Source organism: Crotalus tigris, unplaced genomic scaffold (genome assembly GCF_016545835.1).
Source record: "Crotalus tigris isolate CLP2741 ecotype Arizona unplaced genomic scaffold, ASM1654583v1 scf7180000017899.1852299, whole genome shotgun sequence".
NCBI classification, from domain to species: domain Eukaryota; kingdom Metazoa; phylum Chordata; class Lepidosauria; order Squamata; family Viperidae; genus Crotalus; species Crotalus tigris.
Window position 1 is genome coordinate 1 of NW_024096711.1, and position 133,685 is coordinate 133,685.

Sequence of the window (133,685 nt, forward strand, 5' to 3'; positions counted from 1 at the left end):
GAAGAATGATCCTTCCAAGACGCCTTAAGGGAAGTCACCGCAGAAGAAGCAGCAGACGGCGCCATCAAAAACATGCGGCCGATCAGAAACAGTGCAGAGGGTGCGTCCGTGCACCAGGAAGACGTCCGACGAAACTCCGAGGAGGATCCGGACGAGGAAGTCGACCGTCTACACCCCGCGAAGGAAGAGAACCAGAAGGGAAGCTCTTCGGCTCCGCTCAAGTGCATCGGCTGTGGAGGTCGCCACAGGATAACCGACTGCAAGGTCCGCTCCGCTACCTGCCGGGCATGCGGCAAACAAGGGCACATTGCAGCTGTGTGTCTGAGCCGACGAAAGGCACAACCCCAAGAAGAACGCCTGAAAGGTACCAGATTCCCAGCCAGAATAGGGTAGGTTTTTGCGCTTCGCGAAGAAGCATCTGTAGAACAGGCACACACAAGCCCATGAAGAAAAAGCTGTCACTCAACGTGAAGCTACAAGGGGTTCCATTATCTATGGAACTAGACACCGGGTCTGCCCTGTCCATCATTTCATTGCATACATTTAGGAAGATTTGTTCCAGTAGTGGGTCTAAGGCCAAGTTAAGGCCTTCTGATATTGTAGTAACAGATTTTCAGAACTCAAGAGTGTGTGTTAAGGGGGAGGCCACCCTTAACGTGCAATACAAGAGCTTTGAAGGTCCACTAGACTTATTAGTAGTAGGGGGTGAACGAACGATTCTCATAGGACTCGATTGGTTTGAGGCCCTGGGGATACACGTCACAGGACTCAACAGCTTACAAACACTCGACCTACAGGAAGTCTGCAAAGACTTTGCAGATGTTTTCAGCCCCCAGCTGGGCACATTCAAAGGACCACCTGTGTCCTTAAAGCTAGACCCCACTGTCACTCCCCTTAGGATTAAAGCAAGAAGGTCCCTTTTGCTTTAAAAGTAAGATTGACACTGAACTAACAAACTAATCACAGGGAATCCTAGAACCTGTTGATTCCATCCCGGGGAGACCCCGCATTTCAACGCTCCAAAGGCAAATGGGGACATTCGCATTTGTGCTGATTACAAATGCACACTCATAGAGGCATTGCAGCAACATGCCTATCCTGATTCCTGTGGTCAGTCACATCCTGGCCTCTCTCAGGGGGGGCGTGTTTTTTGCAAAGCTTGACCTGCTCAAGCATATCAACAGCTGGCCTGGTTGATGATGATGCTGCCATAGCTCGACCATTTGGCCCACGGTGAGCCTTTAAAGTAAAAAGGCTAAAGTTTGGAGTAATGTTCGCTCCTGGATTTGCCAAGCGTAATGGAAAACACACTACGAGGTATACCAGGGGTCTGCCCCTACTTTGACGATGTCTTGATTTCAGGAGACTCCACACACATTCTAGCTGAAAGACTTAGGGCTGTCCTGTTAAGATTCAGGGAATCAGGCCTCAAGCTCAGAAAAGACAAATGCAAGATCGGGGGGCCTTCTACTGAATTTCTGGGATTCAAAATTGATGCTGCTGGGATTCATCCTGCTGAATCCAAACTAACTGCTATTTTACAAGCACCCAGGCCAAAGTCTAAGGCCGAACTTCAGGCCTTCCTAGGCCTCCTTAATTTCTACAATTCTTTTCTTCCACATAAAGCTAGTGTAGCTGAGCCTCTTCACAGGCTACTAGACAAACAAGCTGTGTGGCTGTGGTCACAAGCACATGAGGCTTGCTTTAAAGAAGTCAAGGCCTTGCTCACTTCTAACAGTGTTCTTGCACATTTCAACGAGTCTCTTCCTGTGTGCATCGCTTGTGATGCATCCCCCTACTGGGTTGGAGCTGTCCTGAGTCACCTCAGGTCTGATGGAACTCAGGTTCCTATTGCATACTACTCCAGAACACTGTCTTCTGCCGAGCGCAACTACGCTCAGATAGACAGGGATGCTCTGGCTGTTGTTGCTGGAATTAAAAAATTCCACGATTTTCTATATGGCAGGCATTTCACGGTCTTCACTGACCATAAGCCTCTGCTGGGACTGTTTACCACACGTAAGCAGACTCCCCACATCATTTTTTCCCTAAATGCTTAGGTGGTCTGATTTTCCTTGTCTGCATTATGATTTTTTCATTACTCCACAAGCCTGGGAAAAGAAATGGGCCATGCTGATGGCCCTCATTAATTTGCTCTGCCAGTATATAAGCTGACCCACAGCGCCAGCTGTCACCATTCTATCAATCCAAGCCTTGCCCGAGCTCCCCTCTTAGTGCCAGGATGTTACCGCTGAAACAGGTGACCAGATCACACACTTTCACGTGTCCGCCTCCTGGTCCTGTCCGCGGGTGGCCTGAAGCATGCCCTAGTCCTGAAGTTTCAGAGTTTCTGGTCCAAAGGAACGAACGTCCTTTCTCAGTGGTTGTCTGCTTGGGGGGAAACAGAGTTGTCATTCCCACCTCAATGAGGACTAGGGTCTTAGAATCCCTCCACGAGGGTCATCCTGGCAGTTGTTCGTATGAAGGCTCTTGCACGAAGCCACGTGTGGTGGCCTGGTTTAGATAAAGATATTGAAGCTAAGGTACACGCATGCCACCTGTGCCAACGATCTCGCCCAGAGATGCCCCAAGCTCCTGTGCATAGATGGGAGGAAACACAGTCCCCATGGTCTAGGGTGCACATTGACTACGCTGGGCCCTTTCAGGGCCAGTTCTTCTTGGTCCTTGTTGACAGCCATTCAAAATGGCTTGAGGTTGTGCCTGTCTCATCCACCACCACTGCAAAGACTATTCCGGTACTGAGGGGGATTTTTGCTGCACACGGGCTGCCAGATGTCATTGTGTCCGACAACGGCCCTCAATTCACCTCCTCCGAATTCCAAGCTTTCTTACAGGCAAACCTGATTCGTCATGCCACGTCTGCGCCTTTTCACCCGTCCACCAACGGTATGGCTGAACGCATGGTGCGCATCGCAAATGACGCCTTGAAGAGACTCACCTACGGGGACTGGCATCACAGGTTGGCTGACTTTCTCCTTTCTTATCGCACCACACCGTCCACTTCTACAGGGAGAAGTCCAGCTGAACTTCGTTGGGGGCGCCAACTTACTACGAGACTTGACCGGTTGCATCCGGACAGACTGCCTTCATCTACCTCACATCCTAGGGCACCTAGACAACTACTTGTGGGTGCCCCGGTTTGGGCTCGCAATTACGGGCCTGGTCATACATGGGTCCCCGCTTCTGTGTCCAGGATCACAGGTCCTCTCTCCTACGAGGTTGCCCTGGACAACGGTCGTGTCCTGCGTCGGCACATCGACCAACTTCGCTCTAGGCGAGACTTTTCTGCTGAGACTCCTGGGTCTTTTCCAGGGGGGGAGGGGGACCCTTTGGAGCAAAGGGAAGGGCACGAGCTGCTGCCCATCTCCACTGAGTGAGCCACAAACGGCCCATCCCAGGGTTCCGCGAGAGCTCCGAACAGGAATTCCATGAGCTTACCTAACTACCAGGCATCCACGCCTACTCCAGCCAGGGAGTCACCCCGGGGGGCATACTCACTTTCCACACACATCACACAGCACTCCAGCAACGGAGGATACCCGGGGGCATCCCAACAAATCATTCCCCGCAAGAGAGCTGGCACACAATTCCCAAGGTTGGCCTGACCTTACCCCAAATCCTACAGGGGGTCAAACATACACAGAGCTAGTCGAGGAACCAAGTCCCGACTACAACAACCCTAGCACAAATCAGGGAACACCTGAGTTTTGGGAAAGTACAGAAACCCACACGAGCCCGAACACAGAATGGGGTTCAGGGAATGGACAGCCTCCTGACAGGTCTTGGACTGACCTAGGAGGTTCTACAGAGACGCCCAGCAGCGGCTATCACTTCAAGGGGCCTGAGGGTCTACAGCTAGGTAGGTCAACCAGGTCACAAAGTAACAGAAGCCCTGGCCTGACGAGCCCGGTGGGCAAGCAAGCAGGCCAGGCATCGGGGCACAGTCCTTGGAAGACACCAGGACACAATAGAGAGAACAGGCTCACGCCTCCCTCCAGTCAGGGGACTTATGCCAGTAATCCACAGCTAAGAAGGTCACAGAGAGCAAAGAAATCTCCCAAATACCTAGAAGACTACATAACATTGCTGGCAAGGCAAAGGCCAGTAAACAGTGGGAGCACTGGGGAGCAAAATGTCATATAAAATAAATGTTGTATGTTGGTAGTAGTTTTAGCCGGGGGAAAGGGGTGTTATGTCCCGAGCCTTTGCAAACGGCTCGGGCGTTTGCAGGCAGTCCCGGGCAGGTGCAAAGCTGCCCGGGACCAGACAGGCTGTCGCCAGCGCCGTGCGCATGCGCGGGTGCTGGCGCGGGAAAAGTAACCCATTTACCCGGGAGTTGCCTATATAAGAGGCTGCGAGGCGTTTGGGCGAGGCTGAAGCCATCTTCCTGTAAGCTGAACGCTGAATAAAAGAAACTGAGAACTCCCGCTGCTTCTCGTGTCTGTTTTCCCGCCAAGGACGCAACAGTAGTGTTGAAATATAAGTTCACAAAAATTAAGTTTACTTTGTATAAAATAAAATGTGCCATGTTTTCTCTTGGTCCAGACGTTAAACTGTCTTAGGCTAGGCTGGCAAATCTGATATATGTCAGAAATAGCATGGGAGAAAAAAACAAGACAGGATAATATCACCTGCAGGAATGTCTGACCACATTGTGTAATTCAGAAGCTGAGATACATATTCCAAACTTTAGATTCTCATCAGCTTCATTTCCTTCTTTAAGAATTAAGAGGTATTTTTTTTTCTCATCCAGACCTGTTTTGCTGAAATTTGGAACTTAAAATATTTTTGCCCCTGTTTTTGGAGAGAGTTTTCCATCCTCCGTGGCTTTCATTGGGGTATGTCCATTTCTGAAAGATGAGACCCTGTTTCAGATTTTCCATTTGGACCAGATGGAGGCCTAACTAGTGTCTCTCCTTGCTGCCTCGACTTCCCATTTCCAGCATGGTATAGTTAGCTTTCGTATTGAGCGGTGTTTTATATGGATATGGCAGCTGTGGGTCCTCATCCAGAGATCCATTTTCTTTATACAGACTTGGGTGCTTCCTGAACAGGTTTAGAATGGGCAATAGGCAGTAGGCCTACTTCATTCAAAGTGATGCGGGGAGGAATATTATTAATTCTTTTCATCTTTGGGATATTTTCCGTCAAATCTGACTTTTTTCTCTTAGCTAGCAGGTGGGTGGGGGTTATGTAGAATTGTCCTTTTTGTTGCTGCATAGGCCTACCTGCTGTATGATCCCATATAGAGATATACAGAGATATACATATAGAGATATACAGATGGAATAATTATTCTCTCTCTCTCTCTCTCTCTCTCTCTCTCTCTCTCTCTCTCTCTCTCTCTCCCTCCCTCCCTCCCTCCCTCTCTGAATGCTTTCCTTGGGGCATCTGTTAAAGATCAGATGTGACCTCTTCTTACACCTCTAGCTTGCTTTCCCTGGCACAGAAATTAATCCAGTGAGGGAAACCACCTTTTGTTTTCTCCTCCTGAACTTGAAGGGGTGAACTCTGTGGTTTCCTTTATTTGAAGGATCCAAAGTCCATGAAACATTTTGAGGGAATGGACCATGGTTATGATGATCTTGCACAAATGAACTACTTGTTTCTCTACCCAGGCTTCAGAAAGAGCCTGGCGAAGGGAGGAAAGGAGTGACAGATTTAGTAAGGATTATAAAACCATCAATCAGGAGAAGAGAAGATAAAATGCTGGGGGGGGGGGGAGAGAGAAGGGATTAATTTTATTTTTATTCCTCTGTGAATTCAAGTTCCAAACAGGCAGTGATTTTAGGGAGGACTATAACTAGGGAGGGAGTTTTTGGACAATAGTTTATGACATTTCCCCCCCCCCCCTTCTTGATGGAAAAGGTTCCAGGTGGAGGGAACATTCAGAAAGAGAAACATTTCAGCATGGAGTTTTTTCTTGCTTTCTTGGCACAACTGCATATAAAATTCCTTGAGTGTTATATCCATGACAGAAACAGAAGCCTGTGTCCTGCAGTGCTTTTGATTGTGGTCTCATCTGAGTGAGAACATTGGCTCTGGATGGTATTTGTCCAAATATCAGAGGGGGGGGAAAGTCACATTACTGGATGCTGTTTCTGTGTCTGGGGACCTGGGTGGTTTGGATAAACATTTAGTCTCACTATCTGGGCCACTTAATTTTCTCTCTGTGTAATGATTTGGGCCACTTAATTTTCTCTCTATATAATGCCATCTTCACAAGCATGTAAATCTTTGATTATGTCAACTGAAATATAAAATAATGTGCCCATAAACATGTTTTTACTTCTCTTTAAAGAGAAAGTAACACTGTTTTGGGGCATATATTACTGTTCTAGATATATTACTGTACCCCTCTTCCTTGTCCTATTTTCTTCCTGAAGTGAATGTATACAGCTTGAACACTACAATTGGAATGTCCATTATAAGAGGAAATCTTAAATTGGCCCATCTCTTTACAATTTAGTAATACAACAAGGTGAGATGTGAAAAGCCCCTTTCTTTCTTACACAAGAGTTGTAGACTTAATTGGAGGCTAATTAATTAATCTGACCCAATGCCCAATTCAGAATATACAATTGAAACTAGCTAACCAGGTTGTTTTGTTTAAATTATTTCAAGTTACCTGCTATTTACCATCATCTTTTTATTGAAGAAAGTTCTAGATTGACCACAGCCCAAGGTTCATCCACCTAATACATCATTATCAACAATAATATCTTCATATGTTTAAAGTATTATGACTTGTGGGCATTGAAAAGACACTATTACTATGTTTTAGTTTTTTTCCCTTAGGTTTTGCTTGTAATCCAAAGTGCTATACTTCTGCTAGGGTTCAAAATTTATATTTTAAGAATAAAATACTGTGCAACTATAACAATTATGTTTACCACATAAGGAATGTTATCTTCCTGATATGGCTCTTAATATCAGATCTGGAACTTATGTGAATTCCTTTTTCCCTTCAGTCCTCCTGTTCCCGCCCCCTCCCCCTTTGCATGAGTGAAACCTTTTCTTTTAGGAACTATATAAATCCTAAAATCATGAGAATATCTGATTTTCTGTGTAAAAAAGCAAAGCTCTTAAAGCTTAAAACCTCATTCCTCGGAAAAGATAATCAGACAGAATGTATTTTTTTAGATATACCTGTATTTTTTTCTTTAACAGATGAAGTTTGTTCTGTCAAGAGTAGCTTGGTTTTACTGCTTTGGCTCATCAATGATATCACATGGATTAAAAAAATTTCTATGAATCAAGCAAAAAATACAGAACTTGTTAAATCTCCAGGTAGAGTTTGGAATAATTTGGTTGATTATTCAAAGAAAACAATTCGGAATAAGATTTAGAAATAAAGAGAGAAGGCATTTTGTCTGACTTTGATTCTTCACCTTCTGGTAAATTCCGTCTCTGAATCTAAATGGCAAGACCCTTATCCTTTTTGCTACATTGGAATGTGTATGTCTTGCAAAATTCCCACAAAATGAGCAAGTTACATTTTTATTAGACTAAAGTACAAGTTACATAAAAACGGAGCTGAAACTACAAAGGAAAGAGTGAGTCAGATGGACAGGGGTGTCACTTCTCAAGACAGAATTTTTTTTCAACATATTTAGAAATCTTTTGCTCCTCTCTTTAAAATACCTAACCATTAAAAGCAAAATAAACAAAGTTTCTTGATGGATCTACCTATAATTAAAAGGCAAATGTTTCAAACATGCATTAGGGGGAAAATAATATCAGACTCCTGATGTTTTAAAGAGATCTAAAAAATGAAAAAGGTCATTAATTGGCACTGATGAAATTCCTAATAGCTACCAATCAAGTCTCCTGTGGAAGCCATTTCAAAGCTGACAGTATTTGAAGTACCCTTTCATTTCCAAGGTCACCTTTTCTTTGGCTAAAAATTAAAATGAAACAAAATAAATTCTCATAGGTTTTACTGCAGTTGTGTTGTCCTTTTCTAAAAAGTGCATGCATCATTTGTGAATATTGTCCTATGAATTTAAACCATAGGTTTAGAAAAATATAGCATCTGTAGAAACCATTCACAATAGATGAAGGTGCTTAATTGATCCTGACTGACCTCAACTAAGTTGGACCAAGTTAATATTATATTTGGATAGGGGACTATCAGGAAATCCCAGGATTGCAGTCTTGACTTGGAAATAAAAAAAAAAATAATCCCAAAAGTGGCAGTGGCAAGTGGTTTCCATCAACTACCATGAAAACTCCAGGAAATGAGCTTGATTTGAGGGCATCTGTTTTTATTTTTTTCTCACCAGCTGTCTTCAGAGGCATAGCTCACTCCAGCCAGCTGAGCTTCGGGCATATACACTATGGAAGCTTTGATCTTGGAAGGCAAGATCCTACTCATATAGGGAAGAGTGCTTTCTACATACCAAGAAGTACTTATATGCATTTATTTATATCCTGCCTTTATTATTTTTGTACATACCTCAAGGCATGAACACACCTACTACCTTCTCTTCCTATTTCCTTCACAACAATGACCCTGTGAAGTGAGTTGGGCTGAAAGAAGGTGATGTCCAAAGTCACCCAGCTGGCTTTCGTGCTTAAGGCAGAATTAGAATTCACATTCTCCTGGTTTCTACTCTGGTGCCTTTACCACTAGATAGTATTTTAAATTATTTTTTGAAGGGATAATGACAGCAAATGGTTAAAGCAGATTTTGCAAGAATTAGTCTTTTTATTTACTGGTACCACTGCAATTCAGTACATGTAAAGGCTCCTATATGACAAATCTAATCACAAGCTCTTGCTGAAACAGTTCTGTAGCATTAAGAATCTTTGTGCTAAACTGTAGAAGTCAGCTTGCAAACAGATTAAAGGAACAGTTTGGGTGCATGGTGTGGAAGTGAGAGAAACAGACTTTTTAATTTGCTTGCATAACAACCCTATGAGACAGCAAGTTGCTCTAAAACACATGGTTTGTTCATTCATCTAAGCAGGAACTTGACATTTGGGCCTCCACCCTAACGTCTTCTATTATGAACGTTTGTTAGAATTGGTATTGCCAGTAACAGAGCCCACCCTTCTGGGTAAGATAGATAAATAGACAGATACACACATATCCTTTTACCTCTCAGCATATTCATTTATGGAGAAAACAGGCACAGTTAAATAGCATATAGGTCCCTATCAGATAACAGAATGCATACTCTTCATTGTGGTTTCCTGAGTTAAAAATATAGATGTACTTCCTTAAAAAGATAAAGTTGGGTTATATATTACAGGGTGTATGGACCGCAATTGCTGTGTGAACTGAAAAATGTGGAAGTGGCAACCACCAGGGATAATCGGCATGATCTGGGAAATGAGCTGTGCTGCTTCTTTCCATCTCCCTCTGAAGGGGGAATTGGCTAGATAGCTGCTTCAGTAGGTAATGTTTGGCAGAGTGTAGTGAGAGCAAAGGACTTCTGGATGTATGTCACAGTTGAAGGCTGCAAGGAACATATGCCTAAAGTCTTTGGACCCTGACAGTTTGAAGGGTACAAGAGGTTCCATAGGATTGTAGGATTTACAATCTTATAAGGACAGATGACAAATTATTTTATTTTATTTAAAAAACTTAATCATCTAATAGCCCAAGGTCCCTGGACACTTTACAATAAGTGTATAATTAGTACAGTTTGAATAAAACCATCTACAATAATATCAAATAAAATGGAAAATGAAATATCATATAAACCAGATAGAAGCAAGACAGGATCATCTAAAACCATACAAATTAAAAACAAGAACCAAGGCAGTATCATCTAACAATAGGAATTTAAAACAATTAAAGCACAGTTAAAAGGCAATTACAAAGGGGGGGGGGGGCAGAACAAGTCTTCAACTGCTTTTTGTCAGCCCCATTAAATAAACCAGACAAAGAAATCAACTCCCTAGTATGTCTACAACTCTTTTTATTGAGACTGATTCGAATAGCAGATTTTGTTGCACCTCCTTCTAGTTTAGTGAATTAGAGAGGTGTTCATCTCGGCTATTTCTGAATGTTACCTGGATGTTCTGGATTTTAAAAATGCCGCTTAGCCCCTCTTACCTTGGCCTGCTGATTTCCCTCAAGATCATTTTCCTTATTCTCTAAAGGACCAGAATGAGACTAATGTGGACACTAGGCAAAGTACTCCTGCTTCCTTATTATTGTCATGCCAGTTGAATCTCTGTTTCTTTTTGGAGCAATTTTGTTTCCTGTTATTATCTTCTTTACTGAAAGTAAGCTTTCTTCGAACAGTGTAAATTTAAATGTTGCTAAAGAAAATGCTTTATGATGATTGGCATCAAATAATTACCTTATAAGTCTTATCTTTCTTTCCAGAGTCATATGGATGTTTTGTACAAGTCGATAGACGATAGCTAGACTGACATATTATGTAAGGAATAGTATGGAATCATGATTTATTATAGTGGTGGGCAACGTGTAGCCTGTGGGGCACATCTGCCTGCCTAGCATTGCCAGAATTTAGTGGTAAAATGATCCAATATTGGCATTGCAATATTTTGTGCTTTTGTTTTTAAATTAAAGGGAGGACCAGGAGCAGGGGAATTTGAGGGGAGCAAAGTACTCCCATTTACTTAATACCCAACACCCCTCAAAAAACAGCTATTATTTTAATAAAATGCATAATTAAATTTGGTTTTGAGGAAACCACAGATAGTAAACTATAACTATCATACCAGGAATTCATATTAATGACAAGTTCATTCCACCCAGTGTGGTATGAATGGCTTTGAGAGGTGGCAAATGCCAAAATTAATGTTAACACTCAGAAAAGTTCATGAGTAAAAGTGCAGATTAAAATTAATTGTCCTTTTCAGGAAGTTCTTGTTTTAACCAGCTGTGGCACATGTGTCATAATACTTGAAACTAATGGAAATTTCCATATAAATGTGGTTAGCACTGTAACTGTAAGCAAGGAGATGCAGCCAGTGTTTGTTGGTGCACATCAACAGCAAATTTGTGCATAAGCAAAAGAACAAAGGAACCTCTTGGTGAAGGATGCTTTTTGATCCAAAACTTTTCAGAAGCCTTCTTCGAGTAAAACTTTTGAATGGTAGTTGTCAGCTTGATGTGTAAACGTTTAGGTTTGTTTTTCCTCTCTTAACTTGTGTGCAGTGACTAGAAATTTTAGAACTTTATTCTGTCAACCCAATAGAACGTTGGAAATAAATTGTGGATCCTGATTCTGCCTGCCTGTCTCCTAGCTAAATAGAACAGGATCAAATTGTTGCATGGGAAGAAGCCAGCTTTAGAAAAAATGAGTTTGAAAATGGATCTGTGCAGAGAGAAAAAAAATCCCCAATTTTCCTTAATGCAGCCTTATGGAAGAGGCAGTTGGGCAATAACTTAGCATGTTGCTGAGGATTCCAGTCTAAGACATCCCCTTTCTCATCAAATGATGTAGAGCTGCACATTTGCAGTATGCCTGGGCTTCCCAGTATACATCAGTAAATGAAATCACAACATTTTACTTCATTATTCAGAGGAAAATAGAACACTCCCACTGCTGGTAAAGTGGCTGGAAGAATTCCAGCAAATATTCCAGCATATTTCCCTTCTGTGTTTAAAATGCAATTTTACAAAATAGCTAAAAATTGGGAACTGGGAAGTGTGGGTTGAGATATAGGAGCAAATAACTTTTCTTTTTATTTTGATCATTATATTCCTGAAAGTAAAGGTGCTTTTTCCCCTCTAGCATGTTTACATGTGAGATATCTGAGGAATATGAGTGGGTCAGATTGCATTTTCACTTAACATGTTTTGAAACTCAAGTACTTTGGCCACCTAATGAGAAGGAAGACTCACTGGAGAAGAGCCTAATGCTGGGAAAGATTGAGGGCAATAGAAGAATGGGATGACAGAGAATGAGGTGTCTAAATGGAATCACTGAAGCAGTAGGCGTGAGCTTAAATGGACTCCAGAAGATGGTAGAGGACAGGAAGACCTGGAGGAACATTGTCCATGGGGTCGCGATGGGTCGGACATGACTTCGCAACTAACAACAACAACAACAACAAATCATGGAAAGCAGGAAGGCTAGGATTAGGGCTACACATGTTTTTAAATAACTTCATTGTTCCTGAATGAAATGATTTTCCCAAAGGTAGAAATGTTACTCTGCCTACAGAACAGAATTTAAATAAAATGTCTACATTTTGAATCTCTGTGACATTAAAAGTTATAGCTTAATAAAGATGGAAAACATCAGATATGTTAAAGGCAAAGCATTCACATCCCTTGAACAACTTTGTTTTTAATTAGCCTATTTTTAGAAACACAAAATAACTCAAGTGCTTAGTGCAATAATGGAAATACCCAGTACTTCTAGTTCATATTTCCCATTATCATTGTTTCTCAACTTCAGCAATTTTAAGATGTGTGCACTTCAACTCCCAGAATCCCCCCAGCCTGCTCAATGTTGTTTCCTTGTCTGGTCATTATCCCATTCAACATTCTGGCTGGGAGAATTCTGGGAGCTGAAGTCCTCACATCTTAAAATTGCTGAGGTTGAGAAACATTTACATTGTTCTGTTCAGCCTTCCATCCTACATCCCAGTATGTTGTGCTTTTTCTTCCGACTCTATATCCACCATATGTCGTAATGTGTAGACTGGTTAAATATGTATTTGCATTGCTTGCTAACAGGGAGAGTTCTGTAGTTTGTACCAAAGAAACTCAACTTCAAGAGTTGGCATAGAAGGCTTTGCTTTCAACAGCTGCATCTCAGAAGTGGAATGTTAGGCATTATCAGTACTTTTGTCCTTCAACAAAATTGATGAGGGAGACTGGAAAAAAAAAATGGAAGGATGAACTAAAATGTGCATTTGTAAAGCTGAATAGAAATATTGGCTGCATTGGCTTGCAGATTCAAATGCCCCTGTGTCTCAGAAGAACTGCTGTGTCTTTGGTTGGAAAAAGTCAGTAAATATAGTCTGTAATAATCATTAGCTGAGACATGGCTTTAAATAGTAGCTCCAGAGGAGGAACCGAAGGTTTGAAGAATATTTTAAGCTAAGAGATAGAAGTGTTCCAAATCCTTTTCCCTGCATTTTTTGTAATTCTGGGAATTCAGATGTTCATTTTAGCTGTTCTGCTGATTTTTCCTCACACCAACTTATAATCCATCTTTTCTCAATAATCTTTTCTGATATTATAAATAAACTTGGGATCAGTGCTCCATCTGCTTAAAGATACTGTCTCTGAGTTGCTTCCAAGCACTGGAATGCACTCCGGTAGAAGTTGTACTGGGTCTCATGCCTTCTGCTTTTAGGAAAAGAAATAAAACATTTCATTTTAAGCAGATTAGTTTGAATTAATAGTCATTTAAAACATTTTAACAAGATTTTAATCATGTAAGTTATATTTTGTTAGTTATCTTGAATGCTATCTAGGTTGAAATGCATATTAATTGTGAATGACAACAGCTCTGACTCCACCATTTCTGTAAGCCTGACTGAGCACAACAAACCAAGAAATCAACTCTAGAGAAAAGTTAAAACTACTTTTATTGAGATCAGCTGTAATAACAGAACGTTGGAAATCTGATTATGTTTTCCCTCCTCCTTTTACTTATAGTTAGATGAATTGGGGAGATATCTGCCAGAGATACTCCCAAATGTTATCTGACTGTTGGGGACTTAAAGTATGTTATATTTCTTGTCAACTTGGCAACAAAGCTTGCATATCTCCTTCAAGGTCATCTTCCCTATGCTCTGTAATACAGTTTTAGTTGATTTACTCAGGATAAATGTATTTATTGTGTGCACATTAATCTATCACCAAGTTTGGTACCAAAGAATTTAAGGAGAGTGATGGTGTTGAAATATATACAGATAGTCCTCAGCTTATGACTAAGTTGCTTAGCAAACAGGTATGACAGATCTCCCCAGAGTTATTTACAACCTGGTTTTGAAGTTCCAATGGCTTTCCTCCACCCCTCCACCCCAGCAGTCATGTGATCGCAGTTTGGATGCTTGGCAGTCACCTGATTTTACAGTTATTTGCAGCATCTCTTGTGACTGTGATTTAACGTGTTTTTTGCCTGAAACCAGCATTTACTTCTGGTTTCCAGCAAAATGCCCATTGTGTACAATGGGTTCACTTAACCATGGTATTTGCTTAATGACCGCCACAAGAAAGGTGGTAAAATAGGGTGTGGTCTTATGGTAACCCTGCTTAATGACTGACATGACTTATGATATAATTCCACGTTTAATAATTACAGTTGTAATTTAAGGACTATATGTGATTTCTGTACTTGGCAATGGATTAAAAATATTTTAATAACATAGTCATAGAAAGACATTCTGGTGGTCTTTCAATCCTACTGTTTAGCTCCTCAAAGAAAACAATTCAGTGGCGTGTAAGGAGCAGCCTGCTCCCTTGAGTTTCAGGTGCGATGGACGGAGCCCAGGTATCTGTTTTCAGTACTAGGGATGAATCACAGTTGACAACTGCAACTTCTCCACACCCCATGCCCTGAGAGCAAAGGGAAATAGCAGTTTGTGTCTCTGCTGTTGTTGACACCATTGCATATACACCTTCTATTTTTATGACTGGGAATGCCCTTAGAGAAGGATGTCCTTAGAAATGGGAAATCTAGGCAATCCAATCTGGTAACTACAGTACTGGAAGAACTAGAAATTTAGAAACTGAAATTAATGTACACAAAATGAGTTCCTTATTTATGTGTGTGCATGTATACATTGTGTGAACATTTTACATGTTTAGTATTTAATATTTGCTTCAAATGTGATTACATATATGGACCAAAATGGTTCTGTAGGCAATCTATCTCATTTTAATGCAGTGGTTCTCAAACTTTCTAATGCCGTGACCCCATAATACAGTTCCCCATGTTGTGGTGACCCCCAAGTGGGTGTGGCCACCAATAAGAGGGAGTCGGACAGCTAGGGAAAAGGGAAAAAAATGGTGGACAGCGTGGTTTGGCGACCCCCGTGAAATGGTCGTTTGACCCCAAATGGGGTCCCGACCCACAGGTTGAGAACCACTGTTTTAATGGATTCTAAGGTGCCTACATGTTGCCAGAGTTGCCATCCTCCTCTACTCAACTTGGGGTCTTCTCTCTGTGTACAACCTAGTGAGGAATCCCCCCCCCCGTCATTAGCTTAAAGGCTTTCTTTGTCAAGCATGTTGGTGTAATGCAATTAAATAAGGACAGCAGCCATCTGGTCTGCATTTTCTCAGGTTGGGGAATGCAGCACGCACATGCTCCTGCAAAGCCCTAGTTGAGGCATTTTCTCCTTATCCACCCTGCTGAGAGCCAGGGGCACTGGTGATGCTGGGAAAAGGATGAGACTCTCCTAGCCTTTGCTTTCTGTATTATAAAAAACATATGTTAGAGGGATAAGAATGTTGAGAATCTCTGCAGTGCCACCGTGTAAAACAAATGTAGGTTAAGATGAAGGAGGAAATGGAAAGTTTTTAGCCCCTCTCACATCAGCTTTGCAAGAAAAGCTTGGAGAGGGACAAATTCTCCAAAGGGGAAGGTGATTATATGCAGGTAATTGGTATATTAATAATAATAATAAAATTGCAAGGGACCTTGGAGGTCATCGGGTCCAACCCCCTGCTCAAGCAGGAACCCTACACCATTTCAGACAAATGGCTGTCCACTCTCTTCTTAAAAACTTCCAGTGTTGGAGCATTCACCGCTTCTGGAGGCAGGTTGTTCCACTGGTTAATTGTTCTAACTGTCAGGAAGTTTCTCCTTAGTTCTAGGTTGCTTCTCTCCTTGCTTAGTTTCCACCCGTTGCTTCTTGTCCTGCCTTCAGGCGCCTTGGAAAATAGCTTGACTCCCTCTTCTTTGTGGCAGCCCCTGAGATATTGGAACACTGCTATCATGTCACCCCTCGTCCTTCTCTTCATTAAACTAGACATACCCAATTCCAGCAGCCGTTCCTTATATGCTTTAGCCTCCAGTCCTCTAATCATCTTTGTTGCTCTTCTCTGTACTCTTTCTAGAGTCTCAACATCTTTTTTACCTCGTGGTGACCAAAACTAAAAGTGGTGAGAGCAAACAAGTCTCCTCCTTTAATTGCAGTCTGCTAATACTGCTTGTTCAGTGTAAGGCACATTCAGGACTAGATGGGAGATTAGCTGTGCTCCTTTTGAGCCAGATGACTCAGTGACTGTTTGACTAAAGTAACCTCTGACCTCCATTTTGTGAGACTCTGAAAACATTTCATTGCAGAAACCAGACTTCTGCTGTTTGGAAAGAAGACTTTTTATGCCTCTTTGGGTTACTGCATTTCTTCTCTCCCTTTTTTCCATAAAAGAAGGTAGAAAAAAAGGAACTATTGAGTTTGCTTGTTCTTAGATTCTTTAGGCATTGGATAGTCATTGGTGAGAGGACATCTTGTCTTTCCCTTCTATTTCCTGGTCAATAGCACAAAACTGCTGTGGTTGTGGTGCTGGCAAATTACGAACTCCATGAGAGCTGCTCAATATCTTTCTCCCCTTTACCTTACATTCCTGCTGTACTAATGTTTTCTTTCAGCAAAACTCTCCCAAATAGCATGGAATATTGTTTTACCATGAAATGAGATTTGCTGGCAAGTCTAGTGGCAATATTACTTTAAAACTTATTTCAAAAGGGCTAAAATAGCACGTGGTGAATTAAGTGAGATGTTGGATGTGAAATATTTAATTTTTGGTCACTTATACCAGCCTAACTGAAGAGATCCTGTGTTCAATAAACTTCTTGCATTAAAAAACCTACAAGTAGGAAATGTTTTTTCCTTGTTCTTCTCTTTGGGGCTTCAGTCTTCTGTAAACACATTGTTTCTGACTTGTAGGCAAGAAAAATATGTGTACTTCCCATATTTATTTTGTCATACAAATAGAAGCATTTTGAAGTGGAACTATTCATCTGAAAAGAAGTTTGCCCTCTGGAGGAGGATTTTACAAACCCTCTGTTTCCAGTAATAACATGGAAACTTAGCCTAACTAAGCAGCAATTCGTAACTATATTTGATTGATCTTTGGACTTTTGAATAGAGCTGGAAGGGACCTTGGAGGTCTTCTAGTCCATCCCCCTGCTCGAGCAGGAGAACCTATACCATTTCAGACAAGTGACTGTCTAGTCTCTTCTTAAAAAACTCCAGTGAGGGAGCGTCCATGATTTTTGAAGGCAAACTCTTCCACTGTTAATTGTCCTCACTGTTAGGAAGTTTCTCCTTAATTCTAGGTTGCTTCTCCCTTGGTTCAGTTTCCAACCATTGTTTCTTGTCTTGTCCTCTGGTGCTTTGGAGAATAATTTGACACCCTCTTCTTTGTGGCAGCCCCTCAATACTGCTATCATGTCTCTCCTATTCTTTTCTTTAGACTAGCCAAACCCAAGTCCTGCAGCCGTTCTTCATATGTTTTAGTCTTCAGGCCTTTGATCATTTTAGTTGCTCTTTTCTGAACTTTTTCCAAGGTCTCAACATCTTTCACCAGGAATTATCAGGAATATTTATATTTATATTCCCAATGATTGAATGGTCATTGAGATGTGCCTGCTCATCACCGTAGTACTGTATCTCTCTGGTTCTTCATATACACTTGATGGCATGCAGACACCCAGACAGGTTCTGTATTATCATCACTTAGTGCTTTGCTAATAAATTGCTGGGCATAGAAGGTGCTTTAGATTCTCATTGCTCATAGAGAAGGGAGAGCAACAGATACAGAATTGGCAAAAAGGAGAAGTGTTTTTCCTTGTGACTTGAGAAGTAGCTGAAGTGTTACACTAGGTTGAATATTGTTCTCAAGATTTTGATTTCTGTAAAAAGGACACGTAGTCTCCTCCTCCAGCACCTCCCTGAAGTAGAATAACCATTCCAATAATATAAGCAGAGAAAGAAAGCCCATTTATCAGACAAAGACATTTTGATAAGTAGCAATATCTCTGATGGCTTGTGCTTGGCCCCCAATTGTCAATCTTTTCATTTCTCCTTCTAGCCATTTTAGATGTTGTTTTTTGCACTTAGTTTCTTGTTTTGTTTTGTTTCTCCAGCTAGTTTATGTGTTTCTGCTTGGAATAAAGGACCAATATATTTTTAAAAAATCTATAATTCTACATTGGAAGCTGCACTTTGTCTGGCCTTTAAAAGTTCTTGGCTTGTGCAATTTGAATTTCCGGTCAACTGATTTTGTGACTTAAGATCTTTTGTCCTAAGAGCCTGGCAACCTTTTACAACCTTCCTACCTAAGATAGAATAAATTGCTATAAAAATGGAGATTGTTTAGCTAATGTTCCTCAATGTACAACATGAATAATGAGTAACAACATGAATAACAATCACAAGATTGCATCCCAGGCACCGAAGTCGGCATATACTTTCTTGTAGTGCAACAAAATCGGACATAGCAGATGTATTGCCATTGAGTGAAGAACAAAGGAGAAATTGGGGCAGTGGTGGGGGACATTTTGAGAAAAGACTAAAATCTTTTACCTGCCACCTTTCCACCAGTAGATTAGGATTAATATTTTGCTATCTTTTTTATTAAGGTGACCAACTGTCCTCCTTTTGGGAGGACAGTCCTCCTTTTTTGAGTTCTGTCCTCCCTCAAAAAGTGTCCTCCTAAATGTCCTCCTTTTCCATATACCGTCCTCCTTTTGGGAGGACAGTCCTCCTTTTGTGAGTTCTGTCTTCCTTCGAAAATGTCCTCCTAAATGTCCTCTTTTTCTATATTTGAAGACTTATCTGCAGGGCTTTTTTTTTCCTCATAGAACGCCCAGAAGGCATTCCGGGACCTTTTTTTGATGGTTTTTTTCAACTTTTGCCTGAGCTGTGCTACTCCCCCTATTGGCTTTCGAAAGCCAATAGGAATTGCTGCTGAGTGCGCCAAAACACCCAGGTGGCAAACTTTGCACGTGCAAGTTGCAGGAACTTTGCACCCCTCACTGCTACCCAATTACACCATCTCTTACTTAGTTCCACAGATAGCTGGAGGAGACTGGAGCGGTAAGTTTCTCTTGATCTTCCCTGTTCGGTTCTACACGGGGATGCACAGGGTAGGCGGTAGTGCTGGGGGGTGGCTGCAGGGCCAGAGCCAGCGTGGCGGGTGCTTTGTGAGCCGCGGGGCCAGCTCTACGGGGATGCGCAGGGTGGGCAGTGGTGCTGGGGGGTGGCTGGGGGGACAGCTGCAGGGCCGGAGCCGGAGCAGCTGGTGCTTTGCCTTTGCGAGCCGTGGGGCAGGCTCTACGGGGATGCGCAGGGTGGGCGGTGGTGCTGGGGGGCCGGCTCAGGGCCGGAGCTGGCTCGGCTGGTGCTTTGCGAGCCGCGGGGCCAGCTCTCCACGGCAGGGCAGCGGTGCTGGCGGGGCGGCTGTGGGCGGGGGTGCAATGGGCGGTTGACCTTCCATGGGCCGTGCCAGCTGGTGGTCTACACAATGCTGACCTGCGCTGCCACCACCTCGCCCTGCGCATCTACGTGACCATCCTGGAGCGCCTGGCTCACAACACCTGCCTCCGCCGCCCACCCCCGCGCAGTCCAGTCGTGTAGATTTTTGGACAACTGAGAAATCGAGATTGAATGTTGATACTCTAGCTGAAGCACTTGCCCTAAAATTCAATATGAAGGATATTTCTTGTTCGGATATTTCCAATATATTGTTAGAAGATGATACATTGACAAAAAATATTCATTCAATGGAAAAGTACTCATTTTAATAATTAATAGGCATGTAAGCATAATTACAGTATAAAATGTTATTGTTACAAATGTTTTTTATTATGCATTGATCATATTATAGTGTATTCTGTATTATTGTTGCAATATATACAATGTTTCTTTTATTTACGATATTTTTTTCTTCAATTTATTCGTGTCCTCCTTTTTGTTGTAAAAAAGTTGGTCACCTTATTTTTATTCACTTATTTTTTTTCTCTCTGAATAGTTAAATGTGAATGTTCAAGGGTGTTTTGAATGTATGTAAGCCATAGTGTATTGTAGTGAGATGATACTATGTTAATGTCGAAAATAAATAATGCCATATGTGATCTATCTTCTCTAATTTTAGCTAATGAAAAACCTGGTCTCAAAGTACTTGTGGATGAACTGTAAGAAATTGTGTTTTTAGCATTTGGTTTTTTCCCCTCTTAGAATGCAAAATGCAAAGTTGGAGGATTGGAAAAAAAAAACATATGGAGACTAATTCTGTAAAAGGAGAAAATGTGTTCAGATGGAAATGCCCAATTTTGTCTTTATCAAAACTTGATATCTGAATATCAAAAAGTGTGGACTTGAGATACTGCTCTGTGCAAAAATCTCTCAAAACAAAACAAAAGACTTTCCTGTAAATGGCCCTTTCACGGTTGTTTAAATTTCTTAATTGAGCAGATTAAAAACACATGAACCCTTTTCCCCAATTGATCATTGGTTTTTGTGTGCATGTTTCCAAAAAGTAAATGAAAGCCACAATAAAGGATAACTACAATAACAATAATCCAGGTAGGCGTTATATCCCTTAAATCATGGTTGGCTAATGCTATGAAGTTACTGTAATTCAGTTAGAACAATTAACCAGTGGAACAACCTGCCTCCAGAAGCTGTGAATGCCCCAACACTGGAAGTTTTTAAGAGACTGGACAGCCATTTGTCTGAAATGGTATAGGTTTTCTGCCTGAGCAGGGGGTTGGACTAGCTGACCTCCAAGGTCCCTTCCAACATCATCATCATCATTATTAGCGTAGAACTGAACTCTGTTTCTGTCAACTGTCTCTGGTTTTGATATGAGTGGCAAAGTGATGGCAGATTTAATGCAAGGTCTGTGCCATTTCTCTCTAGGTTTATTGTCTTTTCGTTTTTTGTTAATTTATTGACACATTTAATAAGCACACTAAAAACTAATACAAACTAAACTAGAAGAAAAGAGAAAAGGAAAAGTACAGAAAAAAAGAAAAACGTAGAAAAGAAAAAAGCAACAAAGAAAATAATAAATAAATGGCTTCTAACCTTCATCACACTGAGCATAAGCTAATATACTAATTTTTTAATCCTCTTTTGAAGCAACAAATAAAAAAATATTTTCTCCCCATAGATTTTTATCTATATATAATTTAGAAATCATCATCTTTTTAATTCTAGTTCAGCAAAAAAACAATTAGGAGTCACCAGAAATATCAAATGGTTTATCTCTGATCAAATAATCAAACTTCATATTCCTTCTTTTTGCTTTGCACAATCTTGACCTTTAAATTATTTCTGTGACATCCAGGATTTGATCTTTCATCATTCTTTAGCATTTAAAAGGAGTTTTCAAAGCTTCTATCAGATTACTTTGTAAATCCCATAAAGAGGCTTCATCCAGAATTTTTTGTTACAGCTGTTCATGTCAAGGTCCTTTTCTTGATTTGGCTTTTGTATTCCCATTTTAGTAATTTCAGTTTTGCTGTCTTCCATACCTTCAAACTCTACAATGTCTATGTCAGGTAAAAAATTTAAAAGTTTTCTCACCATGTGCTAAAAGTTTATCCATTGAAATCTCTATTCTTTCTGAGATCTTAGTTATTAATATTTCAGTCCAATTTAAAAAAACTTTTTAAAAATAAAACAAAGTTATACTGTAGCCAGCTTAGTCATTTTAATTCTTTTTTGCCTGGTTCTTTAGTTCCCTCTAGTGTCCATTTGCAATATTCATAAAACTTCAGTTTCTAACAGGCTTTAATGCCATTTCAGTCCAAGAGTTTATTATTTAGTAGTTATATATTTGCTTTGCAAGTCTTACAGCAAAAATAACCAATATTCCAAATCTCTCTGAACTCCCAATCTGTTTAAAACTTTCTTAAATCAAAACTTCTTTTTTGCCTTTGGCTAATTGCATATTATTTTAAATTCTTAAGTCTCTGCTTAAAATTTCTTAATTCTGAAGAAAGTAAAACTCACTGTGTGTCAAATTAAGCTTGCTGTTTTGAAGGTCTCTAATATCCATAACGTGGTTAAATTGAACATTTCTAAATGTATTTAGAAAGTGAGTTGGCTGGCTTTATATCCTTATGAAAGGCCCCACCACTGTGGAGATGTTGTCTCCCCTAACTTCTAGTGCTGATACCTGCAGGAGACTGTTTCATGATCTCCTCATGAGGCGTTGCCATTCAGAGCACCTGTGAGAATCTCCCAAATCTCTCTTTCTCCAGAGATTTAATGGACTGGTCTACTTGCTGATCTTTTCTTCTTCATGGTAGTCGTCACCTCCACTTGTGGTCAGTCAGGCATAACTCACACTGGGAGCTGCTTCATTGTCTTTTTATTATATTTTCACTAAGTGGACCAACTTGCACATCTTTGTGTGACTTAAGAAAATTAATATATTTGATTATTGTCATTCTGTCAATGTGAATATTTTCAATATAGATTCTGCATTTTTCCTTCACCAGGCCAGATTTAGGAAATCAAGAACCATATGATTCTAATTGGTGTTACTGTATTTCTCTCTTTGCAGAAGCAGGATGAAGCTGAAGATGAATTGGAAATTGCTATTGACAATACTGCTTTCATGGATGAATTCTTTTCAGAGGTAAACATTGCCGAGAAAAGAAAAAGTAGCTCTGAAATTAAAGCTGGGGCTTCAGAATAATAAAAGTGTGGAACATTGTGAGATCTATTTAATTTGCTGTGAAAGCTCTTACTGGAAGAGATGTAAAAACTTAAGAGATTCAAATAGAGTAATGTCGGAGGAACCATGGGCTGCAACTTACCCACTTAATCTTCCAGGGCCCACAAAAAGTCATTGCCAATCTGGCCCTCAAATTGCCTTTTTCCCCCCAGCTTGGAAAGCAGTTTATGAATTTTTAAGGGTGGGGATGTAAACATTTTGACTCTCAGAGAGTTCTTCCTCCAATTTCTACTGCTAATTTTGGGGGGAAAATATTTAACATTATTTGGATAGCCTAGTAGCCATTTTGCCACTGAATGTTGGTGGTACAATCTCACTGAGCAAATGATTGCTCAGTTCCAGCAGTCCTGATTGAAACAGAGGTGGCCAGTTCCAGCTTCTTTAGCACACTGGGCAAAGGCCAGATTCATTTTTTCCCTTTATAACATGTTTATCCTGGTTTTTTTTTGCCAAAAGTCTCCAGAGTGGAGTCCATACATTTAATGTAGCGAGAGTCAGAGAGAGTGTAATGCCCTTTCCATCAACCTATCCATAGCCTGGGAGAAAAATTAAAGAGAGAATTGAACTTGGACACCAATTCTTAAATTTCAATTGCAGGTCTTATATAATGTCCTGCTGGTTATTCAGGAAGACGAGCCTTGGGAGAGCTATTTTATTTTAATCAGAATTGGTAGAATGCTCCTGATTCCCATCTCATTTTTTATTTTGCTAAATGGGAGGCTTTGGACAATGTATGCTCAATAGCCCTCTTACGTTTCCTTGCTGTGGGCTTCTTGAAAGATCAGCAAGGGGCAGACAGACAGAGAAAGGGGGCAGGGAGCAATAAAGGAAGCAGTGCAACTTCCATCACTTGCTATTTTCTTTAGTCCTGTATTTAAAAAGGAGATACTGGGCAAAACAAACTATAGACACTGCTGCTGTTACCTTCCTTATTTCCAGTGCCTATGAAATAAAAAGATGAACCTGGAATCTTTACAAAAAAATGACTATGTCTGGTTTGGTCTAAAAAAGATTTAAGCTTAAAAAAGAGTTACTGGTGGGGGCTCATGGTCCATGAACACCATTTTCCCCATCATATCAACTGCTAATACTAGGTCTGCAGTTACCTATGACAAAAAGTTAGGGTTAGGGTAGTTGAATAGTTGTTGAGGATAATAATAATTATAACGATAGAGTGAGGCAAACTGTTGTGAGGCTAGGAGCAACAAAGAGCATAGATCTGAATTCTGCATTAGTGTTCATGAAGCCATAAAGAGTGAATGTAAACATAATCTTAAAAATATTGCTTTTAAACATATATGCCATTTGTATATATGAGTGTGGAGTAAAAGATCAGTCCCTAGAGCATATATATGTATAGATTGGCCATCTGGGAAACTGATTCTACTGATAGATCAAAATACCTTATAAGAGAGCATCTTTCATTTGTACGAACCAGAAGCAAAGCTCACACTTTTACTGACATTGCTGAAAATAATAGAATACTTTGACTGAATATTGATTTCCCCCCCCAAGCTTGTAGCTGGGATGGTGGGAGTAAATAGAAGAATTGCACTTTTGCTTGATGCAGAAGAAGGGGAAAGGTCTGCCTTGTTTTGTAAAATTTACCCTTCAAATCACTGCCTGCAGAATGAGGCAAGAACATCGTACAATTGCCTCCAATGATAAGAAAGCACTTCCCGCCACTTGCATGATGGTCATTGCTGCTGCTATTGCTGTTTCTGTATGAATCCCTGTAATGAAAATGAGCTTTGAGCCTTCAACTGACAACGGAATTTGGTCTTCCCTTCTTGGCCTGTGGCAGTGATTCTTTCTCAGCATCTTTTCATAATTTGCAGATTGAAGAGACTCGGCAGAATATTGACAAAATTTCAAAGAACGTAGATGAGGCAAAGAAACTGTACAGCATTATCCTGTCTGCTCCTATCCCTGAACCAAGTGAGTAGGATGCAATGTTTTCAGACATGCAGTGTTTTGAAAATTCTGAGCCTAAATCCTTCTCCCCAATGTTCTCTAAACATTATCTCTTGTGTCAGGTAAAAGTAGAAAGATGGTTGCAGCTTCTGGAAAAAGCTAAATTCTTTGCCGCCTTAAATGGATTCATCTAGACTGGTGTGTGTGTGTGTGTGTGTGTGTGTGTGTGCATGTGTTGTGTGTGGTGCAATGGAGAAAGGATCTTTACTGCTATTCTCCTACTAGTATTAGAAGAAATCTATTTGTGTTCTGTAGAGACAAAGGATGACCTGGAGCAGCTGACAGCAGAAATCAAGAAAACGGCCAATGCTGTTCGAAACAAACTTAAAAGTAAGAGACCTCTTCCTGGAAGAGGCTGGGTTTGTTTTATTTGTATTGCTTAAACAATCACCAAATTTTATTTGTGTTGCTTAAATGTTTGTTGCTTGCTTAGCTGCCTTTACATGCCAGATGTGAATCCTGTGAGCATATAATGAATTCCATAGACATCTTCCCCAGTCTCTCTGCCCTCCACATGTGTGGAGCTGAAAGCCAATAACAGTGAAGGATGTCCACCTTCAGGAAAAGTTTTGTAGCCATTACATGAAGGGAGGGCACTGTTCCCTTTAAGTACCAAAATCAAATCCATGCTCAAAGCTAAGAAATCACAATTAGATTTGTTCTTCCTACCTGAACAACCTACCACTCCAAATGCTAACAAGTGACTTAAGATTCACAAGAATATAGTACTAGAAGTCATATTGAAGAGCTTTTATTCTTCCCAGTTTAGCTCAGCATTTTGTTTCCTTTGTTTTGAAATACCATAAATTCTGTCAGTTTACACTATAGTACAATACCGTACTAGTGTCTATTCTAAAATTAATAATTTTTTTCTTAAGCTTTTCTTTGCCTTTTCTTCTGCAATTAGATCTGTTGAAAAACTGAATGTGTATTTATATGGCACAAAGAGAGCGATTTTTAATCCATGCTTATATCCCTATCTAGATATCTTTAAACTATGGTTAAAGTTTCTAATCACTTCTCATTGATAAAACAACTCCAACCTGGGGATGCAACCATGAAAACAATTTAGATAAAATTATAAACTTTCTAAAAGAATTCCCTTTTTTAGATTAGTTTTAAATCCCTGTGAAGCAGGTCATAACAAGCAAAGTGTGAACAGATACAACCCAAAGAAGGGGTTAACTCTGCAGAATATAGCCAGTGTTCTTTTCAGACTGTGATACCTCCTCATTTTTCTTGGCTGCATAGGTATGGAGCAGAATATTGAGCAGGATGCGGCTCGATCATCAGCTGATTTGCGGATACGGAAGTCCCAGGTAAGTGGAGCTCCATGGTGGTTGGATTAAAATGACTTCACCAGCTGTTAGCAAGGGATAAATGAATGATACAGAATGATATAGGTGAAACAGAGCCATATTTTTTGATGCAGCAGTGGTGAATTGCTAGTGCTGAAGCCTTTATCTGCTCATGTATATAACCCTGATTCCAATTATGAGAAGGTTTAGGGCAGGGGTAGGCAACCTTGGCTCTTTTATGACTCGTGGACTCATGGCAGGCTCAGCAGTCCACGAGTCATAAAAGAGCCAAGGTTGCCTACCCCTGCTCTAAGGCTTAACTGTTCCAATGACCAAATTAAGCACTGAAACCCAGCTTTAATTAAAAGGGAAGTAATATGATAATTTAAACGTAGCAGGTGAATTACTAGATACAAAATATTTTTTAATGTTGAAGGACTGCGGAATTAGAGCTGTTTTTAATGCTTTGACAAAAATATGATGATTTTAAATACCTGGAAAATAATTTTGGGGAACAAACAGAAGTAATGGGTTTTTCATGTTTTTCAAAATAAAAGGAAAAGGAAAAAATAAATTAGCTAGAAGATACAGTATTTAGTAACTATTTTAGACACAAATTAAGGCATATTTAAATTGTCATTTACCAAAAAAAAAACAAAAAACAAAGCAAAGGCTGTAGATTTTATTTGAAATGGAATGAAAGCCAGGGTCTCTGAAGCATGACTTATTTTTCTTATCAGCATTCAGTTCTTTCCCGAAAATTTGTGGAGGTGATGACTAAATACAATGAGGCACAGGTTGACTTCCGGGAACGGAGTAAAGGGAGGATCCAACGGCAGCTTGAGATCAGTAAGGCTTTTTCTGTTTCCCTTAGATATCACCTGAGTAATGTAGGATCTTGAAAGATTGGAAGAGAAATGATTCTGCCTTGTTTTTAAAAATGGAACTCTTCTGATAGAGGCATAACATGGACTTGGGATCTTCTAGAATCTTGTTGTTGAACTCTCCTTATGATGTTTCCAGTCACGGGAGTCAAAATACATCCCATTTGCTCTCCAAGTTGAGAAAATGGCTCTGCGCCATTAATTTGATATTGGTCCTTCATCTGTCATGACATTTGAATGGCACTGAATTTTGATACTCATTTCAATATGGCTGGACAGGTATCAGCAAGAGAATGCCATGCAAACTTCATCTCAGTACTTAAATTAGTTACCTCCATGCTAAGCGGCTGATTTTTGAAAATCAGTTGGCCATTACTCCCATTTTAAACCTACTCTACCCTTTTGGGCCTTAAGAAGTAGGAATAGCTTTAAAATGAAAATTGAAATCCTCAAGATGTTGACTTGATAGTATCAGTATATTATGTAAACCAGGAAAGTGGAGAGATTCAGTTATAGTAGCAACAGGTGCACAACTGGAAGACTGAAGGTCTGGATTAAGGACAGATCATTATGGAGAGAAGCTATGGGGCTTTGTCTTTAGTGCATTTATTTTTAGATTCCTGCTCCTTTTTGTATCATACAATCTAACATTTCCTGAAAGTCATTTGGGTTTGTAACCCAAACGATGGCAGCATGTACAGGGAGTCCTCAATTTATAACCATTCTTTTGGTGACCATTTGAAGCTACAACGGCATTGAAAAAATGACTTATGATTGGTCCTTTCATTTATAACCGTTGCATCATTTTATTTATTTATTAAATTTCTATGCCACTGATCTCCCCTGGAGGGGACTCTGGGTGGCTATCATCATTCCACTGTCACGTAATTAAAATTCGGGTGTGTGGCATGTATTTATGATGGTTGCAACATCCCAAGATCGCATGATTGCCATCCGCAACCTTCCTAGCTGGCTTTTGACAAGCAAAGATAACGGGGGAAACCAGATTCACATAATGAAAACATACAAAACATACTTAACTGCAGTAATTCACTTATCAGCCATGACAAAAAAGGTCATAAAATAAAGTGCAATTCACTTAACAATCACCTTGCTTAGCAATGGAAATTCTGAGTCCCGATGGTGATTGTACTTTGAGGCCTACCTGTACATAGTAACATACATCTCCATTCATGCTCTCAAGCAAGACACCTCTTGACAGCATCAAAAATATTTGCCCATAAAGACATTCAATTAACTAGGCGACAGCACACATTCTTGGCTGTCTTCTTGCTCAGTGCTGAACCATTTGCCAAGCCTTCTGTGTATTTTCATATGTGCTTTATTTTCATCACATATATCCTTTTGCATTCATTTACCAATCTTCCATTCTGTTTACACAAAATGCGTTTTCATTGAAACTTGTGTGCTTTCTCTAAACTACCAGATGTATGATAATCACATTATTCCTCACATTAAAGTTAATATTTTACCCAATTTTCTTTTTTTTATTATTTTCATTTTATACACTTGGGATATGCTTTTATGGAACAACAAATTACAACAGAATAATGACTGTTTATATGTCATTAGTGCAGTTAAGCATTATATTTCCTCCTGCCTACTGCGTATTAATTCTTACAATGGGCATGAACATGTTCATTCATAGTATAACAGTTGACATTCTGGTTTTCTCTCTTTCCCTTGGGATACAGCTGGAAAAAATACAACAGATGAAGAACTAGAGGAAATGTTAGAGAGTGGAAATCCATCAATATTCACCTCTGGGGTAAGTGTGTATGTGAAGCAGGCTGGAGGCAGAGGGGGTGTTCATAAGAAAGAATGTTATGATCCTAAATGCCAGGAAATGCTGGTGGTTTGCAAGAAGGATGGTTTGGAGTTTTTTCCCCCTAATGGTGTTGAGTGGTATTGATTGTAGCAATAGAAGAATGAATGAGTTGGATGGGAAGTGAAAGTGAAAAATATATATACAGGTAGTCCTCGACTTACAACAGTTCATCTAGTGTAGGCATGTCAAACTGCCGGCCTGCGGGCCGGATGTATCACTCCGAAACCGTGTCCACCCCATTGCCGGCACTGGGGGAAAAGTCGCGATAGGTCGCACATCACGTGACGTTGCGAGTTTGACATGCTTGCTCTAGTGGCTGAAAATAGTGACATAGGGCTGTTTTCCACACTTACGACCATTGCAGCATCCCCATGATCACGTGATCAAAATTCAGATGCTTGGCAACTGACTCGTGTTTATGATGGTTGCAGTGTCCTGAGATCATGAGAGCATCTTTTGTGACGATCGGATAAACAAAGTCAGTGGGTAAACCAGACTCACTTAACAACCGTGTTACTAACTTAACAATTGCAATGATTCACTTACCAACTGTGACAAGAAAGGTCCTAAAATGGGGCAAAACTCACTTAACAAATGTCTCACTTAGCAACATAAATTTTGGGAACAATTGTGGTTTAAGTTGAGGACCACCTGTATATCTCAGAAGGAAGAAGCTAAACGGGGCAAAAGAAAGTATATCCTAAATATTGTTTAGGATCATTGCAGAAAAGGCATTTCTTCCATGCAATGGTCTCTGGATCTTCCCTAGATCATGGATTCCCAGATCTCGAAGCAAGCGCTGAGTGAAATTGAGGGACGACATAAAGACATTCTGCGACTTGAGAATAGCATCAAGGAGCTTCATGACATGTTTGTGGACATTGCCATGCTGGTAGAAAATCAGGTAACTGAACCTTGGTGGAAGGATGCTGGAAAAATAGCCAAGAAAATTAAAAGAGCTCTTGTTTCAGAAAAAATAACATCTTAGGGCAGTAGTGACGAACCTATGGCACGGGTGCCAGAGGTGGCACTTGGAGCCCTCTCTGTGAGCACGCACACCATCGCCCAGTCCTAGGCCTTCAGCTGGGTTTTATAAAACCTTTTCACTTTAGGCCTCCACTGCTGTGTGCAAAAAAAAAAAAAAAAGGTTCAATCAATCAGTCAATTTCAACTTCTCGCGGGAAAAAATAAGATCTTGCAAAGTTGGAATTGATTGATTGAACCTTTTAGTCCCACCCAGTCTGCGGTTACCACGGCAGCCACGCCCACCCAATGGGCCATGCCCACCCAATGGGCCACGCCCACCCAATGGGCCACACCCACCCAATGGGCCACACCCACCCGGCATTCGATGATGCAGAAGTGGGTTTTGGGTTGCAGTTTGGGTACTCGGTCTCTAAAAGGTTTGCCATCACTGTCTTAGGGACTGAAATGATAGATCCTTGCAAAGAAACAGGAAAGGGAGAGGACAACGAGTACATTTCCTATCAGTCCACCTCAAGGTCTTGTCATATTGCCAGTGCTCCAGATCTGTCATTTTCTTTGCTGCTTGGAAAAACAAACAAAAAAAATTCAGCTGGCATTATCGTTTCCAGATGAAGCAAAATATGAATATAAAAAGCAATGTGTGTTCCCCAAATAAGGCTAAGGCTTTTTATAATACTCTAGGACAGTGGTTCTCAACCTTTCTAATGCCGCGACCCCATAATACAGTTCCCCATGTTGTGGTGACCCCCAACCACTTATACATCACTGGGTGCCAGGGGCGTGGCCAAAGAAAAGGGGAAAAAAATGGCAGACAGCCTTGTTTGGCGACCCCCCTGAAATGGTCGTTCGACCCCAAATGGGGTCCTGACCCACAGGTTGAGAACCACTGCTCTAGGGGCTTGGGAATAAAGAGGCATTCAATGGCACTGTTAACATAAAATAAGGGAGGGCTTAAGCATGGGATACTGAAATCCAAAGCAGACTGTTCAGAATATAAGGAATTAAGAAGGTATCCAGTGGGGGTAATGTTGGTCTAAGCCAGGGAGACCTGCTTCAGTTACTCAGTCAGCCACCGAAGCCCATTAGTAATTTGGGGCTAGTCATTATCTCTCAGTCTCACCCAATTTCTCAATCTTGGCCACTTTAAGCAACATGCTGGGTAGGGAACTCTGGAAATTAAAGTCTACATACTGTAAAGTTCCCAAGGCTGAGAAACACTGGCCTAATCCATTATACATGGGGTTACAGAGATAAAAGAGAAGAAGTTACTCCTTCCTGAAGTTCTAGACAAAAACTGGGACACAAATTGACTGAAAAAAGAAATAGCTTGAAATTGAGTGAATAGATGGCAAAATAGTAGATAAGATCCAATTAAGGTAAGTTTAAGTATGCTTTTGGAATCATATAATTCTAATTAACACTCCAACACTGGAAGTTTTTAAGAAAAGATTGGACAGCCATTTGTATAGGGTTTCCTGCCTGAGCAGGGGGTTGGACTAGAAGACCTCCAAGGTCCCTTCCAACTCTTGTTATTCTGTTAATTACAGCCGTAAAGACACTAGAGAAGGCAAATTTAAAACTTGAATACTTTCCATTTTTAATGTGACGGAACAGATCCGCTTGAATTTATTTAAGCATGGCTTTGAATGTTAAAGCTGATACTATAAAAGTTTGTGGCTTATTGATGTGCATGATGGATTGGCTGGCTGTGCATATACAATATAATGGGAGACTAGAAACATAGCTGAGATAACTTATGTATCAGAGGTAAGATTTATCTACACTTTTGCTTGCTGCATTGCACTATTCCATCTATAGTTTGATTTTTTTTTTCAAAAGCCTCTTTCCTATTTCACATGATGGTGATGATGACTAATATAATCCTTGTTAGAATCAGTTATGGGTGAGAAGAAGTCTGCTTAATAGTATTTAGACTTTGATGCCAGTCTTTAAGGGTCTTTTCTTGTTTTTTGCTCACAATGCATTGCTGAGGAGATGGCAATCAAGTCAGTTTATGGTGAGTATATTTTTAGACCACAAACCTAGTTTGGGAGGGAGGCAGAGAATGTAAGGGAATTTATGCTTGATTATTGTAGCTGAAAGTCCTTGGATCTGAAACAAATTCTTACTCAGAGAGGCACCTCGCTAAGATGAAGAATTGGCATTTGGGGAGAGAGAGCATAGCTCTGCTATGGAAGGATGGCTGGATGAGAAAGAAATTCAAGAGAGGCAGGATGTTTGGGAAGCTGTGGGTAATATTCGCAGTCCTTCTCCACAAAACTTTCTAGCATGTTCACATTCCTTCTCTTTCCCTTTTTAAAACTTCACAGGGTGAAATTGTAGATAATATAGAACTCAACATGATGCACACCATGGACCACATAGAGAAAGCACGTGAGGAAACCAAGAAGGCTTTAAAATATAAGAGTAAGGCACGCAAGGTGAGCCTCTCCTATAGACCTCCAGCTTGGCGCTCTCAGCCACTTTGCCAGTTTACACTTTTTGTTTCTGCCTCTTTCTTTGGCTTCTGCCATCTTCTTCCTCTTCAAGGGAGCCATGATTGACCGCATAGAGAGTAATATGGACCAGTCAGTAGGCTTTGTGGAGAGGGCTGTTGCTGACACCAAAAAGGCTGTAAAATTTCAGAGTGAAGCACGAAGGGTGAGAAGAATTACAGGAACCCAGCCCCATTTCTCCTGCTTTAGACCCTAGTCCCAGTGTTTATTAAACAGCAGATGTCTTTCTGTCAGCTATGTGTTTTTAGATTCAGACCCAGTTTTTTGTTCCTGCTCTTTCTGTTCCTCAGCCTACCCTGCAGCCACTTCAAAACCCATCCATGTTGTCAATAAATGTTATTATTTTGCTAAGCACTGCTTTGTTTCATGAGTGGTCATCTTATGTTCCTTCCCTTCAACATGAAGAAGATCTCTTCTTTCACAGCTCTTTTTAAAATATTTTAAATGACTTTGAAGTATGTGAGGCTTGAACTTCTCTCAAGCACTACCACGAATATCTTCTACTTCTGCTTTAAGTTGTCTTTCCATTCTGTTATTGTGGTTTATGTGAAGGCTTATCCCTGCTAGTTTTGGTAAACTATATAGAGGGTATAGCACATGACTGTCAAAAATCCAACTTTTAGTAAAATTCTCCCTCAACTTTAATAATATATGGTAGGCAGAGGTTCAGTCACCTAAGAGTGCTTTTGACTTGGGAGTCGATAAATAGAATATATTGAAAGTTCTGCAATTGGTAAAGGATGAGGTCTGCTTAGTTGTAAATGGCAAGGAGAACTAGCTTGGTTCTACTGTAGTTTTCGCTTCCTGCTGTAAGAAAGCCAGAAACTGAAAATAGTTGAAACTCATTGTTCAGTGTAGTGTCACAGAACAGTGTGTCATTTTATTTCAATTTTTATGGCTGCTTCTCTCAAATACATGGTTCTGAAAGGCTTGTGATAAATAAAAAACTATGTTAAAGAACAAAATGTTTTCATGATGAAAAAATTAGCTGGTTTGGGGGATGTGGCACAAGAAAGCCTGAGAATTACAGCTTTTTGCATTTACAATGCAGTGTATAACATAAATTAAGACTGAAATTATGCCCTGCTAGTACTTTTATACAGAAAGAACATTAAAGCAGATTTGTCCAGATTTGTAAAACTGAACTTGGAAAAATGAAACTCTAAATTGACAATTACAGGCGCACTGCTGGCTGAGGAAAGGATCCTCATTATGGCTTTGGTAGTTGGCTAAAGAAATAATCCACATTGGGTTATTGGTTACCAGGCTGTGAAGAGAATTGAGTTCTAAGGAAAATGGGAGTTTAGGAGCACACATAAGCATGCAAGTAGCACCTGTGGGTGACTCTTTAAATGATCCCAGGAAACAAAACTACTTTAAGGAATTGATGAATGGTGCACAGTCATATGCACACCAGACCATCTTTTTTCTTTTGATTCCAAAGTCCTACTTTAATTAACAGCACATTTCTGATTCAGATGTTCAGGTTTGGACTGCAAATCCCATTTTAAATGCAGACTGGATCTGTGTTATATTGTATCCTTGGCTATGTGTTTGCATGGCTGCATGTAATATCTACGGCAAACTTCGTATTGAAACGAGGACCATATATCTTACAAGTAGCCCTGTCTTACAAACAAGATAAGGAGGGCACAGAGATCATGGTTCCTGGAATCCTTTTCCACAGCTTAATAATAGTGTTGCTCTGGGCCACAGGATCAGGAGGAAGGGGACATTCAAAGGGGAGACTCAGAACTGAGCTGTCAGCAATGTTCCTAGACACTGCCCAGCTGCTTCTCTCATTAGACAATATTAGGGAAATTTTTCTGGAATATTTTTCTCAGCAGGTCCTGGCCAGATCCAGCCTATTTTTAGAAACTTTATCTGCTTTCTCTCACCATATCAAATTCAATCCCAATCTGTTCAGCTTTCAAAATTATCCTGCTGACAGAGTCCAGCATCTATTTACACTAATTCTTCCCAAAATTCTACTGGATTGGAAAAATGATCCAATTTAGAACTTTTAGTCTGCTTTACTAATATAAACAGAAGCCACCAAGTCCAAATGAAGCTTCCATCCTGTTCCCTATCACCCTGATCTTTCTGAAACCAGCCTAAGAATTTAAAATAAAATCAGTCTCATACACCAGGGATTGTCTTCTGGTTGGCTCTGATGATCCATTCTATTCTAAAAACTGAATAGTTGGATGGAGGTTTCTAAAGCCAATGTCACTATTTGTTCATTTGCACATTCTCATTTATCACAATGTAACTTATCCTTTGAACTTTTACTTACATGATTACTTACTTCTGTTGAATAGAACTGAGTGTGTATATATTTGGCAACATAGTCAGTGGTGATTGGATCATTTGTTGATTATGCATATAGATGATCAATTCCACTAAATCATAGAATTTGCAAGTATCAGTCCTGCAATGGTATATGGAAATGACTTGAGAGACAGGAGGAAAATCCACAGCAAGGGGAACTGTTGGATAACAGGCAGCCTAGCCTTGTAGAAGAAATGGAGACGTGATAAACATCTCAGAAGGGGCACTTTCTATTTTTTGGGCTGTAATGCTATTCATCCAATTTGCTCAAAACTTTCTTCCCATTTGTTGGCACACTGTGGTTAAATGTTCCTTTTTTTTCACCCTTCTAGAAAACAATAATTATCATTGTGATAATAGTAGTCTTGCTGGGAATTTTAGCTCTCATTATTGGACTTTCAGTCGGACTGAAATAAAAGTAACCAGCTGGGTTTCTGGCACTGAATCGTAAGTAGCCTGGGAAGTTGAATTATTCTTTCAGTTCTTGACTGGTTTTTCAGGATTACTTTAATCTGTCATTGTCAGCAAAGAGTTTTAATGTTTTCCTCTCAGTCTGAAGATCATAATACTTGGGGTCAGGGTTGATTGGTTTGTTTACTCACAGTACCCAAATGTACCTTTGGTTTATAAAAAGAACTGCATATAATCCAATATGAGTCTTTCCACAATGTGTGGGACAAGGGTGTCCAATTTGCAATTTTACATATGCTTCTGAATTTTGGCTTCCCATAACTGGAAAGTAGTAGAAAAGAATGACTTGCTTCATGTATCAAACTAAGCCACAATATTATTTGTGTGGTTTCGGCTTTGTACCACATGCCCTCTCTGCCATTGTTCTTTTAACAAATAATGTTATAACATCATTATACATAAACCAGGTCACCATGGCTTGGTCAACTACTCTTAAAATAAACCTTGCAAATGTTTGATAATCTGGAGGAGTTTGAGTTTTCCTCAAATATGATGTATACTTTCTGAATAGGCATCTATTGTATATTCTTTCACAGGAATAAATTGTATTTGAGAATGGCATTAACAGTACTGCTTGGTCCTCTGGTAAAATTACAAGGGTAGAAATTGGTTGATTGTTTATGTTTGGTTAATCTGTGAAATTTTCCCATGATAATATAGGTCCCTGATAATATATCAGCTGTGTTTTCCCATATTAGTCCCATCACTTCCCCTCACCATTGTTCTTTGAGCACCTCATTCAGAGTGTAACTTTTTGTTATACCTCAAAGATGATGGTTTTCTCTAGTATCTCCCGTTGCCTTTTTGTAGATTAAAGCTTAAGGGCAAATAAGGAAGGCCATTGTGGAAAAAAAATAGAATTTTAACTCATTAAGCATACTGAAAGTTAGATAAGGGGATGATTTCCATCATGATCTAGCATACTATAGGAGTTTCATATATTGATATATGACTACAATAAAGTGGGCTGCTCTTTCCTTTTTGAGGCCTAACTTTTCCCATTTTGTTCCTTTCCATCTTCCAGACATTCCCAAGCTCCTTCTAAGTCAGTAGCAAGATTTCCCTTCTTGAACTTCAATGCCATGGTTTGTGCTTTCCTTCCCTACCTTGCTTGGATGAAGTATGAATGATGCTGAGTGCATTTGCACTCGGGCTTCCTGTGAGAGCCAGACTGTTCCAGTTCCATTGCCTGAAGACCCTAATGTACCTTCCTGCAACCAGAAAATCCAGAAATCTCATGGCATTCCAGAGAGAAGTTCTTGTCTGATCTGCTCCTTATCCATTCCTCCTTTCCTTCCTGATTTACCTGCTGGCTTCAACTGAAGGATTTCTTGTGGAATGATCAACAACACAGTGGAAATGGAACTTAAAGGAATTTGGGGAGCCTTATTGCCTACCTCACTGCTGTAATTTAACCCTTTCAAAAATATTGTACAGATTATTGGAGATGTCAGATTATTACTTTCAAAAAAATCCATGTTAGAACTAAGACTTAAACCACTAAGTAACTCCTAATCTTTATCCCATTTTATACTCCACAGGCTGGAGCAGATTTTGTATTTTTTACAGAAAACATGAGATGATGGCCCAGATTCCTCATCAAGTGAGGAAAGGAACACTTAAGGGTAGCTATGAACATGAGTCTGCAGTCAGTCAAACCATTCTTGGAAGATGCAACAGATTTAAGCAAACAAATAAAATTCAGGGACTCCAGAATCGCCAAGGTGTTCAGTCCATGTTTTAAATCAGGCCAATATCTGTGTTTTGCATTAGAGGTGAACTATTAGCACTCACACCCTTGAAATCTGAGTTGCTTGTGTTTTATTAACTACTCAGCTCAAATGTTTTGGTATAGCCACAGATATTCCATATTTTGGGAACTTAGAACTGATCTGAGTAAGAAGGAAGACCTGTCTTCAAATACTCATTAACAAAGACACTCCTTGGGATATATATTACTTCATACTGGATAGCTCCTTTCACTTGTGGAATGCAATTATATTTCGGAGGTGCTGTATGTAGTGGTGTATGCAAAATATTTTGAGTTTGAAATAATCCAGTTTTGAGTGGTTGCTCTGAGTGCACTAAAGTTGTTTGACTTTGGAAGCAAAAATGAATATGTCACCATTTCCAGTACACTTGAAACAATCCATTTTAACCCAACATGTTTTTGTACAGCTCTATTAGCAAAGTTTAATTTCCTTCAAATCAAATACTGAAGGCACAATTATACCTCTTTTTCTGATATATATAATTGTGTTGATGTCTATCTGTCTGAGGACATGAAGATTAGGGAAATTGTGTGTGTGTGGAAGGGTTTTTTCTGTTTTAATATTTTAAATTTTGTACTGACGGTTTCTGGTTGATAAATGTTGCACCCATCACTGAACTTGCTGTTTGTAACCTGACCAAGGTTGGTAGGGCAGAAAAACTGGTCTGGATAAAAACATTGGGTTTAGTTGATGTGGCATGGCAGCTGAGACCGATATCTACCATCTAATCTCGTTATAAAAATATTTTATATTTATATGCTTGGTAAAATCCTTCTGTTTTGTTAAAGATGAAAGAGAAAGCTTTCTTTTATGAATACTGTTATAGCATTAATATTTTTTCTGATAGAAATTCTCATTATTTTTTAAAATCTTTGTTTTTGTACACGAGAACATTTTGCTGTGATTAAAACTTGTGTGCCCTTTGGTCTGCTCAAAAACACCTGTTCCACTCTTATGGTGGTATCACTCATGGAAATGGAAAGGTTTGTGTATTGCTTAAAAATGTGTGAATTTTTTTAGTTGAGAGGGTACATTTTTGTTTATTTAGAGAAGCTAGTTATATCATCAGAAGAGTGCCAGGTTTTTCCCTGGGGGAAAAGTTAACAATTGTTGTTGTCTTCAAAATCAGTATATTTGCTGCATGGAAATCTACCTCAGAGTTTGAATCAACCAGATTCTCTGCTTACACCTGATTTTTTATGTGAGGCTGTAGATGACTCATTTTTATGGCAGATTTGGGGACTCTGGCAGTAGTGTTTTATGCAGGTTTAGAGATCAGCAGCACATTCAAATTCTATAGAGATCATTTTCTTTCTAATTAATTACATGAGACATAATAGTCCTTTGATTGGAACCGAAGAGAAAGTGATTCCCATTTTGTCTGGGAAGATTAGTAGACTACCTACTAATTCCTAGCAAAATCTATCAATTTCTCCACCAGTTCCACCATTTAAGTCTTAGTTTGTCCAGCCATGGTGGGTAGATAAACAATGTACATTATTTTCAGGGTACACCGACGGAGCTAAGAAAGCGTAGTGTTCTCTCTTGGCTTTGATGCCTGTGACTTGCAAATGAGGGTGGCAGTGAAAGGACCATTTATGAAAGCTATCTGTAAAGATAGAAAACTGCACTTCAACATACTAAGCTGCCTATGGACAGCAGAGATTCTAGGAAATTGTTTTTTGATGAAACTTTTTAAAGAAATGAATAAATGAATTATTGGAACATCGGTCTGTAATTTTCGTGTCTGTCCACTGAACTCCTGAAGCAGTGGGTATCACCATACAATTAATTTTGAGGAACATGTGCTTCTTTTGGCCTGTATCCTGTTTGCCATATGGTTGCAGGAAGGTGTGGTAAGAATGACTGTATGAACACAGAGGTACTCCCCTTATGTATTTTTAGGATACCAACCTGAGCTGAATATTTTCCTCTCGCTGCCAGTAATTATAGAGAGATGTCCTGGTAAATGAATGCACGACTAGAAGTAACATTTTGGATAGTGCCCTTTCCATCTAAAGCAGAGGTCCCCAACCTTTTGAGCACTAGGGACCGGTTCCGTGGAGAGAGGTTTTTCTGCGGACTGGGGTGGTGTGTGGTTTCATGTACTGCCTGCATCCCGTGGATGAGGCTTTGTTTGCACAGACCGGTTTCTGGCATGCCACAGCCCAGTGCCAGTCCACGGACCGGGGGTTGGAGACCCCTAATCTAAAGCAACTTTGGATTGTACAAGTCCCAACGTGAACTGGGCCCAATAGTGTTATATAAAAAGAGCTTGGGGAGACCAAAACTCAATGAAGAAAATGTGCAATATAATCTGGGTCTGTGAAAGAATAGCTTGTATCTTCTTCAACTCCTCCGTGTTGTCTCTCAATCTTCCTATTGTACAGTCTAAAATCACACTATTACAGGTAATCCTTTACTTACAACCATTTGTTTAGTGACTGGTCAAAGTTACTGAAGAAAGTGACTTACAACCAGTCCTCACACTTATGATCATCGCAGCATGCCCACAATCACACGATGAAAATTCGGATGCCTGTCAACTGGCATGTTGTTTATGATGGTTGTAGTGTCCCAGGATCACACGACCACCATCTGTGACCTTCCCAGAGAGGCGCTGGCAAGCGAAGCCAGTGGGGAAAACTGGATTCACTTAACAAATACATGATTCACTTAACAACTGCAATGATTTGCTTGACACCTGTGGGGAAAAAAGGTTGTAAATGTGACCCACTTCCATTGTTTAGCAATGGAAATCCTGGTCCCAATTGTGGCTGTAAGTTGAAGACTACCTGTACTATGTGACTCATATAAAATAAGCCCTGTTCTCCCTTCAATTCTATCACCACCCTGTTTGTTAATATATCTGGGTATTTTTTCCTCTTGCTGAGCAGAAGAAGATAATGATTATGTTATGCTGCATCATCCTCATCATTATCCTGGCTTCTACTGTTGGGAGCTTCTTTATGTGAACACTCCTTCCTTGTTCTTTGCCATTTGTCTCAGGTAAGTTGTATGCAAATACAGAAGCTTAGTGCTATCATCTTAACCAGGGCAATTGGGATCCTCCAAATTGGGCTTGTATTAGGCTGTATTTCTATTTTCCACCTAGACTAGTACGTGCCTAGTTGTGAAAATGCTTCACCTGATACTTCTCTGCAATAAATGTTTACAGAAAAACAGACATCTACATCTAAGTTTGTGCAATCTAGGCAAGTGGGGTTAAATATCATATTCCTAAACCGAATTAAGTGGAAAGATAAAAGATACTCTAATTAACAGGAGGGAAACTCTTTGCATATTAGGATAGTTAATTTCTAGGATCTTTATTGGGTAATACATTCAAACACGACTTATGATCTCTGTATCTTTTCATTTTTCTTTCTCTTTCTTTTCAGGATGGACCTGTAAGATGATTTTGGCCTTTCAGGCTTCCCCAATCCTTTATCTCCTATTCTTCCACTTTTTGGAGATGTCATAGCCAATGATTAACCTATCAAAATGTCTTAGTTGGTACAAAAAGGGGAAAGATACAAAAAGAGGAAGGAGGAGCCAGAATAAAGCAATGATTAGAAACTTCAGCTTGGAACGGGGGAGTGAACATTAGAACATAGGGGTCTTTTTTGTAACAGTCAACCAACCTCAACTAACCTAAATCTTGATTGATTGGTCAACATTAATACTTAGGTTTTATGGGAATTCATTACCAGTTATGCTGGCTCCTTCTACCCCAGTATAAACTTTTTAGAATTGAAATCAAATTCTTGGCAGATATTTGAAATGATTCTTATGGAAGATGACAATAATCTACATATTCCCCTGCCTTATCTTTGCTGTCAAAATTTATATGCACCTCCTTGCTTTGAAATGTGAGGGGCTTTCCCTGGCTATACTTTCTGCTTCTAAGACTCTCATATAATGATATGAAATTAGATATCTAGACCAAGATCTGGCCTATATTTTCTCACTTTTTGAATAATATCCAGAACAATCTTTGTAAACCTTGTGATTCCAGTCACAGATATGTATATATTTCTAGCTCATTTAATTGTAGGATGGTAAATTCTGACCCAAGCTGCAGCCATTGGTAACGGAGATCAGGCTCTAATGTTCATAAAAATTTGTTTGGACATAAACTGTATCAACATATTTTTACATACTGAATTAATACATTTATTACATACGGAGAGAAAGTTTGTCTTTTATTTAAAGAATTAAAACTTATTTATTCAAGCATGTATATTTATTGCTTTGGATCATGGCCCTGGTTAGGATGAGTGAGCGTGGTTAGCGTATTATTCATTTTATCCTGGTCCAATGATACCCGTTTAGCTTCCATTTGGGTAAACGTCTATTTTCCCCTTTGAAATGAATTCATCATTGGATAGGGAAAGGGAGATATTTGTAACTATATAATGAACTATTCTAGTAATTCTAGATTTAAGTTATCCTGCTACTGTTCCAAAAGCATAGATGTTTTATTCCTCCTGAATAAAAAGTTAATTTCATCTAGAATCATGTGTGATGGACTAAGTCAACGAGGAATTGCTCAGATACGGTAGTATGTGAAAAAAACAAATTTGGGTCTTAGAACCTCCTAGGATCTTCCCAGTTCAGCTCCAATAACTTCTTTTCCATCTAAATTTATAGCAGGGATAGGCCTAAATACACACTTTTAAAAATTTATATACTACTAACACTTTTTGTGTTTGTTTGTTTGTAACATTTTTGAATCAACATATCTCAAATGGGCTAACTTACTGAATGGGTACAAAATCCTGGACCCATGACTCCTACGAGATTGAAATGTGGCAAATTTGTGGCTACTTAGTGCTGCCAGTCAGCTGCAGTTACATTATTGTCATTTGCAATGCTCCCTGTAAACTTCCTACAAGTCAACGGGGAAGCCAGCCAGAAGTATAAACTCAATCTGATTGCCCGTACTCCCTGCCAACTTCCCGCAAGCTATGTCTTTGCTTGTAAGATGCTGGCTGAGAGTATCAACAACAGGGCAGCACGCAGGAGAGGTTGTATGATGCTCAGGCACAGTTCCCCCACCTGTGCAACCTCCCCATCCCTCCTTTGCTCATACCATACCAACCTCTCACACCCCTTTCCTGATCCATGTTGCATCCTGTGCACGCTCCCCAACCTCTGTACACATTTGCACACCCTGCTCAATCCACACCACACTCACCCATGTCCTCCCTGATTCATCCACCTCTTGTGCACCCTCTCCAACCCACGCTGTATCATGGCATGCCCTAAACCAACTGGCACCTGTCATACACCCCTAAACAATTTCCCAACCCATGCAGCACCTTCATGCATCCTTGTCCTGTGTAGCATGTAGCTGTGTGCCCTCATGCAGCCCTGTGCCCTTCCCAACTTGCACCACTCCTCCCCAACCTGCTGAGCATCCCTTGTGTACACTCATGTCCTCTTCCTGATCCATGCTGCACACTTGTACCCCTTCCCCACCCCACATAGTACCTGTTTCTTTATTAAGTCAATGGGGATGCTGGCAGGAAGGAGGAGGAAAGAAAGAGGAGGGAGATTAGGCAGGAAGGACAGGGAGGGGAAGAAGGAAGGAACAAAGAGGAAAGAGGGAGATTTCCCAAGCTTCCTGCTAATGTCCCATAAGAAACTAGGGAAGTTGACAGGAAGTTGGAAATCGCTCCTTCCGCCACTTATTTTCTTTGCTGCCTTTGGTCATTCTATTTGTCTAGGTAAGGAAATATCTCTGAAACGATGACCCAACAGATTATGGATTGCCTAGTTTTTATTAAAGGCTGCCTATACCATGTAGTAGTATTTGTTAGTCTTTTAATTAACACATAAGAGTAGCAGCAGCAAATGGCAGCTTCATTTTTACTACATTGATCCAAGAGACGTTTTTTACTGTAGTAAATCACAAGGCTGTGATGCTCTGTGGGAATGTCCTTATGAAACAGGAGGAAGACTCTTGCCTAGGCTGCAGGCCTTCTGCCTGTCTCCCAAGTCATTTCTAAACACCATTACAAATGAAGAGCAGCCATAATCAGTGCTTTGCTTGGAAATGCACACTCACCCAAAGAAAAGAGTATGCTGGAAGGGTAGCAAATATTTCACTGGTTTACTGTCTGGTAAATTTATTTTGAGAAAGATTGCAGCCATTTTGTGAATAGGAAATAATTCCCATAAAAATGTTCTACAATTCCCAGCATGTTGAGCTGTGTGGTTCATAGGAAAAATGCCTCCAGCTTATGAGAGGATAGTATCTTTACCAAACTCATTAGGCATCCAAATATTTAAATTGGATTTTGAGAATTTTGTCCCAACTCATTTCGCAAATCAAAGATATACAGAATTTGTCAGATGAAGGTCTAAATATCAAACACTGTAACAAGCTTCCATGATGAGTTTATTTATCCCAAGTTCTACATCATCATCACCACTTCATCATCCTCCATACTTACTGGACTTCCAGATTTATAGCCACTTGTTTCTTCACCCGGAAATATCTTTGCTGAGAAAGACAAAGTTTTCAAAGAATTGCTGCAGCAGATCAGGTTCCTAAAGTCTCCATTCACACCCTGTCAGGCAGGTAGAACTTTCCCAAGTAGCGACCCTTGTACATTAAGTCATAGGGGCTCAGATATTTCCGTATTCCCAGCATATTGGAAGTAATAATGCGCTCAAATGTCCATGGATTCTGATTATTACGCTGCCTCTCCTCTTCTCTGTCCCGCATCTCTTGAAGGGTTTCCTTGCTGACTGCATGGGCTTTGAAAGGCAATTTCTTGGACACTTGAGTTAGGAAGTGTTTCACCTCAACATACTCACAGTGCCCACCAATTTCCACTATGAGGCGACCCGATTTCACTGCTGTCACATAGTGATCAATTGCACCTTTGCCACCGCCCATACGATGTCCTAGTCCTTTGCGAGTAATGGGTTTGTAAGGAGCAGGGACTCTCCACACAGCAAACATTGTTTTGGGATTCATGTGGCGATTAATACTCAGACGCATCATTTCAAAGTGAATCCAGCGGAGATAGCCACCATCCATTGCCTGCAGGCCAAGGAAAGTTGAGGGGGATTTTTTTTTTTTATAATTCAAGTAAGAAAAACCATGATTAAATAACTTTTTTGAAATTGCAAGAGGGGATCTCCTTTTTCACTTCCAAATGCCGTTGTCTTATACTTTTGTTTTATACAACAATGAAACTGCACCAAGAAGATTCTTACTTACCACAATACCAAATTTTCCTTCAGTAAATTCAGTGGCTTCTGTAGAAGGACCTCTGATGTCACGTAAATTCCTGGGTTCTCGCCTAACCCTGATCAAGTTTGGTCCTCTCTCAACCACTTTCAATTTGGGTTTCTCAGGAATGATTATTCCTAAAAGAATGGAATTGTAGACTCAGGTTTTCTCAGAACTGCTTTTTAGTTGGACTACTCAACAAATTTGCTCATATTTCTGAATTTCAGCTCATGAATTATCCTTGTGCCTCCTAACGGCCTACCTACCACAACCATATAAGAGCACTATCACTATCTTTAAAAACAAACAAACATTATTTAGAAATTACTAAGTCAAGAGACCAAGGCATCTTATTTAAGAGCATCTGGTTAAAGTTCGGATAAAAATAACTGATAGGTTGATAGAAATTTTGTCCTTTTAAGTTTTATGTAAGAACCACTTTGAAGAAACATAAAGAAGGAAGTACATGCCAGCAACTTAATCCAAAGTGATAAACAGAATCCACATACAGCAGGCAAATACATGGTTATTGATCAAAAGAGAGTACTAAAAGTGATTGCAAAAAATGTGTGCCTATTTCAGCTTTGGAACTACAGTAGTCTAAGTTGGCCTTAAATTAGAAGTAGATTTCCCATACATTTCAGTGACACTCCTCAGAGATATTTAAAGATATCATATGTATTTTTATTCCCTTCAGTTAAATCTAAGTTGTGGCCAAGGAAAGAACCTATCATGTTGTTAAAGCTAAATTCAAAAGCAGCAAAAAATAAGGTGGGTTGTCTACTGTCCACGGCTTTTATTGAGGTAAACTGAGCAAGCTATCTCTGAGATTTAAAAAAACAGGCTGAAATCTACATTTGAAATAATATAAGAAGCTCTGTGGAATAAAGTTATGATCTAGGAGCAGGTTCTAATCCAGCCATAGCTAAATAACTATCAATGGCATAGCCAACACATTATAATTAGTTTGATTTCAGGTCTGATACAAAGAACCTTTTAACAGATGTCACAGAATTGATTTGTGAAGTATTATAAAATGTATATAAAGATGACCATATACATTAATTGCATGACACCTCAAGGGCATACACTGGAAATATTTTAGAAACATATGCCCCAGTTCCATTAGAAGAAAATAACAAAGTAAAGGTATTCAAATATGTGTGTGTTTATCAGTCTGGAAAATTCATGAGGCTCTATATCAGACATGTAAAACTTGTGACGTCGTGCAACGTATCGGGATGGTTTTGCCATTGCCGGCAATGGGGTAGGCGCAGCTTCCGGATGACGCATCCGGCCCACAGGCCAGCAGTTTGACAGCCCTGCTCCTTATTATACTTTTAGAGGCCTGCTGGACCTATTTTTTCACTCATGCCTTTCGTTCATATTTATGTATGTGTTCGTGAGTATCTGTATATTGGCTTCACTTCTTCCTTCTTTCCCTCAGTTTTCAACTATACAATTTTTTATTATCTATATTTTATATTTTAATTGACTGTACTGTTTCAAGATTTGTTCTTAAAATGAGAAATTATCTACAAACACATTAAACAAATAGCATTCATAGGAAATTATTTTTATCTTTATGGTATTCTGTGATTTGCTTGACAAATGTCAGCAACAAGAGTTTGGAAAGTTAAAGGCAAAAAATGTATGAGGGGAATGTGTTAGTACCAAACCAAAAGAATAGTATATTTCTCACTTTCAGTGTATTACTATAAACATACATTTAAAAACAATAAAAGTAACACCATTTCAGTAACATTTTCCTCTATCCCTTAGCACACCTGTATAATCTGGAAGCGGATCATATTTCCTGTAACCAGCAGTGAGAATTCTGATTCCACCAAAACCTGAAAAAAAAAAGTATAAAAAGTTATTGCCAAAAAGTAATTGGCCCATACACAACTCTTCCATCTAACAAACCTGTAGCATATCCTGGAAACGTTTATCTCATAATAGGAATTGGTTTCAATTAGTTTTCCTCTGAAGATATTAGGTTGTGTAGCCTATCATGCATGCTGACTGGGTATGATGGGAATTATAGTCCTAACACTTCTGCAAGCCACAACAGCTTATTTGAGACTATAAAGAATTAGACTCAGCAGCACTTACCATACAAATAACGGGCAAAAACTAGTTACGATATCACTTTAAAAGAAAACCATAAGGAATCAAACACAAAAGATTCAACAATTAATAGAATAAACTGCTGTTTCTCAAGACCATTGCCAACCCATCTCCCCAAGCTGGCAACTAAGGACAGAATTAAAGACAACACGCCAGACCGTAAGACCTCAGCCTTCTATACTTCATTATGAACTACTCTTTATTATAAATAAAACTTGCAGTGGATAAGGACAATTTATACTGGTTAACGTTTTTCTCCTTTCACAACTATTACAGATACGAAATGACTGCCTTTGCTATGCAGTTGTCGCATAGTTCTTTCAAGCCATATACGGTACATACCAGAGAGGCAGGCATGGAACAAGAGCTCAACCATTTAACTCCATATCCCTAAAAAGGTGTGTATGGGGGTGTGTGTGGTGTGTCTAACCTGAAGGCGCGGGCGTCCCCGCGAGGGCGCTTAAAGGGCGCCTAACCAGCCTCCACATTTCTTTCACTCCGAAGACGAGCCACCTTTGTAGAAACACCAAGAGGGATGGGGAGATGTATCGCTCCGACAAAGTAACGGAGAGAGTTATCGCCTCTCCTCCGCTGTATTGCGAAGGGAGCGGGTCTAATCCACCCGGGCAGTAACGCTTCCGGTGGAAAGATCTCAAGGAACGTACCCAGGAAACAAGCGCTGCGACATTTTGGTTCCGGGAAAAAAGCAAGCCCACCCGTGCTGTGGCGCTATAACGGGGAAGAGTAGGCTGTAATCGAAGAGGAACTTCGATTACATTGTTTCCTGCATATTTTAGATACACTGTACCGAGTCAATTTATTTTCTGTGACATCACGGCGAATAAGGGGGGGGGGGCAGTAAAGTAACAACGCTGTGCTGAAACAGCCTAAATTTGTGGCAGTAAACCATCCATCTTTAATATCAATAGATCACACGGCGCAGAGTACAGTTACTACAGTCTGTTAGTCTATGGGTATTTTATATATATATAAAGTAAAACCTACAGGATCCTGTCTTCCTCCTCCCCCTCTTTCCCGGCTGTTTAGTTTGGGACTAGGATAAATTAATCTAGGAGAGAGAAATTCTACTGGCAGATGGTGAATTCTTTAGTTAGTTAATAAAAAATGGGCAGTCAGAATACAGAGGGGAAAAAAAGTTATTAAAAAAATGATCAGCATGAAGACCTTTCAAAGCAAGACCTTCTCTGAAAGCCATCCAGAATTGCTTTATTGGTGAGATGGACGATGTATATATTAAATAATAAAGTAAGCATGTCTGCAATATTCAGATCCAGCGATTTCTATCCACCATTGCTATGGCCACCTTTCTAAAAATGTTCTGGTCCTGTCATTTAATAGGAAGTGCACATCAGGATAGCTTGCAACTAGGAAAGAATTTAATTCCAGCTTCTGAGGGTAATAAACAGGGCATTTTAGAAAAAATGTGCAACTGGCCACAATTTTGCTGTCTGAACATAGTGTGGAAAGAATCCAGAGAAATAAATATTTTGGGGAATATTAAAAAGGCAGAATATTATATTTCCCCAAAGTAAGGTGACCAACCATCCTCCTTTAGGGAGGACAGTCCTCCTTTTGTGAGTTCTGTCCTCCCTCGAAATGTGTCCTCCTACATGTCCTCCTTTTCGATATTTGAAGACTAATCTGCAGGTCTTTTTTTTTTTCTCATAGAACGCTCAGAACGGCATTCTGGCACCTTCAACTTTTGCATGAGTTGTTCTACTTCCCCTATGGGCTTTCGAAAGCCAATAGGAACTGCTGATGAGCGTGCCAAAACACCCGGCCAGCAAACTTTGCACATGTAAGTTGTCTGCAGTGAAGGCGAATTGGCAGGAACTTTGCACCCCTCCCTGCTATCCAACTACACCATCTCCTACTTAGTTCCGAAGATTCCTGGAGGAGACTGGAGTGGCGACGCCATGGTAACTTTCTCTTGATCTTTGGCCCTGCTAGGGCAATAATGACTGTGGGCGCAAGAGGCTGGGGCGGCGGGCTGCTGCGGGTGGGGGTGTGAGGGGCAGCGGTGGCCAGCTGCCCCCCCGTGCTGTGGGAACCACTGGGCGTGCTCTACAGGGAGCTGTGCAGGGTGGGTGGTGGTGCTGGCGGGGCAGCTGCAGGTGGGGTGTGTTGAGGGCAGGCTGCCCCCGGGGGCTGGAACCAGCGCAGCTGGTGCTTTGGGAGCCATGGGGCCCGCTGTACACGGTGGGGCAGCAGTGCTGGCGGGGTGGCTGCGGGGGGAGCACGGCATGTAAGCATAATTACAATATAAAATGTTATTGTTACAAATGGTTTTTATTATGCATTTATCATATTATAGTGTATTCTGTATTATTGTTGCAATGAATAAAACGTTTCTTTGATTTACGATATTTTTTTTCTTAAATTTATTTGTGTCCTCCTTTTCATTGTAAAAAAGCTGGTCACCTTACCCAAAGGATCTTAAAGGCAGAAACCACACACAACCCCCATCTCCCAAGTCTCTCTGCCCCAAACAGAAACCAGGTCTGCAGAGCATAGGTGGCACCATGCTCAATAGTAGTAACTGTGAGAGGGACCTCGGAGTCCTAGTAGACACTCACCTAAATATGAGCCAGGAGTGTGCTGCAGCTGCCAAAAAGGCCAACACAGTGCTAGGCTGCATTAACAGAGGGATAGAATCAAGATCACGTGAAGTATTAATACCACTCTTCAATGCCTTGGTAAGGCCACACTTGGAATACTGCATCCAGTTTTGGTCACCACGATGTAAAAAAAGATGTTGAGACTCTAGAAAGAGTACAGAGAAGAGCAACAAAGATGATTAGGGGACTGGAGGCTAAAACATATAAGGAACGGTTGCTAGAATTGGGTATGTCTAGTTTAACGAAGAGAAGGACAAGGGGGGACATGATAGCAGTATTCCAATATCTCAGGGGCTGCCATAAAGAAGAGGGAATTAAGCTATTTTCCAAAGCACCTGAAGGCAGGACAAGAAGCAACGGGTGGAAACTAATCAAGGAGAGAAGCAACCTAGAACTAAGGAGAAACTTCCTGACAGTGAGAACAATTAATCAGTGGAACAGCCTGCCTCCAGAAGCAGTAAATGCTCCAACACTGGAAGTTTTTAAGAAGAGACTGGACAGCCATTTGTCCGAAATGGTGTAGGGTTTCCTGCCTGAGCAGGGGGTTGGACTAGATGACCTCCAAGGTCCCTTCCAACTTTACTACTATTACTAAATGCAGATGTGATAATCTTGTCAGAAAAATTGGAGCCAGGAAGCTTGGATTAGAAAGACAAAGATCCCTAGAATCAACAATCCCTCACACCAAAAATCCAACAATCATCAACCACAGCCTCAAGGAAACAGGATATGACTTTTGGGACATAATAGGATTAACCCACCGCCATCAGAATACCAGAAAGGCACGCTCAGACTCAGGTCAAAGTTCATGCCACAGGAACTTCTCCAAACAAAAGCTCAAGAAGGTATAAAATCCCACTACTCGCTATTACATGGGGTCAGCTTTTCCAGCCATCTTTCTGTCTGGCTCTCCTCTTCAATAAACTCCAACCTTCTTTCTAAAGCAGTCTCCATTTTGTTTATTCCCAGCTTGAACTGGACTCTGATGAAGATTTTTCTTTCAACAATAGACATACACACTTTTGATGGAGGACATTATTGAATCTCCTCATCAGTGTTTTTTTTCTTTAAAAAGAAAGGTGCCGGAACTCACATATGTCATACAACCTGCCTTGCCTACCCTACAAGGTTCCATCCAAAAAAGGTGCTGGAACTCCGTTCTGGGCGTTCTATGACAAAAAAAAACCCTGCTCCTCATGAACACCATGAGTGTGTTGTATCAGTGGAAATACCCTTATGTAGATCACATATGTGATAAAATTGTTTGGAAATGAGGAAAGGTGAGTGTGATGTAGTAGAGATATGGAGTATTAAGTCTCTATTTTCATGCTGTGCAACATGATTGAGATTCTTCATTTGACCTTGCTCCAGTCTTCATCTAAGGTAGGGATTTTTCTAGCTAGAAAACTGCATTTGCAACAATGCAAGGGATGGTGGATTTTTAATGCATCAATTATTCAATCTCATTGTGTTCTGAGATACTTCCAGATGAGTCTTTTACAGTTATCCTCTCATCCATTACCTTTCACGCCATAATGCCATCAAGTGTGAATAGTGGGAGCCAATATCTGGAAGCACCTTAAAATAAGAATTAAGTTGGACAAATGATAGGCAAACAGGAGACTAACAATATATTTCTTTGTGTCGTTATATTGCTTAGAGAATTGCATTCTATCGTCTATCTATACAACATAATCCTATTCAGTGTTTTATCACTTGCATTGATAAAAAAGGCTTCTACTGGTATATGTTTTATGTGCCCATCTCAGTTTTTCTGTTTGCCTCACTTCAGATGAAAGGTGTTTAGGTGGAAAAATCATTAAAAACATGCAGACAGTGTTTTAGAAGTATCAATATATTATTGATAGTCCTATGTTTTTTTACAGTGAATGAAATTCATATCTGCAATGATATATTGTTAGCAGAAAACATGGGGTTAAAAATTGCAATGTGAAGAAAAATATTTGAACGTCTGCTACAATGCTATGAATTTTTATGTTTTGTTTCCTCCGCTGAAATGTAGTTTTGTCCGGGGTAATTTGTAAAATATGTTCATTTACAAAGAAGTTGCCATCCTGAATTTAATAGAAAAATATTTCTGCTCTCTGAAAACAAAAAGCAAAAGATAATCAGTCAAGATGGGGGCTGATTTCTACATAGCATTTTCATATTTTAGAAGAATACCTAATAAATGTACATGAGACATGCAAAATACTTGTGATGGTATTTGTGGTTACTTGAATGTTCAGGGGAGGCCTCAAGGAGTATTCCTGCTGATGTTAAAGCCACTATTGACAAAAATCTGAGAATGAATTGTAGTGTCTTTAAAGCAGAAATATGCTAAAATATACACCTTCAAAGTCATCTAGATCAATGGTTCTCAACCTTTTTAATGCCGTGACCCCCAACCGGTCGTAAGTCGAGGACTACTCAACTGGTGCAGCACCGTTTGCAGAATGGGACTTTTGGCGGGCTCAGCAGGGCAGAGACAGCCTGGACAATTCCTATTGGCTTTTGAAAGCCAATAGAATTAGACTCTATTCAAGAGAGTCTATTCTATTGGCTTTCAAAAGCCAATAGAATAAAAGGGAGTAGCACAGCTAAGGAAAAGGGGGAAAAAATGGCGGACTGCGTTGTTTGGTGACCCCCGTGAAATGGTCGTTCGACCCCAAATGGGGTCCTGACCCACAGGTTGAGAACCACTGGCCTATATGAATTGTAAAACTGCTGTACATTAAAAGATCCAATGTCATCTGGAGAGGAATAAAGTAGGGAAATCATGCCTCCCACCACCACCAAGCCTCATTTACAAGTTAATTGCAAGTTTCAACCTATTCCTTCGAAGGAATGTAAGAGAGTGTTATTAATGCTTATCTTCTATCTAGCTGAATATAGGTGGTCTTGGATTATGGTGGCAATTGGGACTCAAACTTCCATCGCTCAGTGATGCAGTTGTAAAGCATGTGATTACATTGCTTAGAGAGAGCAATTCTGCCAGACCTGGTTGTCATTGTAGCCTCAAGACCACATGGATCATTAAGCAGGAAGAGGCAGGAATCCCAAGCAAGAAAGGCAGGATGGGAGGTGGGGAAGGGCCATGGGCAGATCCTACAGAGCACAAGAGATAATTTATTTATTTTTTCTGTTGGTTTGTAGTTAGTTTTATTTTTGGTATATTGTAAACTACTTTGAGTGTTTTGAAATGGAGAAGCCTCAAACTAAATGAATATCTAAGGTGCTTGTCTCTCACTTTAGAGGGCAGCCTCCTATTTCAACAGCTATTATAAAACACAAAAGACAGCTCTGAAGACCAGAGGTAAAAAGATAAAATACTTGTCCATCAGAAGTTAATGAAACTGAACATAGTCTTCCCCATTTCAGTAGGATGTATTTATGTCCATTTCAATTATAATATACATGCTATATTCGTATTTGTATATTTACATCAGTATACTGTATGCCAGTGTTACTCAAATCTCTGTCCATTTATTTTGATACGTTTCAGTTTGCAGAAGCAAAGATCTCCCTCTCTCTCTTGTCAGTCCTTTTGTAAGTATTTCGGTCTATATTGTCTTATAATAATGTACTTTTGTTGACATTCAGTTATTAATTTGTTTGAAACATATAATACATTTCACACATCAAATCAGCACTTTTATTGTCATCTTGCCATATTTCTTTGCCTGAAAAGGGCATCCTCTGATAGAAAGCAGGCTTAGTCCTATCTTATAATGTAGGTGATCGTTCAATATCTACTGAACATAGCCACAATTTCCTCATTATCTTTCGGCTTGTAGCTGGCAACACCTGCAAAGATAAAAACATGATGTTGAAAAGTAAATCATACTCCCTACATTAGATATAAGCTTTCAATATGTATAGATGTTTGAAAACTAACATTACATTAGATGTATGCAGATACTCAGCTGCCTTGCATACGTGTGCAGACATGATGAACAATAGTATGCATACAGTAATATCACAGTACAACCCCATCCTATCATAGCTGCATTCTGATACTAGATGCAAAGGCATAAATTGTAAGATTTGAGTCATAAAACACACTTTTTCATTTGCCCCGTGCCATGTAAACTTCCCAAAAGCCACAGCTGCTTAAAGAGTAGAAAACAAGCACTATTATTTACACTTTCAAGTGCATTGAAGCATCTTTTTAGAATCAAATCCAAAGCACTGCATACTCCTATCCACTATACCAGACACGACCAACACATGGCCCATGAGTCGCATGGAGCCTTGGACGGTTAGTAATACAACCCCACAGGATAAAAAATATGAAAGCCTGTTATTTATATAAATTAATTATATTATACGCATTATGTGTGGTTCAAGACAATTCCTGTTCATTCAGTGCAACACAGGCAAGTCTAAAGATTGGACAACCATGTTCTGTAATATATATGTGTCAGCTTTATGCACATCTATAACTGAACGTCACTGGATAATGTTAGGCAACCGTTCATTAGAAGACCAGTGAGTCTTCTCAATCTTCAAGGTTCTGTCCCTCTGTTGCCACTGAATCTTCACTTTCCTATTGTACCCCCAACCTCTTGTTCCACTCAATCCTTTGCTCAATCTTTTTCTGGGACAACATTTCAGCCCTAACTTCATTTGATTGATGCACTTGCTAATGCAACTGTCTTCCTAGACAGTTGGTAATTAGGCACTTGAATAGGCTCTCAACTATTTGCAGCACTTGGCAAATCTTGTCTGGGATCAAAAGCTAAGCTGGTTCAAAGCTGATTAGTCTCTAGACATGATATTTCTAGGTCATGCAAGCACTGTGGGGTAGACTGGGAAATTGAAAGCTTATTCCAGGAGAAGGCAAAGACACATAATTTCAGTGTTGTACTGAGAAAACTACCTAGATATAACTAAGAAATCATGAGTTGAGCTCAACTTGAAGACTTTGCTGTCTGAACAGGCATCAACCTATTATTTTAGTCATGTTGATTATTATTATCCTATAGCTGTACATTCACTAACAAGTTAATCTTAATTAATATGGAAGATAACGGATGCAGGTATTCGGAGGACTATATTGTATCTTTCAGGACTTTCTTTCTTCCCAAGAAAATATACCTTGTTCAAGGGGTGTTTTGCCACTGAGGAACTGCCAGTAGGTCTTTTCATTGGTATTGGCTTGGAGGCCACTGATAGAGGTGACCATGGGGCCCCAAGATGTCTCCTCTGTTTGAAAACTGCAAGCAGGAAGAAGGATGAATAGGAAAATGGTGAATTATATCATAGTAATTTAAGGGGTATTTAGTGTACAAACAAGAAAAATGGAAAGAAACAGAAAAGATGAAGAATATTATAGGTGAAAATAGTTCATGCAGGGGGTTGGACTAGGTGACCTCCAAGGTCCCTTCCAACTTTATTATTATTATTATTATTATTATTATTATTATTATTATTATTATTATTATGGATCATCGCACAGTCAGCCAGATGTTCAGACTGGATTTGGCATTTTGTCTACCTATCGAGTCCTTACCCAGGACCTGGGATAGGCAGATGTGGATGTTTGATGGTATTACAGGTATCGTCGCAGGATGGAAGCAGTTCCTAGTAAGGCCGCCTTTTGCAATTGACTAATAGCGAATTTGTCAATGCCAATGGTGTTCAAGTGGTGCTCCAGTTGTTTTGGGATTGCACCCAAGGCGCCTATTACTATTGGTACTACCCTTGCTTGCTTTGCCACAGTCTTTCTATTTCTATTTGTAGGTCTTTGTATTTTGTTATCTTCTCCAGTTCTTTCTCGTCTATTCTGCTGTCTCCAGGCACTGCCACGTCCACTATCCAGACTTTTTTGTCTTTCTTATCGACAATTGTTAAGTCTGGGGGGTTATGTTGCAGGTGCTTGTCGGTTTGAATTCTGAAGTCCCAGAGCAGTTTAATTTTATCATTTTCTATGACTTTCTCTATTTTATGATCCCACCAGTTTTCACTTACAGGCAAATGATATTTTTTGCAGATCTTCCAATGCACCATTGTTGCTACTTGTCATGCCGCTGCTTGTAGTCAGTCTGTGCAATCTTCTTGCAACAGCTTACCAGGTGGTCCACTGTTTCTTCAGCTTCTTTGCATAGGCGGCACTTACTGTCTGTTGCTGTCTTCTCAATTTTGACTTTGTATGCATTTGTCCTTAAGGCTTGGTCTTGTGCAGCCAGAATTAGTCCCTCGGTCTCTTTCTTCAATTTTCTGCTCTTAGCCATTGCCAGGTTTTATTATTATCTGCTTTCCCAGCTATTTTTTTCATGTATTGGCCATGTAGTGCTGTGTCTTCCCATGCCTCTATTCTGTTCTTCATTTGATCTTTCTTGTAGGCCAGTTTGGTCTCTCCAGTAGTTAGTAAACCTTCCTGATATACTAATTTCAGTGCATCTTCATCATTGTTCTTCAGATATTCTTCCAAAGCCATTTTTTCTTCTTCAACAATCTGATGTACTTGTAGCATTCCACGCCCACCTATTTGCCTTGGTAGATAAAGTCTATCAATGTCACTGCGTGGATGAAGGGCATGATTCATTGTCATTATTTTTATGGTCTGCCTATCCATTGCTTTTAGTTCTGCTTGAGTCCAGTCCACTATTCCAGCTGTGTATCTAATAACTGGGATTGCCCAGGTGTTGATTGCCTTTATGGTATTTCCTCCATTGAGTTTGGATTTTAAGATCTTCTTCACTCCCTTGATGTATTCACCTCTAATCTTTTTCTTGACTTCAGTGTGCTTGATGTTGTCAGCTTGAAGGATACCCAAGTATTTGTAGTACTATTCCTCATCCAGACTCTTAATGTTATTTTTGTGGGGCATCTTGATTCCTTCAGTTTTCACTATTTTTCCTTGTTTGATAGTAAGTGTGGCACATTTGTCCAAGCCAAACTCCATTACAATATCTTGGCTATATATACGGACAGTGTTGAGCAGCGATTCTATTCCAGATGATGTTTTTCCATACAGCTTCAGAAAATCCATATAAAGGAGGTGGGATAGTCTGGGAGATGTTTTTGATGTTTGATCGCCATGTCCTGAGTTATTCAGTATTGTTGACAGAGGAAACAGTGCAATAACAAATAGTAATGGTGATAATGAATCTCCTTGAAATATTCCTCTCTTGATATTAACCTCTCCCAGCTTCTCACCATTGATCTGCAACTGTGTCTTCCATTGTGACATCGATCTTTGCACAAATTTTCTGATGTTTCTACTGACTCCTGTTATTTCTAGGCACTTTATTATCCAATCATGTGGCAGAGAGTCAAATGCCTTTTTGTAGTCAATCCATGCCACATTCAGGTTGGTCTTCCTTCTCTTGCAGTTTTCCAAGATCATTTTGTCTATTATGAGTTGATCTTTTGGTCCTCTGCTATTGGGGCGGTTTCCTTTCTGCTCAGGTGGAAAGAGATTGTTTTCAACTAGATGCTGTTGTACTGCATCAGCTACCACACCAGTTAGTAATTTGAATGTTGTTGGTAAGCAGGTAATTGGCTTGTAGTTACCTGGTGTTGCCCCTTTTGCTGGATTTTTCATTATTAGGTAGGTTTTCCCAGTTGTTAGCCACTTTTCAATTTCTCCTCCTTGTAGTATATTGTTGAACTGCTTGGCAATGAGTGGGTGTATAACAGTTAGATGTTTCAACCAAAACCCATGCAGTTCATCTTCACCTGGTGCTGACCAATTTTTGATTTTCTTTGCTCTTTTTCTACCATTTTTGTTGTTATTACTAGTTCTTTCATTTCAACTTCTGTTTTATTTGCATCCACCTCTTTTAACCAAGCCGCATCCTTGTTGTATTTCTTTGGGTTATCCCATATCTGCTTCCAGAACTGCACTGTTTCTTCCTTGTCAGGTACTGACTGATTCCTTGTAGTTTCTCCATTGATGGATTGGTAGAAACATTTCTGATTGGATTGAAATTGGAGGTTTTGCCTATAGTTTGCAATTCGAGCTTCATATCTACTGATTTTCCTGGCTATAGCTGTTATTTGTTGCTTTATTATTTCCAATGCTTCCTTGATCTTCCTTGTTTCTAAGTGGTATTTCTTGATTAGGTATTCTTTCGTCTTCTTGTTCTTCAGCTTCTTTTCTTTCATCTGTTCTAGCTTGCTTGCATGTGATCTTAACTTGCTGATCTTATTTTCTAGTCTAACCTTCCATTTTTGTGGTGCATTGTTTGTTTGTTTTTCTTCTTTGTTGATTTTGCATCCCAGGTATTCTGTTATAACTGCAGCTGTGCTGTACATTAGTTGGTTTGTTTCTCGCAGTGAATTGGTGCTTATACTTGCTATTGCAGTATTTGCATCTTTTAATGCTTGTGCTAGCTGTTTTTTTATTATTATTATTATTATTATTATTATTATTATTATTATTATTATTATTATTATTATATGAGATATTCAAATTTATCCAGCTTCCAGATGAAAGACAACTGGTTTAAAATACATCCTAGGCTGAATGCCCTCACTAAAAGTTCAGAGACAGAACCTATAATGAATCTACCAGGACTCTATTTACCTGAATTCCTTTGCATTATGTTGTTGAGCTGCTTCCAAGACAGCGAGCAGCACTGAACCCTTTGGCACTTTCACAGTTGTGGAATACTCAAAATAAGGTCCTATTAGCTTGTTGATTACCGTATAACGTACTGTTAATTGCAAAGAAAGAGAAGAGAAGGCAAGTGAAATAACTCATTACACCTTAATATCCTATGACCACTCTAGATTTTCGCAGCGGAGATTTAGAAGAGTCAGTGATATGAGCTAGACTTGGTGGCAAAAATTGGTGTGAAATTAAAAGATTGCTCCTCCCTGTTGCAGTGAAAGTAGATCCACGAGCAGAATTAAAATATGCTTGTTATACCAGAGCTCCATGTCTCCATTACCCATTTTTTCCTTGCATCTGGTATTACAGAGATGGTGTACAGCTCTCCAGTTGTACAACTTTCCACAGTCAGTGTACAACAAGTCCAGAATCAACCTTGGCCAGTCTGACAAGCAGAATGATGCTAAAGGCCACACAGTTTTCATCATTATGGATGAGCTGTTAAGTAGACGCTGCAGATCAATAACCCTGAATAAATTGAATCGTTACAGGGAGGGCAATCCATGGCACACCTACAGCATCACCTTTGTTTTGTGGATCCAAGAAGCACTTAATTAGATGAAAAATCTGTTCGGCTTTGGTGGCATAATTTTGTGGAGGATTCTGCAATTCTTTCTAATTAGTGACATAGGCCACTAATTTTAGTGATTTAAACCTCTGTTAGCATAACATTTATTTTGAATAAAAATAGATTTGAATAAAAAGTGCTGAAAGTTGTGCTCCATGCCTTTCCAATAGCTTTAGAGTGTTCTCATAGTGCCTCTTTCAACCTTTGGACACGTCAAATAAATACAAAAAAATGTTTGTTCTTTTTTAACTTAGCTGATTCTGGAACCCTCCAGGGAAATATCCAAAATGCGTCCAGGTGAAATAAATATTACATGGAAATAGCCCTGTTTCCTCCACCCCCATCATTCCCTTTCTTCCAGGATAGCTGTTTTACAATAGTTCCAGGAACTCCAGCATAACAAATAACTGCAAAACTACTTTTTTGTGGTGTGGAAATATGGTGATGGGGAAAGATGGACCTACAATGCAGACCTCATTAAACTGTGCCTCTATTTCTCTTATTTTTCTCTCCTTCAGACAACAAGGGAGGTGCCAGAGGAGTTTCTTTCCACTGAAGAAGCTGCCTTACCAGTTTCAGAGGTGCAAGTGAGACTGCTCACATCCAGATAGGTTTTCCCCACCAGAGAAGGCAGGATCTGAGAAGCAGCAGCTGGAGTGCTAAAGGCTCCCTCAGGGATCTTACTCAGCACTTCATTCAGGGTCTTGGGGCAGTTCCATGCGTTATCAGAGTAGAACTCAGAAGTAACACTGAGAGCCTGGAAATCAGCAAGAAAGAGAGAGATGCTGTAAGATTTGAAGGGATAAAGACCAGGTTCCTGGATTTTCATCCCTCCCAAATAAAAGATCAGGTGTACCTGCATTGCAAGGCCAGTGCTATAGATATTTCCAAGGAGGCCATTAGTCTGCTGTTCATTAAGGATTTGCTTTGTGGTCTGGGCCAAGGCTGCTTGTATAGTTCCTACAAGTTTGTTCTGCTGAGATGAGATCCTTCCTTCATACACACAGAACAGTGCCAGACTTGCTACGGCAGCAGTATCTGTGAATTACATCAAACAAGGGATTGAGTTGTGAGAAGAAAGTCAGGAGTGTTTGCCAATCTAGGAAGAGTCTCTTTGGTATAACTGCTGGACAATAGCAGATATCAGAGAGAAGCAGGCCAAATTGGAAAAGACTGTTTATTACAAGTTAGGGTGTAATTATGGATGGTGCAATGGACAATGGATTCCTAGCTTATCAATCACTTGCTCATCATGAGGTTCCCCAGTGTCCCACTCACCTTCTCTCAGTCCAATCTATTGCCCAGTTTCATTACAGGGTATCATAAAGAAGGCTATCTTGAAGTCCTTCAAAGCTCAGAATAAAAAGATAATTTAAAATCATATTCAAAAATCACAAATGTGTCTCTTACCTACAGAGAAATGACCAAGGAATTGGAAACTATTAGTCAGGGCTGCTTTGGCCAGAGTGGTGGCAGCTCTTTCAAGTTCTGGACTTTTTTCTATACACAGAGCCAAAGTATCTAGAGCCAATTGGTAGTAGGTGGTCTTGGGAGTCCCAGTAGTATCTGAAAAGTAAGCATGTTTATCAATTACTTCCTGTTTGGTCACAGAAGACATCTATCCTCAGCCCATTACTGTTTGGAGGTTGAGTTCAAATGGAAAACTATTTCTAAAGAGTACTATTGGAGAAGGAGAGATTTGAAATCACAAACCAGCTGTATTTCCATGGGATCCCCATGGAATTTATAACCATAACGGTGCAGGATTCGAAATCATGAAAAATAAGAGAGATGTTTTAATGTATGGAGAAGATGGATAGAATATGTTCAGAAGAAATATGGAACTACAAAGTTTCATTTATTTTATGAGTAATGATTTTGTTTATAAACTTATGATGTCAAAGTTTGAAGAGAGTTAAGGGTTTTTATGATTTTGTTCATTGTATAATTAGTAAACCTAAATAGATTATGTTTAATATGTTTGCATAATCCTGTATTTTGCTCTGGGAAGTCAGGGGGTGGGGGGAGCGGGGTGGGGGTGGATGAGTTGAAGTTTAAGTAGTTAAGATAAAGTAGAAATAGTCTTATTGTATATAATATTAATGTTTTAATTTTGAGAGAGGAACTGCTCGGGCATTTCCCCTGGACTGCATCAAGAGGGAGGAGAAGAAGGTGAGAAGTAAGTAGGAAGGTTGAGGTGAAGGAGGAGAGGGGGTGAGTGAAGAAAAAGAGGGAAAGAAGTAAGTTGGTTTGAGGTGGGATGCGGTTTGGGGGGAAATGGGCGGGCAAGACTGAATGTGGCGTGTATCAATTTGTTTTATTTTGTATCTGAAATATTTGTAAGATTGCTATGTACTGTAAAGTTGAAAATAAAAATTTTTACAAAAAAAAAGAAATCATGAAAAATAACCTTTTATCAACTAGCATTTTCCAGATCTGTAGAAATCAATTTCAGAATTCTCCAGCTGGCATTAACATTGAAGTCTACGCATCTGGTAGATGTCCACATAGCTATTGTAGGGGAATGATTGGGTTTGTAGCTGCAGATTTAGGTTCAAATGCTGGAGAAATGATGACAATGGGCAGAAAATGAAGTCCCATTCTCCTGCTGCATGAGAATTTAAAATGCTATAGGGGGAATATCTCCAAAGGGCTATAAATCCCTCCTAGGCATAATTATTAACATTACCTACCCCACAATACTGACTTTTGTGGAAAGTGTCTGGGACATATATTGTTGGAAACTCAGGATGCAAAGATACAGATATCAAATTGCTAAACTAGATTTTGTACTTTGTACAAAAGTACAAAGTACAACACAGAGCACTTCAGCCTGAACCAAGATAAATCTTCTCCACAAGTACATTAGTGCAACATCGCCTTTCGGAGATCTTCCAATGGTTGTGCTGTTTTTAGTAGCTTGTATGTACAGTGTTGATTGGCTGGGACATATGATGTGCTACATGGGGAAATTTAGCTGTGGTGTTGGGTCTTTTGGTTTTAATGTTTTTATTGTAGTTGATACTGTTTTATTTTTGAGTGGTGAGCTGCCCAGAATTTGGTTCATATGAGTGACTAGATAAATGTTATATATAAATATTACAGAACCCTGATCTATGATCATCACTATTCTAGATCAATTTTGCAGCTGTTATAAAAGTACATTTTCTTCAGAAAATGCATTTCTGCAGAATTAAGATCAGAATGAATAGAAATGGTGAGATATTGTATGTAGAGAACTGGATTCAGTCGTGTGATGAAAATGTGCCCTAAGGGTTTAAGAATGTTTGTAAGCAATTAAACTTGCATTACACTTTCAAATGCAGAAGAGAATATGTTATAATTAATTGCCAGCCTAAGAGAGTAATTATAGTATTGATTATTTGTATCCTGAGACAGACAGTTGAGTGCTAGGTTTATGTTGATTCTGGAATCACTTGGAGCTATCTGAATTGCATAGACAACATTCCTAAAATAGATGGACATTTAAGTTCAACTGAGTACCATCCTTGCAAGCCAATGGTGGGGGAAGAGCATTAATTATCCTTTTTGTTTCTTCTTCTCTGAGTGAAAGGCAGGAATCTAATGCTCATTTGTCTCCTTACGTATATGCTTAATCTCTTCCTTTGTTTTCTCTTCAAGGACTTGGACCAGGTTGACATGTTTTTCTGGCGTGTTGACATCAGCAGGATTCTGACAGGCAGACCGAAGAGCTAGGACATAAAGGGCCACTTTGCCAGAGGTCATCTCTGCAAGAAGGGATGAGAGAGGACAAAAACTGAGTAAGCAATGCCTTGAAAGCAGTAAAATACCCTTTCCCATCCTGGCTGGAAGTCTAGAAACTGCAGCCCACAACATCTGGGAGAGCTGCTTTAAAACTGGAATGTAACCGGAAACCCCCTCTGATTCTTTTTCCTTGATTGCAGAACCATCTGGTTGATATTTTAAAGGCAAACCAGTGATAATGTAAAGTTTCATGGTCTGGAGTTCCTGATGTCAGATGCACCGTACCATAATCTGTAAAAGTCTAGACACAGATATAGCTGAATTAATAGAAACTCACAGTTGTTAATGTAATTTCAGCTCCAGGGGAAAAAAATGATTCTAAGCCTTTTAATCAAAACTGTTTTGCTCTTGCCATGAAGTTCTTAATTTCTGTTTTATCATCAGTTGAAACCTACTGTTTGTTGGCCGGCTTTTTAAGCTGCAATTTAACACCCACTTACATGAGAGCTGCTTTGGCCTATTCACGAAATTGTTCTGGTTTCTTGTGCCAGATAGTAACAGGGAAACATTTGGCATATGAGCTTTTGCCAGGTGTATACATATGATCATGATGAAAACTTTGCCTTTTAATGGCCATTTACTACTAAGAAAAAGGTTACTGGCAATTATAGAAATAAAATAAGACATTTCATTTTATTTCATTTTGGGAGGTATATTGTGGTCACAACTCGGATGTACTATGGTAGCAAAAACAAAATCACAAACCTTCATGGCATTTTTCATGATCAATTAGGTTTAATAAGTTAACCACAGTTATCAAGAGGGACACCTGAAGAATTATTTCCATGTTTCCCTCTTTACATAATGGAACAAATTAAAGATCTAAACTGGTTCAGAAATGGTTCTAGAAACCAATAAACTCATTTATGTAAAAGCTTCTCATTTCAAGCATCATACCTGTTCCCGCTGTTTCTTTTATCTGCCGCACCAAATGCATTATCACATTAAGGTTGTGGTCCTTAGCCAGGTTCAAAGCAATCAGGATACCGGGATCAGGTTTGCCCTGCAGGTTGGCCCAATTTTCCAGTTTATTCTGGATGTCTCTAACCAATCCTTGCTGATCATTCGGGACAGCTAGAACCAAGACAGCCAGAAGTTTATCAAGAACAGCACTTGTTCCTAGACAACTCTGATGTAGCTTGTCAACAGAATTACAATTCAACCTTAGAAACTGTCTCTACAAGTAGTCCTTGACTTATGATCATAATTGAACCCAAAATTTCTGTTGCTAAGCAAAACATTTGTTAAGTGAATTTTGCCCCATTTTACGACCTTCCTTGCCACAGTTTGCATTGAATGACTGCAGTCATTAAGTTAGTAACATGGTTGTTAATTTGAATCTGGCTTTCTCTTGACTTTGCTTGTCAGAAGTTTGCAAATTGTGGTCACATGACCCCAGGACACTGCAACCGTCAAGAGTCCATTGCCAAGTGTCTGAATGTTGACAATATTACATTTTAATTACCTTTTTGTACAGAACTATTTCCATGAGGTAATGTTGGCCCTACATAAACGCCCTATGTATCGATAATCCACACAGTGCACAAATATTATAACGTTTCTAGGGCTGTAAAAGAAGTGCTTTGCATAGTACAGTAATGCAAATGAAGCACTTATTTTCAAAATAACAGAATAACAGAGTTGGAAGGGACCTTGGAGGCTTTCTAGTCCAATCCTCTCTCAAGCAGGAAACCCTGTACCATTTCAGATAAATGGTTGTCTAATCTCTTCTTTAAAATCTCCAGAGTTGGAGCACCTACAAGTTCTGGAGGCAAGTTGTTCCACTGGTTAATTATTCTCACTGTCAGGAAATTTTCCCTTAGTTCTAGGTTGCTTCTGTCCTTGATTAGTTTCTATCTATTGCTTCTTATCCTGCCTTCAGGTGCTTTAGAGAATAGGTTATCCCCCTCTCCTTTGTGGCAGCCCCTGAGATATTGGAACACTGCTATCATGTCCCCCCTAGTCCATCTTGTCATTAAACTAGACATACCCAATTCCTGCATCCATGTCCTTTGCAAGGTTCATTTGGCTGTGAAGATCAATCAAAAAGCATCAGGCTAAAGAAGGCTGATCTAAGAGGAAGCATGATTCAAAAAACTTACAGCAAGTTCCTGAAGAAATGGAAGCCGCATTGGTGATTGTGCAGAACACACACAGGATAATAGTGAAGAGGAACATTTTAGGGTAGGAATCTGTGTCTGTTCTGTTTTTTTAGGCCAGGTCTTCCTTGCTGTGGCATAATATTGGAAGTCAATGGTGAAAAACTGCTTTCCCTTTATATAGATTGCTGGTACAACCTTTATATAGACTCCTTACCAACCTTTTATCTCCAAATAGTCACTTCATTTCTAGTGCTGTTGACTTTTTGGGGGGGTTATCTCAATTTCCTCAACATTTTGTGGGAACCAGTTTGAGAAGGAGATGTCAAAGAAAAAAACTTTTCAGAGAAATTGGTGGGGCAAGTGTACATATTAGCAGAAGGAAGATGGCTTATGTAACTTGGCACCATATGTGAGATAACAGCCACTTGCTAAGAAAACATTTGCTGAGCCATGCATCTGGCACAAGTTAATGGCTAGAAAGGGATGAAGTTGGGTTGAGAAAAGAGGAAATAAAACTGAACTGGACCTGTCCCTCTGAACTGTTGCCTAGAAAAAATAGCACTGTATTTTCCACCAGAATCATGACTCCAGACTTTCTTAGATTTGTAGAACATGGTGGAAATGCTATAGATGAGGTATGTTATAACAGAACAGAACAGAATAGAATAGAATAATAACTTTATTATCACTTTGAACATACACTAATCAGCATGCATTAAAATGAAATTTCATTGCATATAGCTCTCAAAGGGTCACCACCTCCAATATACGCTATGTAAATATGACAAAAATAAATACAGAACTATGCATATATCCACATGTATTATATGACACAGAAAAACAACACAGTCTGGTTCACATTAAGATTAAGATTATATGATTTAACAAAAAAAGCAGCCTGTGTTTTATCCAAGAAGAGAATGTGAACCCAGCCTGAGTATGTGTTATATCACCTCAATTACCTCAAAACAGAGGAAATGTTTTCTTCATTTAGGTAAGGAAATGGCTTACAGAGTTTCATTGGAAGAAGCCAAGGCACCTGAGTATTGCATGAGCTATAAATGAAGCCAATGAGAGGGCCCAGGACCTGGTTCCCATCTGAGAGAATTCTTGAGTAGTTGCTGTGAATCACTGTACTATGCCTTCAGAGGAACAGACTTAAACGTTCTCTTATTACAAAATGCTTCTCATTATTAAAGATCTACCAAAATACAAATCTAATGAAAACTATTTTTAATGAGAATTAATGAAATATTTTTAGGAAACTATATCAGTGCTGGCGTGCATTATGTGCTGTAACAGAAGAGTTAGCTTTCTTGCTTTAATGTGCTCAAAATAGAAAGCACCCGGTTTCACCAGGCTAGTGAACCATTGCTGGGTTAGGGGAAAAAGTTTTATTAGGACATCTCTCCAAGTTGTAAAAAAGAAAAACATTGGGGAATCTGGCTCAAAATTAAAAAGAAAACTCAATGGTTTTTAAGTTCTGGACATTTTCTTAGATTTGCTGTTTCAGATCAATAGGCAAGTCTTGTTTGGAAGCCCCTTAGTTAAGTTAGCTTGTGCAAAATAGATTTTCAGTTACATGAAGGTTTTCTGGGTTAGAATAAAATGGTTGTTTCTTTTTGTTTTTAAATGAACAGATACAATTCATAAACTCTGTGAGGTACAAATAAAGAAACATGTAATCTTTCAATTCATCTAGTGGAAGTTTTTAAATGGAAGTTTGACTGGAATAATATCCAGTGATTGAGGATATGTAGGTTATATATATAATCTGCAGCTAGCAAATGGCAGTCCACCAGGTTTTGGATCTATCTTTATGTGATTAATTTTTTTTCAAAGCTGGGCCAACCAGGATTAAAAGCCAATAAAGGATGTTAAAAAATAGAATCCACTCAGATGTCAAAGCACTGGGGCAACTTTTGGATTCTCAAGAACTCCTTTGTCTAGAGCAGGGATCTCCAACCTTGGCAGCTTTAAGATGCAAACACTTCAACTCCCAGAATTCTCTAACTAGTATGTTGAAGTCTACAAGTCTGGTCTAGTAAGGTGACCAACTTTTTTACAGTGAAAAGGAGGACACAAATAAATTGAAGAAAAAAATATCGTAAATAAAAGAAACATTTTATTCGTTGCAACAATAATACAGAATAGACTATAATATGATAAATGCATAATAAAAAACATTTGTAACAATAACATTTTATATTGTAATTATGCTTACATGCCATGCCCCCGCCTGCAGCCGCCCCACCAGCACTGCTGCCCCGCCATGTAGAGTGGGCCCCATGGCTCCCAAAGCACCAGCTGCACTGGCTCCGGCCCCGGGGGGCAGCCCGCTGTCAACACACCCCGCATGCAGCTGCCCTGCCAGCACCACCGCCCACCCTGCACAGCCCCGTGTAGAGCAGGCCCCCCATAGTACAGGGGGGCAGTTGGCCACCACTGCCCCTCACACCCCCGCAGCAGCCCCGCTGCCCCTGCCTCTTGCTCCCGCAGCCATTATTGCCCTAGCAGGGCCAAAGATCAAGAGAAAGTTACCGTGGCGTCGCTGCTCCAGTCTCTTCCAGGTATCTTCAGGACCAACTAGGAAATGGTGTAGTTGGGTAGCAGGGAGGGGTGCAAAGTTCCTGCCAATTCGCCTTCACTGCAGACAACTTACATGTGCAAAGTTTGCTGGCTGGGTGTTTTGGCATGCTCAGCAGCAATTCCTATTGGCTTTTGAAAGCCAATAGGGGGAGTAGCACAGCTCATGCAAAAATTGAAAAAAAAACATCAAAAAAGGTGCCAAAATGCCATTCTGAGCGTTCTATGAGGGAAAAAAAGCCCTGCAGATTAGTCTTCAAATATCGAAAAGGAGGACATGTAAGAGGACACTTTTCGAGGGAGGATAGAACTCACAAAAGGAGGACTGTCCTCCCTAAAGGAGGATGGTTGGTCACCTTGGGTCTAGAGAACAGACTTTGGATTGCCTACAAAATGGCTGGTGTTAGGAGGGGTGGAAGGCTGGTCAATTCCTAAAATGGCTACCTTGGCATATTATGACTCATTTCTTGAAAGGCAGTTGGACGAGACTGAGAAAAAGAATAGCTTGCAGTTCCTTTGCAACTGTGGAGCATTCTATGTTTCTGAACCCCCCAATACTCTGATATTTATTTCCCCAGAGAACAATTGCTAAAGTCAGCAATAAATAATTTGGCCAAGAAAGTGAGCAAATGGGAGGGGGAGGAGTAATAATGCTCAATAATATATTCCTCCCTCGTTCCAGTGCAAATAATATTCTCCACTGAATACACACTTTTAATGCTAAAGAACACCCAACCCAAATCCCTAATGAAAAGGACATAAAGAGATAGAACAGAAAGATAACAAAATGGATTTTTTTGTTCTTGGGTGTTTTCTGTCACTGTTAGCTCAACTTGGAAGAACCGAGGTGGTGCAGCAGTTAGAGTGCAGTACTGCAGGCCACTTTAGCTGACTGTGTTCAGCAGGTCAGCGGTTCAAATCTCACCGGCTCAAGGTTGACTCAGCCTTCCATCCTTCCGGGGTAGGTAAAATGAGGACCCAGATTGTTGGGGGCAATGTAAATATATATACATTGCTTACTGGTGTACACCGCTTAGAGAGTGCTTGCACTTAAAGCGGTATATAAGTCTCATAAATAAATAAACAAATAAATAAACAAACAAATAAATAAATAAATTCTACCCATACCATCAGCCAGATGTGCAGCAGGCATAAAATGCCTAAAGCAATATGGGCTTTATTGTTTCTTTTACTTTTTACCTAATGTAGAATAGAATGCAGAAGTTTTGTGCCTTAGCAACTAAATGACTGTAAATTTCTAAGTGCAAGATAAGAACTTTCTGAGGCTGAAGTAACAAAGGATTATGCAGTTATATGTACTAACTGTTTCAATTGAAGGCAACTGTATCTTTTTACAAGGGACTCTATAGGACCCTTGAAGTCTTTTTCCATGCTAACCTTTTTTTTTCTACTTCTAATACAATGCTCGTAAACAGCCTGGATTTATCAAAGATTCCATATATAGTTTACATGTGCATATTTGTTAGCATAAGAGTTTTGGTTACTTTGTCTTCAGGGTCCTTCACTCAGCCTGTTTGCTGGGAAGGCACCATGTTTGATCAAATGTTTTTGTTTTGCAATTGCAAAATAAAATACTGGTTTTCCTACTATTGTCTGCTTAATTGGGACAGTTACTGGACCCTGAACTAATATTTGGAAACAGTACATTATTAGATAAATTCATATATATATGGAAAATAAAAACTAATAGAAACTAATAGAAAGTAAGAAAAAGAAATTGAAGAAAAAGCTAAAAGTACAAAAAAGAAAGAAAAAGAAAAAAAGAAGTAGCTTTCAAACTTCTTTACAGAAGCTATAAATACAATTATCAATTTCTATTGATATATTGTGTGTGTCTGGAAAATAGGGTAATTCAGTAATCAAATCAAATTAAAGGATTGTATGTATGTAGCCAAGCCAATAAATCAGTCTGAGAGCACCTTACAGGAATCCCAGGAGCAAATTACCAGTACTAATTGCCTTTTAGATTTACATATTGTAATTAGTTCAGGGTTGACAATTGGGTTAATTGAATAAGTCTTGATTTAGTTAAGTTTAGGAAAGCAGCATGATGTGTGAGCAGAGCCACAAAATGGCTTGATAGGGCTGTCAAGTGCCCTAAAGAGCTTGGTGGCTTAGATCCTAATTTTCTACTGGAGTAGCTATTTCATCTGAAGTGCTGCTTCTGTGCACCTAACTCTGAATATGTGATTGCTTCAGTTACTTATTGGCTGAGGAATTCTGGGAGTTGAAGTCCACAAGTCATAAGAGGGCCAAGTTTGAAGACCCCTGACATAGGGGCTTCAGACCAACCTTCTCCCCTCAGTGGTTGCTCTCATTCCCCAATTATCTACCATCTGAGCTGGTTAGTTGCTCTGCCAAATATAAGGCTAACCCTGAACCAGTTGGTAGGGACCAACAACAAAAGAGTTTTTTATGTCTTGCTCCTGGCCTCTTGGAGGCATCTTGTGAAATTCAATCAGAACTGAAGAAGCTTCTTGGATGAGAAGCAAAATGTTTTCAAGGAAAAAAACAGTTACCTTTTGGAAAAACACATTTGGGACCTGATGATTAGAATCTTCATAGACAACTGCCAAGCCAAGTCTTTTTCATCCTATATTATCTTCATTTCAACTCGTAGTTCAAACTTATGTAGTTCTGTTTGAATCTTCTGTCTTTCTCATTTAAAGTATTAGCTACCCTGCCTACTTTGGATTGTCTGCAAAATTATTCCACAACAATTGTTGGATTTGTCCTATAGAGATAGATATTACTGTTGGGATAGTATCAATAATAAACAGTACTTATAAAGTTACAAGCTAGCATAATGTAATGAGTTTTCATTTAATTTTATTTATGGTCAAACCTCGACTAGCAAAGTGCAGATATAATCTAAAAGTTGGCATTAGATAAAACAGTTTAATATATAAATTAATTGGTAAATATTACATAAAACATTTTAAACTCTCTTATTGATGTGTTACTAGAAACCTTCTTTTTATTGCCATAGTGAAAATTTGGCCGTTGCTGTTATAATTTTAGGATTCTTATGTGTGAATAAAACTTAACATATCCAGAAATGTCTGTCCTTGGTCTTGATTTTAAAGTAGATTGGATAACATCCTGCTGAAAATTCATAGTACAATAAAATACGATCTACTTTGATTCATCTCTGAGTAACCACATAGGCAGATTTTCTCCATGATGATCCATCCCTGGTTCTTCAGGTCTTCCAAAGTGGACCTAGCATAAATGTAACTGAGTCCACCCACCTTGCTCCTGGTTGTCCTCTTCTCTTTCCTTTCACTTTTCTCAGCATTAAAGCCTTCTCCAGAGAGTTAGGACTTTGCATAATGTATTCAGAATACAGAACTCTGCATAATGTATTTAGAATAAATAACTTTACATAATGTATTCAGAATAGGATAATTTGAGCCTGATCATTTCGCAGTGAGAAATCTGAGCTAATGTGTTCAATATTCCATATGTGGTGGGTTGTTGCTGGTTTTTTTTTTTTTTTTTTTGGCTATCCATGGGAATTCTCAGGAGTCTTTTCCAACACCTAAGTTTAAAAGCACCTATATAATTAAGGACAGGAAATCAAACCTTCCCTAACATTCAATCTTCCCTTGTTCCTTAGTCCCAACCTCACGGCCATTTCCAGAGCAAAAAGATGAAAAATTAAAAACAAAAGCTAACAAACTTGACAAAGAAGTTGAAATTGGCCAAAGGGGGCAGATCATCCATATAAACCAGAGGTTCTCAACCTATGGGTCGTGACCCCATTTGGGGTCGATCGACCATTACATGGGGGTCGCCAAGCAAGGCTGTCCGCCATTTTTTCCCCTTTTCCGGCAGGTGCCTTACCTCCTTTGGGCTGGGCCAGCTGGTGGCCCAGCCGGTGGTCGGCCTGCTCCGTCTCTGCCACTTGCCAGCTATGCCTCGGCCGGCGCAGGGGGCGGCACCACGCATGTGCGGCGCTCCCGGGCAGGGAAAGTCCTCGACTTACGACCGGTTGGGTAGTCCTCAACTTACGATCGGTTTAGTCCTCAATTTATGACCGGTTTAATCCTCGACTTATGACCGGTTGGGGGTCGCAGCATTAAAAAGGTTGAGAACCACTGATATAAACAATTCTTTCATGAGGGCAATGAGATATCCTGGGATTCCCATTTTTCTCAGCACATTCCCCAGCTTTATATGATTGACATAATCAAAGACTTTTCTATAATTAATAAAGCACATAATGACTTCTTTTTCATGTACTTTGGCTTTCTCAATTATCCAGTGTACACCAGAAATAAAGTCTCATGTTCCTCAGCTTTTCTTAAAGCCAACTTGAAAAACACACATACACTCACACATTTCAGGAACAAAATCTGAGGATCTTTTGAAATATACCCTATAGCATATTTGATGGCAACACATTTAATCTAGCTTTTGAAAAGGCTGTTCTGTATCTAATTAAATATAAACATATGGAGCTGAAAAGTATATTTGCAATGTATTCAAAAAATCACACAGTAAACACAGATGTTTAGCCTTTGCCATTCAGTACTGAGTTATCCCTCAGTCTTTTTATAATACAATAAAATGATGATGTCATAACCCCCAAAACAAATAATCAGGATCAATGCCAATCTGATTAATCTTTTGGTCCACCTGTTTAAACCATGTATCTGCATCTATTTCTCATAGCAATCTTTCCTTGTTTTCAAAAACGTAAATTTGTGACCAAAACTTAATAATACTCAGCCAAGTGTTTGTTCAAAGGACATTGTGTAATTTCCAGGGAAACACAAAGTTTGGAACATTACTTGGAACTTTTAAAGGAGATATTAAAACTTCTTTTGCAATTGGGCTGTTACTTTCGACAGCTGTGACAACTCAGTACTTTACTGTGGTTGGCATCCAGTTATTAAATAATTTTAAACAAACAGAACTTTGCACGTATCAAATCACTATTTTATTGTCATCTTGCCAGAACTGTAACATATCAAATTCCATGCAGAAGGCTTGGCTATCATCTGATAAATACAGACTTGATTCTCGGTTCTTTATTATAGGTAATAATTCAGTATCTACTGAAGATGGCCACAATTAGCTCATTATCTCTTGGTTTGTAGCTACCAACACCTGCCAACATAAAAAAAAATGATGTTGAAAAGTAGGTCATATTCTCTAGATTAGATATATTATAAGGTTTAACATGTATAGATTTGAAAACTAGTTTTAAATTAGATATATGCAGATACTCAGCTGCCTTGTATACATGGCCACAGCCAATCATGATGATCAAAATAGTATCTATACAATAATATCACAATACAACCCCACCTTTTCATAGTTTCGTCCTAATACTAGATGCAAATTCATAAGTTGTAGGATTTGAGTTATGAAGGACACTTTTTCATTTGCCCTGCTCCACCCCCAGCCCCCCAGATGCCTAAATGCAGCTGCCATGTAAACCCCCTAAAAAGATGTAGCTGCTTTAAAGAGTAAAAAACTACATTCACGCTGTTAAGTGAACTGAAGCATCTTTTTAGAATCAAATCCAAAGCACTGCATATTCCTATCCACTATACCAGGCCTGTCCAGCACACAGCCCATGAGTCACATGCAGCCTTGGATGGCTAGTCATGAAACCCCACAGGATAATAAAAAACATAAAAATAAAGGAAACCTGTTATTTATATACATTAACTATATTACATGCATTATGTGTGGTTCAAGACAATTCCTCTTCATTCAGTGCGACACAGGCAAGTCTAAAGATTGGACAACTATGTTCTGTAATATATATGTGTCAGCTTTATGCACATCTATAACTGAACATCACTGGATAATGTTAGGCAACCGTTCATTAGAAGACCAGTTAGTCTTCTCAATCTTCAAGGTTCTGTCCCTTTGTTGCCACTGAATCATCACTTTGCTATTGTACCCCCAACCTCTAGTTCGACTCGATCCTTTGCTCAGTCTTTTTCTGGGACAACATTTCAGCCCTAACTTCATTTGATTGATGTCCTTGCTAATGCAGCTGTCTTCCTAGACTGGGTGATGAACTGATTTACAACCTTGATTTTTCTTGAGTTGCATATCAGTCCCCTTGGTAAATAGGTAAAATCTGTATGTTGTGTTTCCTCTGTACACCTTGCCCTTTGGGAACTGTGCATTTAAATAGGCTCTCAACTATTTGCAGCACTCTGCAAATCTTGTCTGGGATCAAAAGCTAAGCCGGATCAAAGCTGATTAGTCTCTAGACAGGATATTTCTAGCTCATGCAAGCACTGTGGGGTAGACTGGGAAATTGAAAGCTTATTCCAGGAGAAGGCAAAGACACATAATTTCAGTGTTGTACTGAGAAAACTACCTAGATATAACTAAGAAATCATGAGTTGAGCTCAACTTGAAGACTTTGCTGTCTGAACAGGCATCAACCTAGTATTTTAGTCATGTTGATTATTATTGTCCTATAGCTGCACATTCACTAACAAGTTAATCTTAATTAATATGGAAGATAACGGATGCAGGTATTCGGAGGACTATATTGTATCTTTCAGGACTTTCTTTCTTCACAAGAAAATATACCTTGTTCAAGGGGTGTTTTGCCACTGAGGAACTGCCAGTAGGTCTTTTCATTGGTGTTACCTTGGAGGCCACTGATAGAGGTGACCATGGGGCCCCAAGATGTCTCCTCTGTTTGAAAGCTGCAAGATGCCAAATTCATTACAAAAACAGGAAGAAGGAAGGATGAATAGAAAAATGGTGAATTATATCATAGTAATTTATGGGAAGATAATATGTACACAAGGAAAATTGAAAGCAAGTAAATTTCAAAAATTAATAAATAGAATAAGAAAAATTGAATGAAAAAAGATCAGGCACATTATAGGTGAAAATATTCATAGAAATCAAATATTCAAATTTATCCAATGTGCCACCTTAAAATCAAATAGAGTTTAAAACACATTGGTAAAGATTTGAGGTTTCTTGAACTGAATATTTGAAAAGTTTATGTAGATCACATCCTGGGTTGAATATCATCCCTAAAAGGTCAAAGACAGAATCTAGAATGAATCTGCCAGGAGTCTATTTACCTGAATTCCTTTGCATTAAATTGTCGAGCTGCTTCCAAGACAGCGAGCAGCACCGAACCCTTTGGCACTTTCACAGTTGTGGAATATTTGAAATAAGGTTTTTTCAGCTTGTTGATTACCTTATAATGTACTGTTACTGCAAAGAAAAAGAAGAGAAGGCAGGTGAACTAACTCATTACACTCTTAGTATCTAATGCCAATCTTGGGCTTGCATAGCTGAGACAAGGATAGCCAATGAGATGAGATGAGACTTGGAAGGAAAAATTGGCATCCATTTGAAGATGCTTAAAATGTTACTACTGCTAGTGGCTACAGTTGATTTTCAATCCATCCATAACAGTGAGTTAAATGGATCTTTCCAAAATAGGCAATCCTCAGCCCCACAACACCTTTCCTTTTTCATTTCATTTCATTTCATTCATTTCCTTTTTTTTTGTTGAGTCCAGAATTAAGCGAAAGTTAGAATCAAGCTATGTAAAAGTAGCATAAAATTGGTAGCATAGCTTTGTGGAGCATTATATGATTGTTTCCAATGTTATTAGACACTAAATGGCATGACTGTGTTCACCTGTTTTTATCTCCAGCCTCCACCATTTCCTTTCTTTCAGAATAATTCCACTGTCTCCAAGATAATCAATAGTAGCAAAACTGTACCTGTTCCTGATGTGGAAATGTAGTGATGGGGAATGTAGACCTATAATGCAGACTTCATTAAGCTGTGACTATAGCTCACTAGCCAAATCTGCTGTTTCCTGTCCTTCAGAGAACAAGGGAGATGCCAGAGGAGTTTCTTTTCAGTAGCTGCCTTACCAGTTTCAGAGGTGCAAGTGAGACTGCTCACATCCAGATAGGTTTTCCCCACCAGAGAAGGCAGGATCTGAGAAGCAGCAGCTGGAGTGCTAAAGGCTCCCTCAGGGATCTTACTCAGCACTTCATTCAGGGTCTTGGGGCAGTTCCATGCGTTATCAGAGTAGAACTCAGAAGTAACACTGAGAGCCTGGAAATCAGCAAGAAAGAGAGAGATGCTGTAAGATTTGAAGGGATAAAGACCAGGTTCCTGGATTTTCATCCCTCCCAAATAAAAGATCAGGTGTACCTGCATTGCAAGGCCAGTGCTATAGATATTTCCAAGGAGGCCATTAGTCTGCTGTTCATTAAGGATTTGCTTTGTGATCAGGGCCAAGGCTTCTTGTATAGTTCCTACAAGTTTGCTCTGCTGAGATGAGATCCTTCCTTCATACACACAGAACAGTGCCAAACTTGCTACGGCACCAGTATCTGTGAATTTACATCAAACAAGGGATTGAGCTGTGAGAGGAAAGTCAGGAGTGTTTGCCAATCTAGGAAGAGTGTCTTTGGTATAAGTGCTGGACAATAGCAGATGTCAGAGAGAAGCAGGCCAAATTGGAAAAAGCTGTTTATTACAAGTTGTCATTGTGGATGGTGCAATGGACAATGGATTCCTAGTTTATCAATCACTTGCTCATCATGGGGGTCCCCAGTGCCCCACTCACCTTCTCTCAGTCCAATCTATTGCCCAGTTTCATTACAGGGTATCATAAAGAAGGCTATCTTGAAGTCCTTCAAAGCTCAGAATAAAAAGATAATTTAAAATCACATTCAAAAATCACATATGTGTCTCTTACCTACAGAGAAATGACCAAGGAATTGGAAACTATTAGTCAGGGCTGCTTTGGCCAGAGCGGTGGCAGCTCTTTCAAGTTCTGGACTTTTTTCTATACACAGAGCCAAAGTATCTAGAGCCAATTGGTAGTAGGTGGTCTTGGGAGTCCCAGTAGTATCTGAAAAGTAAGCATGTTTATCAATTACTTCCTGTAATTGATCTATCCTTAGCCCATTACTGTTTGGAGGTTGAGTTCAAATGGAAAACTATTTCTAAAGAGTACTATTGGAGAAGGAGAGATCTGAAATCACAAACCAGCTGTATTTCCATGGGATCCCCATGGAATTTATAACCATAATGGTGCAGGATTCTAAATCACGAAAAATAATCTTTTATCAACTAGCATTTTCCAGATCTGTAGAAATTAATTCCAGAATTCCCCAGCTGTCATTAACATTGAAGTCTGCACATCTGGTAGATTTCCACATAGCTACTGCATGGAGAATGATTGGGTTTGTAGCTGCAGATTTTCCCCTCTAACTTGGAAAGCAAGTTAGCTTCTAATGCAGGGAAATAATGAGAAGGGGCATGAGATATAGGGCAGGGGTGTCAAACTCAATTTCATTGAGGGCCACATCAGCATTGCTGTTGTCCTTGGGAGGCTGAGTGGGTGTGGCCAGGGTGGGTGTGGCCTACTGGGTGGGCGTGGATGAAGTGGGTGTGGCATACTGGGTGGGCATGGCATCGTTCGCGTCAAGGGTGCCTGTGGGGGCCTGGGCAGGAGTGGGACAGATCTGAGGGTCTCTGGCAGAAGGGGGTGGGACCGGGGTAAGCGTCAAGGCATGGTCCATTTCTTCATTCCTCACAAAGGGTGACACCTCCCCAGCATGCACCCAGGAGGCGGGCCCAACACGGCAAGGGCTGGTTCCTTGCTGTTTCTGGACAGCCTTGTGGAGCTAAGACTGAATGTGTTTCAGCATAGATGGCCACCACAAAATTGTACATTGGCTCTCGGCTGGCCTGGGCCAGGGCCAAGGCAGTGGGGGCCATTCCCTCACTGTTTCCAGGATGGCTTTGTGGGCCACATGAAACCACTTCGCGGGCCGCATCCGGCCCCCGGGCCTTGTGTTTGACATGTCTGCTATAGGGCGAATATCTCCAAAGGGCTATAAACCTCTCCTAGGCATAATTTATAATACTACCTATTCCACAATATAGATAGTCTTCAACTTAAAACCATTTGTTTGGCAACTGTTCAAAGTTACAGTGCTATTGAATAAAGGGACGACTGGTCCTCCGATTTATGACTGTCATAGCATCTATACATATATCTATACAGTGATCAAAATTAATGGCCTTAGTCACCAGTATGCATTTACAACCGTGGCAGTGTCCTGGGGTCATGTGATTGCTATTTGCAACCTTCCCAGCCAGCTTTTTACAAGCAAAGTCAATGGGGGAAATCAGATTTGCGTAATGTCGACATGATTCACTTAAGAACTGCAGTGGTTTCCTTAACAGCCGTGGCAAAAAAAGATTACAAAATCAGGCATGCCTCACTTAGTCACCATCTTGCTTAACAATGGAAATTCTGATTCCAATTGTGGTCATAAGTCAAGGACTACTTTTACTGACAGTTGGAAATTCAGGATGCAGAGATAAATGTCAGATTGCTAAACTAGATTTTGTACTGTATGAATTCTACTCTCTTTAGCACAGAGCATGGTTTCAGCCTGAACCAAGACAAATCTTCCCCACAAGTAGATTAGTGCAATCTGGCAAAGGTTTTGCTGTTTTCAGTAGCTTTTATGTACAGTGTCGACTGGCAGGGACATATGATGTGCTACATGGGGAAGTTTAGCCATGGTGTCGGGTCTTTTGGTTTTGATGTTTTTATTGTAGTTGATACTGTTTTATTTTTGAGTGGTGAGCTACTCAGAATTTGGTTCATGATGAGTAGCTAGATGAATGTTATAAATAAATAAATAGCAATAGCCATAGCACTTAGACTTATATACCACTTCACAGTGCTTCACAGCCCTCTCTAAGCAGTTTACAGAGTCAGGATGTTGCCCCCAACAATCTGGGTCCTCATTTTATTGACTTCAGAAGGATAGAAGGCTGAGTCAACCTGGAGCCAGTGAGAATTGAACTGCTGGCAGTCAGCAGTCAGCAGAATTAGCCTGTACTACTGCATTCTAACCACTACCACGGCTCTTAAATACATGTTACAAAGCCATCCTCAATCATCATCACTACTCTGGATCAATTTTGTAGCTGTTATAAAAGTGCATTTTCTTCCTTAAAAAAAAATAGGAAAATATGAATGCAAAATGGGGATCAGATTTAACATCCGGATCTGTATTCAAACAGCAGATTGATTCAGCTGTCATTTGCATTGTGAAATAGGGAGAAAAATAATCTAAGTTATCTGGAGAAAAGTTGTACAAACATTTTAAGTTGTACCAATCATTAAAATGTTAGAAAGAAAATGTTATTCGCAACTGGAACAAAGAACAGACACTGCCTACATGGCTAAGAGAGCAATTCTCATAGGCTGAGAATTGGGCATTTAAATTCAACTGAGTACCATCCTTGCAAGCCAATGGTGGGGAAAGAGCACAGAGAGTCAAGGATCCATGCATTAATTATCCTTTTTGTATGTTGTTATCTGAGTGAAAGGCAGGAATCTAATGCTCATTTGTCTCCTTACTGATATACTTAATCTCTTCCTTTGTTTTCTCTTCAAGGACTTGGACCAGGTTGACATGTTTTTCTGGCGTGTTGACATCAGCAGGATTCTGACAGGCAGATCGAAGAGCTAGGACATAAAGGGCCACTTTGCCAGAGGTCATCTCTGCAAGAAGGGACGAGAGAGGACAATGAGTAAGCAATGCCTTGAAAGCAGTAGAGTCTAGAAACTGCAGACCACAACATCTGGGAGAGCTGCTTTAAAACTGGGATGTAACCGGAAACCCCCTCTGATTCTTTTTCCTTGGTTGCAGAACCATCTGCTTGATATTTTAAAGGCAAACCAGTGATAATATAAGGTTTCATGGTCTGGAGTTCCTAGTATCAGAGGCACTGTACCCTAATCTGTAAAAGTCTAGACACAGATATGGCTGAATTAATAGAGACTCACAGTTGGTAATGTAATTTCAACTCCAGGGGGAAAAAAAATGCTTCAAGCCTTTTAATTAAAACTGTCTTGCTCTTGCCATGAAGTTCTTAATTTCTGTTTTATCATCAGTTGAAACCTACTGTTTGTTGGCTGGCTTTATAAGCTGCAATTTAACACCCACTTACATGAGAGCAGGTTTCTTTAGACTTAATGAAATTTCTGAGAGGACTATAAATAAATCAATTGTATTTATGCCACTCAACAGACTGGAAATTTATTTTAAAAATGAGAGATACAAATTCTGAGGATAGTATTCAGTTAACGTTGATCCACAATATGGTTCCACATGAGTGGAGAATGATGATCTAGAGTAGGTTTAGGGGACAAAAGTAAGTTACATACATACATACTATTATAATGTATACGCAAATATCTACTTTAATGGTTATGTCACCATGGAGGAATCACCAGCTAAAAGGGAGGTGAGAGTAAGAAGGGGCACCAGCACGGAGTCACACCCTGGGAAGAAACTTCATAAATCAGACTACTGGAGCCTTACCTACTGGTTCCCAAGGGAATGGAGCCAGCCTGGCAAGATTCTTTTAATACGGGTGATCAACAATAAAAACAAAACTGCTTTGGCCTATTCATAAAATTGTTCTTAGTTTCTTGTACCAAACAGGGAAACATTTAGCAGATGAACGTATGGTGATGATGAAAATTTGTTATTTAGTGTTCTACCTACTATACTACTAAGAAAAAAACTTTGTGGCAATTCTAGAAATAGAAGTGGGCTTCCTTAGTTTTAATTAAGTTTGGGACGTACATTGTAGTCAAAACTAGGATGTACTAGTAAAGACAAAATAAATCATAAAGCTTTTTCACTATCTGTTAGGTTTAGCAAGTTACTCATAATTATCAAAAGGGACACCGGAAAAAAATATTTCCACGTTTCCCTCTTTACAAAATGGAACAAATTAAAGATCTAAACTGGTTTAGAAGTAGTTCTAGAGACCAATAAATTCGTTTATGTTAAAGCTTCTCATTTCAAGCATCATACCTGTTCCAGCGGTTTCTTTTATCTGCTTCACCAACTGTGTTATCACATTAAGATTGTGGTCTTCAGCCAGTTTCAAAGCAATCAGGACACTGGGATCAGGTTTAATCTGCAGGCTGGCCCAATTTTCCAGTTGAGTCTGGAGGCCTTTGACCAACCATTGCTGATCACTCGGGACATCTAGAACAAAGACAGCTAGAAGCTTATCCAGAATAACATCTTTCCTAGACAATTTTAATGTAGATTGTCAACAGAACTGGAGTTCAGCCTCAGAAATTGCCTCTATTACATTTTTCTTCTGCATTGGTAGCATTTGGGGCTGTTGCTCCTTTTTTGCCCACCATTTTTTTTTGTCCATTAGTGAATTCTGTAATTATAATAAGGTTAACTTCAAATACTTTGTATATACCACGCAAGATCCATACAAATGAGTTGTTAATATTCATGTAGCAGACATGTTATTTATAAAGATATCCAGACCTATGTGAATTTATCTGTTTGGGGCAAAAACGTTGTACATTAAAATTTTCACTGAGTGAGCCAAAAAAAGCTGTGTTTAGTTATCAGTATACATTTAAGTTTTTTTCCCTTTTGTATCTCTCTGTTCTTTTTTGGTGGGGGGAGAGAATTGAGGCTATTTGCAATTATCTGAGCCTCGCCTTCAGCTATGAATGTGGATATTTTACTAAACTCCAACCAAGGGATTGGATGCTAGCCAAAATGGCCATCCCACATACACTCATGCAAGGGTTAACTCAGTGGAACTTACCCTTCTCTTGCTCTAAGCAAGCTGAACTGACTTACTGAAATCAACGGAAGAAGAGGCATACAACTTTAAGTGCCATTCTTTTCAGTAGGAATACAGATCAACTAAGTTAACTACATTAATCCAGTTCAAGACACGTGAAGCATTTTTTCTCAATGAGACAGAGTTGGCATTAGGTTTTGAGTTTTTGTATGTCGTCTTCTGATGGGCTACTTTCCTATTCTCTGTGTCTTCTGCTGACTCACTGTGATCAGTGAAAACAGGCAGGTAGAAAATGAAGTTATAATAATAGATCAACAGGTGGAGGGGGGTGCTGGTATAATGCTGGTCATTATCTCTAAACAGCTGCTTCTCCCAAGTTCCTTCGGTCACTTCTTATATTCTTTGATAATTTTGTGGAAGCCACAGAACTGTCTTTCCCATTGGCACTCATCGGTGTGCATATCATATGAACACAGACATTTGAAAGGCTACTAGGTTAGGGAAGGTTGCACTATGATTTTATTACATTCCAGATCATATATAGCATACAAGGGGATAAATCAGTTTCTGCATTGTTATACTCCTTTATTTTTCTATATACAGTAAGTGATTATTTAGCTCTATGCATCTGTACTGAAAACTGTTTGTGTATTTAGAAAGCTAATGTTCATGCTGGCCTGGAATTTTAGCTCTGCAGTTCAATCAGGTGGGGATCACATGAGAGAAAGCTTCCTCACCAAGTCTAGACAGAGTGCAGAGAAGACCAACAAAGATGATTAGAGGACTGGAGGCTAAAACATATGAGGAACGGTTGCTGGAATTGGGTATGTCTAGTTTAACGAAGAGAAAGACGAGGGGGGATATGATAGCAGTGTTCCAATATCTCAGGGGCTGCCACAAAGAAGAGAGAGTCAAGCTATTCTCCAGAGCACCTGAAGGCAGGACAAGAAGCAACAGATGGAAACTGATCAAGGAGAGAAGCAACCTAGAATTAAGTAGAAACTTCCTGACAGTTGGAACAATTAACCAGTGGAACAACCTGCCTCCAGAAGTGGTGAATGCTCCAACACTGGAAGTTTTTAAGAAGAGACTGGACAGCCATTTGTCCGAAGGGTTTCCTGCCTGAGCAGGGGGTTGGACTAGATGACCTCCAAGGTCCCTTCCAACTTATTATTATTGTTATTGTTGTTGTTGTTGTCGTCTTCTTGCTTTTATTAAATATGAGAAGATGTAGGCAGGGCACAGCTTTTCGGCTTCATCATTAATGATGTATAGAGAATAGAAACTGGCAGTCATGGACATGGCTCAAGTTTCCATTTTGGTTACCTTTCTGTACGAAACTGTTTTCATGAAGGAAAATTGATCCAGCCTAAACACCCTCTATGCATCAATATTTCATTCAGTGCACAAACATTAGAAATGTTTACATAGGGTTGTGCAAAGAGACGTTTTGCATAGATTTTAATGCAAATGAAGCACTTCCTTTCGAATTGTTAAAACAATCACGTCCTTTGCAAAGCTCAGATGACTGCTGCAAAATTTGGTTCTGGTTGTCTTATGTGCAGACACTTTTGGTGAGGCGGTTGGTGAAGTAATATGACTGCAAGCACATAGAGACATCCAGCAATGGCCTTTCAAACAGTTGCATGAACCTTGGATAGGACATAGTTGCAAAGATGGGCTTTCCACTGTGTAAGAGACCTATTGCCAGTTAAATATAGAGCAAATCCTGTCCCTATTTGATTACCATGATCACCCCATTTGAAGATCTCCAAGTATGTTGAACTATAACTCCCATTATCCTTCAATCAACTTAGAGAGAAGCATCAGGTTAAGAAGGGTTAATGCAAGAGGAAGATGATTTGAAATACTTACAGCAAGTTTCTGAAGAACTGGAAGCTGCATTGGAGACTATGCAGAACACATATATAATAACGGTGAAGAGGAACATTTTTGGCTCAAATATGGGTATATACTTTCGTAGACCAAATCTTCCTTGATGTGGCAGAATATTGGAAGTCAAGGGTAAAAACCTGCTTGTCTTCCTTTATATAAACTGCTAGGACAGCCCTGGATCCTCCCTACCAACCTTTCACCTTCGAATAGTCACTTCATTTCTAGTTCTGTTGACTTTCCTTTCCTTATCTCATTTTCCTCAATGGGACAGGTCTGAACAGGTCTGGCAAGGTGATGCGAAGCCACAAATCCTTCCAGGGAAATTAGTGGGTTGCATGTTAGCAAGAAGAAGGCTACTTATATAACTTGGCAAGATGCTGCATACCATTTGTGAGAGAACAGCCACTTGCTAAGCAAGTGTTTGTTGAGTCATATATGTTAACGGTAAGGATGGCATCAATTTCATGGAAGAGAAGTTGGGTTGAGAAAAGAGGAAATTAAACTGGACTGGACCTGCCCAGGAAAAATAGCACTGTATCTTCTAGCAAGGTCCATGTTTTAAAAGACTGAAGAAAGGACACTGCTATGCTATGCTGGAGAAATAGGAGAGATGGTAACAGAGCTTCTCTTAGCCCTTTGGCCACCATTCATATGTCATTGCATATGCCAAAACTGTGCCTCTTAAAAACATACTATTGCCATAAATAATCCTAGACATGCAGAAATAAGGCTGTTCAGTTTATAAAAATGCTAGTGTAGAACCATGTGGAAAAACACAATATGACAACAATTATAGCAATGTCATGCAAATATTAGAAGCTCTTCAGAAATGAGTGATTAAAGCACGCACAGATTGCAGAAATGCATCCTACTTTTCTTGTGATTGCCCCTCTGGAGGATCAAAGGTGTGGGAAGTCAGCCCCCCAGAGAAGGAAATATTAAAAGGGCAGGAAAATATATTTCCTCAAAGGATCTTAAAGAGGCAGGAAAGCGTGCCCAGTTTTCTTAATAGCCCCAGGTCTCCCTTCCCCAAGCAGAAACCAGCTCTATAGAGATGCAGATGTAAATCCAGAGAGCTAGGAGATTAAGAAAACAAAGACCTAAAATCTACATACCCCATCCAAACTCTAAGAGTCATCAGCCCCAGCCCCATGGGAGCAGGATATGACCTTTGGGACATAATAGGATTAACCTATCACCATCAGAATACCAGAAAAGCACACTCAGACTCAGGTCAAAGTTCATGCCACAGGAACAGGAAGCAACTCCAAACAAAAGGCTCCAGAGGGTATAAAAACCAGCTCCCCACATGTGCTCAACCCTTTTTTTCTCTCTTCTCTGCCAGAACCATCTTTCTGTCTGGCTCTCCTTTTCAATAAACTGCAACCTTCTTTCTAAAGCAGTTGCTATGTTGTTTATCCCCGGCTTGGATTGAACCAGAATGAAGACTTTTCTTTCAATAAAGGCTTTTCTTCAAATGTCAAAGCTTAGATGGAGCTTTTGTAGCAATTCTTAAATGAGGGAAAGGCACTCTGCATATATTTACAGTCACTGTAATTCTGCTGATATTGTACAGATTCTAATACTGAGCACATTTTACTTTATTTTTCAAATCCTACCTTAGCCATAAAAAGCCAGCTGGGTGACTTTTGGGTTGTTATTGTGGGGAAAATAGAAGGAGGAAGGTATGTTGGTTATGTTCACTGCACCACCATGACAGGATACAAATAAATAAATAAAAATGTTATCCAACAAGTGCAAGGTATAAAAAAGCTACATTCATTTGATGCTAAGAAGGAGCTGTGAACCTCCAGTATCAACTTTATTGCAGTCATAAATGATGTATAGTCTTGAGCAAACCATTATCATTCCTTTTACTCATGAAATCTCAGACTTTTATGGATTGTTCTGCATTAGAAGATGCTTAATGCAATATTTTATGGCTAAAGTTTCTTGAGTGTTAAGACAAATGGAATTAATATTAATTAATTAATAATAATTTTATTAATAGTTGACATATCTATTGTGCTTGTGAGTAAGCATTGTATCAATAACACCCCATCTCTTCAAAAAATGAGGAAAATGTAATAATATACAAGAAGTAGGAAAATAGTTGATATTCCCTAAACTGGGATCCAAGGAAGGACAGGTGCAGTGCCATGTACGTTAGAAACTAGAATTACTATTTTGCATTTTTTCTCTTGTTTCTGCTTCTGTTGGTAAATTGATTTGCTTGTTGTGGAATCTCGACATGCATGCAAATAGAAAGAAATTTCTAAAATTCACTTAATCATTCTGGAGTACTGAGTGTAGATTAATGAAAAAAAGAAATGAATTTCAAGAACTGTAGAACCAGGCTGCAGAATAGCAAAATTGACCTGTGCTGAATTGGGAAGAGATAATAAAAAGCTGCCTTGGTAAGAAATGTTATGCCAATAAGGGCTCTTTAAGAATCCGATACAAAATAAAGATCAATTGGAGTACATCTGTTATTACTAAATTCTGTTTACCGATACAGAGTATTAATAAACTCTTTATCATGGAAAGAGATTATGTTTTTCCTTCCAAGAAAACTGATGCTGAGTAACCACTAATATTCCCAAATTTTCTCACCCCTTAAAAGTGGAACACATGTAGCTAACAGTAGGAAAGCAAAGATTTTGAGGTTGATTACATCCATCAAGAAGCTAGTGAAGCATAAGTTATCATAGCAGATTTCTGGTACTGAGGAAAACTTATTGTGTTTTCTAAGGGCACTTCTTCAAATAAAGGAAATAAGGACCTAAGGAAATAGGAAGGTAAATGGCAATGTCTAGTTTTTCCTACTTACCACAACTAAGGCAGTGCTGTCCTTGGTTGAGAAACAAGAGTAGGAATCCCACCAGAGCCCTCATCATCATGCAGGTCTATCATGCAATGGGATGAGCACAGGGAAGTACGTCTGCTGTGATTTAAAAGCAGAGGCAGAGGGCTCCTCCCTTGTCCTGTTGCTTTCCCAACAAAGCAAGAGTTATTGAGTAATGCCTCTTAATGTGGACATGTCCTTCAAGACATGCAGGCTGACAAAACTGTGATTATAAGGTCTGACTTCAGTAAGCCTGGAAGTGGCATACTGAGTACCACTGCAAGATGATTCCCAGAGAATTTTTTTTCCAAAGATAATTTTTATTAAATTTTTGACATTTTACAAAAACAAAAACAAAACAATCTTCCCCCCAACCTCCCCAACCCTCCCATTCCCTCCCCCGACCTTCCCAGAGCTGGATATAGGCTTAATTAGAATTTCATCAAAGAATCTTAAAAAAAGATATAAACCATAAATAAATCTAACATTAGTTAAAAATCTAAATACATTAATTAGAAAAATTATAAAATGATTAACAATAGTATATATATAAAAAAACATGAATACAAAAGATAAATGTTTAAAAAAGAAAAGAATGAAAAAAGGGAAAAAAGAAGAACAAAAAAAAAGAAAGAAAGAAAAACCAAAATATTCCATTTTGAATATAAATTGTTAAAAAGCTAGATAATATTTTTTTATATCTAACTTATATTGTATAAAATCTATCCATTTTTTCCATACCACAACATACTTCTCTTGCGATTGATCCTTCAAAAATGCCGAAATCTTTGCCATTTCCTCCAAATAAGAAACTTTAAGAAACCACTCTTGCAAAGTAGGCAAAGATTCCTTCTTCCAACATTGCCCTACTAACAACCTTGCGGCTGTAATTAAATTTAACATCAGTGTAGTCTCCTTAGTATCACAATCAATAACGATACCTAACAAAAACAATTGTGGGGTAAATTTTACCCTCCTTCTAAAAATTCTTTGAATATTCCACCATATCTTAATCCAAAAGGCTTTTATATTTTTACACGACCACTAAATATGATAATAAGTAGCATCCAAACATCCGCATCTCCAACATTTAGGCTGTAAGTCAGGATACATGCGAGACATTTTTTGTGGATCAAGGTGCCATCTGTAAAACATTTTATAAAAATTCTCCCTTAAATTCTGGGCTTGTGTAAATTTAACATTTCTCACCCAAATAGTTTCCCAAGTATCTAATAAAACTGGTTCACCAAAATTTTGTGCCCATTTAATCATACATTCTTTAACTAATTCTGCTTCTGAATCCAATTCTATTAACACCCCATAAATTCTCTTAATAGATTCCCAGAGAATATTAAAAGTCCTGTTTAATAATAAAGCATGGATCAACAAAAAGCACTGGATGAACCAAATGTTTATCTTGCCCAGTTTCCAATTCTGTGGTCAAAGATCAGGGCAGAAAGAAGAGAAAGATGGGGATGGTGCATCAGCAGGCAGAGAACGATGCCCTTAACCTCACCTCCTTTGGCATGCATAAAATGGATTAAAATATTGTATGAGTTACCTACATCTAAAGTCAAGGCATGGTTTTCACTATTAAGAAGAAATAGAAAAGGATGCCACTTTCACTTTTTTAAATATCTGTATAGAGATGACATTATTTTGTTTATTTCTAAACCTCATGTTGCTATTTCAGTGTTGATGCAAATGATAGGTGCTTTAGTAGAGTGGGAGGGTAATCTATTGGCTGGTCCAAATTGGAATGAATGCTAATTGGTGAGAATTTGGTTACCTTTGCATTTAAGGAATATAAACCCATTGAACATTTAGCTAAGTATACCTCAAAAGATATAATATAAATAAAATCTATAGAAAGGTTTCTTCAAATATGAATAATGGAAGTCATTACACTTAATCCTTTGGGGAAAGGAATGGTTGCAGCCAGATGTCTGTGCCCATCCAGCCATGCCTGGCCGCTGTAAGTCATGATAAACCCCTGCTATCATGTGCCCCCTAGTCCTTTTCTCTAGACTAGCCAACCCAAATCCTGCAATCATACTTCTTATGTTTTAGTCTCCAGGCCTTTAATCATCTTATTGCTCTTCTCTGCACTTTATTGCAAGCCTCAACATCTTTTTTCTAATGTGGTGGCCAAAACTGGATGTGTGGCCTTACTAAGGCTTTATAAAGCAATACTAATACTTCACATGATTTTGATTCCATGCCTCTGTTTATACTTTTTTGACTGCCGCACACTGCTGGCTCATATTTAAGTGATCGTCCACTAGGACTCCAAGGTCCCTCTCACAGTTACTGTTTTTGAGCCAGGTTTCACCTAATCTGTACTTGTACCTTTGGTTTTTCCTGCCTAAGTGTAAAACTTTGCTTTTCTCCACATTAAATTTCATTTTGACACTAGGGTGTCAAACTGACGGCCCACGGGCCGGATGCCAAAACCGCGCCCATCCCATTTCTGGTAATGGAAAAAAAGTTGTGATACATCGCGACACACCAAATGACGTTGCGAGTTTGACACCCCTGTTCTAAACTCTTTACTGTTTCTTCTAGCAATTCAGACTTGCATTTGATACATATATAGTTTTTACAAGTCAGTCTCTATGCCCACAATTTTTTTGTTTGTTAAAAAATTAAAAATTTGTAAAAATTTATTTTCCCTGTTGTGAAGTGTCAGTTTACAATAATTTACAAAAGTTCTTGCCCCTTTGTTCTCTGTCTTCAAAAAGTCAACACTGTCTTTCCTGTTTTAAGTGTCTGTCTCTTTTTCCATGATTTCCCCCCCTATCAAGAATTTAAAAATTTCTAAAAAATTAAAATAAGTAAACTTTTTAAAAATGTTTAGTTAAAAAGGAAATTGAAAAATTGAAAAAAACTGAAAAAGAATTTTATAAAAAAAATGAAAGAATTTTAAAATTGAAAAAGATTTAAAAATTGAACATGGAATTTAAAATTAAAAAGAAATTTAAAAGTTGAAAAAAGATCCGCCACATTGCTGTCAGCCACTGCTGATCCGCCGCGCTGCTCTCAGCTGCTTCTGGTCTGCTGCTTCTTAGTCTCTGCTCTGGGCACTCCGCTCCTCTGCCACTTAGCTCTGCACTGCTGCTGCTGAGGATCTGCTATGCTGCTCTCAGCCACTGGTCTGCTGCCACCTAGCTCTGTTTCACTTCTGCTCAGTGGCCTCCAATTGCACCTCACCGCCTTCCCTCGGCTGCCAGGCTGGATTGCTATGCCACCTCTCCATCTCTCAGCTGGGCTGCCGGGCTCTCAGCTGGGACATTGGGCTGTCTCACAGCTGGGTCACCTCTGTGCTGTGTTGTCTCTCAGTGAGAACACTGGGCCACCTCGTTAAAGGATTTTTTTCCTCAAAATTTTAAAATTGCCTTCTCACTGGCAAATTTCAAAGATCAACAGAGTAAGAGAGAATGAGGTTAAAATTAGAATCCAATGTCCTTTTAAATAATTTACCCAGGAAAAGGGTTGTTTCAGTTAATACCTCTGCACATATTACATAGGAAGTGAGTTCATGAGATCTCTCATGTGTGAGATCATAGTGTTTATGAGCTGTTTTAGGCAGATGTGGATGTGTCCTCCTCCTCTCTGGTCCCCTTTTCTACAGTCCATCTGCTCTTCTCTCCCTATAAAGTTGGATAGAGAAGTGCTATGCTGGTTGACTAGGACAGGCATGTCAAACTTGCGACATCACGTGATGTGCGACGTATCGTGACTTTCCCCCCATTGCCGGCACGGGGGTGGACGTGGTTTCGGTATGACGCATCTGGCCCATGGGCTGGCAGTTTGACATGCCTGGTGTTGAGTCCTTGGCGAAAAGCAGACGCGAGAAGCAGTTGTAGTTCTCAGGTTTTCTTTTATTCTGTGTTCAGCTTACAGGTGAAGGCTTCAGCAATGCCCAAAACCTCCCAGCCTCTTATATAGGCAATTCCCGGGTCAATGCCAGCGCCAGCACCCGCGCATGCGCACAGGCGCTGGCGACAGCCTGTCTGGTCCCGGGCAGCTTGCACCTGCCCGGGACTGCCTGCAAACGCCCCGAGCCCGTTTGCAAGGCTCGGGACATAACACCCCTTTCCCCCGGGCTAAGACTACTACCAACATACAATTATTTCTTGATGCAATGTTCTCCTCCCCAGTGCTCCTACTGTTTACTGGCTTTTGTTTGGCCAGCAATGTTATGTAATCCTCTAAGTATTTAGGAGATTTCCTTGCTCTCTGTGACCTTCTCAGTTCTGGGTTTCTGACAGGTGTTCCCTGACTGAGGGGAGACGTGAGCCTGTTCTCCTTATCATGCCTTGGTGCCTCCCAAGGACTGTGCCCCAATGCCTGGCCTGCTTGCTCGCCCACCGGGCTCGTCAGGCCAGGGCTTCTGTCACTTTGTGACCTGGTTGACCTGCCTAGCTGTAGGCCCTCGGGCCCCTTGAAGTGATAGCCACCGCTGGGCATCTCTGTAGAACCTACTAGGTCCGTCCAGGACCTGTCAGGAGGCTGTCCAATCCCTAAACCCGGTTCTGTGTCCGGGCTCATGTGGGTTTCTGTACCTTCCCAAAACTCAGTTACTCCCTGATTTGGGCTAGAGGTGTTGCGGTCGGGACTTGGTTCCTCGACCACCTCCCTGTATGTTTGACCCCCTGTAGGACTTGGGGTAAGGTCAGGCCAACTCTGGGGATTATGTGCCAGCTCTCTTGCGGGGTATGATTTATTGGGATGCTCCCGGGTATCCTCCCTGACTGGAGTACTGTGCTGTGCAGGTGAATAGTGATTGTACCCCCGGGGTGACTCCCTGGCTGGAGTAGGCGTGAATGCCTGGTAGTTGGATAGGCTCTTAGAATTCCTGTTTGGGGCACTCGCGGAATCTTGGAATGGGCCGTTTGTGGCTCCATCATTGGAGGTGGGCAGCAGCTCGTGCCCCTCCCTTTGCTCTAAAGGGTCCCCCTCCCCCCCTGGAAAAGACCCAGGAGTCTCATCTGAAAGATCCCGCCTAGGGCGGAGTTGGTCGATGTGCCGACGCAGGACACGACCGTTGTCCAGGGCTACCTCATAGGATAGAGGACCTGTGACCCTGGAAATAGAGGCAGGGACCCATGTATGACAAGGCCTGTAATTGCGAGTCCAAACCGGGGCACCCACAAGTAGTTGTCTAGGTGCCCTAGGATGTGAGGTAGATGAAGGCAGTCTGTCCGGATGCAACCGGTCAAGCTTCGTAGTAAGTTTGCGCCCCCAGCGAAGTTCAGCTGGGCTTCTCCCTGTAGAAGTGGACGGTGTGGTGCGGTAAGAAAGGAGAAAGTCAGCCAACCTGTGATGCCAGTCCCCATAGGTGAGTCTTTTCAAGGCGTCCTTTGTGATGCGGACCATGCGTTCAGCCATACCGTTGGTGGACGGGTGGAAGGGTGCAGACGTGGCATGACGAATCATGTTAGCCTGTAAGAAAGCTTGGAATTCGGAGGAAGTAAATTGCGGGCCGTTGTCAGACACGATGACATCTGGGAGCCCGTGTGCAGCAAAAATCCCCCTCAGTACCTGAATAGTCTTTGCAGTGGTGGTGGATGAGACAGGTACAACCTCAAGCCATTTTGAATGACTGTCAACGAGGACCAAGAAGAACTGGCCCTGAAAGGGCCCAGCGTAGTCAATGTGCACCCTAGACCATGGGGACTGTGTATCCTCCCATCTATGCACAGGAGCTTGGGGCATCTCTGGGCGAGAGCGCTGGCACAGGTGGCATGCATGCATCTTAGCCTCAATGTCCTTATCTAAACCAGGCCACCACAAGTGGCTGCGCGCAAGGGCCTTCATGCGAACAATGCCAGGATGACCCTCGTGGAGGGACTCTAAGATCCTAGTCCTCATTGAGGTGGGAATGACAACTCTGTTTCCCCAAAGCAGACAACCCTGAGAAGTGGACAACTCGTTCCTTTTGGACCAGAAACTCTGAAACTCAGGACTAGGGCAGTGCTCAGGCCATCCAGACAAAACCCAAGAAAGGACACGTGAAAGTGTGTGATCTGTGCCTGTTTCAGCGGCGACATCCCTGGCATTCAGAGGGGACTCGGGCAAGGCTTGGATGGATAGAATGTTGACAGCTGGCGCAGGGTCAGCTTCTACTACTGGCAGGGGCAATCTACTGAGGCCATCAGCATGGCCCATTTCTTTCCCAGGCTTGTGGAGTAAGGAAAAATCATATGCAGACAGAAAAATAGACCACCTAAGCATTCTAGGGGAAATGATTTGGGGAGTTTGTTTACGTGTGGTAAACAGTCCCAGCAGAGGCTTATGGTCAGTGAAGACCATGAAATGCCTGCCATACAAGAAATCATGGAATTTTTTAATTCCAGCAACAACAGCCAGAACCTCCCTGTCTATCTGAGCATAGTTGCGCTCAGCAGAAGACAGTGTTCTGGAGTAATATGCAACAGGAACCTGAGTTCCATCAGACCTGAGGTGGCTCAGGACGGCTCCTACCCTGTAAGGGGAAGCATCACAAGCGATGCACACAGGAAGGGACTCATTGAAGTGTGCAAGTACACTGTTAGAAGTGAGTAAAGCCTTGACCTCATTGAAACTAGCCTCATGTGTTTGTGACCATTGCCACACTGCTTGTTTGTCTAATAGCCTGTGAAGAGGCTCAGCTACACTAGCTTTATGTGGAAGAAAGGAATTGTAGAAATTCAGGAGGCCCAGAAAGGCCTGAAGTTCGGCCTTAGACTTTGGCCTAGGTGCTTCTAAAATGGCAGTTAGTTTGGATTCAGCAGGGTGAATCCCAGCAGCATCAATTTTGAATCCCAGAAATTCAGTAGAAGGCACCCCAATTTTGCATTTGTCTTTTTTGAGCTTGAGGCCTGTTTTCCTGAATCTTAACAGAACAGCCCTTAGCCTTTCAGCTAGAATGTGTGTGGAGTCTCCTGCAATTAAGACATCATCAAAGTAGGGGCAAACCCCCGGTATGCCCCGTAGTGTGTTTTCCATTACGCTTTGGAAAATCCCAGGAGCGACATTCACTCCAAACTGCAGCCTTTTTACCTTAAAGGCTCCCCTGTGGGTCACAATAGTCTGAGCTATAGCAGCATCATCATCAACAGGCAGCTGTTGATACGCTTGAGCTAGGTCAAGCTTTGCAAAAACGCGCCCCCCCTTGAGGGAGGCCAGAATATGACTGACCACAGGAACAGGATAGGCATGTTGCTGCAATGCCTTATTAAGAGTGCATTTGTAGTCAGCGCAAATGCGAATGTCCCCATTTGCCTTTAGAGGCATGACAATGGGGGTCTCCCAAAGGCTGGAATCAACAGGTTCTAGGATTCCCTGTTGGATCAGTTTGTCTAACTCAGTGTCAATTTTACACTTTAAAGCAAAAGGGACCCTTCTTGCTTTAATTCTAATGGGTGTGACAGTGGGGTCTAGTTTTAAGGACACAGGAGGTCCCTTGAATGTGCCCAGCTGGGGGCTGAAGACATCTGCAAATTCTTTGCAGACTTCCTGTAGGTCGAGTGTTTGTAAGCTGTTGAGCCCCGTGACGTGTATCCCCAAGGCTTCAAACCAATCGAGTCCTATGAGACTCGTTCGTTCACCCCCTACTACTAATATGTCTAGTGGACCTTCAAAATTCTTATACTGTACGTTAAGGGTGGCCTCCCCCTTAACACACACTCTCGAATTTTGAAAGTCTGTTAACACTATGTCAGAAGGCCTTAATTTAGCCTGAGTTCCACTTCCTAAATGTATGTAAGGATATGATTGAAAGGGCAGACCCCGTGTCTAGTTCCATAGTTAATGGAACCCCTTGTAGCTTCACCTTGAGTGACAGCTTTTTCTTGATGGGCTTGTGTGTGCCTGTCCTGAAGATGCTTCTTCGCGAAGCGCAAAAACCTACCCTATTCTGGCTGGGGACCCTGGTACCTTTCAGGCGCAGTTCTTCCTGAGGTTGTACCTTTCGTCGGCCCAGACACACAGCTGCAATATGTCCTTGTTTCCTGCACGCCCGGCAGATAGCGGAGCGGAACTTGCAGTCGGTTCTCCTGTGGCGACCTCCACAGCCGATGCACTTGAGGGGAACTGCAGAGCTTCCTTTCTGATTCCCTTCCTTCGTGGGGTGGAGACGGTCGACTTCCTCGTCCGGATCCTCCTCGGAGTTCCCTTGGACGTCCTCTTGGTGCACGGATGCAACATCTGGACTGTTCCTGATCGGCCGCATGTTTTTGACGGCGCCGCCTGCTGCTTCTTCTGCGGTGACCTCTCTTAAGGCATCTTGGAAGGACAAGTCTTCTTTGGCGAAAAGCCTCTGTTGTAGATCTCGATGCCTTAAGCCGCACACGAATCGGTCCCTCAGTCATTCTTCGAGGTCCTTGAACTCGCAGTGCTTGGCGGCCTTCCTCAATGCGGCGATGTATTCTTTGGCCGACTCTCCGGATCGTTGATCCCTCTGCTCAAAGGTGTGGCGCCATGCGATGACGGACATCTTGGGCTGGAAGTGCTCCTTCAATAGCTTCTTTAGATCTGCGTAGCTGACAGACTCTAATGGGACAGGTGCTGCAAGGTTCTCTGCGATTTCAAAGGCGTCTTGACCGCAGACACAAAGCAGGGTGGCAGCTTTCAAACTATCTTCCCTCACTTGGTTTACCTTGAGGTAATTTTCCACCCTGGCTACGTAGGACTCCCACCGCTCTGGATGTGAGATGTCGAATTCCGAAAGCCTTCCGACTTTTGCCATTTTCAGGAGACGGGTCTATCAGCCAGCCTACCCCCGAATGCGCACTGGATTGGCGGGTAGCTGCCGAGTCAACGCCGTTCCGCCGCTCAGGACTCACTTGGGTAAGCTTACACCTCTTCCTTTCCAGGCGATGTAAGGCATCCCACCTTCGTCGCCAGTGTTGAGTCCTTGGCGAAAAGCAGACGCGAGAAGCAGTTGTAGTTCTCAGGTTTTCTTTTATTCTGTGTTCAGCTTACAGGTGAAGGCTTCAGCAACGCCCAAAAGCTCCCAGCCTCTTATATAGGCAATTCCCGGGTCAATGTGTTACTTTTCCCGCGCCAGCACCCGTGCATGCGCACAGGCGCTGGCGACAGCCTGTCTGGTCCCGGGCAGCTTGCACCTGCCCGGGACTGCCTGCAAACGCCCCGAGCCCGTTTGCAAGGCTCGGGACATAACACCTGGTCTAGGAGAACTGCCATTAACACTAGATTATTCTGCTCGCAGTATTGTAAAGAAATGAATTCTTATCTGATGGCCCAGTATTTAATACCACACAACATTGCTGAAAGTTGAACAAGTTGAAAATGCATGGACAACTGTTTGAAAATAAATTACATTGAACACCTGTTATAATTTCTCCCATTTATAGCTCTTTTATTTAAGTTACATTGAACACCTGTTATAATTTCTCCCATTTATAGCTCTTTTATTCCTTATAACACATAGTGAGCTTGATATAGTTTGTTTTAACCATGCTCTGCTAAACAAGCAAACGGCTGAGTTTAATATCAGAGTAAACAAAGCCAAAGCAATTATTAGTTCTGTCTATGAATTTACTTACAACATATTATAACATGTATGTCTATTGAGCATACTGGAATGCTGAATTCAGAATAGCTGCTATTTTGGATTAACAGAAACTAGAACTTGTAATAACTTCAATAAACCTTGGTTACAAAGTCTATTCCTGACTTCAAAAAGTCTTAGTATGAGTATTTGTACAACATGGTGGAATTGCTATTGACTAAGTACATTACATGAATTAACCAAAAAGCACCCTGTGTTTTATCCCAGAAAGGGTGTGAACCCAGCCTGAATATCACCTCTGAATTCTCTCAGAATAGAGGAAATGACTTATAGAGTTTCATTGGAAGAAGCCAAGGCACCTGAGTATTGCATGAGCTATAAATGAAGCCAGTGAGAGGCTCAGGATTCGGTTCCCACCTGAGAGAGTTCTTGAGTAATTGCTGTGAACGATGGAGAATCATCTAAGAATATGGGCTTTGTTGCTTTTAATCACTGGTGTTTCTAGTCAAAACTCCTCAGGTAAATGTAGAGAGGGAATACAATTTGGAGAAATGAAAATAAAAAAAAGGAATAAGGGTTAATTGATTGCTCCTTAATCAGCTATTGTAATTTGTTTTTGGTTTGTATACAGTCCAAAGAGGACCGGGCTTAAAAGTTATTTTATTACAGGTTGTTTTCTGTTATTAAAGATGTACCAAGATGTAATTCTAATTACAAAACAATTTTAATGGGGATTAATTAAAGCTGATGTGTATTACTTGATGTTAGGGAAGAATTAGCTTTGTTCCTTTAATGTATTCACAATACAAGCCAGTCAACTCACTAGGCTAGTGAACCAGTGCTGGGAATGGGGAGAAAGTGTATTTATTAGGACATTTTACCAAGTTGTAAAATGGGGCAAAGTGGGGACTTTGGCTCAGAATTAGAAAGAAAACCCAATGGCTTTTTAGTTCTGGGCATTTTGCTACGGTAGATTTGGTATGCTTTCAGATCAATAGACAAGTCTTGTTGGAGGACTCTTAATTAGATTAATTTGTGCAAAATCTTTAGTTGCATGAAGGTTTGTTGGCACAGAATTAAGGAAAGCAGCTTTTTTTCTTTTTTTTAAATGAACAGATACTGTGCATAAAATCTGTGAGTTACATGTAAAGAAACATGTAGTTCAATTTATCTACTGGAACATTTTAAATGGAAGTTCAACTTGGGGATATGCAGTTTCTAAAAATATAAATAATCTGCAGATAGCAAATGACAGTCCACCAATTTTTGGTTTCCAAACTGGGCCAATCAGGAAAAAAAAAAGCTACAGAGGATTTTAAAAAAAATAGAATCCAGGGCCAGGTGTGCCTCAAGCTGTTTTATTTATAAAATGTCTGTAGATGGTATCAATTAGGTCAGTGTTTCTCAACCTTGACAATTTTAAGGCATGTGGACTTCAACTCCCAGAATTCCACAGCCAGCAATGCTGGCTGTGGAATTCTGGGAGTTGAAGTCCACATGCCTTAAAATTGTCAAGGTTGAGAAACACTGAATTAGGTCATCTCTAGATACAGTAAAGGGAATGTTAAATAAGTTCATGACTGATAAGAGGGAACCTAATGGTCAACATTAAAACAAATGTTGCTTCTGAAGATAGCCTGATTTCATTATTAACTCATACATAGGCAGTTTATGTGTGCACATTCCTTAGCATAAGAGTTAAGGGCTCCTAAGAAAAAGTAGCTTAACTTGGCCTGTTTGCTGGCAAGGCTCATGTTTGATGAAAAGTTTGTTTAATTGCTAAGTAAAATACTGGTTGTTTTCCTACCATTGTCTGGTTAATTGCAATAGCTTTGTGTGTATGTGTATATATGTGTGTGTGTGAATAAAAGAGAAAGCTAAAAATGGAAGAAAAAAAACAGAAAACAGAAAAAAGATACAAAGAAGTAGTTTCTGATTTTTTTTGCAGAAATTGTAAGTACAGTTGTAAGCTACATCAATATATTCTGTGTGTTGGAAAACAGGGTAAACCAAATTAAAAGAGTTGTGTGAACTCAGCCAATGTATCACTTGAAGGGGAGCATTGGAGAAATGCATGCAAGATAAATTTACAGAACTCCCAGGACCACAAACTACTAATTACCCTTTTAGATTTACATATTGTAATTAGTTTAGGTTGACAATTGGGTCAGTTGAATAAGTTGTGGTTTAATTAAGGTTGGGAAAGCAACCTGGCATGTGAACAGAGCCACAAAATAGCTTGAGAGGCCTGTCAAGTGCCCTAAATAGCTTGGTGGCTTAGATGTAACAAAGAGTTTGGTCCTAATTGTCTGCTTGAATAGTTACTTCATCTGAAGTGGATGCTTCTGTGCACCTAAATATAGGACAAGCTTTGAATATGTGATTGGTTCAGTTATTTGTTGGTTTTATTGAAAAGGAATGAGGGATGATTGAAAAGCTTCCTAGACACTCTGACTTTTAAGCAGAGGCTTAACAAATAAGGCTGATGTTTACAAAGGTTAGAAGGTGTTAGAACAATACACTTCCAATGGTAGCAGACATGACATAAGGGCTTCAGGCCAGCCACAATCCTCTCTTGCTCTCAGTGGCTGCCCTCACTCTCCCCATTATCTACCCTCTGAGTTGACTAGTTACTCTGCCAGATATAAGGACAGCTCTGAAGCTAATTGGTGGGAACCAACAACAAATGAGGTCTTTATGTCTTGCTCTAGACTTCTTGGAGGCATCTTATGTAATGTGTATAATGATAATCTCGATTGATTGGAGCTCTGATTTGATCCTCTGGATCCTCCATCTTTTCATCTTTTATTATTATTATCTTTTCAGGAGCTTAATGGTACCATTTATGAAAACCCCTGCATGTTCCTGCATGTGGAAAAATATGTTGCTACAGGTTGCTCTAGCCTGACCCTTTCTTATATCTTCTGCAGTTTCGGTGTCCTGTGGAAGCTCGCATCTAGTGATCACCGTTCCTGTGAATCTCTTTGGGACTGGTGTGATGGTTAATGCCAATGAGCTGATTCTGGGAACTGACTGTACAGTGACAGCTGTACATACAAATGTTCTCCTTCTGGAATATCCTCTCTTTGCTTGTGGAGCCACCAGAGAAGTAAGATAGCACCATGTTTGGAATTTTGTGAATAGTTTAATTATAGAGGTCTTTGCAATAGCACTACTCAGGAAGGCAAGTACCCCTCTGGATAATAGCAGCAGAATGACAGAACCACTAGATCTCTGGAGGTCTATCCTGAACCTCCTTCCTTGTTATTTTAACCCTTTGGTTATGATTCTGCCATAAATTCACTTCTGCTTCTATGTAACAATCTTCATGTATTTGAAGACTGCCATCATATCTTTAATAATTTCTTCTATAGGCAAGACATACCCAGATAATTTAATTACATCTTATAGAGCTTGACTTCCATATCATCATCTTGGTTGCACTTGTCTGAAGTTGTTTCAAGGTGTCATTATCATTTTCAAACTGTGGTGCCCAAACACAGCATTCCAAGTATCTCCTGACTTGTGCATAATAGAACGAAATGATTGTTTTCCCATGATTTGAACTCATGGGAAATTGTGTCTTGAAAATTATTTCGCAACAATTGTTGGATATGTTCTATAGGTGCAGATACTAATATTGAGATGGTATCAGTAATAAATGGTACTTACAAGCATAGCACAATATAAGATCAATCACAAGAGAAATACTTTTTGGTGTGGAAAAGATGGGTGAATTTTATACAGCACAAATATGAGATTAAAAAGTATTGTCTAGCTTTTGAATAATTTATGTTTAAGGTAACGATCGAACTATTGTTTTGTTTTGTTTTGTTTTTATATATTGGGGTTAAAGTATTTAAAATTTTGTTGTTGTTTTTTTTAATGTATTTATAATTCTTTGATGTTTATTTAAGTTGTAAGGTTTTTTTTTTTTTAGTTTTTATTAACCCTGTATTCAGTTCTGGGAAGAAGGGGGGAGGATGATGGGTGGGAGAGGGGGTGGGAGAGGGGGTGGGAGAGGGGGATTATTTTATTGTAAAACTGTAAAAATTTTCAATTTAAAAAAAAAAGCATAGCACAATATATACATTTCTTCAAAGGGTTTTCATTTAGTTTTATTTCTGGTCAAAAGATCCAAATAACAAACTATAAATAAAATCTAAAATTTGGCATTAGATAAAGCTGTTTAACATATCTATTTTGGTTTTGTTTTGTTTTGTTTTTAACTTTTTCCTTGTGTTCTTTTTTATTTAAACTTTTTAAATTGTCATTTTTTTCATTTGTAATTTCTTTTCTGGAAAGTAATGGTCTGCTTGTTTATAAGCTTTGGGCATTTTGAAAGTTATTTCTCTTCTCGGATTCTTCTGCTATATCATATATCTTCATTTTCATCATTTGCTGGATCAGTTTGGTGAGGGTAAACAAATTGTCCTTATATTCAGTTACAAAGTTTTTGATGAAGAGAAATTTGCACCCCATTTCTTAATTTATTAATAGATTACTGAAGTTACTCCAAAATATCTAATATTACTGAAGTTACTCATAATAATAATAAACGTTATTGTCATTGTATGTGTATACACAGTGTACACATACAACAAAATTTACGTGACACCCAAAGACCAGGTCCCACACACATAATCCCAAATACACTCCCTCCCACCCCTCAAACCACCCAAACATCCACCCAACAGACCAAGTAATACTGTCCAACAGTTCACTGATGGTGGCCTTTTAGTTCATTATTGAGTGCAGTTACAGCTCTAGGATAAAAACTATTCAGAAAACGTGTGGTCCGAGTTTTAATTGTTCTGTATCTTCTGCCAGAAGGCAACTGTCCAAAAAAATTGTAAGCAGGATGGGAAGAGTCTCTGAGAATGTTATGCAACTTCCTCAAACGGTGAGATTCGAAGATGTTGTCCAGGGCTCGTAGCTGGAGTCCGATAATCTGGGCAGTTTTAATAATTCTCTGTAGAGCTTTTTTGTCCACTACAGAGCTACTCCCATACCATGCAAAAATGCCATATGTCAGGACACTCTCAGTGGTGCTGTGATAGTAAGACAGAAGTAGATGTGAGATAAATTTATCTTCCTGAGCATTCTCAGGAAGTACAGGCTCTTCTGTGCCTTCTTCACAAACATGTTGGCATTCATAGTCCATGAGAGGTCCTCCGAGATATAAGAAATTTAAAATCACCCTCTACCCAACTACAGATGTCATTTCTTGGGATGAAGCTATAGCCTTGGCCTTGATTATTGGCAAGAGTGAGCTACTTAATAAGATTCACATAATTTCATTGATTTTTTCCCCTGAAAACAGAAGAATCTGTTTATACCAGTGATTCTCAACCTTTCTAATGCCGTGACCCCATCATACAGTTCCCCATGTTGTGGTGACCCCCAAGTGGGTGTGGCCACCAATAAGAGGGAGTAGGACAGCTAGGGAAAAGGGAAAAAAATGGCGGACAGCATGGTTTGGCGACCCCCGTGAAATGGTCATTCGACCCCAAATGGGGTCCCGACCCACAGGTTGAGAACCACTGGTTTATACAATCATAGTAGCCTTAGACATTTTTTTGATTATTTGCAGTCTGTTGGGATTTCTTTTCATTCTTCCCAACTTAACAGAATGCTAGAACAAAATTATGCAATATCCAAATAATACTATTCTGTTCACCCATGAGCAGAATAGAGGCATTAAACATGGGATAAGGATGAGCAGGTAGAGACAGCTATATCCTATTGAGTTCATGTTCGTTTATTCAAGGATGGGTGAATGGGTGAATGGCATTTTAATTTAGCAGTGGGGAAAGGCCCTTAGTCATCTTGGAATATAATCTTAAAATGAGTTTCTGGATATGTTTATTTGTCCCCATAGCTTCTTCCAGGAAGCATCCATTATAAGAACACTCTCCACTATGTGCCTTCAGCTCCATATGGGGTGATCAGGACCAATCCATTCTCTCATGCTATAAACTGTTTCTATCCTAGGTAAGTCATGGAATAACATGCTGGTGAAAAAAGAGAGATAGTCTCAGTTATAATTATTTCTCTATGTTTTTATAGACTGAGTCTTAAATGTTGAAATGTGGGAATCCATCTTTTGTTATTTGTTATCTCTTTAAAGCAGATCAAGAAGCTACATACATAGAAAGTCTCTTATAGTATCAGAAGTGGCATTATTGCTACCAGTATCCTGAGCTCTGAGAATTAATTTGAATTGGATTTGCACTTAACTGCATCTTTCCTTCTAGGAAAGTATATAATGTCCTTTTTTTTTACATTAAACTTATATACTGCCCCTCTCACCTATAATGTGACTCTGGGCAGCTTACAGGTGGTAAAAAGATAAATATAAAAACAATTAAAGTTTTAAAAACTATATGTAAAAGTAGAACCAAAAGGACAAACAGCAAGGATCTTATCCTGTCAATCATCTCCATCAGTGACTGCTCCCCCTTTGGGCCCCCAAGCCAATTGGCAAACCAGGTTTTGATACCCTTTTGAAAGGCCAAAAGTGTGGGAGCAATTCTCACTTCCAGTGGTAGTATGCTCCATAGGGCAGAGGCAATAGTGAAAAAGAGTCTTCTTCTTGCCCTGCCAGCTGGAATTCTTTGGTGGATGAGCTCTCCAACAGGACTCTTCCACTAGAGCAGGGATAGGCAACCTTGGCTCTTTTATGATTTGTGGACTTCAACTTCCAGAATTCCTAAGCCAGCCAAGCCAAGCTGGCTCAGGAATTCTGGGAGTTGAAGTCCATGAGTCATAAAAGAGTCAAGGTTGCCTACCCCTGCACTAGAGCAACTGAGGCAAGCCAGTCTCATTGGGGTTAGATGGCTCCTCAGATACTCTGGGCCTGTGCCATAAATGGCTTTAAAGGTAATAACCAACACCTTGAATTGGACCTGGAAGCAAACTGGTAATCAATGCAGCTCTCCCAACAGCAGTGCTCTATGTGCAACACTAGAGGCTCCCAGAACTGTCCATGCAGCTGGATTCTGTACCAGTTCTGCATCCAAATAGTCTTCAAGAGTAGCCCCAAGTATAATGCATTGCAGTAATCCAGTCGAGATGACCAGGGCGTGAGTGTTTGTGCACAGGGCCTCACGATCCAGCTAATCATGGATCCCTGAAGGATACAGTATTAAATCAGGGTTTTTTTTTTTTAAGAGAGTTTCAGCCTTTTTGCTCAGAATTCCTTTTCAAGTAAGGTTTAACAGTATTATTCCTGAAGGAAAGGAAGGAAAGAAAAGAAAGGAGTCCCTGCGGATTTTACTCCACTAGTCGTTGCTGACTCTAAGGGGCGGCACTCATCTATGTTTGAAGGGTTTGTGAGCCAATGCTGTTTCTGCGGCAATGAGGCCAGCATGATATCGTGCAGCACTGTTTCCTCCCCACCAAAGTGGTATCTATTTATCGACTCGCAGTGGCATGCTTTCCATCTGCTAGGTAGGCGGGAGCTAGGTGAAGATGGAGCTTTGGGTTTATTTTCTTAAAGCCCAGAAGGCATAGAATTTAAATTTGTAATATCCAAAGAAATCAAAGTGGAACATAACACGTATGATTAATACACATAAATAAGTCAACTGGTAATGAAAAAACTTCCTTGTGGTAAAATGCAATGCGGAAAAAATAAGAGAAGTATAATCATAGAGTTTTGCAAATGCATTTGGAAAAATCTGAGAGAGTGTATCTGAGAGTCTTATGCTGAAATTACTTGACAAGCTCAGCTCTACCTCTTGACCCCATAACGCTGCTGCTGTTATATGCTAAAAGCACATTATTGCTTATTTTTTTTGTATTGCAAATATTACCCTGAAGCAAAGTATAGAGCAGTGTTTCTCAACCTTGGCATCTTGAAGATATGTGGACTTCAATTCCCAGAATTCCCCAGTCATGGTATAGAGCAGGGGTAGGCAACCTTGGCTCTTTTATGACTCGTGGACTTCAACTCCCAGAATTCCTGAGTCAGCATGGCTGGCGCAGGAATTCTGGGCGTTGTAGTCCACGAGTCATAAAAGAGTCGAGGTTGCCCACCCCTGGTATAGAGGATAGCAAAGAGTGTAAGGGCAACGTCTCATTTGCCAAGTAGCAGTTGTTCTTACCTCCATCAGGGTAAGGTCTACTGAAGACAGTTGGAGAGAAGAGCAATTAAACCTCTTCAGCCCTGGGATTTCAAACTCCCAGATGGTCCTGTCGTGTTCCTCTGGGTGACATAAAGCATTTCATACAGTGAAGATGATCTTCTGGAAAGCAAAAGGGATGTGACTAGATAAACATGGTGTTCTAAATTTAGGTCCTGGAACGTCTCTTCCCTTCGACTCCGTCCTACTTGGGTCCCTTTCAGTTCTACTGTGGTGGACCATCAGAGCCTGGTGTTTGCCCTGGAAGTCTATGACAGTGAGTGTGCTAATCAAGTTGAATACAGTTTCCATTGACTTATATAGAAAGTTGTGGTACAGGTGGTCCTCGACTTACCACCACAACCGAGTCCAAATTTTTTATTGCTAAGTAAGTGAATTTTTCCCCATTTTATGACTTTTCTTGCCACAGTTGTTACATGAATTGCTGCAGTTGTTAAATTAATAACATGGTTATTAAGTGAATCTGGCTTCCCCATTGACTTTGCTTGTCAGAAGTTTGCAAAAGGTGGTCACATGACCCTGGGACACTGCAACCGTCATAAATGTGAGTCAGTCACCAAGCATCCGAATTTTGATCACGTGACCATGGGGATGCTGCAACGGTCATAAGAGTGAATAATGGTCTAAATTCACTTTTTTTCAGTGCCGTTGTAACTTCAGTCACTAAATGAACTGTCGTAAGTCAAAGACTACCTGTATTAAGTAAATCTAATAAATATCTATTTTTAAATCCCTAATGAGAGTATGTAAAACAATAAATCCATATCACTGAAACTTGCATCGGGGAAAGGAGAAGCTTGAGAAATTATTAAGGAAAAAAAAGATTTTGGGATAGGCTACAGGTTGCTTATCTGTGATATTGATGATCTTCTATTAATATATTGTTTTTCAGGTAGCTGGTCACAACTAATGTCTGACCCTACTTACTATCTTGGGGACTTCATCAACATCCAGGCATCAGTAAGAAAGGATAACCATGTACCACTGAGAATTTACGTGGATGAATGTGTCGCTCGCCCAAGTGCAGAATCCTCGGTGAAATATGAGGTCATCACAAATCATGGGTAAGTCTCTGAGAGTTTGGGCACAGCAGAATGAGATGCGGTAGTCATTATCTTTACAAGTAGCCTCATGTTTCTTAGTAGAAGTAAGCATCTATAACCAAGTTCCTATGTATGCGAAAGGAAATTCATTGGACTTGGAGGGTAAATGCTGTTCAGTTATTTCCTTGTAATTGAGTGGGGACTACCCCACTTGGGGACTAAAATAGCTCAGAAAGCAGAATGTTTGGTCAAGTCAGTGGCTGAGAACTTGACGGCCTATAATTTTTACCATTGGAAGGACCCATAACTTTTCGCACATTTGCACCCTTATAAAAAGCCTATAGGTGTCCCAAAGTGGCTGCTGGAGAGCAGATCTATTCTGAGTTGGACTGTGTCCAAAGACAGAGAGTTCCTCTTTTTCTTCTTGTCTCTTCTCAGACTAAACCTGAGAGAAAAGCAGTTAGAAGGGAGCAGCACTTTGGGAACTGCAGGGAGACTGTAGAAACCATGGCTATTTATTTGTTTACCACCCCTAAAATGAACCTCCACTACAAAAACCCTTCCTTTAACCCACTGAAGTGTCTAAGCCATAGAACGATGTTGTGGTTTAGCATGATGAAAGAAGCTAGCCACTATTTCATCATCGTGTCAACTCGAACTCGACCTTGGAGGAAATTGCTTTTGTTTCTAAAATAAAATGGCAACGATTTCCTGCTTCTCAAAGTAAAGCGTCTTTCTAAAGTAAAGCAGTGGGTTAGACTAGAAGACCTCCAAGGTCTCTTCCAACTCTGTTATTCTATTTAGACATAGATCTAGAAGTCTACCACTTCTAGTACAACTAGCTTACATAATGTTCTCTCCTCCTATTTTCCAATAGATAGCAAAGAACATGACCTTGATGGAGATATGCACATGCTGTTTCCTAAGCAAAAGGGCCTAAACATTTTTAAACTCAACAATGTCTAAATTATGGGAGGAGCTCAGGCTCCTCCCATAATTCACTGAACTATAAAAAAAGAGGAAGAAGGGTACAGCACAATCAGACTTGCAAGATTCTGTCGTTGTAGGCAATTTCGGTAAAAGTACTTTTGTCCATCCATGTGGTGTTTATCATGGTCTGGTCCACCCAATGGACATTTCCCCCACAACAACAATCCTGTGATGCGGGTTGGACTTAAGAGAGAGTTTCTGACTTAAAATCTCCCAGCCTGCAGTTGTGCTCATCATTGCCATACTATTGACAAATACAAAGAAAGCCATAATTAGAAGTATTGATAACCTGGGAAAGGAAAATGAGCCCATTCATGTTGTTTCTGTCGATTCTGCAGATGCTTTGTAGATGGGATGCACAGTGGCTCCCATTTTCTTGCCATGAGAGAAGATGGATTTCTCCGTTTCCAACTGGATACATTTATCTTCATTGGAGCCTCCAACAATCAGGTTAAGATAGAGGATGGGAAGAAATGGAAGTTGGATTTCTAAATATAGGGCTAGTATACTTGGTTAGTGTGTGGGTATTAGTTGGGGTAGAAAATCTTAAGCGCATATATATATAGATATGATATCATCTTTAAAAGGTGAGGAATAAAGCCAACCTTCTAATTTAATTTTGGCACTGCCTATATTGAGGGGAGGTATTAAAATGGAGTGAGTCCTCCTTATGCATCACAACAGATGCCTATTATTATGCCAATAATAGCAGATGCTTTGGTATAAGGGATTACCATGGATTCTTCTGTATCTTGTCCCAAATACAAGACTCTAAGTTACTAGCTAATACTGTATTCTGATTCTTTTAGATCTACCTCATCTGCCACTTGAAGGCAGTACCTGTTGGCTCAGCAAACCATCTGAATAAGGCATGCTCCTACAATCACACTACTGCAACCTGGAGCTCTCACGAAGGGGTTGATTGCTCCTGTTGTGCATCTCATACTGGCTGTGGCAGCAAAAGAAGAAAAAGGAGACAGCCACAGAGCAGAGGTGGTATGATCTCCCATTCTCTATTAGAATGCTCCATCTCAGGCATTTGGTGGATCTGATCCATGACCCCACTTTGGCCTCTGGTGCCAGGAGGAGATTTGGGCCCTTGACAGGATTGCGTCTTGGGTACCAATCTCTGTTGGTCAGTTGGAGCATGTCCTTTGGTTTTCTGAGGAGCTCTGCGAAACTATAGTGCTAGAAGCAATAATACCTGGACAATGAGTAGGGGGAAAAAATAGAGCTCTTGAAATTGCTGGTTTTAATTTATAAACCCTTATAACTTGGTGCCAGATATCTCTTCTCCAACCAGAATTAACCCATCCAATGTAGTTATCCTGGAGCAACTTTCATGGGCAAGAGAGGCTGATAATGGTCCCTATATTTGGAAATAGCCTCTTGGAAACAAGATTAGGCCCCTCTGTGATAGCTTTCCAGAGGCTGGTGAAAACAGAGCTCAGGACATTTTCCAGGGGACATTTGGGTTTAATGACGATATTGCCATCTGGGATTATTGGTTACTGTTTTTTCTTTTCCTTTGTATTTTGGGTCAGTTTTTTAAAAAAATTATTAGTAGAGACTCCAAGATCTCCAAGAGTCCAGTATATAAATTTAATAAACAATATCCGCTTTGCAGGATAATCCTTGAGCTTAATGTTTGTTGTTTAAAAGTTCAGCAAAACAATGCTTTATTTACTGGCTTTGTTTGGCACCTGCCTAAGTAGAAGCAGCCCGTTTGTTCTTCTACATTAGCAAAGTTCAAGTTAATTGAGGAATTGTAAAGTCCATAACATGTATTTTCTTACCAAATTTCTACACCAATTATGTCATATGTATCCCAAGTAGAATGAAAAGAACAGCATGGAGAAATTGAATTGCATTGCGTAAGACAGTGTGGTAATAATATATGGGACTGCAGGGTTGAGTTCCAAGCCTTTATTTGCCTCTTTCCAGGAACACTTGGAGAAGGAGATCTCAAACTTGGTCCCATTGAACTGAAAGGGGAGCAGCCTCACACCTCTCTGGAGCAGAACGGCCCCAGGACTTTGAAGCTGATGTCCATTGTGACCAATTCTGTGCCCGTCACATCTCATGCTGCTAAACAATCTTTGAACCAGATGGTAAATGTTATCATGAGGAAAGAAGGAATGAAAGAAGATGCCACCAGTGAGGATACCACATTTTTCAATTTTTCAATGGGTTGAGATTTGGGGCAGGAGGTGGGACAGAACTGAGGCCATGGATATGACGATGTGTTTTACAGAGCAATTGTTAAGTTGGCAACAGCACATTTCTTTCTTCCTGCTACGATGGCCAGTGGCTCTGGTGTCAGTGGAGTTAAACATATCACCCATTTTTTATGCTGCATGTCTGTAAGAAATGGCGGTAAACATAATTGTCAGGGAGAGCAAGCTTTTAAATATCAACTAACTTGTTTTGTAAAGCTGTCTGCAAATACTGAATTCCACTTGTGATTCTTGAGAAACTAGTAGCTGTATCAGGGTTTGTTTGTTTTTTCCCTAAGGATGGGTTTTCCTTCTAATCTATAGTCAATAATGCAAAGTCAACATTTCCTTTTTCCAGAGAAATAAGCTTTTTATAGCAAAAAACAAAATGGTCTTGGGAATTCTTTTAACTTTTAGCTAATTTATTATGGTATAAGAGTTCACAGCTAGATTAGGCTTAATTGGATACATGAGATAGTGTCATTAGGCTAAATATTTGAACCAGGACTTTGTTACAAAATCTTATAATGGGCCAATGGCTCAGCTATGAAGGATTGTTGATCAAAGTACAGATTCTGGCACTTTCTGTAATAATAATGTATTTCTGATGCATGAAGGAGCAAATCCTTTATATAGTCTCAGCTTCATGTCCTCCAAAGGAAGTATATGTCAAATCCCAGGGCTTTTCCTCTTTGCCAAATTAAAGTTTTCAGCAGAAAGCTTTACCTGAGAGAAATTTGCTGCTCCCATTGTGAATCCTTTTCCTGCCTCTATTTTGTCTGTTCTCAGTGTCCATCACCTGATTTTCCTTCAAGGGGTCTCTTCACTTGAAAGCTGCCTTTGGACTGCGTCAAAATAAGGAAGTATTATGTTAATACTGATGCAGCTAAGGGCCACTTCAGCCTGTCTTGCTGATAAATGAGGGCAAAATCATGGGCACACCACCCAAAAGAACTATTGCCAGGGCACGTCTGTACTCTGGTTAGGTGCAAATGGGGAAAGCAACCAATACCAGGGCAGGAAAAGCTGTTCCAATAGACTATTTTTTTCAATGGCCTTTCAAATCTAAAGAGATAGTCGAAGAGAAAGCCACAGCTGTGTTCATATACTGTACTGTTACCGGTTGCCACATGACATTTGCATTAGATCAAGTATTATCTACACAGCAAACATTCCCTCTGTGTAAAAAATGCCAAGACTTTCTTTGGAGCCTTGGTTTAATCAGAGAACCTGTGTTTGAACCCGAAGATCAGTGCCTAAGTGTGCACTGGGACCTCTGCAGCATACATTTGGTCAGTGCTTTTTTTGTAAAAAAAAAAAAGGTGCCGGAATTCACACACATCATACAACCCGCCTTGCCTACCCTACAAGGTTCCATCCAAAAAAGGTGCCTGAACTCAGTTCTGGGCGTTCTATGACAAAAAAAAGTCCTGCATTTGGTAATAAGTAGCAGAAGGTGCCTCAATCTGGAGTGGAAATGAAGAGAGCTCTTTGGGTCTGACAGGATTTCCAGTTAGCCTTTTAAAAAACTTGGGAGAATGAAAGGGTCTAGGAGGCACTGGGTTTTCTAGCTGATATACTGGTAATGATTCGGTTTGTCATCTTCCCTGTGAATTGACATTCTGACCTTCCATTCTATCTTTGCAACCATTTGTCTGAAATGGTATAGGGCAGAGGTCCCCAACTTTGGCCACGTTATGACTTGTGGACTTCAACTCCCAGAATTCCTCAGCCAGCCATGCTGGCTGAGGAATTCTGGGAGTTGAAGTCAACAAGTCATAACGTGGCCAAAGTTGGGGACCCTGGTATAGGGTTTCCTGCCTGAACAGAGGGTTAGACTAGAAGACCTCCAAAGTTACTTCCAACTCTATTATTATTATTGATCATCGCAGTCAGCCAGATGTTCAGACTGGATTTGGCATTTTTGTCTACCTATCGAGTCCTTACCAAGGACCTGGGATAGGCAGATGTGGATGTTTAATGGCATTACAAATATCGTCGCAGGATGGAAGCTGTTCCTAGTAAGGCCGCCTTCTGTAATTGACTAATGGTGAATTTGTCAATGCCAATGGTGGTTCAAGTGGTGCTCCAGTTATTTTGGGATTGTACCCAAGGCTGCTGCTGCTATTGTTGTTGTTGTTGTTATCATCATCATCATCATCATCATCATCATCATCATCATTTTCTTCTCCTTACAGAGTTTCATCTCCCCTTTTCCACTGCCACCATAGTCATATTGGTTGCCTGTTCCTTCATTGTTTTGGTGTCCATCCTGGGCTGTTACTATTCCAACAAACATTCACGCAGAAGATACCAAATGGAGATGATCCAGTCAGTTCTAAGAGAAACTAGTGCTGCGGCCATGGCACCGGCATCAGTTGGAACATCTGGCGCTGGAACCTCTGGGCAGTCCAGCGTTGCTTCTAGGAAACCTGATGATCTAGTAGCTGTATTTTAGAAAGGCAAACCTACTTCTTTCTGGGTAGCAAGTATTTAAGAAAATAAATATGCCAATGCAAAACAGAAAGTGTAATTGTGTAATGTGTAACAAATCAAATTATGTTACAGGCATAGACCAATGTAATATGCATATTCAACCCAATTCTATTCCACAAGTTGTTTCAGAGGTCCCAGTATCTGAGTTCATAATACAAACAAACAGGCAACATTATTAAGGAAACCCAGGGTGAGCTCCAAAACCAGAACCAGCTTGCTGGTTTTTCACTTTGCAAATATATTTCATCTGCTAACATTGCAAATATGTTTCTTATCACAAAAACATCATTGGCTATTAATTGCTTTGTTGATCAGCCGAAACACAACTGCAGATATCATCTGACTCCTTGCCACATTTTAAGCGGCTTACCTTCAGACATCCACATGGAGAGCTATATATAGACATCTTTAATGCTCAAGAATTAGAGAGCACAGGACTAAATGTCCTTTTCAGTTCATGTGGACCCTTCCTCCAAAGCTCATTAATACATCTCACACACCTAATCTTCAAACGTCAAGAGTGGGGGTGGGGAGACTAATGTAGAATTAGGATGCTCAAGATATTCCTAAAATGGCTTACATATATAGTGTGGCCATAACTGAAGATCCATAGAAACAAAACTTCAACAACTTACATTGTTCCTAAATTCAGGTTTGAGATGGCAGTGGGGAAACAATAGCGCCACATTTCTATTGGTGGAGAACTCAGCTACCTATTTCTCTTTTAGTCTCATCCCCAAAATGTCAGGCTTGTGTGTTTACCCCAAACCAGGCTTGCTTCTTTCCTTTCTCTAGAGCAGGGGTTCTCAACCTTGGCAACTTTAAGACTTGTGGACTTCAACTCCCAGAATTCCTTCAACCTCCTCTGGGGGTTGAAGTCCACAAGTCTTAAAGTTGCCAAGGTTGAGAACCCCTGCTCTAGAGGTTGTGCAATGGGAGAACAAAAAAAAAAAAGGATGAGCCTTTCTTCATTTGCACCCAACTGCAGCATAGTCCTGCCCCTAAACCTCAGCTGCCTTCATTTGATTCCCCAGGTCATACTGTACCTGAGGCGATCTTAAATTGTTCTTAAATTGTAACAGGGTTAAAACTGTATTTCTCTCTTATCCAAAGACAGATTCTGCCACTGATACACTATGATTGCTTCATTCATTGGGTACTCTGTGGGTGACAAAGTCAAGTGACCTTTTGCCCTATCTCTGGAATCAGCCAACCACCAGTTGGGAAGAGAGGTCAGGCTTCCTCCCCTCAGATCAGTGTTCTTCCAGGGCTGTGCTGCTCAGGTATCCAGAGAGTCCATTTTCTTTCAGACTAAGTTCTTCCCCTGTATCTGCCAGATCTCTGAGCCAATCCCCAACTTAGAGACCTTGATCAATCTGAACAGTATCTAATAACTGGAGGTGGCCAGGAAGTCGAGGTTGCTCGGAAACAGTGAGCCAGCTATGTTTCTGATGACTCCCTTAACCTGCCAGTTGCTGTTTTGACTGCTGTTAATGCTCTTCTAGAATTGCTCGATTCTGTGTCCAAAAGGAATCCAATTAAAGTTGATTGTTGGGCTTCCTTTGGATTCTATAGGAAACATTTGCATAAAACCACAGTGGATTTTGACAGCTGGTTAAATCCATGTTTTTGTACTGGCTGATGACTCTTGTTGGAGATGGGTAGGGGAACAAAGCTGAGGTAATTCACCAGTCTCCCAGTCCTTGTCTTAACATGTCCTATACACTGTTAAAAAAAAAAAAGCACTATTTTCCATCATTCCTGTGTATATTTAGGTTCCACAAATGACAGCATATTTTAGATAGGCATCATATCTGCCAGCTCAAGGTTGGATGGGTAGCCCTAACCCTTTTGTGGAGAAGGGTCCTCACCATGTTTCTCATTCAGACAGGCTCTTATCATTCATTTGCCAGATGTTAAGAACAGATATCTTCATCAGCACCTTAAAAATACTTTGGAAAGAGCATATATGACAAAATACATTTATACTTTTTTAAAAAGTGTACATGTGTACCTGTGAAATGTATAGCAGATTTCCTTTTTATGCCCTTAAAAGTACAGCTATGAAAAATTTGAGAAGGCTATTTTTTTTTCTTTAAAGCATTTTAGTAGAAAATTACAACATAAAAGAAAAGATAACTGCTACAAATGCAATATTGTAATGTAATTTTAAAAGGCATGGAGGGGAAATTGCTTGACAATATATAAAGCTGAATCACCACCACATCTTTCACCATTCCTGTCTTAGTCAATATAGATATCTGGTTTGTATTGCTCTATTTTGACTTACTTTTTCTTTTAGCTTGATCTTGAAAAAGAGAGTTTTGCTTTCATCTGGAAATCATTCTTTTCTGATCTACCCAGTACCATTTGCTTCTGCAGCAAATCTCAAGTTTAACAGACTTTAATTTTGCTTTTTGATTCATTCTTTATTGCTGCTTTTTTGACACACATGTAAATGTAAGAAAGTCACTCAATGCTTGGGAGCGATTGACTCAATGGTTGCGATCAAACCTGTTTCAACTTACTGTGCTTTTTTAACATAATAAAATCAAAATTTTATGTTTGGTATTGCCCAAAAAGTGTTGTGTTGAAAGCTGCACACTACAGAAAGAGTGATCTGGTAAGGGAGAGATTGGGACACTTCCTTCACTGTAACAATGCTCTGTCCAAGCAGAATCATCTGTCTATCCTCAACAGGGAGAGAATAGTTGATGAAAAACTCTGGGGAAAAAGAATTAAATTCTATGCTACAGGCAGTGACATAGGTGAGTGCTGGGCTATCTGGGGCAGAGACTGGTGGTCCAAAGATATCCAGGTCAATAGGAACAATCCCCCTTAATATGGACAGTCCTCCTGGTCTTTCATTTAGTTTGAAGTACCAACTATTCAGTACAGAAATATTTTAGACCAGTTCCATCCCAATAAAAACTTCAAAGATGTCCTTCAATCCAGGCAGAAGATGGAACATAGAATCTAGAGAGCAGAGCTACTATGAAATGAAAATGAGTGTGAAGCTAGTCTTGACAAACATATGCAGGATCTGCTGGGAGAGTGGTTTAAAGAAAACAAATGACAGCTCAATCCTAGAAAGAGGGAGACCAGGAGACAAAGACTCAAAATAACTTCATTTTGATTCCGGTTGGTATAAGAGGAGACAGAAGGAAAGGCTGCTAGTAGCTTTTTAAAGTCATGTGAATATATCCTACAACATTGAAATTGAATCTATTCAAGTTTACTCATTTTAATTGTTTTCCAGTATTCTTTATCTTTTATTATATTGTAGGCTGCCCAAAGTCTCTATATCAGTGAGATGGGTAGCATAGAAATTAAGCAAACATTTTTGTAGCCCTGGTGGTATCTGTGTCTTGACTAGGCCCACCTCAAAAAGCTGATATTAACCTTAATTTAAAGATTCTTAATTCAAAAGTAACAATGTAAGTTTATGTATATGCTTACAAAGAACATACTCTCTGGCATAAGACTGCAGTCTAATGTGAATGGATAGAACCTTATTTATGAAATGGACATAATAGGTTGAATGGAAGAAAGGAAACTACAGATATATTTCTTGCAATTTGCTTTTTAAATCCTTAGGAATGATAGTAAGGTTGGAATTCTAGCTAAATTGACCAGTTGCAAACTTACAAATGATGTGACGTGAACCTTTGTTTTCCTAACTCCTACTTACTCTGCAACACTCATAGATGCTACACCACAGAAGCTATAACCAGTAGTGGAAAACATGTTGGAGACAGCACCCTTGTTACAGAAATTTCTTGGAATTCAGCCAAGAACATTTGGGGTGAGCGACAATACGTATCTTCTGTCAATCTCTTTTAGGAAGAGATCAGAAAAAAAATATGAGACTAACTAAACTTGGAAGGTACACAGATATTACCTTGGGGTGTTTTCAGGCGCAGAAAAACCACCATTCAAAAGGTGTTGTGTCACCTTCCTCTCTGTTTCATGGATTTTCTGTGGCCACCAAAAAAGTTGGAAAGTGGTGTTGGGAAACTATGGATGGGCCCTCAGTGGAAAATGGTGTGTGCAAGCGGCCTCTGGATGAGGCAGGATGGATGCATGACAACATTCTGCTCTGGAAGTAGCTGAGGCAGCTCTGCTACTAACCTCAGGGTTGCAGTTTCAAGAAGGTGGAGGCAAACAGCCAGCCTTAGAATTTCCCTATCATTTTCTAACTTGGTTTTAAGTCAAGAGCCTGATCCTTGTCTCATATTAAGAACAGAGTTTTAAGTGCCTTTGTAGGAATTCCTGCTTCAAAAGGCCACTCTCTATGTCAACAATAAAAATAAAACAATAAAAACCGTAGCAATTGTCTGTCCGTTATGTTGCGGTCCCTGTTGTTTGCCTTAGTCATCTGGCTTAGTGCTTCCCCCTTTATTGCCCCTAGGCCAGGGGTAGGCAACCTTGGCTCTTTTATGACTCATGGACTTCAACTCCCAGAATTCCTAAGCCCCCATGGCTCAGCTTGGAAACTTCTCCCTTTCCCCTCAGCATGGCTGGCTGAGGAATTCTGGGAGTTGAAGTCCACGAGTCATAAAAGAGCCAAGGTTGCCTACCCCTGCCCTAGGCCCTAGGGAAAAAAAATGTTACAGTCTGCTCCCTTCCCTATTTTTCTCTTTCTGTTCTAATTTTTTATTTTAACTTTTTATTTTTGAAATTTAACAAACATTTTAAAATAATGGTTTTGTGCTTTCATTTTGCCTTTAACGTTTTGAAAATGGAAATTGAAAGAAAACAAAGATGAGCATTCTAGTTCAGGGGTCTGCAACCTTGACAACTTTAAGGCATAGCTGGTTGAGGAATTCTGGGAGCTGAAGTCCACAAGTCTTAAAGTTGTTAAGGTTGCAGACCCCTGGTCAAGTTCAACTCAGACTAAGTTCCATGTGTTGTATTTGGTTCTGTACATATACAGTATGTATATACTATACATATACATGTACTGTACATATACAGTATATCCTTCCAATACTTATCTGGAGCATGATTTCTACTGCGGCATTACAGAAAACTTTGCATTTAACTCTGTGGAGTTTCTTTTTCAGGCTGTGCTATTGGTACTTGGCTTGCTTCAGGTGGCTTTTGGTGTCCTCTTTCTAATCGTCCGCTGTTCTTATACAGATGACCTTGGCATTCACTTCTTCTCTGGTTCTCTGGTAAGTGAATTAATGTGGATATGTTGGAAATTCAGAAATAGAAGAAAGCATTGATCCCACACCTTTGTAAGATTGTACAAAGGAGAAAATTATCAGGAGAAATGGCAAGCTATAGCTGCTGAAATTATGTTTTTTCTCTCTTTGATTAAAGCTACAACTGCCCTTCTTTTTCTTACTGTCCAAAGAGACCCACTTTCACGGTTTCTGCTAAATGCTTCATCCTCATGAGAGGATCTCTTCACAAAGTTTTAAATAAATCTAACATGAGATCTGTATTGACAAATAAAATAATCTTCTATGGTTACACCCTACTTATTGGGGTGTAAACCCATAACATTTAGTGAGATTTATTTTTGAGTAGTTATGTGTTGGTTTGAATTACATAAAGTCCTTTATTTTGTCAGGATTTTGTTGGACAGCAACTCCCATCATTCACTATTAGCTATGGTAGGCAGGATTGTTGGAAGTTGGAACTGAACCATACAGCCCAATGTTGTTGTGTCCTAAGTGCTGTGAAATTTCATAGCCAGGGTCCAAGAACAATAACATTTGTACTGAGATTTTATTTTAAGCTGTTTCTTGCTTCTACATATTATCATGCATTTATGGCTTTATTTAACAAATGTACACTCATTTCACATGCTAGTAAAGTTATGCTTAAAATCCTACAAGCTAGACTCCAGCAATATGTATGTACAGTATCTACTGCCCATTCCCAATACTTTTGGTGACTTGCAAATTTATAATAATGGTCCCCTAACTAAAACCATAAACACTCTAAATTAGTATTCTGTATTCTTTCTCTTTCCTTTTTGGTAGCTGTTTCTGGCTGGTGTTATTTCTGTTATAGCTGATCGAATTCCTTGTATGGGTTTGGTGAGTCCTGCCTTTCTTGTTGAATTTCTCATCTATTTATAATACTAATTTAGCCTGGGATTCTGTAAGAGTGAATAATTTGCCCCTCTCTCCTAGATAAAAGCCTGTTTGATCATCTGCATTATATCAGCCACCACTACAGTTGTAATCAACTTTCTGTACCTGAGAGATATACTTTATTTTCTTCCTTCCTTCTGTCCCTTTACTGACAAGGTCCAACATGGTTGCAGAGTGAGTGCTCAGTTGGAGGTAAGTCATATGTGAAATCAACTCTCTCTCAACCAGTCAGTTCTTCCTGTTCTGTCTGGTCTTATCTCTGTAGAGTCTTAGGTCATTCTGAGCTGACTAGCTGAGGTTACTTCCACACCACAGTGCTTCCATCATTTTCCACTCCCGTTACAACAGGGATGAGCAACTATGGCAATTTTGACTTCAACTCCCAATTCCTGAGCCAGCATGGCTGGTTCAGGAGTGCTGGGAGTTGAAATTCACAGGTTGTAAAGTTGCCATAGTTTTCCACCCCTGCTTTACAACAATGGGAAGCTGTCCTGTAAACTTCTTTATTTCCTCTTGAATTTGAAAGGTGAACAGGGGAGGAAAGAGCAAGGAGACAGGTTGAGACAATTAAAGAGCTTTGAGGAAAAAAAGGTTCACTATGGTTTTGTATATCCAGCAGTAAAATCAGCAATCAATTTCTACAACAGTCAGTAGTGCACTGATTTTGTGCTATTGTTATTGGCCTGCTTTAAAAGAAAGTTTATTTTCTTCCCTGTGAGGAAGCATACGTATACCTTGGACATGTCTTCTGCAGCTGTTCTGTTCCACCAGTGGTACAGATAGTTAATAGTAGACTGTTCTATCCCAGGAACAGAGGGTGGGGAGCTGTTTACATAGCCAGACATCTTAATTGGAAATAGGCATCATGTACATTTTTTCTTAAAAGGAGTATACAAAAACATAATAAAATGAATGACTACATTTACTTAGACAGCTACCTTTTTTATTATAAATGTTTTGAAACAGCAAAACAACCCTCAACAAGCTATGTTGGGATGGGCTGCCTCTTGTCAAAATCAGCCCAGATATTCAGACTGTCCAATCATCAGCCCAGATATTCAGACTGTCCAATCATCTACAGTGGTGTTTCTCAAACCTGACAACATTAAGATGTGTGGATATCAACACCCAGAATTCCTCAGCTAATATCCTTTTGCATCCCCCATCTTTTGGGGCTGGGCAGCTCCCAGAATCAAACATCTAGCCCTGATTGCTGTAATCCCTAAAATGGCTGTAAAATCAAGGAAAGGCCTCCCCAAAGCCTGAAAACAGACATAAGTCCAAACTCTGCCATTTGCAGCACCATTCCTCCCCACTGCAACTCTTAGTCTGCTCACATGTGTTAAATGTCATCACCTCCCTGATTTACACAGTAATTTTGGAAGCACTTAGCTGCAAGGCCAAGATATGATTAGGGAAAGAGTCGCACTGAGACTATGGGAATGAAATTGACTACTCTAAAGAAAAGAAAAAATAGGGGTGACATGATAGTAGTATTCCAATATTTGAGGGTCTATTACAAAGAAGAGGTTGTCAATGGTTGGAAACTGACCAAAAAGAGAAGTAACCTGGAATTAAAGAGAAACTTCCTTAATTAACAATTAACCAGTGGAATAGCTTGCCTTCAAAAATCGTGGGTGCTCTATCACTGGAGCTTTTTAAGAAGAGACTAGACAGTCACTTGTCTGAAATGGTATAGGTTCTCCTGCTTGAGCAGGGGGCTGGACTAGAAGATCTCCAAGGTCTCTTCCAGATTCTATTCTATTCTATTCTATTCTATTCTATTCTATTCTATTCTATTCTATTCTATTCTATTCTATTCTATTCTATTCTATTCTACTCTACTCTACTCTACTCTACTCTACTCTACTCTACTCTACCCTACCCTACTCTACTCTACTCTAAATTGTTATTTCAATTCTCCTTCTCCATCACCATGTAACAAGAGGATGTAGAGACAGCAGGTAGAGTAAATGTTCCCAATAGGTGAAAAAAGTAAGGTTCTACATTTAGGCAAGAAAAACCAAATGTACAGGTATAGTATAGGGGATACCTTGCTCAATAGTAGTAACTGTAAGAGGGATCTCGGCGTTCTAGTGGACAATCACTTAAATATGAGCCAGCAATGTGCTGCAGCTGCCAAAAAAGCCAACTCAGTGCTGGGCTGCATTAACAGAGGGATAGAATCAAGATCACATGAAGTATTAATACCACTTTACAATGCCTTGGTAAGTCCACACTTGGAATACTGCATCCAATTTTGGTCACCACGATGTAAAAAAGATGCTGAGACTCTGAAAAGAGTTCAGAGAAGAGCAACAAAGATGATTGGGGATTGGAGGCTAAAACATATGAGGAACGGTTGCTGGAATTGGGTATATCTAGTTTAACGAAGAGAAGGACGAGGGAGGACATGATAACAGTGTTCCAATATCTCAGGGGATGCCACAAAGAAGAGGGAGTCAAGCTATTCTCCAAAGCACCTGAGGACAGGACAAGAAGCAAGGGATGGAAACTAATCGAGGAGAGAAGCAACCTAGAACTAAGGAGAAACTTCCTGACAGTTAGAACAATTAACCAATGCAACAACTTGCCCCCAGAAGCGGTGAATGCTCCAACACTGGAAGTTTTAAAGAAGAGACTGGACAGTCATCTGTCCGAAATGGTGTAGGGTTTCCTGCCTGAGCACGGGGTTGGACTCGATGATCTCCAAGGACCCTTCCAACTTTATTATTATTATTAAGATGGCAACTGACTAGGTGTTTTCAGGCTGTTTGGTCATCCACATTTAAAAAGAGAAGAACTGAAAAGTGATCTCCTCTTAACCAAACAGAGATCTTTCAAAGAACAACTAATCTGAGGTTGTGACACCTAAGCGTTAATTCTTTTCTCTTTTTTTGAATAGAATTTTAGTGGATTTGAACTCAAGGGCTGCCTCTTAACCTTTCTCTCTAGTTCTATTGTACTGGACTGCGAGGACTGGCTTTTGCAGCTGGGACCATAGGCGTCTGCCTAACCATCATTTTGGCAGTTTTTGGCTGCAAAACTGTCTGCTATCACACTTCGGAAGACACTGCGGTAATTCCATAGGAGTTCCAAACAGGAAATGACAAAGAGTGTGATTCTGTTCTGTAAAAAAATTAAATATAATTCTTGACATCTCGTAAATTTCAATAGTAATGCTAAGGAATAGATCAAGTTATGCCTGCTATAGTAAGGCTACCTACCTGTTTTCTCAGAGACATTTTCCTTTTACTGGTAAAGCAGCTTTTGGATGCTGCGTATAAAAATTTATGAATGAAGACAGATCAATAAAAGGCCAGTCTGGAAGCATCCAGCTGACTGTAATTAGCTTATCTAAAAAAACGGGAAAAGTCCCGACTTGTCTACTGCTTTGTGTTGACATACTGACATCTTGTGGCTTAGTAAAGAGCTGCTAATAAATGTTTATACTGAAACTAAAAATATACAAAAACTCCCATGAAATAAGTAGCTGAAAAAACACAGTCCCACAGCAGCCAAGATGGGTCAGTGGGAAGTCCGAAAGCAAGAAGGCAATGACTTGCAGTAATGACCTGCTGTTTCTGTTCTCTGGTACTCTGTGTGATAGTAGAGCCACTGTGATTTGGTGGTTAAGGCATCAGATGAGAAATCTGGATACTGTGAGTTCTAGTCTTGCCTTAGGCACAAAGCCTGCAGGATGGCCTTGGGCCAGTCACTCTCCCTCAGCCTTAGGAAACATGCAATGGCAAAACACTCCCAAAAATTGTCAGGAAAACTGCAGGGATGAGTCCAGGCACTTGTTGCCAGGAGTTAAAAACTAACTTCAGAAGATACAGAGAGAATACGTAATACCCGAAAAATCTGCAGGGTCACCTGGATGGCCTAGCAATCCTAATTTTGCTCTAGCTCCTAGATGAGGATATTGTTTTGCCATGTTTCAAGTGTGATTTAAGTGTTTGACATACAACAGAACACTCCATTCTTCCTCCTTAAAGCCCCAGGGCCCCACTTGAGCACTGCTTTCCTTCTTTTTGAAGAAGTCTGCTCAGGCAAGCCTTGAGTTTATTGGTGAATTCTCTTGCTTAAGTGATATTAACACAAAGGAGGCATCTCTGTCTTGGGAAAGCTGGTGAAAAATAGATTCCACTGGCTATTCATCAGCCACTCAGCACCCTCATAATATATTTCCAGTCAACCCATCAATTTTGACCAGCTGAAAAATACCTAGAGCCACAACAAAAATAGGGCAATATTTCTCCTGCAGATCATTAGAGAGCCAGAGCATGCAGGAAATTCCATGAAGGCTGGCTAGAAAGGAAAGACTCCCTGTTGCTTTCTATGCTCAATTCAAAATACTAAGTGGCCTAAACCAAAATTGTGCACAGAGCTGGCCACATATGAATGTTTTAAGTCTGCAACAAAGTGCATTTGGGCTCCCACCATGTCTGCGTTTCACATTAACACATCTAGCTTCTGCGTTAAATCTTCTGAAGCATCCTTTTCTGTGGCAGGATTGATACAATGAAATAACTTTTTTTTATTTGATTTTTATCCTGACTTTATTACCTTATAAGAAGCCCAAGGCAGAGAACATACGTAATACTCCTTCCTCTTCCTCCTCCTTCTTTTCCCATAACAGCAATCCTGTGAGGTAGGTTAGGCTGAGAGAGAATAACTGGCCCTAAGTCTCCCAGCTGGATTTCATACCTGAAGTTGGACGGTCTCCTGTTTTCTAGGCCAGTGGTTCTCAACCTTTCTAATGCCGTGACCTCATAATACAGTTTCCCATGTTGTGGTGACCCCCAAGTGGGTGTGGCCACCAATAAGAGGGAGTAGGACAGCTAGGGAGAAGGGAAAAAATGGCGGACAGCGTGGTTTGGCGACCCCTGTGAAATGGTCATTCGACCCCAAATGGGGTCCCGACCCACAGGTTGAGAACCACTGTTCTAGGCCAACACATTAATCACTGCACCAAATTTGCCATTGGAATTCAGACAATTGCTGCATGTTGCAGTTGGGATATGTGTGTGTTAAAACATAGCTCCTTCACAAGCTTGTTTTAAAAAATGTTTTTATTGTTACATTTAACTTTAAATTGAAATTTTAGATGAAGGCACCTAGAGTTAAAAAATAAATGATAGAAATTGCCTCCTATACTGGGGAGGGATATATAGGCAATGTGGTGTAGTACATCAACTGAATATTGAGAGATATAGTTAAAAGCATGGAAAACAGTGCAGAGTTACATGTATGGCTGAAAGGATACGTTAATGTTTGATTTAGGGATATGTGGATTTAAAGTACCCTTATAAAGAAAAATAGTTAAGAAAATAGTGTCACGTTTGTCTTTTTGTTTGTTTTTATGCCATTCACTTCTCCCACAATGTGACTCTGGTTATATATTGACCTGAGGAAGCTTGTGAAAATAAGAGGTTAGTCATGAGATCCATGATTAATATATGTCCCATTGGTTTTCTGGAGTTTGTTTTAACCTTAATAAACCCCCCAAAATAAAATGCTTTTCAGACAGCTTAAATTATGACCAAATAGAGAGACAAGGAATGAAATACGTCAATAATGTCTGTGTTAAATATGCCATTAGATTCCATGAATTTATTGAAATTTGAACACTCTTTTCCATTGTTTTTTTTCTCATGTAGCCTGTCATTGCTCTTCAATCACAAGACGGCAAAAGAAATCCAAAATAAAAATTGTCTGCCAATGTCAGAAGAAACACCAAAGAAGTTTCCCTAGAAGCCCAAGAAGCTTGTTTGTTCTCTGTTTGCTGTTGTTTTTGTCATTTCATTCCTTTATTCCTTTCTACATTAAAACGAATAAAGCATGCTCAGACATACATCCCAAAAAAAGCTCATGGTGTATTGGCTGAGATTTAAGCCAAAGATATCCAAATTCAAGGTCATTTTTGATACTCACCAGGAGTGGCAGGCAGGAGCAGTTTCTTCAGGAGCCCTAAAATCTCTCTCTTCCTTGCCAGTGAATAAATTAGGACAGTCTTCCCCAATTGGGGACTACCAGATACATTGAAAGTAAACCTTAAATTGTAACAAACTGAATTAGGATTTTCCCTGAAGGATGGTTGTGAATATAACCATTAAGATGAGTAACCAATCTGATTTCCTGCTAAAGCTATAAAATAAATCTTGCTCTGGAGGAATGCTCTCTTTTTGCCACTGAACAGAATGGCAGCTTGCACCTTATTTCTTATCTATAAAAGACACCATAAAGCACCGATGAGAAATACCTGGGTTGGATTCAGCAAAATAGGAGATAGCAGAGCTTTATCTACCAGTAGGAAATTTGGGGCCAGTGAACTAAAATCTATGGGCTCAATGGGGAAGGAACTTTGCCAGTTTCTGAGCTTTGCGGTTTCTGAGCAGGAGGCTAGAAAGAAAGCAAAGGGGGAACTACTGAAACCAATGAGTAAAATGACCTCCTCCCCCACTGATTCCCTGCAGGAACGCTATGAATGGACATTTTTTCTCCATGTCGGTACTTGGGGAATCTGACTGAATCCTTTTAAAGCTTTCTTTGTATAAGGAAACACAAAATTAGTGAGCTTATATGCATTAAGTAGGTACAGGCAGACTTCAGGTTTATAGGATCTACTTAATTTTTTTTATTTGAATACCAAGATAGTAGAAAACCGTAGCTTAATAGATGGGAATAATTAAGTATTAAATCTTCTAAATCAGCAGCACCTGGGGTGAGCATCGTGCCCAGTTGTGTCTATGATGTCAAAGATATGCAAATTGGATGGGTTTCAATCAGAATAGAGCTGGAAGGGACCTTGGAGGCTTCTAGTCCAACCCCCTGCTCAAGCAGGAGAATCTATACCAGGGGTCTTCAAACTTGGCCCTTTTATGACTTGTGGACTTCAACTCCCAGAATTCCTCAGCCAGGCAGACCCCTGATCTATACTATTTCAGACAGGATGCTGTCCAGTCTCTTCTTAAAAATCTCCAGTGATGAAGTACCTACAGCCTCTGGTGGCAAGCTATTCCACTGGTTAATTTTTCTCGCTGTTAGGAAATTTCTCCTTAATTCCAGGTTGCTTCTCTTCTTGATTAGTTTCCATCCATTGTTTCCTGTTCTTGCCTTCTGGTACTTTGGAAAATAAGTTGGAATACTGCTATCATGTCTTTTCTCTAGACAAGCCAAACCCAATTCCTGAAATAGTTCATATTTCAAAATTTGCGCTGCTACACCATATAGTGTATCTGTCTTTTTATAGATTTTGACAAACATGCATATGTATGATGCTGCTCTTCTAAATCAGATTCCAGAATGAGCTAGATATATAAGTTCAAACATACATCTGAACTACTAAACTTAAGAATTTGCAAACAATTAGTTTGGCATAAGAGCATTTTAGTCTCACCATGTCAATGATCAGGAGTTAAAAGTGGAATTGTAACAACTAGCAACAGATTAGTTAAATTACTTTCTGTTCATTCCTTCTTAAGGAGGAATGCTTAAAACCAGAAGCTGCCCTCTGAAAACTGTTTCTAAATCTAGGGCAGAGTTTCTTAAACTGGGAGTGATGCAGCAATTTGCAAATGCTTATTTGAGAGTCGAGGATACAGTTTGGGACAGCCACAGCTGGGAAGCCTCTATAAACAACAGAGTCTGGAGGGTGTTTTTGTGAGACTAATGAGATTCTTCGAGGCCAAGAAATGGAGTAATTGGATGAAACAGTTTAAGAACCACTGATTGGGGGGGAATGCTAGAAGACAGAACTCCCTGTGCCACTGTCTTGCACCTGCTAAATAAATTGCCTGCTCTCTGCTGCATTGACAGGAGAGGAGAAGAATTATCATCTTGTACTTTGCATCAAACAACAAACTATCTTGAATCATCTCTGGTTGGAGATGAAGGCATGTGCTATGGCCAGAAGGCCAGATCTTAGTAGATTTTGAACTAGACATGTGACTGTTGCCAGTTCTAAATTCAGCCTGCAAGCAACAACTGTTCTCCCAAAAAATATAATATGAAGAAGGAATCTGATTTCACCACGATGTAAAAAAGATGTTGAGAGTCTAGAAAGAGTACAGAGAAGAGCAACAAAGATGATCAGGGGACTGGAGGCTAAAACATATAAGGAACGGTTGCTGGAATTGGATATGTCTAGTTTAATGAAGAGAAGGACGAGGGGGGCATGATAGCAGTGTTCCAATATCTCAGGGGCTGCCACAAAGAAGAGGGAGTCAAGCTATTCTCCAAAGCGCCTGAAGGCAGGACAAGAAGCAATGGGTGGAAACTAATCAAGGAGAGAAGCAACCTAGAACTAAGGAGAAACTTCCTGACAGTTAGAACAATTAACCAGTGGAACAGCCTGCCTCCAGAAGCGGTGAATGCTCCAACACTGGAAGTTTTTAAGAAGAGACTGGACAGCCATTTGTCTGAAATGGTATAGGGTTTCCTGCCTGAGCAGGGGGTTAGTCTAGAAGACCTCAAAGATCCCTTCCAACTCTATTATTGTTATTGTTAAACTGAGAAGCACAAGGAAGGAGCCATCAACTACTTATGCAGACACACCTTCCTTTAAGACAAGTATTGGGAGTTGGGTTTCAAGATTGTATACTTTTCTAAGAAAACAAAATACAAATTAAGCATTTTAATTAATTTTAATTAGTTAAGTGAATCTGGCTTCTCCCATTGACTTTGCTTGTTGGAAGCCAGCTGGGAGGGTTGCAAATGGTGACCACGTGACCCTGCCCAGGATTATGACAACCATGGCAGCATGTTGGAGAGAATAGCAAAACAAGGATTTCATTACTGCTCCTCTGATCTCTCCAAGCTCCATTGCAATTGTGATGTTTGATGATGATCTGAAGCAAGGATTATACTGCCTCCTCTGTTGACTCCTTTTTTTTGGTGGGGCTGATGGCACGATGGTGGAGCTGTCAACATCCTTTACTCTCTTCTGTGTTTTGGGCAATAGAAAACAGCACAGTAAGATTGTATGCAGATAATCACCAACTTAATGGCCACAAGCGAGCCCAATATTTCCATTGCTAAACAAAGCAGTTGTGAGTTGTGCCTCATTTTACGGCATTTTTTGCCACCATTGTTAAGTGAATCACTGCAGTTGTTATGCAAATCATGCAGTCGTTAAGTGAATCTAGCTTCCCCCATTGACTTTGCTTGTCAGAATCCAGCTGGGAAGATTTCAAATGGTGATCACGTGACTCTGGAACATTGCAACTATCTTAAATGCCTGCCAGTTGCCAAGAGCCCGAATTTTGACCATGTGACCATGGGGATGCTGTAACAAGTGTAACTGGGAAAACCGGTCATAGGTCACATTTTTCAGTACTGTTGTAACTTCAAACAGTCACTAAATGAATGGTTGTAAGTCGAGGACTATCCGTATTGACACCAAGAATAAACTAAGTTCAGCATCATAGATACAGAGGTAAAAAAAATGGAATTGCCTGGCCATTCCAGTAGTATCACTGGTAAAAAATATTCTGTTTCAAGAAATAGCCTCGTGCATGGACTTTACAGATACAGCTATAATTGGAAAAGGACATTTGACATTTGACAATTTTGTTTTTTTACTAGTTCCTTCTTATCAGCAGCTTGCAAATTAAGATCCTGTTTGGAGAAAACTTTATATATGTGTGTGTGTGTGTGTGTGTGTGTGTGTGTGTGTGTGTGTGTAAAGTTTTCTCCAAACAGAATCTTAATTTGCAAGCTGCTGATAAGAAGGAACTAGTAAAATAACAAAATTGTCAAATGTCAAATGTCCTTTTCCAATTATAGCTGTGTGTGTATATATATATATATATATATACATATATATATATATATATATATATATATATATATATATATATATATATCACATATTCATCCAATCTCAAACAAGTGTCTAAACCAACATTAAAGAAAACAAATTCTGTTTTTTTCATTTTGTTTTTTTTAATGTTGGTTTTGTTGTCTCTGTGTATTTCTTTTCCACTTTTTACATTTCTTTCTATCAAACGTTTAAGATAAATGTTTAAAATAACCTTTAAAACAAAAAAATGGAAGGAAAATAATCAAGATAATGTTTGAAATTCCATCTCATAAAAAAGAAAAGGTTTTAGTAGTTTCAAACTAGTTCCTCTTCAGTTTATTTTAGGAGGCAGGGTAGCCTCCTTACTCAACTACATGGCCTGCTAAACACAGGGATTGTTGCTTAAGATGGTTTGAAAACGGCTGGAGGAGAATGTAGTTCTGTGTATTCTCAGCCTATGTATTTTGTGCCCAGTTTTGTCACTGTCCAACTAATAGAAATAGTGCTTTCATCATGTGTCAGTTCTACAGAAAAATATGATACCTGAAGCCCCCTTTTTAGGCATAACCTTCAGCCTTCATATTTTAGCAAAAAGATCTCTGCCTATAGGATTTAAATGTCGGGACAATACTGCAAAGCTAAGTATGCAAGATCTAAGTAAACAAACACAATGAACCTGCCATTTCAACTAAAGCTGGTTTGGGATGTATTTCTATCAACTCCTCCTTGAAACCCTTAGCACTAAACTTTGCATGTGTGGAACTGTTTCCATCAAGTTCTTTCTACAATGTGACAACAATGAGCCAGGGAAACAGGGGTTAATTTGTTCCTCCCCATTTCCCCAAACTGTTTAGATCAGGGGTGTCAAACTTGCAACATCAGGACCTATTGCAACTTTTTTGCCATTGCCAGGAATGGGGTGGGCAGTTTTGCTATGATGCGTCTGGCCCGCGGGCCGGCAGTTTGACACCCCTGGTTTAGATCATTGTGATCAGACTGCTGGGAACTTTTCAAGCTACCTTTACAAGATATGTTACTATGTGTGTGTGCTAACCTCTTTGTGCAATAAGGAAGGAGATGCTTCAAATGGGCCAATGCTGGTGTTGAAAGTGTCTTCATCAGCCCATGGGGGGGGGGAATTGAGACATTTCCTGATATTGTTACAGTGCAATTTGTAAACTTCTGGTTGAGAAGAGAAATAGAGTAATCTGGAAAGAGATCTCCATTCCATAAGACTATATCATCACTGCTGCTTCTGGCAAAATTGCATGCTAGTAGAATTGGATGGGACTTTATGAATAAATATTAGGAAGAGTGTTGAAGGAGATATGAAACTAGAACCAGAAAGAATAAAAGAATATAGGTAAATCTTCTGATTTGGGTATAAGTCTTCAATCAGGATCGTTCATTCTGACTTCCAGGCAAAAGCATTGTTTTTCATTGTTCTAGCTATAATCTATTTAATTATTATTTTTTCTATCCAGATAATCAGCTGGGTTTAGGAACTTACAAGAATTTTTGTCTGTCAATAAGTTGTGAAGTTGCCATGTCAGAAACTGGAGTCCTTCTGCAGAGATTCCTCCAGGGACATCCCACAGTATTTGGGGTAAGCACTAGGCATGGGACTTTTAGAAGTTCAAGGACACACAAGTTGTTCCTTATCAGTATTGTATGTTCTAGTCCAAATTTCCTGGGTGCAGCTAATGCAAAGCAGTGTCCTTGGTGAATGGCCTTAGTAGACTATTTCCTTTACCTGTCAGTGAGCATCCCACTCCCTATCCATCTTCTAGTATAAGTTGTCATCCTTCCCCATGTTTTCTCAATACTTGGAAAATTTAAAAAAAAAATTGCTTTGCAGGCACTCCTGTTGATGATTGGGCTCTTCCAATCAGCCTTTGGAGTCATCTTATTCCTGTCCCCTTGTGCTTATAGAGATGAGCTGGGCACGCATTTCAGTTCAGCTGCAGTGGTGAGTCACCAGCATCTGCTTCTCCTGCTCTTTACTGCCTCTGAATCAGCAACAATGCTGTAATTCTCCATGACCTTACCTTAACAATTTCATCTTTCAAACCCCACAAAGCTGCCAAAACAGCCAGTCAGCCAGTCAGTCAATCAGTCAGTCAGTCAGTATCTATCTATCTATCTATCTATCTATCTATCTATCTATCTATCTATCTATCTATCTATCTATCTATCTATCTATCTATCTATCTATCTATCTATCTATCTATCTATCTATCTGCTCTAGGAAGCGAGCAATGGCAAACCATTTCTGAAAAAGCTTGCCAGGAAAACTGCAGGGATTTGTTCAAGCAGTTAGCAGGAATCAAACACTGACTCAACGGCATGCACACATGTGCATACACACACACACACACACACACACAAACTGGCAAAACCAAAATAGACACAGATTTCAGTGAAGGCTCTTTAATGCAACAACCTTGGGTATGATGACTTTAAGGTAGCATCTTTTTCTAAGGTTTTCCTCACCAACCTCCCGGGCCTGGGAACCATGCACAAAGCTTCATTTGTGTATGCATTGGATTTAGGTTGTGCACGGAACCATCGCACCACCACCACCACCACCAAAACCAGCAAAGCCGCCGCAACCACTGCCATCCGTCCACAGAACCAAAAAGGTGGGGGACCCCTGATGTAAAACACAGGCACCACATTTCAGTTTATGAGAGTAGAGGCAGACAGCTGGTGTCTTGCAGTCCAAACAGGCGGGTTCTCAATTCATTCTTCTCCACCATAAGATTTGCAAGGCAAAAGGCTCCACTTTCAATCCTGCTGCCCCAAGGAAACAGATCAGGTAGCAGATGATGAGGAAAGACTCCTGAGACTTTGGCAAGCAAGCAGAGGGGATAAAGGTTGAGATAGTTGTCCATCAATACTATAGAGATGTATCTTTTGTTTCTTTAAATCTCACCTCATTTAATTACTATTAGCAATGTTATATTTTGGGGTGTACTTCACTATATCTTCTAGCTGTTATACTTAATCAATAAAATATGTAAATGTGAACCACAACTAGGATTAATAATGTTATCTACCACTCTTCCTTGTCAAGGAGCATGGCGTAGTTTGCATATAAATAAAGCCAGTAACTAATTGTAACAGTGAAATGTCAGGCTGTTCAGGAATGAAGAACAGCTGTCTGGTTTTATGTGCTCACCCCTGAACTGCCAAAAGCTTGACACTTTTCAACTGCTTACCTCCATGTGGGAGGGGACTCCAACTCCCAGGGTGCTGTTTTTACTTCCTAAATCCTTGGATTTACTTTCCAAACAGTGTGTCACTGTTCTTCCTGCCAGGAGCCTGAACATTCTGAGACCATGACAAGAACCAGCCAGCTCAGCCTTCCTTCCAGCTCACTAACAGGGTGACAATTGCAAAAATTTGCTTCCATGTCTCATGTTCTGGTAAAAAAAAAAAAACTCAAGATGGCAACTTGCCAGGGCAGATCTTTGATTCAGTGTTGTAAACCCCACCCCTCTTGACTTTGTTTACCAGATTCTGCATATACCTGATTCATCAATACTATGCTCAGAGCCCTGTCCCTACTTGAGGTTTCTCTTATTTCTTTCAGGATTATTATTTTTTTAAAGTGAACATACCCAGGAATTGGGAGGAGTGGTAAGGAGACAATTCTTGCCCATGTGTCCTGCCATCCCCCCAAACTCCAGTATTCCACTTCATCTGCATTTTTTCTTCTTCTTTGTAAGTCCTAGAAAGTGTTGGGAAATTGTCACTCGGACTGTCCAGCCATATAAATGTGTGGTAAAAAGATTTTTTTATTATAATTTTGTTCAATCATGTCTGATTCTGAAAGACCAGCTGGACAAGTTCCTCCGGTTTTCTTGCTGACTGTTTTTTTCAGAAGTTGTTTGCCATTGCCTCCTTCCTAGAGCTGAGAGTGAGTGACCCAAAGTCAATCAGTTTATCTTCATACCCTAGGTGGGAGTAGAACTCACAATCTCCCAGGTTCTAGCCCAGGGGTTCCCAACCAGGGGTGTGAGATGATATTCCAGGGGGTGCGAAAACTTGGGTTTTCAAAATTATAGTGTATATGCATAATTCGTTGCCATTATTTTAAACTTTTGTAAGGGGTGTGAGAATATATCAGAAGCGTTCTACAGGTGCGGGGTATAGAAAAGATTGGGAACCACTGTTCTAGCCTGATGCCTTAATCATTATATCAAACTGGGTCTCATAGTAAGAAGATACAGGTAGATGTTTTCATTTAGATCTTTGAAGTGAGGTAGCAACTTGTCAGCTTTTCTGGAGTCAGTGTGGGATTTTGCATAGGGATCTTGAATCAATCACATTATTATACTTTTCATTCTTTGTTTCCAGCTGATTCTGGCAGGCATACTCACCCTTGCTGCAGACAAAGCCAAAAGCCTGAACTTGGTAAGTATGTGAGGAATAAGTATGTGAGAAAGCAAGAAAGGCCAACACAAGTTGATCAAAGCTTATTGTCCTTGTTCATTGAAGGTTATAGGGCAGGTGTCTTCAAACCTGGCCATTTTATGACTTGTGGACTTCAACTCCCAGAATTCCTCAGCCAGCGTGCCTGCTGAATAATTCTGGGAGTTGAAGTCCACAAGTCATAAAAGGGCCAAGTTTCAAGACCCCTGTTATAGGGTAATCAGCCATTATTTTCCAATAGTCCTTCAAGATATTTCAAGTTATCTTATCTCTGCTCTTACTGTATCTCAGTAATTTTATTAAAGGAGAAAAGAAGAGAAGAGCAGTACAATGTCTTTCGACTGGACTAGGAACCCATCATCTAAAAATAAGTCCCCTTTGCTCCTCCTTAGAGAGTGGGCACTCCCAGATACACTGACTGTTCTCATGATACTGAAATGGTTCCACCTCAGATGTGATTCATATTTTCCTCTCCTGTCACTTTGTCCATTTCTTTGGATGGGGATATTGCTGGCTGCTGTTCAGAAGCTCCTGTGGTAGTTCTGCAGCCTGCCTGTTGATCTATTTTCACACTTTTGTCTCAATTCTCTTCCTAACCTCAGTCAGCCAAAGAGTATGAAGTTTCTTCTTTGGCCTTATAATAGAAATTTAGGGCCTATTTGATGTGTATAACTCCAATCCTTGAGTCAGCCAACAAGTATGCCAGCATAACTTGTGCTGCTCTATCAGCTAAGCTCTATTTTGCTTCAGTTACAAGAACAGCAAGAGAAATTTTCCTCAAAAATATAATATGAGACATTTAAAGGACAATGGTTGAGGGATTGTTCTCCTTAAGGTGTGTTGGCAGAGGTGGGAGGGGCAGGCAAAGCAAGTTGCCCAGCTGAATTTATTTATGGCACAGGAATAAATTGCCAGGACTGCCTCAGGGAAAGACTGCTGGTGCTTTACAGCAGCAATTAATCACTTATGCATTTTTTTTTCATCACGGGGTCTTTTCCTCTTCTGAAAAAGTAGCAAAGCCATGTCCAAAAACAGCCTCACTGACAGTTGGGCAGGGCGAAGTGAGGGAGGGATCTCCATTGGATTGGGGAAGCTTCCCTCCAGAGACCACTAGTTGTTTTCCTAAACATTGGTTTAAAAAAGAAGTCTAGCAAAACTATTTCTGTATACATAAGAAAGCTATGTTTAGCACTTGGCAAAGGCTAGTAAAATCTTACTCAAGCAAAAGCCTCTCTTGCATCTAAGAGTCTGGTCTCCCCTGCAGTCCAAGACAAAAACAACACCGCAGGGCGTTGTCCAGAAGTAGGAAGCCTGCGACGACATCCAGAGTTGGTCTGTTCTCAGCCCCTGGATGCCCCATCAAGAACCTGTCAGCATATTAGTCACAGAACGAGATGTGTGTCAAGAGTAGATGGAACTCGCTGCTTTAAAAGTGGAACAGTTAAAAATGAACTTGGGCTGCGCCCACAGTTAGAACTGGGGATGAGAGAAAGATGGCAGAATGAGGACATGAGCTTAATAAAAGTTAGAGAGGCATATGGTACCGTGCCATAGTTAGTGAATACAGGTAGGTTCTCGACTTACAAGTGCAGCTGAGCACAAAACGTTTTGTGGCTAAGTGAGACTGTTGGTCAGTGAATTTTGCCATATTTTATGACCTTTCTTGCCTCAGCTGTTAAGTGAATCATTGCAGTTGTTCAGTCAGTAATGCAGTTATTAACTGAATCTGTCTCCCCCATTGATTTTGCTGGTCAGAAGGTGGCAAAAGGGGATCACATGACCCCAGGGACACTGCAACCGTCCTAAATATGAGTTGGTTGCCAAGCACCTGACTTTTGATGATGTGATTAAGTGTGAAAAATGGTCATAAGTCACTTTTTTCAGTGCTTTGGGAACTTTGAATGGTCATTAAATGAACCGTTGTTAAATCGAGGAGTACCTGTGTGAGCATTAGCATTTAATTTTTTTCCCAAAGAGCTTTTATTTCCTTATTCGTATCCTGCCTTTATTATGTTTACAAATAACTCAAGGTGGTAAACATCTCTCCTCCTCCTATTTTCCCTTCAACGACAACCCTGTGAAGTGAGTTGGGCTGAGAGAGAGAGCGGCTGGCCCAAAGTCACCCAGCTGGATTTTGTGGCTAACAGTCTCTGGCTTTCTTGCCTGGTGCCTTAATCACTAAACTACTTAACTCTCCCTCCAAAACTGAGCTTCTTCTTCATGGAGCTTCCGATATCTTAGTGTTTTAAAACATTTCCCTCCTTCGGTTCTCTCCCAAGCCCAAATATACAATCTGATTTCCTCTGCAGAGTAAATTATTCCAGGATTTGGAAAGCAACTGAATCGAGCATCATATGACTGAAAGATTTCTTGGGATCTCAGTGCCCTTGTTTACTTATCAATCTTTTCCCCATATGCCTCCTCTTGAAGGGGAATTTATTTGCAAAGCACTAAATATACCAAAGTATGTAAGCATATGTGGGAAATGGAAGTTGGGTGGTTTTGTTTTGAATGAAGGATGAGGGACACAACCATTGAACAATGTTGATGTAGCAAGGGAGAACAGGATTGCTATATTGGCTGTCTTTTATTCTCCAAGCCCTAACTCTGAACATTTACAGAGATGCCTAGTAGTATTTGCAAATGGTAGAGATCTGAAGATGTCTTGGGGAAAAAATGACTTCAGATTGAGCTGGAACATTTGTGAATGCTTGCAAAATAGAAAGACTAGCCATCTGGAAGCATCAGATGATTTTCATGCCATGTTGAATGGTTCCTCAACCTGAGCAGTAGAACTCTATCAGTCATCCTCTGTGACTTAAACAGCACTATTATCATCAGATGTATTCAGATGGGATTTCCTATCGGGTTTCAGATCTGAAAAAAGATGTCAACAGTACTTCATTCTTTTCCTAAAAGTGTCAGCATGAATATTTTTCTTTCAGGTGAAAGCTTGCCTTGTCATCTACGTTATCTGCATAGTGGTAGTGGCTGTGGTCAACATTTTCTATTTGATTGATTTATTCTACAATCCCCGTATCCAGTACATTCGATGCGATCCTCGGGATGATTTTTGTCAACTGCGGCATCAGATTGCAGTGAGTTGTCCTTGGGGCCATGTTTCTGTTTTCTTTGTGAAAATTATCGGAACATCCAGTGCTAATACAACTGGAAGACGTTGGTTTGAGTACTGGGAAGATTGTTTTCACTGGTAGAATATCGAATGCTCTCACTGAGTTAATTCAGACTGAATTTACACAGGGCACCTGTACCAATTCTACAAGAAACTCGATCTTCTGTGAAAAGGACATACTGTGGATTTTATTTATTTATTTACCGGTGGCACATTTCTGATTAGAACCAGCCCAAGCTTAGTGGACTCTGGCTACCCTGAAGGCACTCTTCAGACTTTCTGTAGTATCCATGATATGACTTTGTCACTAAAGCTATTTTGTACATTATTCACATCACAGACTGCATTTCTAAAAGCAGTCAAAGCCTGAACTAAGATGTGACTGAATTAAAGATAAGGTTAAATACACTACAAATAGTTAATAGGGTTACTGCTCATGTATTGAGGGGAGTCTGAGAGGGCCAACCTAGAGTTTACAGACATTGCAAGACTGTTCCAGTCCTAAATACAGTACTCCTGAGATTTCCAACAGAGATTGTTACATTTGAATTATATTGAATTACATTTCTCAATCTTTGAGAAGTTTTGTTTTGTGGAAAGATGGAATAAATGCTGAACTGTTTAATCATAATGCCAAGCGCCAGAGAAATCAGGAAATCCAGATAGTTCAAGTGGGTATAAAGATTTATTACAAGTTTAAGCTTTTTACAAGAATCTGAACTAACGGTCAAGGCAATTTGGCGAGAGATAAGGAATTCAAGGTGGGCTGAACTTGGGTGTCTTGTTTGACCCCCTCCCTCGGGCTCAGGTTGGTCATCTCCTATACATATATTGTGCATTTAACTTCATGCACAGAAGCTAAATGAGTTTCAACTGGATGGGGTCATCCAGTAATTGCTACTACCTCATTACTCATGGTTCCTGTGATTTTTGTTGCCATTGTAAAATCTGTGTGAGTGCTTCAAGAAT

At 40.1% G+C, this 133,685-nt stretch overlaps 6 protein-coding genes and 1 long non-coding RNA gene across 15 annotated transcripts in view; 3 read left to right on the forward strand and 4 right to left on the reverse strand.

Annotated features, from left to right (window-relative positions):
* The first annotated feature begins 19,840 nt into the window (after positions 1-19,840).
* On the forward strand, positions 19,841-40,987 carry STX3 (syntaxin 3). 4 transcript variants are annotated; one of them, XM_039344176.1, is made up of 11 exons: positions 19,842-22,570; positions 24,508-24,607; positions 24,899-24,973; positions 25,895-25,962; positions 26,682-26,790; positions 28,541-28,614; positions 29,444-29,578; positions 31,992-32,102; positions 32,212-32,322; positions 39,649-39,760; positions 40,153-40,987. In XM_039344176.1, exons 1-10 carry the CDS (start codon positions 22,457-22,459, stop codon positions 39,724-39,726), a joined length of 975 nt encoding a protein of 324 aa, XP_039200110.1. In that variant the 5' UTR covers positions 19,842-22,456; the 3' UTR covers positions 39,727-39,760; positions 40,153-40,987. The 4 variants fall into 4 exon arrangements, 3 of the variants coding, with proteins under 3 accessions (XP_039200109.1, XP_039200111.1, XP_039200110.1); XR_005556821.1 differs by lacking the exon at positions 32,212-32,322 and adding an exon at positions 34,841-34,955 and having other exon boundaries at positions 19,847-22,570; positions 36,004-39,760; XM_039344175.1 differs by having other exon boundaries at positions 19,841-22,570; positions 39,649-40,987.
* Positions 40,988-43,139: 2,152 nt separating this feature from the next.
* MRPL16 (mitochondrial ribosomal protein L16) lies at positions 43,140-46,765 on the reverse strand. The gene is made up of 4 exons (XM_039344178.1): positions 46,561-46,765; positions 45,788-45,853; positions 43,989-44,137; positions 43,140-43,808 (listed from the first exon to the last, which is right to left on the reverse strand). The coding sequence occupies exons 1-4, from the start codon at positions 46,616-46,618 to the stop codon at positions 43,323-43,325; spliced, it is 759 nt and encodes a 252-aa protein (XP_039200112.1). The 5' UTR covers positions 46,619-46,765; the 3' UTR covers positions 43,140-43,322.
* Positions 46,766-52,144: 5,379 nt separating this feature from the next.
* Positions 52,145-64,009, reverse strand: LOC120308291 (cobalamin binding intrinsic factor-like). The gene is made up of 9 exons (XM_039344166.1): positions 63,849-64,009; positions 62,644-62,820; positions 61,566-61,709; positions 59,371-59,526; positions 58,817-58,998; positions 58,531-58,717; positions 57,306-57,435; positions 53,870-53,988; positions 52,145-52,576 (listed from the first exon to the last, which is right to left on the reverse strand). The coding sequence occupies exons 1-9, from the start codon at positions 63,922-63,924 to the stop codon at positions 52,515-52,517; spliced, it is 1,233 nt and encodes a 410-aa protein (XP_039200100.1). The 5' UTR covers positions 63,925-64,009; the 3' UTR covers positions 52,145-52,514.
* Positions 64,010-71,377: 7,368 nt separating this feature from the next.
* LOC120308299 (cobalamin binding intrinsic factor-like) lies at positions 71,378-82,120 on the reverse strand. Its single transcript, XM_039344179.1, has 9 exons — positions 81,957-82,120; positions 79,337-79,513; positions 77,869-78,012; positions 75,178-75,333; positions 74,628-74,809; positions 74,342-74,528; positions 73,532-73,667; positions 73,023-73,141; positions 71,378-71,570 (listed from the first exon to the last, which is right to left on the reverse strand). The coding sequence occupies exons 1-9, from the start codon at positions 82,030-82,032 to the stop codon at positions 71,509-71,511; spliced, it is 1,239 nt and encodes a 412-aa protein (XP_039200113.1). The 5' UTR covers positions 82,033-82,120; the 3' UTR covers positions 71,378-71,508.
* Positions 82,121-94,788: 12,668 nt separating this feature from the next.
* Positions 94,789-109,241, forward strand: LOC120308295 (zona pellucida sperm-binding protein 3-like). The gene is made up of 9 exons (XM_039344174.1): positions 94,789-94,858; positions 97,270-97,448; positions 100,221-100,333; positions 102,639-102,742; positions 103,379-103,550; positions 104,858-104,969; positions 105,329-105,512; positions 106,464-106,676; positions 108,934-109,241. Exons 1-9 carry the CDS (start codon positions 94,789-94,791, stop codon positions 109,191-109,193), a joined length of 1,407 nt encoding a protein of 468 aa, XP_039200108.1. The 3' UTR covers positions 109,194-109,241.
* A 17,141-nt stretch (positions 109,242-126,382) lies between these two features.
* Positions 126,383-133,685, forward strand: part of LOC120308292 (membrane-spanning 4-domains subfamily A member 4A-like) — an 8,544-nt gene continuing 1,241 nt past the window's right edge. Inside the window, exons 1-5 of one of the 6 annotated variants that reach the window (XM_039344167.1) lie at positions 126,383-126,509; positions 126,631-126,752; positions 127,005-127,115; positions 129,509-129,565; positions 132,529-132,681. In XM_039344167.1, coding sequence (XP_039200101.1) covers positions 126,693-126,752; positions 127,005-127,115; positions 129,509-129,565; positions 132,529-132,681 — 381 coding nt within the window. In that variant the 5' untranslated portion in view covers positions 126,383-126,509; positions 126,631-126,692. Of the gene's footprint in view, positions 126,510-126,630; positions 126,753-127,004; positions 127,116-128,396; positions 128,575-128,741; positions 128,933-129,508; positions 129,566-132,528; positions 132,682-133,685 lie in introns of those variants that run through there. The other 5 variants (XM_039344171.1, XM_039344168.1, XM_039344169.1 and 2 more) reach the window with 5 other exon arrangements.
* On the reverse strand, positions 127,561-128,505 carry LOC120308293. The gene is made up of 2 exons (XR_005556820.1): positions 128,368-128,505; positions 127,561-127,994 (listed from the first exon to the last, which is right to left on the reverse strand). It is a non-coding gene; the product is annotated as an uncharacterized LOC120308293 (long non-coding RNA).

Bases quoted from the DNA above. Each gene is read 5' to 3' on its own strand.
- STX3 (XM_039344175.1), top strand. From the start codon at position 22,457: ATGATTCTAATTGGTGTTACTGTATTTCTCTCTTTGCAGAAGCAGGAT. The intron at 25,963-26,681 runs GTAAGTGGAGCT...TTTTCTTATCAG, and splicing joins TGCGGATACGGAAGTCCCAG to CATTCAGTTCTTTCCCGAAA. The intron at 32,103-32,211 runs GTGAGCCTCTCC...TTCCTCTTCAAG, and splicing joins ATAAGAGTAAGGCACGCAAG to GGAGCCATGATTGACCGCAT.
- MRPL16 (XM_039344178.1), bottom strand. From the start codon at position 46,618: ATGTGGAGGCTGGTTAGGCGCCCTTTAAGCGCCCTCGCGGGGACGCCC. The intron at 44,138-45,787 runs GTGTGCTAAGGG...CCATTCTTTTAG, and splicing joins TCCGCTTCCAGATTATACAG to GAATAATCATTCCTGAGAAA. The intron at 43,809-43,988 runs GTAAGTAAGAAT...CTTGGCCTGCAG, and splicing joins AAGGAAAATTTGGTATTGTG to GCAATGGATGGTGGCTATCT.
- LOC120308291 (XM_039344166.1), bottom strand. From the start codon at position 63,924: ATGTTCCTCTTCACTATTATCCTGTGTGTGTTCTGCACAATCACCAAT. The intron at 58,718-58,816 runs GTACACCTGATC...GCTGATTTCCAG, and splicing joins GCACTGGCCTTGCAATGCAG to GCTCTCAGTGTTACTTCTGA. The intron at 57,436-58,530 runs GTAAGGCAGCTT...TGCAATTAACAG, and splicing joins CACTTGCACCTCTGAAACTG to TACGTTATACGGTAATCAAC.
- LOC120308299 (XM_039344179.1), bottom strand. From the start codon at position 82,032: ATGTTCCTCTTCACCGTTATTATATATGTGTTCTGCATAGTCTCCAAT. The intron at 75,334-77,868 runs GTAAGGAGACAA...CTTACTTTTCAG, and splicing joins GGAAGAGATTAAGTATATCA to ATACTACTGGGACTCCCAAG. The intron at 73,142-73,531 runs GTAAATAGACTC...GGCATCTTGCAG, and splicing joins TTTAATGCAAAGGAATTCAG to CTTTCAAACAGAGGAGACAT.
- LOC120308295 (XM_039344174.1), top strand. From the start codon at position 94,789: ATGGAGAATCATCTAAGAATATGGGCTTTGTTGCTTTTAATCACTGGT. The intron at 100,334-102,638 runs GTAAGTCATGGA...TTCTAAATTTAG, and splicing joins ATAAACTGTTTCTATCCTAG to GTCCTGGAACGTCTCTTCCC. The intron at 106,677-108,933 runs GTGAGGATACCA...TTCTCCTTACAG, and splicing joins AATGAAAGAAGATGCCACCA to AGTTTCATCTCCCCTTTTCC.